Source organism: Ursus americanus, chromosome 18, assembly GCF_024610735.1.
Source record: "Ursus americanus isolate L20-20 chromosome 18, mUrsAme1.1.p, whole genome shotgun sequence".
NCBI lineage: Eukaryota > Metazoa > Chordata > Mammalia > Carnivora > Ursidae > Ursus > Ursus americanus.
In genome coordinates, this window is record NC_142144.1 from 52,531,957 (window position 1) to 52,676,135 (window position 144,179).

The following is a 144,179-nucleotide window of genomic DNA, read 5'->3' on the forward strand; positions in this document are numbered from 1 at the left end:
TGGCGGACAGGACCTGGAGTGAGAAGAGGAGAGGGGAATGACTGCAAGGTACAGATGTAGATTAGCTGTTGAACCAAGAAGTGTTGAGAACAGTAGTGAAGATTTTAGTGATTAGATCTGGGACTGGCGAATAGGACCATTGGGGCAGACAATGCTGAGTCCTCACATAGTGTCATGCCTGAACGATGGCAAGGGCAGGCTTGGCAGAAACATTAGCTAACAAGAGGAGGGATAGTACTAATGGTAACTGCCACGGACTAAGAGCTTGGCTCATACCTCTGTTTTTGGGTGTCCAATAATCATTAAGATCGAATGCCTCAACTCTCTTGAGTGGGATTCAAAATTTAGATCTGTGGCATTTACTAGATATGAGTATTCTCAGAAAATGCTTAACCTACCCCTACAGCTTATCAAAGTGAAATCAGGGGGGGTAATATCTTTTTAAAAATAGAAATCATCACTGATTAATCCATTTGAATTATTTGGAAAAACAGCCTGAGAAAAATCAGCAGATTTAATTTATGTAGCTGTTTAAAAAAACCTTTGCCAAAATTCTATGACAAGAGCTATTTAAAATTTTTTCCTATTTTGAATTATGAAACATTTCATGTGTCCTAACAGAACAGAAATAACAGACACCCAAATACTGACCACCCAGATTTCATAGATGTTAACATTCTATTGAATTTGCTTCATATCCTATTATTTTTTTAAATAAAAATAAAATATTGTACATGGAGCTAAAGTCCCAACTCCATCTTTTCCTCTCTCATTCCCTAGAGGGAATCTGTATTTTGAAGCTGCATATAATATTGTTTTGTATTTGATTATGGATAAACGCCTCCATTAAAATACACAGTATTATTTTGTGTTACAAAATGTTTACCTAACTGGTATCATTGTAATAGATTCTTATATAGCATTCATTTATAATTTTTAATTTCTTCCATACCTGTGGATCTGCTATTGAATGTTGTGCAGTGGCTTCTACCTGGGAGATGCCAGTAGCAAACCCCTCCGCCTTGAGTTCTAACAGTTAAAAATGTCTCTAGACCTTGCTAAATGTCCCCTGGGGAACAAAACTGTCCCGGACTGAAAACCACAGATCTAGCTCATTGCACTCTGTCCACCACTTTGCCAACTCTGTTGTGCATCTTGGAAGTGACTGTCTTCTCTAGGTCAGACTAGAGAATAAATTCTTTTAATTTAAAAGTGAGGCCAATATTGAAATCATTCGAGAAAGTCAAGGACTAGTCAAAGTGGTTTTCCTATTGTCCTTTTATTGTGTACTCAAAACAACATTATACATTACACCATTCAGATTTTATTACGTGGAGGTTTTTATACTTTATTTTTTTCTTTTAAAAAAATTTTATTTTAATTCCAGAATAGCTAGCGTACACTGTTATATTAGTTTCAAGTGTACAATCTAGCAATTCAGCAATTTCGTACATCACCCTGTGCTCATCACAAGTGTCCCCCTTAATCCCCATCACCTGTTTCACCCATCCCCTCACCCACCTCCCCTCTGGTAACCGTCAGTTTGTTCTCTGTAGTTCAGAGTCTGTTTGTCTTTCTCTCTTTTTTTCTTTGCTTATTTGTTTTGTTTCTTAAGTCCCACATATGAGTGAAATCATATGGTATTTGTCTTTCTCTGATTGACTTATTTTGCTTAGCATAATACTCTCTAGCTCCATCCATGTTGTTCCAAATGGCAAGATTTCATTCTTTAATATGGTGGAATAATATTCCATTATATATATATATATATATATATACACATATATGTAATATTCATATAGTCATATGTATATTCATACACACACACACACACACACACACACACACACACACACACCACATCTCCTTTATCCATTCATCTATCAATGGATACTTAGGCTCCTTCTATAACCTGGCTATTGTAGATAATGCTGCTATAAACATAGGGATGCATGTATCCCTTTGAATTGCTGATTTGTATTTTTTGGATAAATACCTAGTAGTGTGATTACTGGATTCTAGGGTAGTTCCATTTTTAATTTTTTGCGGCAACTCCACACTGTTTCCCACAGTGACTGCACCAGTTTGCATTCCCACCCACAGTGCATGAGGGTTCCTTTTCCTCCACATTCTCACCAGTACTTGTTTCTTGTGTTTTTTATTTTAGCTGTTCTGACAGGTTTGAGGTGATATCTCATTGTGGTTTTGATTTGCATTCCCTGCTGATGCATCTTTTCATGTGTCTGTTGACCATCTGAATGTCTTCTTTGGAGAAATGTCTGTTCATGTCTTCTGACCATTTTTAAGTTGAATTGTTTTTTGGCTGTTGAATTGTATCAGTTTTTTATACATTTTGGATACTAACCCCTTATTGGATATGTCATTTGCAAATATCTTCGCCAATTCAGTAGGTTGCCTTTTAATTTTGTTGATTGTTTCCGTCACTATGCAGAAGCTTTTTATTTTGATGTAGTCCCAATAGTTTATTTTTGTTTTTATTCCCCTTGCCTCAGGAGACATATCTAGAAAAATGTTGTTACAGCCTATTACATGGATTTTAATGCACAGTTTAAGTGATGATTATTCTTCACAAGTCTGCATATCAAGACATTCTCATTTTGAAGACAGTAACAAAAGTGAACCAAAAGCTAGGTTTCTGCAGTATATAAAGGAGCTGATCTGGGTAGTATATACTATCTTCTGTCATAAAAGGAATTTGCCATGATGTTTCAATCTCACACCTCCATTACTTCATTTGAGGCGATTTTAATAGATAGATTTCATGGCCTTGAATGGCATCATTGTGACAGGCTGGCAAAATTGTTGGACAAAGACCGCCTCTAATTTTGCTACCCCTGAATGTTTTCCACTCAAGGAAGTGTTTTCTTTTAATATGAAACACGTTTCCAGAACTTTACCACTTTTTGTTGTTTCTCCAGAAATAATATTTTTAAGTTGGAGCTTAGCTCTTAATCATTCACATGCTACATTATTTATTATTAATTCTGTTCACTTTCCTTTTTCTTTACATGCTTTGTGAACTAGGAAATTTATTTTTCTTTATCAGTTGATTTTCTGTTATGTTCATTCTATTTTTTTACTCCTGACATGTTTGAGCAATGTTAATGATACTCTAGTAGTTTCATTTCTTTTCAATATTTTAATAATTTTTAATTAAATAAGTAATATATCAGTCTATTTTTAATTTACAAGTATTTGGGGATTTTTCAGATACCTTTCCATTCTGATTTCTAATTTGATTCCACTGTGTTTAGTAAACTATTTTGTATAACTGGAATCCTTTTAAATTTGTTGACATAAAATATGGTTTTTATAGGTAAATATTTTATGTGCATGTTAAATGGATGAATATTCTATTGTTGGGTGTAGTTTACTATAAATGTCAAGAAGTGACTTGGTTGATAGTATTGCTATAGATTCAGCATCTTTCTAAATTTCTGTCTACTTGTTCTCTCAATTATGGAGAAAGGAATATTGAAATCTTTGACTGTAATTGTAGATGTACTGGTTTCTCTTGAAGTCCCATCACTTTTGGCTTATGTATTCTGAAGCTCTGTTATTAGGTCAATAAACTTCAATAATTATTATGTCTTCTTGATGAATTGTGCCTTTTATCATTATAAAATTGCCTTCTTTATCCCTGGTAAAATTGTTTTGTTTTGAAATCTGCTTTGTCTGATATTAACAAAGCTACTCCAGCTTTGATTTAATGAATATTAGCATTATATATATTAATTAATGTTAGCATGAGATATATATGTGTGTGTATATATATGTGTATATATACGTATATATATAATTTCCATCCTCTTACTTTTATCTATTTTTGTCTTTATTTTAAAGTACATTTATTGTAGGCAAAATACAACTGGATCTTGCTATCTTTGTCCAACCTGAAAACTTCTGTCTTTTAATTGGGGTATTTAAACCATTTACATTTAATGTGACTATTAACATATTTAGAGCTAACTATCTTATCTTGTCATTTGTCTTCTATTTGTCCCATTTGTTCTTTCTTCCAGTATTCTTCACTTTCTGCCTTTATTTTAAAGATATTATTTATTTATTTGACAAGGAGAAAGAGCATAAGCAGAGGGAGCAGCAGACAGAGGGAGAGGGAGAAGCAGGCTCCCCACAGAGCAGAGAGCCCTATGCAGGGCTCCATCTGAGGACCCTGGGACCATGACCTGAGCTGAAGGCAGATGCTTAACTGACTGAGCCACCCAGATGCCCCCACTTTGTGCCTTTTTAAAATTTATGCATATTTTTATCATTCTTTTATATCCACTTTGTAGCTTATTAGCTATAACTCTGTTATTTTATAATTATAATATACATCTTTAATTTATTGCAGTGTCCTTTAAGTGATGTGATACCACTTTTCATGTAGTATAAAAGAGTTACATTAGTAAATTCCATTTCTCCTTTCCTGACCTTCTTGTATTATTGTCATATATTTACTCTTACATATTGTTACATACTAAATATTATGAATCCTCACTCAATTTTTGTTTAAATGGTCAATTATCTTTTAAAGAGATTGAAATAACAGGGGAAAAAAGGTATAGATTTATCCATGCAGTTAACATTTCCAGTGCTCTTAATTCCTTTGTGTAGACGCTAATTTCCCTGGTATCATTTTCCTTCTGCCTAAAGGACTTCCTTTAATATATCTATGTATATATTTTTAGCATGAATCTTCTGGTCATCAAGTCTGGAAAACTTCCTTATTTGACCATTTTTGAAAGATTTTCTTGCTAACTATGGAATTCTAGTTTGACATTGGATGGTGTTTTTTTTTTTCCCATTACTTACAAATGTTGCTGCACTATCATCTCATTTACAATGTTTCTGAAAAGAAACCTCATATCATTCTTGTCTTTGTTTCCTGATATTTAATTTTAAAAAAATTTCCACTGTTTGCTTTTAAGATTTTTCTCTTTACCACTATCTTTGAGCAATGGGATATGTTGTGACTCAATATAGTTTATGTTTCTTATACTTCAGATTTGTAGATCTTCTTAGATCCATGAATTTATCATTTTTATCATATTTGGAAAACCTTGGCCATTATTTATTCAAATATTTTTTCTGACACTAACCCTCTCTTCTCCAGGGATAACAATACCATATATGTTAAACTGTGAAGTTTTCCCACAGCTCACAGATGTGCCATTCTCTTTCTCGCTCTTTTCTCTTTTTTTCCCTCTGTGATAATTTGTTGATAGCTTCTATTGTATGTCTCCAGGTTCATTGATCCTTTCCAGTATATTTTTAAAAATTGCAAATCGTAGTTTTTATCTCTAAAACTTGCTTCTCTTTGGTTCTTCTAAAAATATTTTCATGTTTCTACTTAAAGACTTGAATATATGGAATACAGTTATAATTACTGTTTTAATTTCTTTGTTAATTCTAACATCTGTGTCAGTTCTGTGTTGGGTTTGAGTAATTGATACTCCTCTTCACTGTGGGTTATATTTTCCTGCTTCTTTTAATGTCTGGCAATATTTGATTAAGTACAAGATCTTGTGAATTTTACCATTTGAGGTGTGGGGTATTTTTGCATTCTTATAAATATTACTGAGTTTTGTTCTGGAAAGTTCCTTGAAACAGTTTTATTCTTTTGAGCCTTGCTTTTAAGATTTGTCAGGTTGGAGGGTGGTCAATGTAGTGGTTGATCTGGGGTTGATTATTCCCAACTATTGAGGAAAGACATTCATGTGTACTCTACCCAATGCCCCATGAATCTTGAGGTTTCCACTCTGGTTGGTGAGAATAGGCACTATTTCAGTCCTCTCTCAATGCTGGGCACAGTTACTATTAATCTTTTGTGTGGTTGTTCTACCAAACTGGGAGTTTTCTCATGCGCTTGCACTTACCAGTGCTCACCTGAGTACCAGAGGGGGACGGACCATCTTCAGATGTCTAAAGCTGTCTTTGTGCAGCTCTCTTCTCTCCAGTACTCTGTCCTGCAAATTCTAACCATGAAGTCTGCCTAGACTGTCATCTCTATCTCCTCAACAGTGCACCAGACTCCACCTGCCTTCTTCTCTTGTGTCCTGGAAACTTTCCAAGGCAGAGATGTGAGACAATGATAGTGCTCATCTCACTTGTTGTCTATTGCTCAGGGATTAGTATCATTCATCGCCTGATGTCCAGTATCTTGGAACTACTGTGTCATATATTTTGGTCGTTTATTGGTTTTTTTTAGGATGCAATGTAAGCCCATTTGCTGAAATTCCATCTTGGACAGAACTAGAAGTTCCATCAATTCATTTTTAATTTCATTATAGAACATTCATAGTATACACAGTAACATTAAAAAGATCTCCTTAATCACTCTCACCTTCTCATTCCGGTTACTCTTCCCACAGTATCATCTGTCAGGAATTCAGAATGTGTCCTTCTGGGGCGCCTGGGTGGTACAGTCTTTAAGCGTCTGCCTTCGGCTCAGGGCGTGATCCCAGCATTCTGGGATTGAGCCCCACATCAGGCTTCTTCACTAGGAGCCTGATTCTTCCTCTCCCACTCCCCCTGCTTGTGTTCTCTCTCTCACTGGCTGTCTCTCTCTGTCAAATAAATAAATAAAATCTTAAAAAAAAAAAAAAGAATGTGTCCTTCTACTTCCATTTCTATGTGCTTATATACATATACAGATTTTTTTAAATTAAGTTTTCAATCTGGTTGTATCTTTTCAGTGCCATTTTGTTTTTGAAAAATCTGTGGATATTCTTGTGTTTATGTCTTCCACCTGAACATTATACAAAACTTTTCAGTTCCATAATAAATCAAGGTAAATATTTTTATAGTATATTGTATTCATAGAAAGCTATGAAAAGATGTGATATGTTTACAATATTCAGTAATTATATGCAAAAATCTGAATTTAAAATGGAGATATCACTTTTATTTATTTGGATCTTTAAAGTCTTAAACTCTCTAGCTATCTATATACACATGTATATAGATATCATTTATTCATGTATATCTATATAAAGATCGGAGATATATATCTCTATATACCTATACTCTCTATAGATAGATGCAACAAATGTGCAGGATCTATCCTTCTATATTTGTAGAGATAGACATATCTACCAATATCTCTAGATATCTCTAGATAGATACATACATACATAGATTGTGAATATTTATTGCTTGGTCATTCCTAATTACCTTATTATTTGTGGCTAATTGCAAGTAAGATCCTTTGGCCCCACAAAATTCTACATCCAGGAAGCCTGAGAAAGCTAATCAGTCTCAAAGGTAGAGCTTTGATAATGTTTCCACATGTGGCCAAAGATGGTAACATAAAAAGAGAGACATCACTGAGGGGCCTCGAAAGTCAAGAACTTGGAAATTATTTCAGGGAATGGACTCAAGTGCTAATGAAAGAGAATTTTCTACCTTCAGAAATACCTTGTAATGACCCAGAAGATTTCAGAATTGTTTTGGACCAGGGCCTACAGAATCTTTCCCCCTCTTTTCTAAATTGGAATGTCTATTTGGATAACCTGATTTTTTAGCAGTTTTACATCAGGAACCATGAAGGGCAGATAATTGCCATTTTGGTTCATGGATTTCCATATCAAAAAATTTTATCCCAAAGTAGTGATTGGATAGGTCTTGGGAAGGAGGCAAATATAATGTAGCAATTCGAGAGGACTTGGGATGTGGACAAGTATAATTTGCTGATAGAAAGAAAAGTGAACCATGTATTTGTGACTTGAAGGGTTGATTGTGATAATTGTTAGGGAAATTTTTAACAAATATCAGTTTTCTCATTTTGAGCACAAAATAGGATTGTTCTAAACTAACTTGCTCTGTGGTTTGGCTCTATGACTCGCATTAGCAAATTCAATGTGAGTGAAAGTAATGCATGTCACTTCTGGCTAAAAGCTTTAAGAGTCAATGTTTAGTTTTCCATGCTCCCTTTTCCTGGTTTTGCAGTCAAGGAAACCAAAGGAAAAAAGGAAGTTCTATCAGCCTGAGCCACACAAGGCATAAAGATAAGCAGAACTTTCAAGCTGATCTGTGATAGACAAGTAGTATGAGCAAGAACTACACTTATTAGTTGGAAGCCACTGATACTTGATAATTGTTTTTACCTCACATAACCTAGCATATAAATATGATAAATAAGTTTTTCCTGTATCTTGATGCTTGTCATTAACAATTTTCAGAAAGATCCTCATCTGCTCTTCAGAGGTCTCTTTTCTACGCATGGTTCAAATTTCCCATGCCTTAGAGTTTTTGATTTTGTTTTTCTTTAACTGAATAAAGGTCTATAGATCTGGATTTTGCCCAAAGGCATTATTTTTGGATTGCCCAAGTATCCTCCATTTTCCACACCCAGGTAAGTAGAATCAATCTGTCATCATGAGATCAAGAAATGTGGCCACTGTTTGTATTAAACAGGCATCTTCTTAGTATGTGTATCTCTGCTTCTGAGGTGGGAGTTCATTTTTACTTCCCATTTTTCTCACTATCATGCTAAAACACTTATGCTTGTTAAAGTCTGAAGCCCATGTGTGGTTCTTTTATTGACCCCAAGCAAACAAACAGCCTACTATACATGAAATACTGCCCCCAGATATTTTGCTGCTCTCCTGCCTACCTACATGATTCATAGGTCAGTTTCCTAGTATATATATTAAAACAACACAGACCTTGCAGGTTGGAAAGACTGAATAAAATAACGAAGGTCTATAATGTGCATGACACAATGCCCATTTCACTGGTTCAATTTATTATTTCTTTCAAGGTCTATTATGTTTGAAATTTCTACAATTCAGTTTATTTTTCCTGTTTACTATTGGTAAAGTTATTTTACTAAACTTCCTTGGAGTCTTTTCCTTTTTGTTTCAAGAGTAACCTGGATTATTCTGGAAGTAAAATCATTAAAGAGTTAAATGCTATATAGATCAGTCATTTTCAATCAATCCTCTTGTTGCCTTAAAAACTAAGTGATTGTAATACCTCTCAAGATATTATTCTAGAAAAATGCCCGCATATATGAATAGACCAGATTTTGACACCAAGATTCTGGGGTCCAAGATGAATAGAGCAGGTAGCTGCCTCCGTTGAGAATTGAGCCTTAACAAGATTTATTCCTGTCTGGGTTCATTACACATTGTACAAGGACGTCCAAGGAAATGTCAAATGAGATCTTTTAGTTTTCATTGGGATAAAATTAGACTGGGTCTGATGAGCCAGAAGAGTGCGATTGAGGGCCGTGGGCACAAGCTCATAATGTGGCTGTGCCCACAGACTGATCTGCAGAATATTTCTCCTGGGATTCTGAAACCAGCTGCCAAATTTACCACTCAGTTCCTGTGCTGTGTTCCATGTGACTTTTGCTTATCCTGGCTTTGCTTCCAGTTCTTTTGCACTCAGCTGGTTATCTTGGCGCCCCTGCCCCCAACTTCCCCAATAATCTGATTCTCTGGCTCCCACTCATAGCCCCTCTATTGGAATACAACCTCAATTTGACACTATCCTGAACTTGGTCACTGGTTTCCTCCCCGACAGAAAGGCCTTTTTCCCAGGCAACAGCAGCCAGAATCTTAACCCAGCTAACTCCAGTTGGCTGGATATTATTAATTGCTGGAGACTCACTCTCTTCCTTTCTCTCTCCCTCTCCCTCCTACTTCCCTCCCTCGCCTTCAATAATTATTATACTCATTCCCATTCCTATTCAAACTAACTCTTTGAAACTTGGCAACCCCTTAGGAGGGAAGAGTTTTACCATTTGACCTACTATTACTATTTTAAAGTTTACTTTGCATTTGGGTAACATAATTTCCATAAGACTTTTCTTGGTAAAGCCTTGAATAATATGATAGTTCTTTTATCATTCACTTCTAGCCATTCTCGCCCACTTCGACACTGTCATCATTAAGTTACTACCATTCACATTTTAGCTCAGGGTTTCTCAACCTTGGCACTAGTGACATTTTGGGCTGGATAATTCTTTGTTGTAAGGGACTATCTTGTGTACTATAGAATATTTAGCAGCATTTTTGCCCTCTATCAAATACATATCAGTGACAATCCTTCTCCGTCCCCAGTCTTGACAATTAAAAATGTCTCCAGACATTGCCAAGTGTCCCAGAAGAGGTGGGTGGAGGGCAAACTTACTTCCAGTTAAAAACTACTGTAGCTGATGAACTCTATTTGATACACCTAGAGAAAATGTTTTAGATGGCCATGGATTGACTGCAAGAGGCTCCTCCAGGCCTTAATTGGCTCCCCCCCCATTTTCTGAGGACCATATATGAAGCTTTTGACTACCAAGTTGGATACAGGATTTCTCTACATATGCCTACAAATGGACAGGTAGAGATTTAAATGCTTTTACACACATCTGCAAGGATCAACCACACAAGTTGACATCTATTCTTCAGCAATTATTGAACTAAGAATTTATCCCCTCCTGCTTCTCTAAGTGTTCTCTGCCACATTTCAAATTAGAGAGTTGTATTTGACTATAGGAAAGCATTTGCAGTCATGGGGTACATTCTACCATGTTTTCTTTATAATAAAAAAATAGATACTTGTCTATTTTTAAAGCAACTTTTCAGACAAATTGATTGTGAATGCATGTCAAAATTTTATTTCAAACTTGCCTGCAAGGGAGTACACTTCGGTTTCTCTTTGGTTGGATTTTATAGGAAACTAAAGGTGGACAGAAAATATTATTAGCTAGGTATAAGAAGGAAATATCTAGTTAAAAGTCATTTGGCTTACTAAGAGAATGGTGATTAGCTGGGTAAAGAAAATTCAAATTTCCAGAAAAAACTTAAACTCATCGAAATCAGAAATGCTAAATATTTTCCAGAAGAGTCTATTAATAATATTGTAAAACAAAGTTATTCTTCTAACATCATTTTCTAAGATTTGAAAGAATGTTTTTTCTTCATACTTACCAACTTTAAAGAAATTAGTATATACAGGGGTAAGGAAGAGATGGGAGTGAAATATTAGAACATAGCATTGTGTCCTTTTGCTGGAAGTATACTTCTAGAAGATATAATTCCTAAACTTCCTTACTTACCCATAGATCTACCCCTTTCCCTGCTAGAGCATCTTCTTTAGACCTCCACTCTGATTTTCCACTCACTTTTTAAGACATCTCCACCTACAGAATTTAATTTTGCTCCAGGATTTCTCCTCCCCTTCATCAAAATGCTCTTTAAGTCTGAGTAGTTGATGATAAGGCTCCCGGTCCTACAGCAGGAGAATCCATTCGGGGCTTTGATACACACAGGGCAGTTTCTCATGAGGCAGTCCCACTGGTATGGAAGTAGAAAACCCATGGAGTCTACTCAGTGTGGACCTTTTTTTCTCAGAAACACACAAATATACACATACGTGTGCACATGCTCCTTGAAGAACAAATGTCAATTCTTAGAGACTATACCATTTTTTTTCTTACTGCCTTATTATCAACAATATAAGTACACTCTACATTACAGTGCCTTTTCACTTCTACGTCCCTTCATTCAAATTTTACTCTGCCAGACCCACTAGAAATAAGGATTAGACATATTACTGAGTGATATTCTCCTCTCATAACTACCCAAAGCATGCTAATGCTTGGGTATTATCACTCCCGTGGCTTAGTTGAGTTCTTAGGCAAGGCAATCATTGTGATATAGGGTTGAACATCAAGGTCCGGTGTTATGTGTTGCCTCAACATCTGGGAGAACAGAGAGCCTTAAAGATCCTACCTTCAAGTTCTCCTCCCCAATCTGTTCCCATAGCTGAGGTCCCCTTGCCAAGAAACACTCTTCATTAAAAGGAACAGGTGCAATTCCTGCTTCTCCCTGAGATGTGAGTTTTAGGTCCTTGCCAGTCCATAGGATTATCCAAACAAGTAAGTCATACCCCCACATGGCAACGAGAGGGCACCCCAAACTCATGATCTTACAAACAAAACCTTCCTATCAAAGCCATCTTTCTCATGCTAGCATGGAACTCCTGTATGGTCCTGCAGCCATATCCTCCCTCCCTGTGTTATGGGTCCATGTAATTAATAAATGGCTGTTTATCTCATCTGTTCAGTGTCAGGTGTCGTGTGTTCAGCCATTCCCATAATGCTAGGGTGGGAATCCATCCCTCAGCAATAGGGTGAATAGGAGGCCATCAAACAATGGTGACCCTTACCTTTGCATTAATGTTGGTGGGAGAAGAGGACTTTGATTCCAGGAGTGTTTTAAAACTTCAGTGTAGTATACACAGTGAAATGTACAAACACTAAGTATATAGTTCAATGAATTTTTATATGAGCTTTCTGGTATTTGAGCTTATTTTTCAAACACTTCTAAATTAATCATTTTATTAAGGTTACTTTTTTATAGTAAATGCTTAATTATATTTATCCCCATATGTATCTCTCTCCTAGTTCTATATTGATTCTTTAATTCCATTTTTTTTTAAAGTAAGGTCTATGCCCAACATAGGGCCCAAACTCATGACCCCAAGATCAATGAGACTCTTGCTCTACCGACTGAATCAGCCAGGGGCCCCACCATTTCTTTCTTTTCAGTTCTATTGCCTTCCTCCTGAAGCACACTCTTTAGTAGTTCTTTCACTGATGCTCTATATATCCAAAGATTTCTTATTATGCTTCCTGAAGAGGGCTTTATTTTGTGTTTTTGAATGACATTGTAGCTAGTTACAGAATTTTAGGCTTTAATTTAGACTTTTAGTTTTTAAAGGACATTCCATCATATCCTGGCCTCTATTGTTGATAAATCTCTTGGCAGTCTAAATGGGGTAACTTTGTAGGCCCTAACAAAGCAAATTTTCTCTCTTCTTCTTTTGTTTTATGTTCTATACTACAAAATGCAAGTGTGTAAATCATGAATGTATGTATGTTTTTATTTAGTGATTTATTTATTTTTATTGCGCTATAGTACATTCAGTCAATTGTACATTTTGACTGGAAAGCTCAGTGAAATTTTGAGTCTGTATATATCCTTTTGTAACCACTACCCCAATTAAGATATAAAACATTTTCCTTACCTTAAGAAGTTCGCTCATGCAGCTTTCTTGTCAATATCATCCAGAGGTCACCAGTAATCTGATTTCTAGCGTCATAGATTTAGTGTTGCTTGGTTTTAAACTTCACACAGATGGAATCACACAGTGTGCACATTCGTAATATACTATCGTTAACTTTTGAAAAATTATTCTTAGTTCTTTCTTTAGTTTTGTGATTCATATATTTACAATTACAGAATATAGGTGAGAAATAATTTAAAAGTATACAGTGAGATATCCTTAATTTATTTTTTTTAAAGATTTTATTTATTTATTTGACAGAGATAGAGACAGCCAGCGAGAGCGGGAACACAAGCAGGGGGAGTGGGAGAGGAGGAAGCAGGCTCATAGCGGAGGAGCCTGATGTGGGGCTCGATCCCATAATGCCGGGATCACACCCTGAGCTGAAGGCAGACGCTTAATGACTGCGCCACCCAGGCGCCCCAGTAAGATACCCTTTAATTTAGAACAGGTGTTGACAAATTTTGTCTATAAAGGTTAAATAATATTTTAGGCTTTGTGGGCACATTGTCTCTATTTCATATTCTCTCTCTCTCTTTTTTTACAACCATTTTAGAAATGTAAATACTACTCTCAGCTCAAGAGCTGCATGCTATAGGCTGTGCCTACATTTTGTCAATCCTTGCTTTAAAATGCTATTTATCTGTTTTCACAAAGGATTATCATCTGCTTTCTCTTTTTCTAATCCAATTAAAATTTGTTCTAGTATCATCCCAAATACAAGTTTATGAAGAATAAATAAAATGTACACTCCTGCTTCCCAAATTTAACTCATCAAAAATTTTATAAGTTAATCCAGCAGGAAAAAGTTCCCTAAATTCTAAATTTAGAATTTAATTTCTAAATTCTAAAAAAACTGAAATCTTTTCTAATAAGATTTGTGAAATACAATGTGGTCAGAAAGCAGAAAAGAATAGATTCAAATTCCCATCAATCATTGAAATCGATTTAAAAGGAATTAGGGTGTTTAATACATTAATTCTGTCAGCTAGTCCTTCCCCTTCTTATTTATCAGTCTTTTGGAATGATCCTCTATATTGCCTTGGCCTCTGATTGAAAGAAATCTCTATGATGTCTTCTAGTAGTCATACTGGCAGGGAAGCTCGTCCAAAACTTGAGCAGGGAGCCTATTTCAAGTCGAGTTCCGTCTGTGAAAAGCACTGGTCAGCACAGGTAGCCAGGTAATGCTTTCCCACCACAGCTACAAATGCAGAGGGAGTAACTTGCCCTATCAGTGCATACCATCTATCTTACTCTACTGGGTGTTTGATCATATCTCTCGGAGGTTAGGGCCAGCTGATGTGCTAATTGTGACCTTATGTAACAACTTTAGTAACCCAGGAAAATAGAAAGTTTCCTAATAAAAGATGATTCAATCTTTCTCAGGCAGGCCAGGGGTTTTATTATTCTGGAATAATCTCTATTTTGGAAAACCTTAATCATATTTAAGAGACACGTTTATGTTCAGAGTAAGCGCTGCTGGAACCCTTGGCAATATGCTAGTAGAATAGAAGCACAGTAATAATTTAGCTTTTCAGGGTACTTTTTTCTTCTCTTTTCTCTCTTTCTCTTTCTCTCTCTCTCTCTCGTGCTGTCTCTCTCCTTTTTTTTCCAGCTCTGTTTCATAATTAAAAGATCCTTGGGTTTGATTGCCAGTGGGAGGCTGTGCCAGCCACTCTTTTGGCGAGGCCTGGTTTTCCAGAAACGCACATGTCTTGTTTTGCATGCACTGGTTCAGGAATCAGATAATCATGTGCCGAAGAGCGATGCCTGTCATGTACACTGCAAGTACAAGACCCAGCCTGCCAAAGGACCATTAAAATGAATATATGAGAGAGAGAGAATGTTGGGAATTCTATTGAGAGTACCGATCAACAGCTAAATTTTAATGAACTGAACTCAAGGTACAGTTTGATGGTATCACATCTGGAAATCTGCTCATAAACTTTAAGATCTACCAAACAGCCGGAACCCCCTGAACTTTAACTGAGCTCCACTTGTGCACAAAAGGTTCTCTCCCGGCTGGAACTTTTCTTTTAGTTGTGATTGTGCTTTGGAAACGTAAAGACTTCTGTAGTTTACTGTATTGTTTGACGTTAAATATTTTTTCATCTCTGCTATTTATTGGTCCGCAGGGAGAGAGAGAGGATGTTCGATACGAAGCGAGGATAACACATCTTTAAGCTTCTTTTTGAATACCATCTTGCAACATGGCTGGTTACATAAATTTGAAACAAATACCATCTTAGAGCATTTTGTAGAGCAGATCCTGTTTGTACATTTAGAAACAAATATGTAAAAATATGTGCCTATGCAAGCTACATGGTTTCTTTTCACTCTGTGCATGTTTTGTCCTTTTCATAATGTGTATGTTTTGTTTTACAAATAAAACATATGAAGATGCTATCCAACAATTGAAGGAGAAAGCGTATTTTTCCCTTTTGAGATGACTAGGTCTCCAGGCGGGAAAATAAGTGAAATGTTAGCCGTGGCTTTCAAAGGATCTACTGTAGGCTCTAAAGGCATCAAGTTTGATAATCCATATTGAAAGAGTCACAAAATCATAATTTAATTACCCTAAAGACATATCGCTTCTCAGCCATAGGAAAATTAAACTCTTTTCTATCTGCATCCTCTCCTTTCATGTGCAAAACACATCTGATAAAAGAAAAAGGAAAAAAATGAACTAACTCAAAAATAAAATACTTAAAGCCAAGAAATGGGAGGGGTGGGGGAGAAAATCCAAAAATGATCTCTTCCACTGACTAGTGTACGCAGGAGTCATCTACGTTTAACTTACAGACTAGAACTTCCACATCTTGAGTATATTCCCTGCAGAGCATTTTCTCTCTAACACTGGATTTTCTCTCTAACGTACAACAGGAAAAGCGAAAAAGACTCTGCACAGGCCCAGTGAATCATTTAATTAATCCTGCTTGTAACAAATTTCCTGGTTCCATGCTATTCCTAGAGCTTGTGCTGAAAAGAAAGTACAACAGAGATGCCACAATCACTGAGTATTCATGTTTTCTGTTTCTCTATCCAAACTCACTCTAGCAGCTTGGTTTTGAGAAAGAAAAGTATGATAAGTCAAGGGTAAGATTAGGCAGCCCCAAACGGAAGTAACTTCTTCACATAAGAGTTTCTGGGACCTGCAAAATACTTTAATGCAAATATGAAACAACTATAAACACAAGAACACCATTAAAATAAAATTTAATTGCACTATATATGCTTATGATTAATCACCTTCATAATGGTAGCTATCTGTTTCAGTTTTTTTCTGAGAGATCTTTTATGTATATTTTTTCATTTAATCCTCGTGCGACTCTAGAAGGTATTATGATTTTCACTTTGTAAATGTGAGCATAAGCTCAGGTGGGTCAAGTGACTTGTCCAAAGCCCCACAGCTGGTCATTGGCAGAGCTCCCGCTACTGTTGGAATTCTATAAGCAAGAAATTAAATCTCGCAAGTTCACCTGAGCAGGCTCTGCTAACATGATAAGTTAGCAGAAGAACGGAAAATAGCATCCTGGCCCTTTGAGGTTCTGCCCAAGGTCCTTTCTAATATCTCACACCTTTTCTATCCACCTTTCTACTGCAGCCTACAAAATACATGGTCCCTTCAGTGAACTGGATGCAAAAGGTAAAATTTCTGAAGTTCGAGTCTCAACTCATCAATCTTTCAGTAACCCAGAAATTATTAGTTATGAACCATAATGTAGATGCTTCTTAAGATTCATCAGAGGTATGCCTCACTTGAATAATCTTTTATCCAATGGCTAATCTATCAGAGTCTCTACATTTTTACCCTAATTTAATGTATAACATTGATTTTTAAATAGAAAAAGTATTTTTTTCCTTCCATTTCGACAATCACATCCTGTAGTTAAACATAAGCAAATAAGCTATTTGTACTGCTGCAACCCCTATACAATATGGAGCCTAATTAAATCCACACAGGCAAATGGCTCAAAGCCGGGCTCCCTCCACCATGTCCAAACCCACCTCCGGAACACAGAACACACACCGTATCCAGAGTACATCAACCGGGGAGAAAAAGACATGCTTCCCATCCTCCAAACAGGAAGACTAAAACCCATGCCCTTTGGGAAGCCTAGCGGTCATCCCCTCAAAAAACATCACAGGCTTTCCACCACCAACTCATACTCTAAGGGATGATTTGCTTGATTTTCAGTTTTAGTCATACTTCATTTTACTTACTTACTTATGTATTTATGTATTTATTTTAGTTGTAGTCATACTTTAGTACTTTTTTGCTAAATATTAATGCCATATTAAAGATGATCGCATTTATATACACCCAATCCTGGCGAAATTGCATGAGACATGGCTGTGTATTTTAACGTCTGTCCTTCTGAAATAGTTTCCTGATTCCCAACAAGCCTGAGAGGACATCTTGGGTTTGAAAAGTACAGTGTAGCAAACTTCAGACAACCGACCCAGGAATTCAGGGTTTGGGATTTAGTTTCTCTCAAAGGTTCCACTTCAAGGAATTCGTTCCAAAATTAGCAATGCTAAGCACTCCCATGCAGCAGACCCCAAATTAAGAACAGACCAAGTCTTAGCCCAAGAGTGGAGAAAGATGAGGACTAATAATTAGGGCAGATGGAAGAGCAGTATTTTGTGAGGAGAGCTAGGTCAACAATTACCTCTGTCACAGGCAGCGCCCGTTGGGGCCCATTTATTGGGATGCACTGGGCTTATTTTAAGCACTAATCAGAGGAGAGGGTTACTGAACCATCTCTCTTCCTCTTCCTCTTCTTGACTGAGCCGGGATTGATTGATTGATTGATTGATTGATTGATTGACTGATTTACACCTGCACTTTCTTATTAAGGTTTCTAGGGTTTTCATTGAAACTTTGGAATGTCTCTGAGAACTCTGAGGGGTTTGGTGACAAAATGCAAGCCAATCACCAAAACTGCAAAAAAAACACCACCACAGATCATACTTATTCTTGTATTATTTGACCACTGTGTTTTTATATTTAATTAATTTTCTCCTGAAAAATAAATTTTGGGGTGAACTAACCCATTTGTGTCAAACTTCCCTGGAAGGAACTTAGATCTTCAATTGCATTGGTGACTTAGTTGAGATTTCCTCACAGCGGTGACTACGCTGAATGAAGTTACACTTCCTTGTTCTTTCCAATTATATTGACATGCTTGTGGAAAGCCTTCATAAACCACGTAGTTTTATATCTTTCATTTCATTATCACCATTTTTCCAGGTGAAAAAAACTTAAGGTCAGAGAAGCACAAATTTGCCAAAAACTATATAACTAAAAAGTAGTAAAACTTGAAAGCAGATTTTATCTGATTTTTAAGTCCATTGCTCTTTCTGTGTACATGGCTTTAGGATACAGTGTGAAAATTGATTATATTAATTCCATCATGCTTGTAAAAATTCAAAATTCAAACTTGTTCTTATTTACTCAGTCCAGGGTCAGGGCTTAGTCTCCTACATAAAGAAGCAATTAGTCCGAGAGTAAATTTCTAAACAGAAACTTAATCAATTTGCTGTACTTCCTTATTATTGCCATTGCCCGACTTCTTAGCCCTATTCCTCTGCCAGGATGTAATCAGTCACAAACAGAATATTCTTAAGTTACCCTAGCAAAAGGTGGAAAGACAAGATACCTGTAGGAGGGAATTAAATGTTAACTGTATCAGATCCACTTCCTAAAGTGAGTGAACAGAGAAGACTTTAATATCATCAAAATAGAGCATAGACAAATGTTATCTGCGTTTGAGAAAACCCCAGAAGCATGATTCAAAAGTTGACTGAATATTTGTATACTTAGTAAATGAAAGAGAGATATATATTATCTAGTATATTCATAGCCCTCTATTAAGCACTGCAGAAACAAAATCAATGATAAAATATGGCCTGGAAATCAAAAAGCTAATGCTAAAGTTGATGAAGTATGTGCATGTGTGTGTAAAATATAAGGAATATATAAATCATATGCCACATAAATTATAAGTGAAAATTTCAGGTATTATAAAAGTACAGTGATATATCACATAAGTTTTCTGACAGAATTTAGATAATCTGTACAATCTACTTGGTTTATCTCATTTTAGTTTGCTTAATGAAATTATTATCTATGATTAATAATGTCCTGTTATTCTTCTTGCTGTCCAATCTATATGGCCAGTTCCCTACCGGACTGATCTATTTTGCCACCATGTAGGAAACTCAAACTCAATGGGTACAAAACTAAGCTGGTAGACTTACCGCCCAAAGCTACCCCTTCCTGTCTTCTGTTCCCTTTATCACAGAATGACACCATAATCTATTTAATTGCTCAAGGTATTGCCCTAGTTATTAACATGATCTACTGAAGATTTTAACAGCTGAATGATATTTTTATTTTCCATCCAAGCTCCTGACATTATCAGAATCAACTAAATGCCTGCCTATTTCCATGGTCATATTCCGGACGTTGTTATCACCTGAAATTGCTCTACCTTGAAAATCCTTATTCCGACATGAAGCTGTCCCATCCTTGTATCTTTCTCCTGCAAAATTTTATCTCTTGGTGCCTCCAATTCATCAACTCAATGATTTCCTTTCTATCTATCTGCCCCCTCCCCTCCTCACTTCCCATAGTATTGAGCTCACTTCACATGAAATGTCAGTAAAATCACTCATACATATATTCTTTACTCTCTTGTCCTTTCTTTTTGTTGTACTTCTTGGAGAAAGCTACAGATGGCTTCTAGAGCTAGAAAAGACAAGGGAATGGATTCCGCCCTAGAGATTCCAGGAGGAACCAACCCTGCCAACACCTTGATTTTATCTGTGTAAGACTCATTTTCAGCTTCTGACCTCCAGAAGAGTAAGAAAATAAATCTGGGTTGTTTTAAGCCACTAAATTCATAATAAATTGTTACAGCAGCCACAAGAAACTAATACATGTATTGCCTTTGTCATCTGTACTTGGTTTGTCACTCATGAATATACTTTTGAAATATCTCCATGTTGAATATATACCTAATTTATTCATTTTTTTAACTGTGACCCAAAACCATAAAATATAAATAAATTGCAATCTATTTGTTTCCCTAATGGAAGATAGTTTGGTTTCAAGTTTTTACTATTACTGTATTTCCAGGAACAGTCTTGTATGTGTCCTCAGATACTTTGAGAAATGGAAATGGTTATATCTAGAAATGGAAATGCTAGGTTGTATTAGTTTTCCAAAGTGCCACAAAAATAGTGGCTCAAAACAACACAAATTTTTTTACCTTAGAGTTGTAGAGGTCAGAAGTCTGAAATGAAATGAACTAAAATCAAGGTGTTGGCAGGGTTGCATTCCTTTTGGAGGTGAGCCTCCAGGGAGGACCATTTTCTTACTTTTTCCAGCTTTCTTTCTTTTTTTTTTTTTTTCTTTCTTTCTTTCTTTCTTTCTTTCTTTCTTTCTTTCTTTCTCTCCTTCTTCTTTCTTTCTTCTTTCTTTCTTTCAGATTTATTTATTTTAGAGAGACAGAACAAGCAGGGAGAGGGACAGAGGGAGAAGGACAGAGAATCTCAAGCAGACTCCACACTGAGCATGGAGCCCAATTTGGGGCTCAATCCCAGGACCCCAAGATCATGAGCTGAGCTGAAATCAGGAGCCAGCCACATAAATGACTGAGCCACCCAGGTGCCCCCTTTTCCAGTTTTTTTAAAAAAAGGGTGTGTGGAGGTAATAATTGGCACACAATGTCACATTATTTTCAGGTCTACAACACAGTGATTCAACTTCTCTATACGTTATGCTGTGCTCACCACCAGTGTAGCTATCATCTGTCACCGTACAATGCTACTACAGTACCATTGACTATATTCTCTGTGACTTATTCATTCCATAACCAGAAGCCTATATCTTCCAGTCCCCTTCACCCATTCTGCCCATCTTCCTCCCATCCTTTCCCCATCTGTGTATTCTCTGTTATTTATTGGTCTGATTCTGTTTTTTCTTTATTCATCTGTTTGGGGGCATTTCTTGGTTTTTCTTGTTTTTTGTTTTTTAGATTCCACATATGAGTGAAATCATATGATATTTGTTCTTCTCAGTCTGACTTATTTCACTTAGCATAATACCCTCTAAGACCATTTCCAGCTGTTGGAGGCAGCTCACATTTCTTGGCTTGAAACCACTGCCCCTTCCATCTTTAAGGCCAGCAAGTTAACAGTCTGAGCTCTGCATCCATCAGCACATCTCCTGACTCTTCTGCCTTTGTCTTTCACCCTCAAAAGCCCTCATGATTACATTGGGTCCACCTGGATAATCCAGGATACTCTCCCCATATCCAGATTCCTTATCACATCTGCAGTGTCTCTTTTGCCATGTAATGTAACATATTTATAGATTTTAGGGATTAGGACGTGATCATCTTTGGGGTACCATTATTATGCCTCCCTTATAGGTCATAAATATATGTAGATGTTCAACTTTACTATCTAACTCTTTACAAGTAAGTATTCTCATACTAAAAATAGATGAGTTTCACTCTTTCCAAACACTTGTGTTAATAAAATTCATAATTTTACGCAGCTGACATGTACATAAATTACTTTTTATTTGCATTTTTTCCTGACTTAGTGAGGTTTATCATCTTTTCATACTTTGATTACACATACCAATTTAACTTTCTTTTATTTCCTTTCATATTCTTTGCCTTACCCTTTTGGTCTAAGTCATCTGTACTTTTGATATTGATTTTAGGATCTCTTAAAAATATAATTTAAAAATTAATCCTTTGTCAGTTATAATACTTGAAGATATTCCTTCCCCATTGCAGCTGATATTTTCACTTTTATGGTGCATTTAATCTTATTGCTTTTCCTAAGGCATTCATTCATCATTCTTTTTTTGAGGGTTTGTTTTATTTTGTTTAATAAATGTCCAAGATATTTTTCTACATATTATTCTAATATGTTTACAGTTTTGCTTTTCAAATTTTGGTGCTTTACCTACTTGAAAATATTTTCATATGATATGAACTAAAAGTAGCATGTTTCTTTTCTTCAACATAGAGAATTTACATAGAGGATACTTTCTCTCTTGGTCATACAGCAAGTACTCATATTTTTACTGATGGATTTTGTTCACATACATTTATTGTGATAATTGAGATCTAGCATGTAATTCTGAGTATAAAATTTGATGATTTTTAAATATGTATCTTATGAGTTGTAGTTACTCATAAGATTTGGGACATTTCCAGAATCCCAGGAGAATCCCTCTTGCCTTCTCTAAACCTATACTTCCCTTTAGTGCTAACCACTACTCTGATTTCTGTAATCATCAATTAGTTTTACCTGCTCTTGTTTCATATAAATAGAATGATACAATATATACTCTTCTGGTTCTGGCTCCTTTTGTTCAACATAATGCCTGTCAGATTTATCCAAGCTGAGGCATATACTAATAGTTTTCTTTAATTCTGTGTAGTATTTCATTATATGACTATGTCCCAATTTTTCTGTGCTCTTTTTTTTTTATGATTATTCTTTAAAGTAATCTCTCCTCCCAACATGGGGCTTGAACTCACAACCCCAAAATCAAGAGTTGCATACTCTACTGAATGAGCCTGCTAGGCACCCCTATCGATCCTCTTTTTTTGAGAATTTTGGCTCTTTCTAGTTTGGGGCCATTTTGAATCAAACTTCTGTGAACAATCAACTTCATGTATTTAGTGGACTTTCTAAAATTTCTCCTTTCTGTTGGGAACATATGCAAGAGTGGAGTTGCTGAGTCATATAGAAAATACATTATTACGTTTAGTAGGAACTTCCCACTTCATAGAGTACTTGTATCATTTTACCTTACCAACAGTGATGTAGGAGAGCTCCAGTTAGCTCCAATAGTTTCACATTTTAACTATTCTGGCTAATACGTAGTGTTATATCATTGTGATTTTATTTTGCCCCTCTCTGAGGAATAATGATGTAGAGTACATTATTTTTTATCCTTCTTAGCCACTTGGATACTACCTTTTGTGAAGTGCCTGCTCAAGTCCTTTTCCTTTTAAAAATTTAGTTATTTTTGCTTTTCTTATGGATTTGTGGAAATTATGTATTCTGGAGACTAGTCCTTCACTAGTACCTCTTCTGGTCTGGATTCCCTTACATTTTTGTATTAGAATCTTTTGATGACAGAAGTTTAAAATATTTATAAAATTTAATTTATCATTTTTAAAAATGATTAGTGGTTTTTTGCGTGGCATTTCAAAATATTGGTTATCTGAGTTTATGAAAGTATTTTCTAATGTTTTCTTGTAGAAGTTTTTGCTTGTACATTTTTGTCTATGGCATCTTGAAATGACTTTTGTGAAGAAGAAATTGAGATTTTTCCCCCATATGGGTTCCTATACTTCTATATCATTTGTTGAAAAGACCAATCTTTCTTTAATACATTCCATTAGTGTCTTTCTCATAAATCAACTGGCCATTTGATTGTGGGCCTATTTCTGGACTCTCTGTTCTGTCTCATTGAAATATTTGTCCATTTTATGACATTACTATTTTGTCATGCTAATTTAGTAAATCTTTGTAGTAAATCTTGAAATACTGTAATGTTAGATCAAAAACCTCACTTTTTTATGCCAACGTTTTGTCCATTATTCTAAGTACTCTTAATCTTCACATAAATTTTAGAATCGACTCATCAATTTATATACACACACTTACTGGCATTCTGATTTGATTGTATTAAAGCTATAATTCAATTTGAGGAGCATTGACATCTTAATAATATTAAATCTACCAATCCATGAACATGGCATGTTACTCCATTTATTGAAATCTTTTATTATTTTTCCAATTATGATTTGTCATCTTCATTGTAGAAGTTTAAATTTTAAATTTTTACATTTAAGTGGGTTGCTAACCTTATTCCTAGTATATAAACTTTTTTTAATGCTATCATAGTCTTATTTAAAATTTTTGCCACTATTTTTATTACTAGAATATAGAAATATACTTTAAATTTTTTGTAATTTAATTTTTAAAATGACATTGTACCTAACAACATTGCTAAGTTCATTTATTCTAATAGTTTATAGATTGTTTTGTATTTTTTTGTTAAAATATAGCTTTATGTCTTTCTTTCCAATTTTTATGCCCTTTTTTATGCCATATTACAGTGACTAAAATCTTTATGGTAACACTGAATAGAAATAGTAGGGGCACCTGGGTGGCACAGCGGTTAAGAGTCTGCCTTCAGCTCAGGGCATGATCCCGGCGTTCCGGGATCGAGCCCCACAGCAGGCTCTTCCGCTATGAGCCTGCTTCTTCCTCTCCCACTCCCCCTGCTTGTGTTCCCTCTCTCGTTGGCTGTCTCTATCTCTGTCAAATAAATAAATAAAATCTTTAAAAAAAAAAAAAGAAATAGTAAAAAGTGGAAATCTTTGTGCTCTTCCCGATCTTGGGGTGAAAACATTCAATATTTTACTGTTAACTACAGTGCTAGCTGTGTGATTTTTCAAATAGAAGACTTTTATCAGATTAAAAAAAGTCACTCTTATTCTTAATTTTTTGATCAGTTTATTATGAAGAGGTACTAAATTTTATCATTTTTCTGCATCTATAAAACTGAACATTTCTGTATATAAAATTTTGCCTCCTTTATTAGTTTAATGTGATAAAATATGATTGATTTTTAAAGGTTAAATGAACCTTTCATATCTGGAATAAATCCCACCTGATCATGATGTATAATGCTTTTTATATATCACTGCAGTCAATTCTCCATTATTTTATCCAGGAGTTTTTGCATATATCTTCATAAGAAATATTGACCCATAATTTTCTTTTTTATTAATGCCCATGTCAGTCATCACTGTCTGGCCTTTATAAAATGAATTGGGGTTTTTTTGGAGTTAAGATGGCGGAGGAGTAGGGGACCCCTTTTTCAGCCGGTCCCCGGAGTCGAGCTGGATAGGTACCAGACCAGCCTGAACATCCACGGAATCAGACTGAGACGCAGGAAGATACATCTGGATCTCTACAAATGAACATCTCTAGCGCTGAGTATTGAGGTACGAAGCGGGGAGCCGTGAAACCGCGCACAGATATCAGAAGATAAACGGAAGGGGGAGGGAGCCACCGCGTTCGGGCGCCGGGAAGCAGTAGCCACCTGCACGAGGGAGCGGCAGACTCGCGGACTGGCACAAGAGCAGACTGAGACCGTGAGCCAGGGAATGCGTGCCACCAGACTGAAACGGAGCTCTGGTGGGCTCACTAGAACCAGACTGAGACCGGGAGCTCTGAGAGTGCGCGGGGGCAGCTGACGGCTGGCAGTGTTAGGAACACAAAGGACAGAGACACGCCTGCCCTGGAAGTGAGGGCTGGGACGCCGGGTGTGGGTGCACATCCCGGGACGCTGCAGGGTTGAGCAGCACCAACAGAAACAGAGTTAAAGTGGCCAGAACATCAGTGGAGAACGGTCCACAATCCCTCTGTTCTGAGACAGAGGCTGAGATTCGGCCACTACTGCTTTGACTTTCAGAAGAGGCACAGCAAACTGCCAGGGAAAGCCGCCAGAGGATAAAAGCCTGGAAAGACCGGCTCAGAGTGTGCCCATCCCCATCCCCCCTCGCAGGGGACACAGAGACTCTACCAAAACAGGGTTGCCTGAGTATCGGCATGACAGGTCCCTCCCCCAGAAGGCAGGCTGAAAAATCAAGAAGCCCACATCCCTAAGATCCCTATAAAACAAGGGCGCGTGGCCTGGGTCCCGGTCAATAATTTGGGCTCTGGACAACCCCGCAACCTCTCCTCATCAGAATGACAAGAAGGAGAAATCCCCACAGCAAAGAAAAGACAATGAGTCTGTGGCCTCTGCCACAGAACTAATGGATATGGATATAACCAAATTATCAGAAGTGGAATTCAGAGTAACAATGGTCAAGATGATGTACAGACTTGAAAAAAGTATTAACAAAAATATTAATGAGAATATAGAATCTCTAAGGGCGGAAATGAGAGCGAATCTGGCAGAAATTAAAAATTCTATGAGCCAAATGCAGTCAAAACTAGAGGCTCTGGTGGCCAGGGTGAATGAGGCAGAGAATGTATCAGCGAATTGGAGGATGGGTTACTAGAAGAAAAAGCTAAAATAGAATCTGGACTCAAAAAAATCCACACTCAGGAATGTAGGTTACGGGAGATTACTGACTCAATGAAACGTTCCAATGTCAGAATCATCGGCATCCCCGAGGGGGTGGAGAAAAACAGAGGACATGAGAGTCTATGGACTATGAGAAACAAACTGAGGGCCTCAGAGGGGAGGGGGGTAGGGGAATGGGATAGACCGGTGATGGGTAGTAAGGAGAGCACGTATTGCATGGTGCACTGGGTGTTATATGCAACTAATGAATCATCGAGCTTTACATCGGAAACTGGGGATGTACTGTATGGTGACTAACATAATATAATAAAAAATCATTAAAAAAAATAGAAGAGATATTTGAACAAATTGTAGCTGAAAACTTCCGTAATCTAGCAAGGGAAACAAACATTCATGTCCAAGAGGCAGAGAGGACCCCTCCCAAGCTCAACCATGACAAAACTACGCCACGTCACATCATAGTGCATTTCGCAAATACTAGATCCAAGGATACAGTATTGAAAGCGTCCAGGGCAAAGAAATTTCTCACGTACCAAGGGAAAGTTATCAAAATTACGTCAGACCTGTCTACACAGACCTGGAATGAGAGAAAGGGTTGGGGGGCCATTTTTAAAGCTCTTTCAGAGAAAAACATGCAGCCAAGGATCCTTTATCCAGCAAGGCTGTCATTCAGAATGGATGGAGAAATAAAGACCTTCCAGAATTGCCAGTCATTGACCAATTTCGTAACCATGAAAGCAGCCTTACAGGAGATATTAAAGGGGGTTCTATAAAAGTAAAAAGGCCCCAAGAGTGATACAGAACAGAAAGTCACAATCTATAGAAACAAAGACTTTACTGGCAACATGGCATCCTTAAAATCATATCTCTCGATAATCAGTCTCAATGTAAATGGCATAAATGCTCCCATAAATGACACAGGGTTGCAGATTGGATAAAAAGACATGACCCATCCATTTGCTGTCTACAAGAGACTAATTTTGAACCTAAAGATACATTCAAACTGAAAGTAAAGGGATGGAATACCATCTTTCACACCAATGGACCTCAAAAGCAAGCTGGGGTAACAATTCTCATATCAGAGAGATCAGACTTTAAACTAAAGACTATAGTTAGAGACACAGAAGGGCACTATGTTATTCTTAAAGGATGTATCCAACAAGTGGATATGATAATTATAAATATATATGACCCCAACAGGGGAGCAGCAAGAAACACAAGCCAACTCTTAACCACAATAAAGAGACATATAGATTAAAATACACTAATAGTAGGAGACCTGAACACTCCACTATCAGCAGTAGACACATCACCTAAACAAGAAATCAGCAAAGAAACAAGAGCTTTGAATGCCATACTCGATGAGTTGGACCTCATAGATATATATAGAACACTACACCCCAGAACCAAAGAATACTCATCCTATTCTAATGCCCATGGAACATTCTCAAGAATAGACCATGTTCTGGGACACAAAACAGGTCTCAACTGATACCAAAAGACTGAAATTATTCTCTGCATATTCTCAGACCACAACACTCTGAAATTGGAACTCAACCACAAGGAAAAATTTGGAAGAAACTCAAACACTTGCAGACTAAGAACCATTCTGCTCAGGAATGACTCGATAAACCAGGAAATCAAAAAACAATTTAAACAATTTATGGAGACCAACGAGAATGAAAACACAATGGTCCAAAACCTATGGGATACCTAAGGGGGAAATACATAGCCATCCAAGCCTCACTCAAAAGAATAGAAAAATCTAAAATGCAGTTTTTATATTCTCACCTCAAGAAGCTGGAACAGCAACAGAGGGACAGGCCTAATCCACGCATGAGGAAGCAGTTGACCAAGATGAGAGCAGAAATCAATGAATTAGAAACCAGGAGTACAGTAGAGCAGATCAACAGAACTAGAAGCTGGTTCTTTGAAAGAATCAATAAAATGGACAGACCACTGGCAAGACTTATCCAAAAGAATAGAGAAAGGACCTAAATTAATAAAATTATGAATGAAAAAGGAGAGGTCACAACCAACATCAATGAAATTGGAAGGATTATTAGAAATTTTTATCAACAGCTATATGCCAATAAATTAAGCAATCTGGAAGAGATGGAGGCCTTCCTGGAAACCTATAAACTACCAAGACTGAAACAGGAAGAAATTGATATTTTAAACAGGCCAATTAATTATGAAGAGATTGAGTCAGTGATAAACAACCTTCTAAAAAAAAAAAAAAAAAAAACTCCAGGCCTGGATGGTTTTCCTGAGGAATTCTACCAAACATTCAAAGAAGAAATAATACCTATTCTCCTAAAGCTATTTCAAAAAATAGAAACAGAAGGAAAACTACCAAACTCATTCTATGAGGCCAATATTACCTTGATCCGCAAACCAGGCAAAGACCCCATCAAAAAGGAGAATTACAGACCAATTTCCCTAATGAACATGGACGCCAAAATCCTCAACAAGATCCTGGCTAATAGAATCCAACAGTACATTAAAAGGATTATCCATCATGACCAAGTGGGATTCATACCTGGGATGCAAGCGTGGTTCAACATTTGCGAATCAATCAGCGTGATACATCATATCAACAAGAAAAGACTCAGGAACCATATGATCCTCTCAATTGATGCAGAAAAAGCATTTGACAAAATACAGCATCCTTTCCTGATTAAAACCCTTCAGAGTGTAGGAATAGAGGGTACATTCCTCAATCTCATAAAAACCATCTATGAAAAGCCTACAACAAATATCATTCTCAATGGGGAAAAGCTGGAAGCCTTTCCCTTAAGATCAGGAACACAACAAGGATGCCCACTCTCGCCACTATTATTCAACATAGTACTAGAAGTCCTTGCAACAGCAATCAGACAACAAAAAGGGATAAAAGGTATCCAAATTGGCAAAGAAGAAGTCAAAATGTCTCTCTTTGCAGATGACATGATACTCTATATGGAAAACCCAAAAGAAGCCACTCCCAAACTCTTAGAAGTTATAGAGCAATTTAGTAATGTGGCGGGATACAAAATCAATGCTCAGAAATCAGTTGCATTTCTATACACAAATAATGAGACTGAAGAAAGAGAAATTAGGGAATCCATCCCATTTACAATAGCACCAAAAACCATACGTTACCTTGGAATTAACTTAACCAGAGACGTAAAGGACCTATATTCTAGAAACTATAAATCACTCTTGAAAGACATTGAGGAAGACACAAAAAGATGGAAAAATATTCCATGCTCATGGATCGGAAGAATTAACATAGTTAAAATGTCCATGCTACCCAGAGCAATCTACACTTTCAATGCTATCCCGATCAAAATACCGAGGACATTTTTCAAAGAAATGGAATAAATAGCCCTCAAATTTGTATGGAACGAGAAAAGGCCCTGAATCGCCAAGGAACTGTTGAAAAGGAAAAACAAAGCTGGGGGCATCACAATGGCGGATTTCGAGCTGTACTACAAAGCTGTGATCACAAAGACAGCATGGTACTGGCACAAAAACAGCATGGTACTGGCACAAAAACAGACACATAGACCAATGGAACAGAAAAGAGAACCCAGAAATGGACCCTCGGCTCTTTGGGCAACTAATCTTTGATAAAGCAGGAAAAAACGTCCAGTGAAAAAAAGACAGTCTCTTCAATAAATGGTGCTGGGAAAATTGGACAGCTACATGCAAAAGAATGAAACTTGACCACTCTCTCACACCATACACAAAGATAAACTCCAAATGGATGAAAGACCTCAATGTGAGACAGGAATCCATCAAAATCCTAGAGGAGAACATAGGCAGCAACCTCAACAACATCGGCCAAAGCAACCTTTTTCATGACACATCTCCAAAGGCAAGAGAAACAAAAGAAAAAATAAACTTGTGGGACTTCATCAAGATAAAAAGCTTCTGCACAGCGAAGGAAACAGTCAGAAAAACTAAGAGGCAGCCCACGGAATGGGAGAATATATTTGCAAATGATGCTACGGATGAAAGACTGGTATCCAAGATCTACAAAGAACTTCTCAAACTCAATACACGAGAAACAAATAAACAAATCATAAAATGGGCAGAAGATATGAACAGACACTTTTCCAATGAGGACATACAAATGGCTAACAGACACATGAAAAATGTTCAAAATCATTAGCCATCAGGGAAATTCAAATCAAAATCACACTAAGATACCACCTTACGCCAGTTAGAATGGCAAAAATTGACAAGGCAAGAAACAATTGCTGGAGAGGATGTGGAGAAAGGGCATCCCTCCTATATTGTTGGTGGGAATGCAAGTTGGTACAGCCACTTTGGAAAACAGTGTGGAGGTCCCTTAAAAAGTTAAAAATTGAGCTTCCCTATGACCCAGCCATTGCACTACTGGGTATTTACCCCAAAGATACAGACACAGTGAAGAGAAGGGCCATATGCACCCCAATGTTCATAGCAGCATTGTCCACAATAGCTAAATCATGGAAGGAACCGAGATGCCCTTCAACAGATGACTGGATTAAGAAGTTGTGGTCCATATATACAATGGAATATTACTCAGCTATCAGAAAGAACGAGTTCTCAACATTTGCTGGAGCATGGACAGCACTGGAGGAGATAATGCTAAGTGAAATAAGTCAAGCAGAGAAAGACAATTATCATATGATTTCTCTCATCTATGGAACATAAGAACTAGGAAGATCGGTAGGGGAAGAAAGCGATAAAGAAAGGGGGGGTAATCAGAAGAGGGAATGAAACATGAGAGACTATGGACTCTGAGAAACAAACTGAGGGCTTCAGAGGGGAGGGGGGGTGGGGGAATGGGATAGACTGGTGATGGGTACTAAGGAGGTCATGTATAGCATGGTGCGCTGGGTGTTATATGCAACTAATGAATCATCGAACTTTACATCAGAAACCAGGGATGTACTGTATGGTGACTAACCTAATATAATAAAAAAAATTAAAAAAATAAAATAAAATAAAATGAATTGGGAATTGTTCCTCCTTTTTTTCTTTTCTGAAGGAGTTTCAAAGTAATATTGGTATTAATTCTTGCTTAAATGTTTAAAGGCATTCATTAATAGAAACGTCTTGGCCTGGGGTGTTTTTGTGTGTGGAAGATTTTTTATTATAAATTAAATTTAAGAGATATAGCACTCAAATTCTTAAATTTTTACTTGTGTTAGTTTGGGAATTTGTGCTTTTATAATTTGTTTATTTCATTACATTGTTGAACTTATTGACAGACATTAGTTTATAATAGCACCTTTTCCTTTTTAAATATCTACAGGATCTGTAGTGATATCTCCTATTTCATTTCTGATACTGATAATTATATATCTTCTCTATCTCTTATAGTAAGATATATCCTACCTAGCATTTATTATTATATGTCAATTAATTTATATTACACTTTTCAACAAACCAACCTTTGACTTCATTGATTTTCTCTGAGAACTCTTCTCTGAAGTCAATTACTTTTTTTCCATCTTTTAACCAACATTTATTGAACTTCTGCTACCATGCCAAGTACTACCCTAATTGTTACACACATACAAAGTAGAAAAGCCACGGTCCCTATCCTGGATTTTACAGTTTAGTAGGGAATGGTCATGTCAGTAATCACAATCCAATATGATAAGCACAGTAACAAAGGTACATACGTACTTCAGTGGAAACATAGGGAAGCCAGGGAAGCTTTTACAAAAGAGGCTGTAAATGAACTGAGACATGGAGGATAAGAAAGAATTTTCTTATCAGATAAATGGAAAGAGAACCTTCCAGGAAAACGGAACACATTTCCCAAGATATAGACATTAGAGCATGGTGTGTTTTTGAAAATACGAATTTTCTCAGAATTGTTCTAGCTTACAGTTCACATTAGAGAATTGCAGAACACGAATGTTGACTGGTTAGATAAGGATTGAATCATTAAATTTCTGGTAGGCCATGCGAAGAAATCTACCTTTTATCCTGTTACCAAAAGGCAACTATTGAAGAATATTGGCAGGGGCATAATATGATCAGAATTTGTCTTTTCTGAAAAAGGAATACAGAATTAGAGGTGAAAAGACTGGAGGCAATGAGAGAATAAATAGAACATTTACTGAACACGTACAATCTGCCAGTGACTATACTAAACCATATCATCTCATTTAACCCTCCCAACAATTTCAAGAGGTCAAATTTTCAAATTTGAAATTTTTTCATGAAATCTATTTTCATCTACCATATTATATATAAGTAAACTAAGTCTCAGAGTAATAAATGATCTTGCCCAAGCTTTCACATGGTATGTGGCAAAGAAAAGCCAAAGTTTTCACTCAGGTCTGTCTTTTTTTTTTTTTTAAGATTTTATTTACTTATTTAACAGAGAGAGAGGGAACACAAGCAGGGGGAGTGGGAGAGGGAGAAGCAGGCTTCCCGCTGAGCAGGGAGCTGGATGCAGGGCTCGATCCCAGAACGCTGGGATCATGACCTGAGCCGAAGGCAGATGCTTAACGACTGAGCCACCCAGGTGCCCCAGGTCTGCCTTAACTCACCAAGTTCTGACCATAATAACCATGCTGCCTCTTACTACAATTACAGAGGATACTATAATCATCAAGGCTGGAAATGAGTCCTAAACAAAGTCAGTGGCACTAAGGATGAAGAGCTGAGCCCAGGTTTGACTCAGATTAAGAGGTCGAATAGATGAAATTTAAAATCAGTTAGCATTGCTCTTACATTTATTATTTCCTTCTGGTTTCTTAATTTGAAAAGTCAAATTAATGATTTTTGACTTTTCTGAAACAAAACAAAAGTCACACAATAACCATCTGTGCTTCTTGTGTTGTATGTTTAACATCTCTGTACGTATAAACACCTCAACGTATTTCTAATTGTTTTAAACAGCTAGTATTCTCTTATATTTTTGTATTTACCCACATATTTGCCACTGGTTGCTCTTCATTGCTTTATACAGTTTTGTTTCCATCTTGGGACACTTTCCTTCAGCCTGAAAAACTTGCTTATCTTTGCTCTGTGTACCTACTAGCAATACATTCTATTGGATTTTATTGGTAGGAAAGCATTTTAATTTGGTTTCAGTTTAAGGATTTGGGGGGGTGGTTAAGTCTAGAATTATAGATTGGTAATTTCTGTATTTTCTTTCAGAATCTTAAGAATGTCATTTCGTTGAGTTATGGATTCTATAGATGCTGTTGTGAAACCATTAGAATTATTATTGTTTATTAGAGGGTAATATATCTTGTTTTGGATGATGTTATATTTTTCTTGTTTTGTTCAATTCTCAGCAATTTGCCTATGATGTTCCTAAGTGTGATTTTTCTATTTATCCTTAGTTTTCTCTGACGTTTTTGAATCCATGGGCTGATTTCTGTCATTTTTTGGAAAATTCTCAACCACTATTGTTTCAAACACTATTTTTGCTCCATTTCCTATCTTTTCTTTCTGCAATTCCATTTACTAATGTGCTAAATCATTTGTCCATAATCTCCATATCTTAGTCTCTGTTCTTTTTTTAAGACTTTCTGTTTCTCAATTGGATATTTTCTCTTTGCCTGTATTCAGAGGAGCTTGAGACATCTCATGTGTCAAAAAGTAAGGAAATGCCAAAAAACTTTGCTGCCAATGGCCAAATATGAGATAATTTAAGTGACAAAATAAATAATGACAGTGTTGGATTATGTATCATAAAATAAAATACATATACATGAGTTCCTGGTGATATACATAGATAGCTGGATCAATCACTAAATGATGAGATGGATAAACTATTCAATACAGTAAAATTCCAGCTAATTAATGCAGAAAGAATGATAGCAATAGAAAATCCCCACTTGGCGAATAACCCATTAATAATTGTTGCAGATAAAAACATCAATGGCTGCTGAAATTAGTAGGTGAAATTATGATGAGAATCAGGACTTTTGCATGGCCCCAAAGTATTTCCCCACATGATACTTACTAATTACAAAGAAAAAAAATAATACTTGTATAGTGGAGAAACCTGACAGACACACCTCTAATCAAGCAATCAAAGTTAACATCACCAGTAATAAGGCATCATGTACCCACTGACACAATGCACTGCAAAGGGTCCAAAATGACTTCTGTGATATTTTTGCCAAACATGTATAATCTCAATCCAATCATGAGAAAACATCAGATGAACACAAATTGAGGAACATTTTACAAAATAACTAGTCAGTGTACTTCAAAAATATCATGGTCATAAAAGACAAAGAAATACTCAGAAACTGTTCCTGACCAGGTGAAATTAAGGAGATGTGAAATTAAATACATTGTGGGATCCTGGATTGGATCCTGAATCAGAAAAGAAAAAAATTAATGGGACAGTTGGTGAAATTCAAATAAGGTCTGAGGTTAATAATATTGCTTCAATGTTAATTTTCTGATTTAGAAAATTATACTATGATTATATAAGATGAGATGGTAACATTGAGGAAAGAAAAGTGAAGGCTGAAGAGAACTTTGATATACTATTTTTACAATGTTTTCTAAGTCTATAATATTGTCAAGTAAAATGGCTAAAACATTAAGTGCCTGTCTTCTTAAAATATCTAAATCACGACAGAAACAAAATCTGTCTCTCTTATTGTTTTTCTTGGTTTCTAGTCAATTTGTACTGTTTTAGCATGCCTCATGATTTTTGATGTATGTCAATGTGGATGAAAAATTAAGACACTTGAAGATGTTCTTTTCTCCCAGTGGAGGTTCATTTTTCTTGCAGGCAAATACAACGCAAGGGGATCTTTTAGCTCCTGTACAGAGGTGGTCAATAAAAGGGTCAAATAGCAAACCTTCTGGGAATTTTTTTTTTTCCTCCAGAGGGTAGAAGGATATGGGCATGCAAGTACTCAACTGTTGTAACATTAAGGCAGCCGTAAACAATAACTAAAGCAGTGGATATGGTGACTGTGGTCCAATAAAACTTTATTTACAAAAACAGGCAAAGTTTGCAGACATTACTATAGAGGATTTATAAATGGCTGGTGTGTTGTAATTTGCCCTTAGTTCTAGTGGGTGGCCTTCTGGAATCCCAGTAAAATGCTGGAGATGGTTCCCATGCTCTTTAATCTTATTGGGACTTGAACTCTAAACTCTGTCTTCCCAGCTGTCGAGATCTCTATTCAGCCCATCAGCCTTCCTGTTAATGCTTTCCACTCGGTTCCTCAAAGTCTGGCCCTGAGACAGTCCAGAAGTCAGCCAGTGGTTTGAGGGCATTTGTAAGTAGATACAGTTTTCTCCTCTTGACTCTGCTTTTCAGGGTTTTTCCCTACTTATTTCAAGTCTCTCTGGCAGCCCCAAATCCCTAGTCTTCCCAGTGCAATAAGATGCCTCACTGGCCTGCTGCGAAGTGGGAAGTGCCCTTGGAGGAGAGGACAGGCACATGTGGGGGGCTCACCTGGAAAACATCCCTCCTTTCAAGAATGATGTTACCTACGATTTCTGGCTACTTTGGATGTTCTCTAATGCCTTCAGAGGATCGAGGGTTGTGTTGTGTTGTTCCTTTGTTTTGGTTTTATTTTGGGGGTCCAACTTTTATAACTCTATGAAGAGTAAGTCTAATATATGCTACCTCACTATGACCAGCACTGGAACTCTGGCTTAATTATTTTCCACAATGTTACTTTGTGTTTTCAGTTTAGCACAAATTTTCCTGTCCTTTCTTGCATTTGATTGGATTTTTACTGTTGAATCTACTTTATTTTCTTCTCTTCTTTGCAAATTGATCATTTTCTTTCCATTCTTTTTGTGGCTACTATTAACTTTTTATTTTTTAACTTTAAAAAGTATAAATTTAATCAATACGTTTTCCTCTGTATTAGTCAAGGGTCAAAAGGAAAACAATGGTATTGTCAAATTAAGATAACGTGAAGAAGGTTGACTCATCCAGAGCTTATTTACAAAGATGAGGTAGGTGAGGGGATTCATATTGGAGGGTCCAGGAACATGGGTCAAGCAGCAATGGGTGTCACTATTTCTAGTCTCAAAGCAAAGAAAAGAGAGAGAAGTAATAGGAACCTGGAATCACTGTGCCTCTCTTTCCTTGATTCCAGCAGTAACTTTGTTAAAGGACATGGTAATCCTAAGTAAACCCACAAGAAGAGAGCAAGGAGAATACATTTACTTGACCTCCCTTCCCACCCTCTCTTTGATCTTCTGCTAGGATTTTCAGTTGATGGAACTCAACAAGAAGCCAGAGAGCTGAGAATCAGGATGATGTAATATATTCAGGTCAGCCTTCCTGGGCAGAGGGTAGGTATAGAGTGAAGAGTGTATCAGGTGGGATGAACAGAAAATACAGCACAACCCCTTCTCAGCACAGTGGTATCTTAAATGCTTCAAAACCAATTACTCCCTCTTGATGGAGCATTGGTGGTATAGGGGTTAGCATATTTGCCTTCCAATTACCTCCTTCCTGAATTTTTTTTTTTTTTTTGAGAGAGAGAGAGAGGGAGCATGTACACGCATGCACATGAGAACCTGGTGGGGGGGTTGGTGGGAGAGGCAGAGGAAGAGGGAGAGAGAGAATCTTAAGTGGGCTGCCCATCTAGTGCAGAGCTGGAGGAGGCTGGGGTCCATCTCACCACCCTGAGATCATGACCTGAGCCAAAATCAAGAGTTGGATACTTAACTGACTGTGCCACCCAGACATCCCCCTCCTTCCTGTTATTTAATTCATTGTTCTTCGCTCTTTTAGTTTCACCTTTATTTTATTCCCCTAAACTATTCATTATTATGGTTATTATTTTTATATAGTCACTGCTTATTTAAATTTACTCATATGTTTGTCATTTTTTGTTGTATTACTGTCGTTTCTTGTGCGACACACCTTGCTGAGTTTATATTTCTTCTTTCTGAAATAGATAGTAGAGTAGCTCCTTCAGCAAGTGTTTGAGTACAATCCTCTAAATCTATAAACAAAAATATCTTTATTTCACCCTCTGTCTTGGCCAGGAATTCCAGGCTGACAACTATTTGTTCTCAGCTCACTCAGGAAATGACTCCATTGTTATTTGGCTTCTATAGGCTGTGTGGGAAATCTGTTTCTATAATTTACATTCCTTTGAAAATTATCTTTTTACTCTCCCAGCATTTAAAATTTCCTCTTTGTCATTTATGTTCAGAAATTTTCACAAAATGATTTTGGGTATGGATTTGTTTTTATTCTGTATAACTTGCTGTACTTCTTAAATAGGAAAATTCTTCCTTTTTGTTAATTCTTGAAAACTGTCAGTGGCTTTCACTTTTGGTCCACTCACAGACCCCCTTTTCACTTGCAGCCATTTCTTGCTTGTCTGGTATTACTCCCTATTTTAGAATGGTCAATTCCTGCAAGCTGCTTCTCTCAACTCCTTAATTTATGTCTTTAATAATTTTTTTAAAAGATTTTATTTATTTATTTGACAGAGATAGAGACAGCCAGTGAGAGAGGGAACACAAGCAGGGGGAGTGGGAGAGGAAGAAGCAGGCTCATAGCGGAGGAGCCTGATGTGGGGCTCGATCCCATAACACTGGGATCACGCCCTGAGCCGAAGGCAGACATCCAACCGCTGTGCCACCCAGGCGCCCCTGTCTTTAATAATTTTAATAGTTACATTGTAATCTTTAAAAGCAATTTCCATTCACTGAACTTGGACATCTGAACTGCATTTCTTTGAATCTGTCAATTCATGTTCAAGTTGATTGGGATCATATGGATCTTGTAATTTAAGAGTGAGGCTCAGACCTGGACAACCTGGGCCCAGAGAGTGTCACTCTGGAGAGGTTTTGTGTTTCGTGTTTCGAAGTGTAAATAGATAAGACAAAATCAGTTGGAAGATAATGGCTCCTGAAGGGAGATGGTGGGTACTTAGAGGTTCTTATACAATTCCCTCTACTTTTATGTATATTTAAATGATACTAAGATGAATAATTTAGCCAGTTCACTTCCTCCTATAGTCATTGAAATTAATTTGATCTCCTAGGTAGTTTCAGTTCCTGTGTATACATAGTGATGGGTTGCCTTCTTAAGCTAATATACAGCATGATGATAATGAGAACTTCTCATGCTTTTCTTTCTTTGCTTATTCAACAAGTATTCATTCACTGCACCATGCTAAGTGTGAAGGACACTGACATAGGCCCTACCCTTGTAAAGTTCATCATCTAGTAAGGCCATCAGATTATTATCATTAACGAATATATGCCAAGAACAGAAGAAGAAAGCTGGAATGTGAGGCAGCAAGTCAGGCAAGCACAGATATCATTTAAAAGGGACTATGGATCGGAAGACCAGTATGTGTGAACTACCGTGTGAGGTATGTTCTTTAGAAGGATGAATGTCCTGCTGAAATGACTAAACAAAGTCAATTTAAGCAATGGGGTTAAATAATTCCATTTTAATGAACAGAAAACACCCATATTGATGCTATTCTTGATTGTCCCCATCCAGTAGGGATGCTGCTGTGTAGTTTCTGTCACCATGTCCAGTCCTCACAAGACACTGCAAAGTAGGTGTTTTTTAAATGAGAAAACTGAGAGAAGTGACTGCCCAAGTTTACAGAGCTGTTAAGTGTATGAGCTAGGATGTGAATTCAGGTCTACGAGCCTCTAAATCATGTTCTTTCCACTACATCATGCTGCCTCCCAAGTAGACAAGTGCCTTCTCCATGGAAATGTGGGATCCTTAACTGCCCAGCTATTTTAATATTGTGAATTAAAGGCCTGCTTGGTGTAGGTACTGGGAAGCATTTAATTCATTATAATAATGTCTTTTTCTCGTTCAAATATTTTTCTGTATTTTGATTACTTGACTTAGTCCCATGTGAAGGAACTTTTGGAAGTGTGCTGCTGGAGTGTCAACATCATAGCTAATGTTAGGCTCTGAATTTTATGATGTAAATATTTATAATGTGCGTGCCAGATCACCAGGGTAACCAGCCAGTTCTTGTCCTGGTTTTGAAATACTGGGGTCTGAGGACAGAGGAAGAAGGTAGAACAAACTTCCAGTGTTTGATGACAGCATAGCGTGGCTCAGAAGCTTGGCCCATTTGTTTTCCATGGGTTTACCTTCTTGACTGGAATATCGTTGTGATGCCCAACACCAGCCTCTCAGAACTTGCAGCTGTAATTTACGACTTTCTTCTTGTCAGAGGACCAGCTTTGACCTTGCCATGCTTTAATCCTACTGACCACCTTTGGAGACTGAGGAATAGCCCATCGGTTTTTCCTCAGCAGAAAATAAGAAAAACAATCACATGTTTGAGTGAAAAATTAACACCTCTACCAGTTCAGATCTTTCACCAAGCAAGAGATTTCTGGAAAAGGAGTAATACGTCTGACATTTTTCCAGAAACTCTCACTTCATTATCCCTGTGAAAGAATCTAAATTGTTGAATTACCTCCTTCTGTGATGAGTCCGTTTAACTCTATCAGTAATGTTATCTAGAAACGCCTAGTGTCCCAAACTTGGAATTTATTAAAAAGTAACTGAAAATAATGCATACCCTTGCCACTTACCAAAAATAGAGATTTTTTTTTAATTCTTATTTTGACCTATCTCAACCCTGTAATTTAAGCCATTTCTAACACTCTCAAAGAGATTTAATTTCAATAACAACACAGTCTCTTATGCAGCGTCCCTCAATTTTTCTTACCCGATACATAGTATTTTAGAGAATAATGTATCTTCCTAGGCTGTCAAATACATAGGACGTAACTTCATTTGAGTAATTTTTTGTGTTTTTAATGAGAAAATTTTTCAATAATTTTGATGGATATAATTCCTTCATTGGTATTGTTTCAAAGTCATTATGCGAGAAAGATACACATAAGGGATGACGTATTGAATCTATACATTCTCAGAAATTTTCACATAAGCTTCCAGACTAGGAAAGCCTGTGGCTGAATAGCCCTCACAAAATAAATAAATAAATAAATAAATAAATAAATAAATAAATAATCACAGGACAATCATTTTAAATTTGAGAATGTGCACATTTCTTGATTTTGTTCCATCTCCTCACATTTCAAGGGAAATTCTTGGTTTCAGTACTTCACTGAGGCGATTTTAAAAATATTCTATTAAGCTGATTAAGATAATTCACTGCTGCAGGTGTTCTTATACAGTGAACTGTTAATAACATAATCATTCACACTTGCAAAGTGATTCAGCATCTGGTTCAAAGCTCCCTCTTCTAGGGGGCCTGATAAGTGCCAGGAAATTATTCTGGGGAAAAATAAGCAACATCCCTAATGGTATGCACCAGGGTTGTCACAGAATGTTTATTGTTTCCATCCCAACTTTGCTTTGTTTCACTGCAGAAGCCCTTGTGAAATGTCAGTAGAGAAGCTGACGAGAAGATGTTGCACTTCCATGGTCCCCTTCAGATCACGTAGCGTTATTGTGAGCATTAATTAGCAAAATCACAAAAATAGTCGGGAAGAAGGGAGTGGGCATAGAGTTGAAACACACTTCAGAGCAAGACTCAAGGCAGCAGTTTACAAGAGGAAGCAAAGAAGATTGTGTCTAATTAGAACTTCAGGAGTAATTTCAAAAGGCCTGGTGTAATTACCTGAGCGGAAGTTAGCCAGATGGAGGTAACACCTCCGGTTAAGAGAAAAAGTTCTATTTATATTCACGAACTCATTCAACTATAATTTCTAAGTACCCATGAAGGAAAATAAGATTCCTACCTTTCAAAATGTTGTGTTAAGTAGATTTTGAGTTTCCAGGAGCCATGTTTTTACTAAAACTTGACATCATTAAACGACAAATGATCTGTTAACCCAGTATCAAATCCTGCCCTGTTTTGAGATAAAGGTACAAACTCTGGAATCTCTATTCTAAAGGGGTCTTGCCTTAAAACCTAATGAAAAATATCTAAGAACTCATCAAGGTTTTTGATGTTTTAATCATTGCATGTGTTAAAAATGATTTTCAAATTCAATTCTTTTCTAAACAAACTTTCGAAACTCGGATGATAGAATGTTATAATATAAATTATTTGGTAGATTTAGTTTAAAATTTAAAAATATGCTAATTGCCGTTAGTTCACGACAAAAAGAAAATAGTAGGCTTGAAGAGAAAATTAATGTGGGATAAGTGATTAGCTTCAATATTGAATAGCAGTTTGGTCAAGATAATTTAAAAACAGAACCTTTTTCTCCTCATAGACAGACATGTAACATCTTCCATGCATGTGCTTCCAGAAAAGGAAAGCATGCTTTGAAATTTAATAGAGCCATGCTGACAGGGAATAAAATGTTAGATTTCTTTATATTCAGCCTATATAGCATATTTAAATTATTCTAGGCAATTTATTTCGTACGCTAAGCCTAAGGACAGCAAATAATTACTATTTTAATATGCTATGCAGTGTAGCTGCTTGCTGCTTTTATATTCCAGGTGGGAATTATAGAGCCCCTCCGCTCTTACTCTTGAGCTCCCGAATATGGTGTGGCCAACCACGATGGCAGCTGAACTACTTTCTCTTGTCAGTGATCTTAACCTGACACCACTAGGGCAAGGCCATGGAACCGCACCATTCTCTTTGGAGAAGAGAGGCATGTGCTCTGTCTGCTAGGTCATGCTTATTATATGAAGCAGCTCTACGATATGAATTACTGTCATCTGCTAGTCACTGGAAAGTCTGCTCTAATCAGCAATGTTAAATATAGTTGCCCTCAGGGATGAAGAACAGAGAGGAGGAGGAGCCCGGTGACCACATGTGCATCCTGCTGACCAGAGCAGGCATTTGGGCCATGCAACCAGGACAAGTGTCATGGCTGGGAACTTAGAGCAGAAGAATGATAATAGAAACTGAATTAGTTATGGTAAGAAAATGTGAAGGTAAGAAACGAGACAGTCAGAGAGGTATGCTTTCTCCAACCGTGTCTTATGGTTTTAAAACTCACAAAAGTGACATTTCCAGCATGGACCTTAGTCTTCAAGACCCTTTCTCTTGGCTGCTGTCTCTTTCTCTGCCGTAGAAGAGGCTCACTGCATGGAGAGGGGGGAAAGGAGCAACGTTTACAGAGTCCCAAGCACCACCCAAATTCCCAAGTCGAAGTCATTTGAGTAGCAAAGGAAGCAGCTCTCTGATTCTGTGAGTTCCCTTGTGATGCTCGTTTCCCTGGGCTTCTGCTCAGTTGCAAACAGCACTTTCAATCACTTGCCAGCAAGCTCCGGCACTTGGCTTCTCTGTTGCCATAGAAAAGGGTGTGTGGTGGGCAGCGATGGGGAGGAACCCAAGAAGAAATGGTGAAAACTTTGGCTTAGCAGTCATCTTATGGTTTCATGAAACCAACTCTCACATCTGTAATCAGGCAAAATTTAAGTTGCTATTACTCTGACTGGGGCTTAGAATCAATGAGAATAAGGTAGAAATTCTTTTTTCGCATGCTGAGTCTCTTCTTTAAACTGAGCCCTTTGGCTTACGGATTTCTGATTCTAATTATCCTTTCTCTTAACTATTATTAAAGCTTATATTGATCGGCCATTGAGTATGTAATAGCATTTCACTAAAATCAGAGGATCTAGGAAAGATTAGAAGTATTTACTGGAAATCTAATTTGGCTAAAAGCAAAGCATCTGGAGAGTTCCTGACTTACTTAGCTTAAGATTTCTACACCCAAAAGGTAGAGAGAGTATAATGATCTGAATGTTTAGATCCTCTTGTTGGCAGATTGGGATAATGTGACCTTGTAGCCTTTAGTAACTTAATAATTTGGGGAGGGAAAGACTAAGCAAAATGAAATAGGCACTCTAGATAGGAGGAGGGTAGGAATGAAAAAGGCAAAACAAACACACAAGTAAACACAAAAAAGGACTACTTCCAGGGCCTAAAAATATCTCGAAAACGAAAGGGGCAGATAGTGGTACAAAGATGCCAAAATTTAAATCCTAATTATCTTTTCATACCTGATCACAATAAGGAAGGAAAGCAGAAGCTTATAAAGCAGGAGAATCTCTTGGAAGAATATGTGTAAAAGGTGACCAGAAAGACTTTAGAAATGGCACAAACTTTCATGAGAGTGTCAGAGACACTGGATTGTAGGATGTGCTGAAGCATTGGAAAATTAGGGGGAAAATGTAAAAGAATGTTTTTTAAAGCAATAAAATTATTTTTAGATTTGAAACAAACTGCACAGGACAAAGCTATTTTATTCTCGATCTTAGGAATGGAGTGCACTTTTTTTTAAAGATGTGGAAATGGAGCCCCAGAAGGCAAAGATATAACCAAGAGCACGCAGCTGGTGAATGTAAGAATCCAAGCCACATTGTGATTCTTCTGAATGTGTGTCCTGTGTTTTCTTCACTGCTGAAATGATGACCATCTTACCAGGTGACTTACAACAGGTAAGGTGCTGCTCTTAGGACTAAACCCCAACTAAACAAGTACTCTAGTGGGTGATGGACATCAAGGTGGGCATGTGATGTAATGAGCACTGGGTATTATATAAGACTCATGAATCACTGACCTCTACCTCTGAAACCAATAACACATTATGTGTTAATTAATTGAATTTCAATTTTAAAAATAAAAATAAAATAAAATAAACAAGTACTGCATAAGGGAGCCTGGCTTGAAAATAACTTAGCTTTTGGGGCACCTCGGTGGCTCAGTCAGTTAAGCATCTGCCTTCGGCTCAGGTCATGATCCCAGAGTCCTGGGATTGGGCCCTGTGTTGGGCTCCCCGCTCAGTGGGAGTCCATTTCTCCCTCTACCCCTATCCTTTACCTCCGCTCATGCTCTCTCTCTCTCAAATAAATAAATAAATAAAATCTTAAAAAAAAAGAAAAGAAAATAACTTAGCTTTTTCCACAGGCTTATTCTATTCCTTACTCAATATCGTATAAACAATCTTTGATGATCCTTGTTCTATTATACTTAGCTAGACAATTTCAAGAGCACTGTATCACTTATGGGTCACCTTTAAAGCAAAGGGAGGCTATAAACATCATTTAAAAGAGTCTAGGATTAAGATTTGAAACGACGTCATCTGTGCAAGTTGTAAAGCATGAGTTGCTCATTCAAGCACTTACAGTAAGTACCCAGTCTACTGATATAAATAACTGAAATGGAAGAGGAGCAGAGAAATATTTCTCTACTACTAGGGGAAAAAATCAGTGGAAGCCTGATGAGAAACAAAAACTGGCAGTCTGCCCTGGGTCACGCACCCCGGCAGAGAATGACTGGGCTGTGGCACACTACAGAACTTAGGCCTGTCCGAACAAAGGCAAGCACCACCCACCTCTGGCCACAGTGTAGGAATACTTACCCACGGCTACCAGAACTCCTCATTTTTTCAAGGGAAAACTGAACTTTGGGTATTTATGCAAAATGGCCCAATTTTTATGCATTGGCCCAGTTATTAAACAAGCCAACAACAACAACAACAGCAACAACAAAAATCAGTGTGTACAATGAATACACTCTTTCCAAACTTGATCAAGCCCATAAGCCAACAATTCACTACCTCTGAACTCAAGGACGTAGGGCTGTTTATTCTGAACAAGAGAGAATGCTAACAGTAACCTCCATTTTTAAAAAGGGATATTGGGTGAAAGAAGGAATCACTTACTTGTTCTAGATGCAGAATGCCGACTGACACTCACAAAAGGTAGACTCTAAGGAAGACCCTTCTAAGAGAAATGTCCGAAGCTGTTCTCCAGAGGCATTGCCTCCATGAACTGCTGGTTCTCCTGCCTCCTGAAAGACCTAATACAATTTAGGTGATAATCAGGAGAGATACACAAAACCCTGTGTGTATCCAAACCACAATGTATCTTTTTCTCACATAAATATAGAGCTTCAACTACTGGATTTCAAGAAATGTGTAGTTTATCTGAAGGAGTTAAGAAAAGAAAGAGTAAAATGATCAAGGAAGTGGTGCTACTCCTTTCTAGGACAAATAAAAAAGATTAAGAATCTTTAGCGGGTAAATAAGATGGGGAGGTGACACAGATCAGCACTTAATATGCTCACATGTAATCTGCATTTCTTAAGGGGTTATGGTGCCCTGACTTTCCTTGACTTAGTTGCCTTGGTCCTTTAGAACTTCTTGGACCCCTATGATGTCTAGGGACATTTGTGGGGTTCAGAATTCCATGGAAAACACTTAGGAAGCTTTTCCATGGTTCATAATTTTGGAATATTTGTACGATAGGAACTCAGAGATCATCTAGTCCAATTTCTCATCTTCTAACAAAGTAACTAGGGCTCTGAAGATTTAAGTGATTTTTATCAGTTTCCCAGGTACAGGCAATGAAACTGGAACTCATAAGTTCAACCCTACACCATTTCTCTAGGCCACATTTCCCCACTCTTTAATAGTGAACGACGGTGTTGGCTGAAGTTCAATTTCAAACCAACGTGGAAGTAGGAGAGAACACTCTTTGAGATTAAGAGAGAGAAGGAGAGAGAAGTAAAAAATGGCAAAAGCACCAAGAACACTAAGAAATAAATAGACAAATATTATAAATAAAATAAATATTACTCATACCAGCTCCCCGTGCCTGTCCACCTTCTCAGTACACCTGTCACCACAGATCTGTTCTAGAACTAGCTTCTTATCCAGCCTCACGATATTAGGTTTAAGTAAATAATAGGACCCCTGAGCTCAGGCAGATGTAAAAGTGTTGAACAGAAAGCATTCTAGTGTTCATATTTCTGCTCAGTGGGAGATCAATTTACAGATTAGAGGTTAAGCAGGAAATGACTCTTCTCATTAAATGGTGTCTAAGTGCTCCTCCTTTCAGCATTGCCTGTGACTAAAACCTCTGATCCCACAGGAAAAAAAAAAAAAATATGTTGTCCAGGAAGAAGGCAGACATAGAATGTGAACTTAGAGACAGCTATGGCTATGCAATCACACAGACATTTTCATTAGCAAATGAAGCAGTTTGGGTCGAAGGAAGTTGGATGTAGGAAAATTTCTTGTATTCATTCATCAAACATTTATTGAGTTTCTATGATACACTCTGGGTTTGATAGGGCTACTTTAGTGGATAAAGTAGTCGGTTAAGTTCCTGCCCTCATGAAGTTTTCATTCTTGTTGGGAAAAGGGAAAGAACAAAACACAAATACAAATAAAAATAAATAATATAAAGTCAAATAATAATAGTTGTTAGGAAAAACCAAGTCATGTGAAGAGAGGAAAGCAGGAAGTATGCACTTTCAGAGGTGATATTTGAACAGAGATCCAAATAAAATAAAAGAGTGAGTGAACACCTAAATGGAGGAAGAATTTCTGGGAAAAGAAAACAGAAGAGAGCTCTAGGAGCAGTGCAAAGATCAGGGAATGAACACAGGGGATACCAACTATTCGAAGTGAAAGCTATTCAACAGAAAGATTGTATTTTCAATTTCCATTCAAATGTATGAATAAAAATGAAAATTTGGTAATGATAGCCTCAAAGCAGGAATGTGAAACTCCCGTTAAGAGCAGATTATGGAGAACAGAGTTTCATGGAGCCAAGAGAAGAGATGTCAGAATTAAAACTAGCTACTCATCTTTATTATTTGCAGATTACTAACACCTTATGTGGTAGACCCGTAAATTGATATTCTATACCCTTTTATATATGATAAAAAATGATTAGAATTTTAATACAACGTGTGAGTATAATAATTGTGGGTAAGTTCTTTATCTTCATAAAATTCAGGGTAAAGAATTCCTTTAGATACTTTTATTCAGAGATGCCTAAACGACCACAGTCATTATTCTACTGTCCACTTTCATGAGCTATTGGAGTGTAGATTGATAAAAATATTCTGGCAAGCTATTAGGCTTTAGTGTTTAAAGAGCCTTGAAAAAAAATCCATGCCATTAGATACAATAATTCCACTTCTAGGAATCCATCCTAAGGAAATAAACAAACACAGACAAAGATTTATGTGCAGGGATATTCACAATAGCTCTATTTATAATAGTGAAAAATTAGAAACAGCCTAAATGTCCAACAACAGAAATTATGGTACATCCATATGATGGAATATTTTGCAACCATTGTAAACTGTGAGTTTTCAAAGATTTTTAATAAGAAGGGGGAATTCTAATGAGTTCAAATAAAATGGGAAAACATTCTAAAAGTTATATATATAAAATATACAAAAGATGTATGTGTCCATACCTAAGGAATAAAAACTGAGAGGGGATAGCACCAAATAGCTGAATAGTAGAGGGACCTTTTTTTATTTTCTTCATGCTATTTTTTAAAAATTTTTCCACATTGAGAACCTATCACTTTTATATATTAAAAAGTAAAGAATGTGAATATTTGACTCTCCTCAGATGGCTCCCCTTCGTGGGGGTGGAAACTTAGCATTTCTTTTAAGTCTCGAGTTAGCTCAAGCAGATAGCATCTCCGTATATTCGTCCAGCTGATGTCTAGATCCAGAAGTTATACTTGTCTTCAGCCTAAGAATTTAGACATTTTAAAAAAGATGCTTAGGTCCTTGCCAGAGTTTTCCAGTTTGTCTCATTGTTTTTCCAGGAGACGCTCTTTGAAACAAATATTTCCTCGGTAAAATAAATTTGAGAAATGCCACATAGCGTATCCTCCTCTTAAAAGCCGCAACGCGTAGTAAGATGTTCAGGTTTCCAAGATGTACTATAATATAGAAAATGAAGTGAACTTGTTTTTCCAACATATACCAAACTTGATGAGAAAAAGCTTTTTTGTTTGTTTTTTCTTCACATACTTTCTTGTAACATTTCTTCAGCACTAGAGTTGCGTGGGAAACAATCTGCAAAGTATAGGATTAGATGATTTTGAGAAAAACAAATCCATAAAGGGCTGTCAAAACTGGAGTGCTTGGGGGAAATGTTTTCAGATTAAGCCTAAAGTCTTTTAAGTTGATAGTAAAAGTACAACCATGACTTAACTTAATGTTTCCATTTTACTTCTATTAGAAACCTGATTCTTAACAGGATCAAATCATATTGTCTGTTTACTCATGGGCTGGGATATAGTCTGAGAATGATTCAGTTTAGTTCACTGAATTTGATCACTATGTTTTGGAGGAAGAAAACTCATGATTTGGTTACAGCCCCACTTTCTCTTTGTGTCGGAATACAGAGAGAACAGCATAGTAATAATTTAACATCTATGGATCAAATGAGTGAGTTGAAAAATCTGTTATTCCCACCCAGCGCCTTGAATACAGCAAGAAGGACACAAACCTCACTACATTTTTGTAATGATTTCATCACTGAAAAAGACCTTAAAATGGTCTTCTATTTCAACCCTTGTGTCTTCAGAGAGCTGAGCATTCTTAAAAAAAAAAATTTATTTATTTGGGAGAGAGAGAACATGAGTGGGGGGAGAAGGAGAGAAATCCTGAAGCAGACTCCCTCCTGAGCGCGGAGACCAACTCGGGGCTCCATCTCAGGACCCGGAGACGGTGATCTGAGCCGAGATCAAGAGCCAGACACTTAACTGACAGAAAGATGAGCATTCTTAACCTCATTTCCAAGAGAAAAGCAAGGACGTTAAATGACATGCTCAGGGCCACACAGCTATGCTTAGTCTTCATCCAAGATTTCTTGGCTCTTTGTTTCTGGAAGGGAAGAAATGGAAGTGGCTATCTGAGCTGACATGGGTGGGAGAACAGCCAGCCTCCAGCCCCCTCCATCTCATTTTCAGTCACTGTGATCCTGTGTCCACCTGTGGGAGCCCAAAGTCACCAAGTCAGCCACTAAAGATGCAGAACTCAAACCCAGTTCTTCTGCTCTGCTGTCCTTGGAATTGGTATTTGAACGATGTTCCAGTTTTTAAATCAAGGTGTATTATTCTGTCATGAATAAAGTAATAAAAGAAAGCCAGGAGGGGCGCCTGGGTGGCTCAGTTGTTAAGCGTCTGCCTTCGGCCCAGGGGGTGATTCTGGAGTCCTGGGATCGATTCCCACATCGGGCTCCCTACCCCGCTGGGAGACTGCTTCTTCCTCTCCCATTCCCCATGGTTGTGTTCCCTTTCTTGCTGGCTGTCTCTCTCTGTCAAATAAATAAATAAATAAAATCTTTAAAAAAAAAAAAAAAAGAAAGCCAGGATGGCCAGGATGGCCCCTACCCATTTGGAGCAGATAACTCTTCCCACTTCCCGCATCAAAGACACTCAGGAGCAGGACACACAGCTTTTAGCACTTCACAGAATCTCTTTTGGCCAGTGACAGCTTCTAAAGAGAAATCTCACTCCTGCCTTCTTCATTGGGATGCCTCAATGATTTCTTGAATGGTTTTAGATTTTACAAAAGACAGAAAAAACAAGTGTCTTCAGGGTGCTTTTCCCTTTAAATCTTTCAAAATTCCTTAGGTAGGGAATTTAAAATGGCCAAATGCTGCTTTAAATTATAGGGAGAGGGGCACCTGGGTGGCTCAGTCGGTTAAGCGGCTGCCTTTGACTCAGGTCATGATCCCCAGGTCTTGGGCTCAAGCCCAGCGTCTGGCTCCCTGTTCAGCAGGGGAGTCTGCTTCTCTCTCTGACTCTCCCCCACCTTGTGCTCACTCTCTCAAATAAATAAAATCTTAAAAAATATATAGGGAGCAAAATATAACAACAAAATAAAACAATAATCATTACAGCTACCATTTACTGAGTGTTTTTTGTCAGTCACTCAATAAACACTTTTCCACAATTTTATATAATGATTCTACCTTATGAAACAGATCTTATCCCCATCTTACAGGTGACAAAAATGAGGCTTAAGGGAGTAATAACTATCCAGCCCTACCTAAGTTACCCAGCTCATGAAGCGTCAGCGCCAGAGGTTGAAACCCCTCTATTGCGTTCCTCCTAAAGCCACACACTTAATATCTGCGTTACTAACTTCCAGAACTTCACGGTGGGATCCTCTCCTCAAAAGCTAAGATGGCGGTATGTTTTGTATCAATAAAGTTGGTTAGTTCTTAAATTAATGGCATCAATGGAGCCAGACATCAGAGCTCTAGTTCGTGTGTGGGCTTGTTGATTTCTTTCCTCTGGCCCCAGAGTGGGTCTCTAATCTCGGCCAGCTGGCCACCATTTAAAAATGTGCTGTTAAGAGACTAGATAGCAAAACACTGTAGATGGCTTTGTGAAATCCACCAAAATTACACACACACAAATGACATAAGGTCAAAGTACTGCTATTGTTGGTCAATGCCATCAGCGCTGCATGAGAAGGACAGGGTTATGTAAAATCTCGAAGTTAAGTCCAACACTAAGGAACCCAGAGGGTCAAGCACAGAGCTCTATTTGTTTATGACATGACTTTAGTGGAGCAGCTTGTTTCTTGTGGATATCTGTCCGCATTTCGAAAATTCCGGTTATTACATTTTACCAAATGTGGTTGCAGGCACCAAGCATGCTACGAGGAGATGCTGGCTCGCACACTGATGAAAATGGGTCAATTTATTAAAATGTCCACCAACAAATATGTAGGAAATGGGCTTTTTTCCTTTAGGTCGATGAATATTAAATCAGTGTTAGAAATAAGGAAATATTAGTTTCAGCATAAGATTAGAGAGTTTAAAAGGTCAGTTTGAGGTGTTTATAACAAACAGGAGTCAGAGTGAGGCAAATAAAAAACAAATTTCCTTTTTATTCAGATGGAGATAAAAAGTACATGGGTAATTGCCTGAAAATTATACTAGTTTTCAAAATGAAAAAAAAATTAAGCTTCTCTGATATCGCATGAGAATGTAGATGACACTAATAATATAGCACATAACGTTTCTTCTCAAAAACCTTTAAATTTTACATTTGGTTGTAAAAATATGCACAAATATAATGGAATCAAAGTAGCTTGACACTGTAAACATTTTGCAAGTTTTAACTTGAAAACCCCTTAGCTTAAAATCCGAGTTTGAAAAGTACTTAGTTGAAATAATTGTATACCTTGAAGGAAACCATGGACGTAGGTCCAAAGCCAGCCTCTTTCCCTCAGAATTAGCGGGTGATGCTGGTTTACACTCAGCCATTGGCCACGCACAGTGGCTAATGACATCTTCACAGCTGTTGGAATCTAGTGGTCTGATAAGCCATGAATTTCAAATACCAAAATTACCACTCCATTTGAGCACCTCTTTTTTTAATTAAAAGAAAAAGGTTTCGATGAAAATGAAGAATGGAATTTTGTGTGTGCGTGCAATGTGGAAAATAAAAAGGAGACGCATAGAGCCCAGAAAACCCCAAGCGTAATTAATCAGATGGCAAGGTTCTTGCCAAGGGCATGAGAACCAAACGCTTTTCTTTACTAAATTGAAATCAACGTCTGTCCAAGGCATTATTTCATAATTGTACTCCTCATCCCCGCCTTAACTTCCTTTTTGTCCTTTAAACCCCATTCCTCCGTATCTACTGCTTTGGTACCCCCGAAGGGCCTGCCTCAGGAGGCACAAAAGCGCACTAATGCTGGGTGAAAGTTGGCACTTCATCCTTCATTCACTGCACTGAGCTTTTATATTTTTCACCCTCAAAGACAGATCTTAGAGATAGATAGAGCTCTACCCTTCCTTCATTTTGAATTTCTTGGCTCTTGTCACTTTAAACCAGATCCTTCATGTGATTTAAATGTGACCCCCCCCACCTCCTTGGGGTAAGGGGAAGGGTAAAGAATTTAATGTTATTTTTAACTGAACTATCTTGTTAACCTTGGGGGACATCCCTGGAGCTGAAATCCATTCAAGTAATAATAGTTCAGCAACTCATTCCCTGCAGAGAGCTCTGCCGAGTCAGTCTGGAAAAACTCTTTAAAAGCACAGTCTCTGCCTGGCTCTTTTCTTTTGGTTTCTGTGGAATTTTTCTTAGTAACAATTTTTAGCTGAGGGGGTTAGCGACCATTGTAAACTACGGGCGCGCTGAAAAGGGAGTGTGGTGGGGAGGACTGCTCAGCGCACTAATTAAAACAAAGCCGGCTTGTGTGAGCGGTGTCCTCCCCTCGGTGCCGAGGGGCAAACAGCACAAGATCCTCTCGGAGCGCACAGTTCTCCAGTCTGCAGGGACTTATATTTTTAAATACAATTCAAAGCAATGCCCCTTTGTTGATTATACTCGCCTTGCCAAACTTGAGGACCTCCAAAGCTGCCAAACATTTACTTTTATATTTCGTCTGCCAAGCTGCCTTCCAAATGCTGTCATTCTCACAGAGGGCAGGGCAACCTGTGATTACCAGCTTCCCAAAATTCTAGTGAGCTCCGACGAAATTTCACAGGGAGGCTGGTTCTGAGACTGAGCAGATCCAGCCAGAATTTGGTGTCACTTTCATCGTGAAGAGGGAGATAGAATTGTTCTTGTTTCCTGATCGTGCACGAGCTTGAAAGGGGAGAACACCAAAGCAAACTTCCCAGCTCCCTGTGTGCAAGCCGCAGAGAGTACGCAGTCCAGACGCAATTCAAAAAGACTTGTCAAAGGAAAGAGAAATGCACAAACATGTCTGTGCTCTGTCCTCTGCATTTTAGAAGCATCTCATGTTACATAGCTCATGTGAACTTTATTTAAAGCACAGCTATCCACGAAGTAGTCCCTTTATGGTTTCAGTGGCTGTCCTCTTTCCTTGCTCTTCACGACTGATTATTTTACAAGCTTTTTTGTAGCTGGGTTTATTTGACTTAACCTTTTAAATGTAGCTTTGTTTCTGACAATACAGGAAGTAGAATGCCAAAGGAACACTCTGCATGGGGGGGGGGGGGCGGTGTAGGCACAGGAGAGGGGCACACGATTTGAAATAAGTCTTGGGAAGACAGTAAACTAGTTTGGGAGTTTCTCGATTTTTCCAATGTGACTATCTGTAAGAGCTGAACGTCAGGTTTTGATTCCTAGGTTTTATGAGGTTGCAGGAGTACAAAACTAGTACTTGGCTAGGTGTTCTTTTTCTTTTTCTGATGAAAAATGCAGGCATGAAAAACAAGGTGTAGCATCCGTTTTCAATTAAAAAAATAAAAATTTAAAACCTCTCCCTCTGGGCCTGGTACTGAGCCAGGTGAGGGAATGGGATGGGTGTAGTCACTGAGAAAGTAATAAGATGAAAATACCCTTCTGCTTGAAGTAACTTTATATTTCAGAGGGGTCTCCCCCTCCCCACCCGCCGCTTCCAATAAAGAAAGTTTCACTGTGCTATCATTTTATTTCAAATGGTGTTTCTTAAAAATTCATTTACTTTAAAATTTTACCAATTCCCAAAGGCACTGGATTTGATTTCTATTTTTTCTGTGCATCTCTGATTTCTGTTCGATCCCACAGGGGTAAATATTTGACATCCAGCCATTCCCAGGGGTGGCAGACCAATGTACTAAACACAGAGTCGTTTCAGTTCACCAAGAGATGAAGTCAGGCTCCAGGGGATAAACAACCGTCCATAAATAACCTCTCAGAAATAGCCTGAGGAACATGTCCTGCAAAGAAAGCCTGGCTCAGTACATTCTATTTTGTTTATTTTGCATAAAAGTTTTCTTTGTCTAGATTTGCACCAGCATAAAAGCATTTTCAGCAAAACAGGTCGTTAAAACAAAGACAAGTTTAAAAACAAAACAAACAAACAAGAAAACCACAGAAAGTCCCACCTGAAAGGAAATTAACTGTTGCCCCTTGAAATTCCAGGAGAAAACGAGCTTACTTGTCATTCTAATGACTCAAGAGTGGTAAGGAGAGGAAGAGGACGCCGGGAGCATTCCATGCCAAGTGCTAATATTCATAGCCTCTGTCTGAAGCCCAGGCCTATATGGCAAAGTGGAACACATTTTCAGTATCTGGCTCCTAGCGGTGAATTCAGCTGTTGTCAGTAGTCGGGAGACATGCTTCGAGACTTATTTTTTGGTCAAGATGTAACTGACCCATCAGTGCTGTGAAATAGCTTGAGTCACTTTTCAATAATATGGAGGAAATTTACCATTTTGAGACGTTCTTTTGGAACCGTATTTTACTGAGATGAATTCAAGCAGTGGGAAGAGGTGGTGGGGAGGTGTTAGATGGATCTGTATTATATATATATATACATATATATTTTTTAAAGATTTTATTTATTTATTTGACAGAGCTAGAGACAGCCAGCGAGAGAGGGAACACAAGCAGGGGGAGTGGGAGAGGAAGAAGCAGGCTCCCAGCAGAAGAGCCTGATGTGGGGCTCGATCCCATAATGCCGGGGTCATGCCCTGAGCCGAAGGCAGATGCTTAACTGCTGTGCCACCCAGGCGGCCCTGTATTATATATTTTGAGCACTCACTTTTGAGTGAGTTCAGTTTCAAACCGTCATTGAGCTCAGTTTCACTTTTAGTGTCCAAAGAAGTGATCCAATTTACATATTTGGATAGCTTATGCATATAAATCAATTTCAGAGGATTAATAAAAAAGAGTACAAACTGCAAAGATCCCACCTTCCATTGTCATGAATCTTAGTCCATTTTCCTTCTAATTTCTTTGGTTTCTGTCTTCTTTATTTTATTATCACCACCCTAGGGCAAATTCTTATCATTTCAGAAATGTATCATTATCACATCCAGCCTCCGAGCTGGCTTGACTGCCTTGAAGCTCTTCCTGCCACTATATCCCCATCCCCACCTTTGGGTTAATTATCTAAAAATCATGCTTGATATCATGAATTCACCCTGCTCAGAATTTGTGTTGGCACCTGCTTCCTAAAGGAGGAAGCCCAACCTCTGACTTTTCTCCACTCTTCTAATTTCATGTCTACTCATGTCGCTAACCAAACTTGCTGGAACAATCCTTTAAACTCTCTCATGATCCACTGCCCTCACCTTTATTTACACGGTGTCCCTGCTTCGAGTGTCTCTTCTTCAGGTTGATGTCTCAAGGTCTAATTCAAGACCATCATTATTCCACAATGACCTTTAGTTTTTCTGAAACGCTATGAAATAATACATCACTTACTTTGAATTATTGGTTTAGCATGCTTACGTAGCTCATAACCTGAACTAGATTGCAAATTCCTTGAGGACTGGAACTGGGTCTTCCAAATTTTTATATTCCTCAGACAGCGTATGTCCACACTTAGTGTGATAAAACAATCCCTTCCTTAGGAATGTCTGAGCTACTATATTAACATGTGGTTATCAAGAAGAACATTTCTTTGTGGAGGTAGTTTCAGCTTCCAAAAGAGTGAGACCATTTTCAGTCTCTCTCAACCAGAACCAGACATGAGGGGCAAAATCTATGGAAATGAGAGAAAAAAAGATTTGCTATTTTTTTCTCTTGTTCTCAACTCAAGACTCTGTACATCCAAGAAAGTATTCTTACTTACAGGGCTTCTCTATGTCCCATAAAGAACCCAAAAAGGAAAGAGCCTGTATAATGGATAGCTGACTTCAACAAATTAACCTTATTATGTAGCCCGGATTGCCTAGATTCTGCTATTAATTTCCTTTTGTTATCTTGAAGCCCTTAGGAAAGTCACATTGAATGTTACAGTCTTGTGCTAGATAACCTACAAGAAGTCAAAGGAAGGGTCATCTGTCTCTTGTTAAGAAGAGGGTCTTTCCCATTGGTGACCAATATGATCGTGACGACAGTGGATGGAGAGACAGATCAATCTAGAAATATTTTGTCCAACTCTCGTCCTCACCAGGAGAAGACAAAATCAAGAGTTCTGAGTTTTACATGACTTTTAATTTAAATAAGAAAAGTGGCAAGTAACACTTCCTTTTTAAATTCTTATTGAAAGATGTATAATACTGAAGTCTTATAAACAATATGATTATTATTTTTCATGATTTGATTCAGTTGAAGCAGGTTAGAAATCAATGCTATGTAACAGATATATAAAGGGATAATTTTATTTTCTATAGCTAGAACTTGTTCAGAGGCTTCTATTTCTACATAGTTATGGAAAGAAGTTTAAATTTCCCAATCAAATAATTGATCTATTATCGAAACTTAGATTTAAGTTTTAAGTAAGACTCTTCCATAAAATCATTCTGTTGAGGTAAATCCTCAGTTGTTTGGCTTTTCTTCCCCATCTTTCCTTTTCCTTTGTCTTGAGGCAGCAACTGGGCACAGAAGAAATCTTCCATTATATTTTAGACTCAAGAGGGTGAGGTGAACCATTGGGCTGTGATTCCTTATCTCACATTATATAAAAAATTAATTTGAGAAACATAAACCTACATGTAAGTGCCAAAATTTAAAAAAAAATCTGTTAAAAAACATAGGAGAAAATTTTTTTGATTTGGGGTTAGGCAAAGATTTCTTAGAAAGTCCCTAAAAACCACAAACTATTAAGCAAATATATTGATATATTAAAATTCATCAAAAATATAGAACCTCAGAAAAGACACTAGGAATAAAAATAAATACATAAGTCACAAACTGAGCAATAATTTATGCAAAGTACTTACCTTATGAAGACCTGTGTCCAGAATAGATAAATAATTGTTATAAGTGAATAATAAGAAAAAAATTTTTTTAAATGAGCAATGATATGAAAAGAATCTTTACCAAAGAAGTGATGCAGGTGTCAAATAAGCATATATAAAGAACCTCAACATCGTTAGTCATCAGGGAAAATGAACTTAAAACCACATGAGATACTGCTACATACCTTCTAGAACAGCAAAAATCAAAGGCAGGCAATACCGAGTGCTGTGAGGATGTAGAGATGCACGATGGGACAGCTGCTCTGGAGATAGTTTGTAGTTTCTTCAAAAGGAGAGAGAGGCTGCCAGCTGTCTCTCCAAGTCTCCATTTTCTGATGCTCCCTTATAGTGATAGTTGGAGATGGCAATAGGCTTAGTCGGAAGACTACATTCTGCAGTCTCTCTTATTAGTTATCTATGGGGCTAAATACTTGTCAATAAAATATAAGCAGAAACTGTTGGGAGGAATTCCAAGGAAACTCTTTAAGTCATCACTTTCAATAGAAATATAAGGGAAGCCACAATGGGAGTCACATATGTAATTTAAATTTTTCTAGTCACTATATAAAAAAGTAAGAAGAGGGGCACCTGGGTGGCTCAATTATTGGTTGAGTGGCCAGCTCTTGATTTTGGCTTGGGTTGATCTCGGGGTTGTGGGATCCAGCCCTGCGTAGAGCTCCATGCTTGGTGCGGAATCTGATTGAGATCCTCTCTCCCTCTGCCCCTCCCCCAACTTGTGCATGCTCTCTCTCTCTCTTTTCTCTAAAATAAATAAACAATTCCTAAAAAAGTAAGAAGAAACAGATGAAGTTAATTTTAGTAATATACTTTATTTAACCCAATATATCCAAAATGTTATCATTTCAACACAAAATCAATAAAACAAATTATTGAGATAATTTATAAACTTTTTTTTGTATGAAGTCCTCAAATTTTGGTGTGTATTTTACATTTTCAGCCCATCTCAGCTCAGACTAGCCATATTTCAACTACTCAATAGTCACATGTAGCTGGCAGTTACTGTATTAGAGAGCACAATTTTAGATAGATAAGCATTTTTTTGCCCTCTGCCTTTCTTCTTTCTGAAATGGAATATATTTGTGTTGGCTGGAGTTTCAGCAGCTTTCTTAGACCATGAATTTCCTTGAAGTTGCAAACTGCAGAAAAGAAAGATAAAAGATGTCTGTTTCTGGACACCTATGTAATCCCCTTACCAGCCTTAGGCTGCCAAATTCTGGACTTTTTTTTACATGGCTGTAATAATACCAAACAGTATAAACTATGCAAATTCATTCTTAGTGATAAAGAGAGCCACTAGATAATAACAGAAGACAGGAAGACAATACATTATATTGGTTAAAAGCACATTTTTTAGGAGCCATGTATCTAGTCACAGATCCTGACTTTGCCTCATAGTGATGTGTGAACTTGGGTAAATTATTTAAGCTCTTCAAACTTAATCTCTTTACTCAACTATAAAATGGAGATAATAATATCTCCCTCTTAGGGTTATTGTAAGGACTGAAAAAGAGTTAATATACGTAACCATACTTAGATTATGTGTACCACATAGTGTTTTGTAAGAGTCAGCTGTTATTAATTCATTAAGAAAACAGAGTAATTCTGAACTTGTATGTACCCAATAATGTAAGCTTCAACTACATAAGGCAAAATGGACTAAATTTTACAGAATGGTTAATAAATCTACAATCCTAGGGACGCCCGGGTGGCACAGTGGTTGAGCATCTGCCTTCGGCTCAGGGCGTGGTCCCGGCGTTATGGGATCGAGCCCCACATCAGGCTCCTCCGCTAGGAGCCTGCTTCTTCCTCTCCCACTCCCCCTGCTTGTGTTCCCTCTCTCGCTGGCTGTCTCTATCTCTGTCAAATAAATAAATGAAATCTTTTAAAAAAAAATAAATCTACAATCCTAGGTCAAGAGTTTGACAGACACATTTCCCAATATCTGACAAATGGAGGAGACAGAAAAATTAAAAAATACTTACATAAATGAATGTGATTAGTGTGTCTTGGGTAAGCTTCACATTTGATGATCTTCAAATTTGAATCCAAGCTTTCTGAGAACTATTAACAAATATGAAGACATATCAGTTTAAATAGTTTTTATTGGGGAAAAAAAGAATGCTATTTTCTTAGGTTTACCATGTTATTTACATTTGGGGATAAAACATCCATATGCTTAACTCTTTAGTTTCCTTCTATTTCATTCACACACCAAATATATAAAAATCTGTATTTCAGTTTGACATAAATCATTAATTTCATGATTTATTTATCACATAAATATTAAGATTCCGGTTACAAACTCCTAACTCACTGTGTATAACCCTTAGCAAAACAGCGTAAGCCAAGGAGTGGATAATGCTTGCTTTGGAGGTTGATGAATGTTCTCTCCAGCAGGAAGTTTCTAGCATAGCCTTCTTTCCCCCTCTGGGCAGCTATTTCCTTAGTCTGCCTTCCAGTAAGACACAGCAGGTGGAAGTAAACCCAAACTTCCTAAATGTTAAAACACTTGAGATAATTTCTGTTTATAATATCTCCTTTTAAGTTTGGATGTTTTCCCCCCAACTTTTGAGTATCTTTAAAAACTACCTTCTGTTTGCTTGTTTGTTCCACTGAGATAATTTGCCTCATTTCTGAAGAATCAAATTGAGCAGGATTTTTTTTTTTTAAGCAGCATTAGATAAATATTAGACTAGAGTCTAAGAGATGGAAAAAGAAACAGGACTCAGCTCAAATTTACTAAACAATCTCCATCGTACAGAAACTCCAGGCAACTAAAATACCCTCTGGAGAGTAACATTTCATGCTTAGGAAGAAGTTATTTACTTCATGCAGGAAAGTACTTCGCTCCAAAAAGGGGCCCTGGCTCACCATAATATTGGGTTTGGCCTATCATGGGACTAGACCTAAAATATTTTATGTTCTCAATTTATTTTCTCCCACATCTGGATTAAGGATAATTTTTCTAGACCTGAATTATGGAAAATTTCTCTTGTCAAATATATATGCCATATACTTGACTGTAAACATATTGGTCTAATTGCAAAATTTACCACTGGGAAAGCTAATTATTTAAGGTGTGGGTCCAAAGTAGAATTTCCCCACCTTTATATAAACCACAAACACATATCTCTGGTAACTTGAAGTGTTGAACTCCCCTGCAAGGCAAAGAGGCATTTCCTGCTGGGCCCTCCCATGGGGGAGGCTCAGGCCTTTGGCTAGGGGTTGTTTCCACAGGCTGGAATCTTTTTTTCCTGGATGTGGGGGTCCTCTTAAACACAGGGGAATTGTGGTGGCCCTTTGAGGTTGCAGAGGGAATTATTTGAGTGCCTCCTTTCAGTTTCACTCATATCCCTTAGTGTTGCTCTAACAAGGAGCCCATTCTCCTGTTAAGGGCTTCTTTGGCAATGCCCTAGGCTGAGCTATTGCTGAACTGCCTCCTGTCTATACCCCCATGTTTGCTGGAGCCAAGAGAGCAAAAGAGAGGGATTCCCTTTTAGTTTTGTGCCAGGCACTTTTATAGTTCTGTCTTGTTTTTATTTTTCTACTGGGAAAAAATTAGGAGTTTTTATTGTCTCAGAGCACTACTTCTCAAGCTCAAACTTTAATGGCAAAAACAAAAACAAAAATCATGCGTATTGCTAAAGTAGAAATATTATTGCTTTTATTTTTTTAATGGCAATGTCGATGCAGATAGCAAGTATGAATGCTTATCAAAGTAAATTTCAATTTTACCATATATGGAATAAAAGTTTACATATTATTCAGTATAAAATCATTAGGTATATACTGTGTACTAGATACTGTGTCAGGCACAAAGACTGTGAAAATAAGTAACACTTGGTTCTACTCTGAAAATATTCACACTGTCTCCTGGGAAATGTGTGTATCGAGGAGACAAGTATGCAAAAATATAATTATAATGCAATGTATATACTATTGTAGCTCAGAGAAACAGGAAGCTCTGAGTACTGTGTCTTACAACAATTGCATAGGGTAAGCAGTGTTTCATGTGGGTCTGGAAGGGTGAGTTGAATTATAACAAGGAGAAAAAGCACTCTTTCTAGGAAGTGGAGACAGTATGTGAAAAAAGAAACAGTGACCAAAAATAGCATGGCATGGTTGGGGCATAGATAGTATTTTGGTATGGACAGGAGGCAGTGTTCAATGGATAGAGTGATGCTAAGTGAGTCCGGAAAAGAAAATATCATCCAGGTGATAATGCATGTTAGATGAAATGTTAAGGCTTTGGGATTTTGTTCTCTAAACAATGGAGTTTGCCTTTGAAGGTTTAAAGAAAGGGAATAATAGGATTTTTTATTGAGTGCTTACCATATGCCACACATTGTTCTAAGTGCTCTAGAGAAATTCCCTCATATAATCCCCATTATAACCATATGAGGGAAGGGCTACAATGATATCCACTTTACCGATGATCCTGGGCAAGTCATCAGTTTCTTCATATCTTCACGCTGACCTGTATGTCCTACACAGTCCCAGGCAAAACCATGGCTTTATTTATTTATTTATTTATTTATTTATTTATTTATTTATTATTTTTTATTTATCTTTTCCCAAAATTAACAAGCTGATTCTGCATTCATATAGAAATGCAAAGGGCCTAGCATAGACAAAACAACTTTTATAAAGAAGAACAAAGTGAGAGGATTTACACTACTTAATGTCAAGATTTATTGTGAAGCTGTAGTAATAAAGACAATGTGATATTTGCATTCAGATTGACAAGTAGAATGGAGAGTCCAAAACTAAAGCCTCATGTATATGTTTTTACTTGTTTGTTTACAGAGATGTAAATACCATGCTGTGGGCAAATGATAGTTGATCGTCTTTTCAACACATAATGCTGGAACAGTTGGATATCCATAAGCCAAAAAAAAAAAAAAAGAATGGACTTTGATCCATATCTCATACCATATAAAAACTTAATCACATGAATCATACATTTACATTTTAAACCTAAAACTATAAAACTTCTAGCAGAAAACATGGGAGAAACTCTTCATGACCACAGATTTGGCAAAGATTTCTTAGATATGACACCAAAGCTGTTATCCACGGAAGAAACACATGATAAGCTGGACTTTATCAAATTTAAAAATTTCTCTTCAAAAAATACATTAAAATAAGAAAAAGACAAACCACAGATTGGGAGAACATATTTGGAAAGCATGTATCTGATAAAGGACTTGTATGCAGAATATATAAAGAACTCGAAAATGCAGTCATGGAAGAACAAACCGCCCCATAAGGAGATGGCAAAAGATCAGAAGGGACACATCTCCAGAGAGGATATGCAGGTGGTAAATAAGCACATGGAAAGATTTTCAACATCATCAGTCATTATGGAAATGCAAATCAAAACCAAAATGAGATACCATGACATGCTTACTAGAACACCTTAAATTAAAGTGTTTGACCACATCAAGTGCTGTCAAGGATATGGAACAACCAAAACTCTGAAACACTGCTGACGGGAATGAAAATTGAACAGCAACCATTGATTAATATTATGGTAGTTTGTACGATGCTAAGCATATACCCACCATATTCTCCAGCCATTTCTCTACTAAGTATTCACCCAAGAGAAAAGAAAGTATACATCCATACAAAGACAAGTACGTGAATATTCATAGAAGCTTAAAACAGGACAAAACTCAAAAGGTAAACATGGATAAACAAATCATGGTATGTTTACACAATGGAATGTTGCTCAGTAGCAAAGAAGAATGAACTACTGATACGTGCAACAACACAAACAAATCTTTCAATAACTATTGTGAGTGGAAGAAGCCTGATAAAAAGATTCCATTTCTGTAAGACTCTGTGAAATACAGATGCTTCTGTAGTGACAGAAAGCATATGAATGGTTCTTGGGGAGGAGAGGTAGAGAGATAAGAGGTAGAGATTACAAAGGGGAACCAGTAAATTTTTAGGATGATGGATGTGTTCATTATCTTGATTGTGGCGATGGTTTCACAGGTGTACACATATGTCAAAGCTGATCAAATTCTACACTTTGAATATTTGCAGTTTATATTATGTCAATCATACCCCAACGAATCTATTAACAAACAAAAGTTTAGTGGGAAAATCACAGGGTGATTTAACATTAAGCCTGGGGGCAAATCTGTGCACTTGAAAGCCATCATTACAATGAAAAAAAGATCACTAGTAAGTTACTCATATGATTCTTTTATTTGTTCACCCAGCAAATATGTATGAAGTGCCTGTGGATGGCAGCAGTGCTGGGTAGGACCAGACCTGGACATACAGTGGAGGAAAAGCTGGAGTCCCCCTGCCTTCACAGAGTTTGCTCCACAATAACAATATAATAGAGGGGCTGAAAGAAAAAATTTCAGGGGCGCCTGGGTGACTCAGCCCGTTGAGGGTCTGCCTTTGGCTCAGGTCATGATCCCAGGGTCCTGGGATCGAGCCCAGTGTCAGGCTCCTTGTTCAGTGGGAGTCTGCTTCTCCCTCTCCCTCTGCTGCTTCTCCTGCTTGTGCTCTCTGTCAAATAAATAAATTAAAAAAAAAAAACTTCAGAGTAGAAAAATCTCTCCAAGAATTCCCCAAAAGTCTTCCACTTACTTTTTCATTGGCCAACATTGGGTCGCAGAGTCAATTTATGTTACAGAGTCATAATGCAAACCCAATTCCCGAGATTTTAAGTTCTCTCTTGCCTCTCAGTATTAAGAAACTTGACCCTACATAATATAATAAAAAATCATTATAAAAAAAAAAAAAAGAAACTTGACCCTAATTAGAAAGATTGAAACAGAATTGAAAGGTATGGATTTAGTGCTATTGAAAGTCATATCCATGTACCACATAAAATCTTCCTTTATACAAGCACGGTGATATGTACCACCCTGGAAAACACTGGGCCAAAATTCTCTAGACTCACTTTTGGCCCTAATACCTTAAAATCTTGCATTCTGGGTTTTGTCCATGTGAAAGTAGAGGATAAGTCATGCCAACCATAATTGCCTTAGCCTTCTTTATCCTACTGGGAAAAGATAGCATGTTTCTGTTGGGTCATGGGATATAAGTTAAGGTTCCACACAGGCATGCAGATGGTAGTCCTCACGTTTTTCCTTCTGTATGTTCCTGGAGGTTGGTGGTGGGTGTGAGGATGTGGGGGAGTACAATGCGGGAGGCAGCAAGAGACTCCAGGCTGGTTCAATCCTCCCTTGGTGAGCTTGGTACAATGGAGAAAAACTGCTTGCTGAACAGAAGTGGCCTCATGGGCAGTGTGGGAAGCAAAGTGACTCCTTTAAGGTTCTTGGGAAGGGTGTTGACTCCTCTTATTTGATGTTGAATGAGCCCCAATTTCTAGGATTATTTTCAGTGAAGAAGAGTCTCCCTTCAGCACCTTGCTAAGATCCAAAGTTACCAGTTCCATCACCCAGCAACTTTTCATCGTGGACAAAGTAATTCCAAAGTTGGTTTTGGTCTCATGGTGAAGATTCAGAGTTACCTTCAAAGTTGTATGCTGAGCACAGAAGAGGTATGATCCCTCTGGGTTGTCCTCCGTTAGCAACGCACACGCATACAACTGTGACAGGCTTTAGTCACCATTTAGTTCTATTCCCAAAGGGGCTGTTTCTTAGCACATTTGCCAGCCACAAAGAACTGGAACAAAACTGGTTTCAGAGATTGCCACTCATGGGCCAAAGCCAGCATTCTCCTCTCTTTCTCCCAACAATAGAAGGTGTAAGCCATCAGTTCTGTGTCTCTCTACCTTTCAGGCAGGGTTTCCCACCTCACCACTTTTGACATTTGTGACCAGATCATTCTTTGTTTGAGGGACTGTCAGGTGCATTGTAGAATGTTTAAGAAAATCTATGGCCTCTACCTCTTAAATTCCAGGAGCGTGGCTCCCCAGTCATGACGACCAAAACTATCTCTAGATACTGCCAAATGTCTCCCAGGGGACAAAATCAGCCCCAGGTGAGAATCACTACCTTGAGGTAACTTTATTTCAGGATCCTGAGTAAGGGCCCTTCTAGTCTGTCCCAAGCCTTTTTCTAATCTCAGTCTCAAGGAGATGAGACGGAGAATTTATTGGGCCCCTCTCCTTATTCAGATTTGTCTGTTTTCTCCCCATCGGGTTATATAACAGAAAGAAGAGCTTATTTATTAAGTTAAACAAAAGGTCACATCCATCTTTTCCCCAAGGCCAACAGCCTGCTTCCCTTATACTTACAAAATTAAGCAAGGTCACTTAATATCTGCTCCCAAGTGATGAACTTAAGCCCGAACACATGGTTGCTTCTATTAGTGAGGATAAAAGAAAAAATAAACTCTGGGAGGGCAACTCATTTCATTGCAGTTTTATTGAGGATCGTATTCCAATTAGTACTTTGTCTTTTCAATACAGCCTATTATAAATAAACCACACAGAGGCTGCATTTTGATTTTTTTAAATTTTTAAATATTGAGCGTTGGGAGGTTGAATACACTTTTCAATGATAATCACGGGTAAAAGAAGCATATCGCACCCCACAGTGATTCTACAAATCGAGCGCCTAAATGCCCTCCTGTAAGAATAGAGTCAGGAGAGGTAAGTAAACAGAAGGTAGTCTTTCTGTGTTTCTTGAAACCAACTTCAAGAGAACAAAGGTAGTAATTAGGATTCATTTTCTCTCCTCATCAAGAAGGTGCTGAGCCCCTCTGCTGAGCCAGCCTTTGCAAGAGATGGCATTTTTAATCAGTGATTGATAGCACCCACAGCTTTCAGGCACGAGAATGTTCTTAGTGACCTCTACAGGGTTGAGGGACTGAGTTATGTTTCAAAAGCTTGACAGTGCCAAGATGTCTAAGCTTGTGAAGTTTCAAGACCAACATTATCTTGAATTGGGTGATGATTTCAAAATGTAGATTAGCTTTGATGATGGATTAGAAGCTACAGGAAGAAATCATGGAGGAACAGTACTTCTGAGGTAAGAAAAGAGTTTTGGATCTGTTTTTAGAAAACTGATCGAGGGGCACCTGGGTGGCACAGCGGTTAAGCGTCTGCCTTCGGCTCAGGGCGTGATCCTGGCGTTATGGGATCAAGCCCCACATCAGGCTCCTCCGCTAGGAGCCTGCTTCTTCCTCTCCCACTCCCCCTGCTTGTGTTCCCTCTCTCGCTGGCTGTCTCTATCTCTGTCAAAATAAATAAAATCTTTAAAAAAAAAAAAGATTTTAGACAGTGAAAGAAGCTCGATCAGTTTTCTTTTTTTTTTTAAAGACTTTATTTATTTTGACAGAGATAGAGACAGCCAGCGAGAGAGGGAACACAAGCAGGGGGAGTGGGAGAGGAAGAAGCAGGCTCCTAGCGGAGGAGCCTGATGTGGGGCTCGATCCCATAACGCCAGGATCACGCCCTGAGCCGAAGGCAGACGCTTAACCGCTGTGCCACCCAGGCGCCCTCACTGTCTAAAATCTTACTTAAAGTGACCCGAAGGGTTTTCCCGTGAGTTTCCCAAGTTTTGTCCTTGACTCCACATATATTCTCTCTCAACTCTGTTTTCCCTTAGTGTTCCCATATACTCCCATCTCTTGAAATACTTAATACCTCTGTATAAGACTCTAAAATCTATCCCTTTGGGTGGTGGGGGGAGGTGCCTGGGTGGCTCAGTCAGTTGGATACCGATTCTTGGTTTTGGCTCAGGTCATGGTCTCATGCGTCGGGGATCAAGGCCCACCTCTGGCTCTGTGCTCAGCTGGGGGAGGGTGCTTGGGTATTTTCTACCTCTCCCTTTGCCCCTCCCCCACTCGTGTGCACGCGCGCTCTCTCAAAAATAAATGGATAAATCTTTAAAAAATTAAATAAAATAAAATCTATCTCTTCGGGAACCACACCATGCCTTTAATTGCCTATTGTATGCACCCTTGCATGTTGAGTACTTTAAACTCAACAAGCCTAAAACTAACTTAACACCTTGCCTTCCAAATATCCTCCTGCTAGTGAATACCGTCATATACTCGCCATCCATGCCCCAAATCAAGGACTCATCACTTTTCCTCATACTAGCAGGACCCTCATTTCCTCACATTGTCAGGGACCACATTTCATTATCCGATCAAGGACAATGGTCTGGAAATTCTACTTCCTAAATATCTGTCCAGATTTTCCCATCTCCCATCCCACGGACACCTCAGCAGCAGCAGCAGCAGCCCTGGCCTGGTTTTGCACTGGTGTCTCGGTTGGCCTCTCTGCTGCAACCCTCTCACCTCTTCTCTCATCCTTTGCATTGTTACAGAAATTACCTTGCTACGTAAAACAGATCTGATTGTGTCAGGGCCCTGCTTTAATATTTAATGGTTCCTTGGACCATGTAACCCTTTCCCCCCGTGTATTTTAGATGAAGGTCTTACAGAATTGAGGGAAGGCTCAGAGACCACCAGGATTAGCTCTTATGTTTCCTGATTCTCACACAGGGTGGCTTTTGTCTTTCTATCCTTTAGAGTGACACCCACATCCCAACTCTTCTTTAAATTTTTTTTTCAGTTAGCGTAGAACCTCCCAATTAAGTTCATTTATACCATGTGCTCTCTTAAGCACTTTAGAAAAATTAATATATTTAAGTTTGAAACAACCTAAAACAAATTTTCCTGAAACTAAGTTGAAATATGCATGAGTGGCACTTTATAGAGACAATCTTGAAAACATTTTTACTGCAAGATCTTATCCATCACCTAAGTGAGAGTTCTTAGAAACCCTGAGAGGTTAGGATGATGTCAGGGCTTAATTTGGGGGTTCTAAATTCCCTCTACTAATATGTTCCCCATCCCTTTTTCCATCTGGCAAGCTTTTGCTTATTAACGGTGTATTGAGGATACTGAACTCAGTGGGTTATAAACGCAAAGCAGTCATATATTTTCCGAGCACTGCTTTAAAAAGAAGGTAGCACGTGATTTGGGGTATGTAATTTGACCTCTTCGTGTCTCCATTTCCTTTCTTAAAGACAGGAGAAATAATGTTACCTACCTCATAGAGTTGTTTTAAGACTTAAATGTATTAGTACATATAAAATGTCTAAAGCAGTACCTGGCATATAGTAAGCACTCAATAAAAGTTGGCCATAATTTTTATGCTCCTATCTCCCCCTCTAAACCACAAACTCTTTGAATCCCAAGAGCTTACATAGTGTCTGGCACATTTTGGGTGCCTCCAAAGTATTAGTGTAATAACAGAGATGAAGTAATCAAAATAAGGATTCAAGGAATTAAACAGAATTTGAAGTTGATTTGATCGCATAATGCCTTTTTTCCTAAGGATTTCTAAATAGCATTCAGACAATACTTGATTCTCCCAGGAGACAATGACTATAGATAATATCTCTACGACAGAGAGAATAATTTAGCTGGATTCAATCACAGAGAGATTCAATTACTTTCCTGTGAACTAGTTGAAGAATTTGAACAACTACTTCACTGGTAGACAGTGAGAATTCTAAGCACACAAAGATGGCACAATCAACCTTTGTATATTTCCTGTATCTGCTTTTATCCCAAAGAACAAGTTTCGAAGATAATCATTCCGCAGAACTCTGAAGGATTTTATAAGATGCTTTTATGTCAGGTGCTTTGGAAAGCAAGTAGATCATGTTACCTACTTCCTACAGGCATGTTCCGGGCACTGCCATGACGTCAGAGCCCAGTTGCATCGCGATGCAAAAGCAAAACAAAAATAGTATTGCTTTTCTGCATAATAGCAGGCAGAACTAGTGGGTAGGTGTGGTTTAATCTGTCATGAAGGAAGAGCCCTCCCTCACTGTTTCTCGGAGGGTCATGAAAACAAAACCAAAATTAAAAGGGCAGAACAAAATCAATCATAGTTATCTTTTATCCTTCCAAATAGTCAAGGATTTAGCACTATGTAGACTAAACATCTGGGTGATGTTTAAAATGTTCCCCACTTTTTATCCACATTTCTATCCAAAGATTGAACCTTGCATGTGAAGTCTTAACCATTAACCTACAAAAGTTCAATTAACAGAGTTAATCATCACAGAAAGTATAGTTATTTATGGAATTAGAGGTGGTCATAGGGGGACAAAATGAGGAAATCTTAACCAAAGTCAGTGGTTTTGTGGCTGGCTTTTCTGGATTTTTACTGATGAAAAAAAAAAAAAGTGCTTCTGTCCAGAAGATCAATTCCAAAACAAATAAAAACACTGTCGCACTAGCCATAAAGAGATGCCCTCACTTTCAATAAGGGCCTGGGAGGAGGAAGGTCCTTGGAGAATTATCTAGGAGTGGATGACATACAATTTTGTTTGCTAAACATTCTTGACCTTGTGTCCTCTATAAAAATAGTTTCTTCCAGTGCAGCTGAGAAAGCTGCGATTTTGCTGTCCAGTCAATGCAGGCCCGCCTCCTGCATCATGGTTAATGTGCATGTGGCTTCATTTCCAAGGATAAAAGCAAAAGGTGGCAGGCTTAGCCATCTCCTAGTCCAGGGATTCCAGCACACTGCCTCCTCTTTCCTCATTTAGAACCCTCCCCCTGGGGAAGCCCATCCTATGATTCAAGCTCAAAGGTTTTGAGTGTGTCTAAGACCCCGCATATAAAACATTTCTCTGTTCCTGTCTTGTTTTACCCCCTTTGCCTACCCCTGACTTATTAGGTTCCACACTGCTAGGGAGCCCTGTGGTATCAGGCGGAACATTTTGATGTAATCCCACCACTGTTGCCGGGGCTATCTAAGCTGGAGGATTTATTAGTTGTGAACGTTCATTTTTGTTTTTCCTGGTCCAGCGCCAGTAAATAAGTCACCCAAACCATGGCTGAGTGTCATTTGATAGGAAAAGGCTGGGATCACAAGGAAGCCTTCTGTCTTTCAACCAACCCCCCCCCCTCCCCAGCACCACCAGCACCACCAGCACCACAAACTGCTGAGGTAAGCAGTGTCAAACCCAGCTGCATCAACATGACGGTGGTGAGACACATGGGAGCTTTCACTGCTGGATATGGAGCTAGGGAGCCCGCGGCCTGCAAACCCACTGCAAGCCCGGAACGCAGGAATTAATGCAAGTGGCAAGGGACTGCTTTTTCAAACTACCAGCTCTGTCCATTTTGATCTTTGTAGCACGTAAACACAGTTCATCTGAAAGGTGACTAGAGGTGCAAGTCTCCTACACGCAGGCATGAATCCACACGCGTATATACAGACATGCACACACACACACACACACACACACACACACACACGTGCGCGTGTTGTTGGGACGTCATTAGAAGAACTTGATGGAATTACGCCCTGTGTGAGTCGGTGATCCCTGGCTGACTGTACCGGGCAGGGAGGCCAGAGTGGGATGTGGGTTTGTGCGGGGCTTCGGGAGGCCCAGAATGGGAGAAGCGGAGGAGGGGAAGGAGGAGGTCAGAACTTGGGAGGGGACTGGCTCCCGCCAGGCCCGCCAGCTCCCTGTGACTGTTGCCTGGGCGATGGCTGGGGATGATCAGGAATGCCTGGAGCCGGTATCCTTCTTTTGGACTCCGGGATGGAGCAGAAGGGGGTGGATGGCTTTTCTCTTTCTGCTTCTCCCTTTCATATTCAGCAGATTAGAGCGGCGGGTTGCTGTGGCGACCGTGAGGAGGAGGGCTCCGCACACCTGCACCACCAACGCCAGCCGCCAGCGTGGACTTGGGCCGTCCCGGGCAGTTTTTTTTTTTTTTTTTTTTTTCTGTGGGAAACATCACCACCACCACCACCACCACCACAACAACAAAAAGAGTAAAGGCGAAGGGACAGAGGGAGAGGGAGGAGGAGAAGGAAACAAGGAGGCAGAAAAGGAAGAGAATATATTCCCAGTTCAAGCAACGGCAGTGTTGCTCTTTAATAAAAGGAGCTAGGAATGCTCAAGACACAGGTGGCAGCCCAGACACCTTGCCCAGGGAGCCAGCGGGGCTGCTTAGGTGGGACAGGAAGCAGGGGGATGGTCACCCATAACCTAGAGCCGCCAACTGCATACACTGTGGAGGAAGGAAATCGTGAACACAGGGAGAGCTTTAAAGCTTCAACTCTTACTAAGGAACAGAAGATGCTTAAAAGGAAAGTTAGTCTGTGATTATCCAGAACTAAAAGCGAATTCCCATTTTCCTGCAGACTGATTTTCGAATGAAGAGGAGTGCATTCTACTGTGGGAGAAATACCATTCTGTCTGTGCTTTTTAAGTTTGCAGAGACAGGGAGAGGGAGAGGAGAAGGGGGAGAGGGGAGAAAACCCGATGAGCTCCTGAAGTTGTGGAATGCTCTGGCATGGTTCCAGGTCCTGCTAATGAAGAAGTCAGCTCTATGCAGGGTCTGGGCCTCACCTCTCTCTCTCTAACACCCTGGGCTCTGCCTTCAGTCTGCCGCTTCCTCTCTCCGTCTGCCTCCTCCTCTTCCCGTCCTGCGGTTGCCTTCTGCATTGTTGTCTCTGTTTCCATTAACAAAACATCCCAACGCATTAGCCTGTCCAAAGCACTCCACAATGACAATATTTACAGAAGGTTAAATAAAATATGTATAGAGAGATAGATCGTGAATATGCAGCAGACCTTTTGAACTTAGAGCATGCTGGGTTTGTTTGTTTGTTAAACTAGATTCTCCAGGCTGCTTCAGCTATTTTAATGTCTCTCAAACAATCCACTTAAAGGGAAAGATGATTAGAGAGAAATATTCTTTAAAAAAAATTTTCCCCTCTTTTCCAGGCAATGAGATTAGCAAGCAGTGGGCCTTATGTCTTCCACTTTCAATAGAGCTGAACCCCAGAACATTTCCTTGGGGTGACACAGTCTGTGTCACAACACGCTGAAATGAGACAATTGTCCCATCAGCACATACACAAACAATATTGTACTGTTGTTCTTGAGATCTTTACATATCCTCATACGGACTCTCACTGAGGGAAGTTCACAGGATGACCTAATCCTGGAGTATAGCATCTTTTCAAACCAGTGTTTATGCGCCTTCACCTTTAATAGAAAGTTTATAAAATAATTTCACGGGAAAGATAGCGGTACACTAGATCAGGGATTGGCAACCTTCTCTGTAAAGGACTAAATATTTTAATTAATTAATTAATTAATTAATTTTTTAAAGATTTTATTTATTTATTTGACAGAGAGAGACAGCCAGCGAGAGAGGGAACACTAGCAGGGGGAGTGGAAGAGGAAGAAGCAGGCTCCTAGCAGAGGAGCCTGATGTGGGGCTCGATCCTATAACGCCAGGATCACGCCCTGAGCCAAAGGCCGACGCTTAATGACTGTGCCACCCAGGCGCCCCAGGACTAAATATTTTAAGCATTGTGATCCATACAGTCTCTATAGCAACAACTCTGCTATTGGGATATGAAAACGGCCCCAGACAACTTGGAAATCAATGGCATTGCTATGTTTCAATAAAACTTTATTTACAAAAACAGGCAGCAGGCCCACTGGGTCTGTGTGCCAGTTTGCCAACCCCTACACTGGATCTGTCCTCTTCTAGGTGTAACATGTTCAACAGTTTAGAGTGCTCGCTAACTCTCAGAAAATGTCACTGTTCCAATGACATTCTTTTCAGTTCCTCATCTTACAGTTATATCTTATAACCGAGAACAAACAAGCAACAAACTAGTTCAACTAAAGAAAGTCTCCAACCTGTTCACGTGACTGGAATTTCTTGATTCTGTTAAAAAAAAATCAAATAAGAACCCTGAATGTAAAAAATTGGTCCATATTTGCACTGTTACAGTATATGTTGGTCTAGTCTTGTAATGGGTGATCCTTTGGCAAATAAATGGCCGAGCACATTACATTTAGAAAGAGTAGAATTTGTGCCTCTTGATGGTCATGGATTTCAAAGGCCTATTTGGTGCCCAATTTTCTATAGAGTCTTGTGCCAAAATGCCTTTTATCACAGGGAGGCAAGCAGTGCATTGAAACATATTTTGTCGACTGGGCACCATATGTAGAAGTGACAGCCAGAACTCCCTGCCAGTTCTCTTTCATAGGGGAGGATGGGTCTACAGAGGTTCGAGCATCTTACAGTGATTCATGCTTGAGAAGTCAGCAGGTAGGGAGTTGACTGTACAATCCGAAGTCTCATTCTGAGAATGATTTCTTTCCTAAATACAATTTTGATTATTATTGTCTCTGAGATTTACTCTTTATTTTTAGGAGTTGTATATGTTATTCTTGCTATAACTTTGTACACAGACAGCAGAAGGAAATGGGAACATTTGCTCACCTCATTCCAGTGTATGAATTCCAATGTGGATTATAGTGTTGAGGCCCCATATGTGGTCTTATTCAAGACTGAAGAGCCCATTCTTTCGGAACTACACTGATATCTGATTATGGAGTTCTGAAAATTTGCCCTGATGGAAACTCTCGTCCATATGTGGTGGAGTTTGTCTAGAAAAACATTTCCATTGTCTATCACTGGGCAATACATGAGGATTGGGAAGGCTGAATCCAAAGCAGTGTAATCATGTTCCAGGGCATTCCCACAAGACCTGGGGGCAAGAAGCAACAAGAATGGGTTGGAAGAATAAATTTGAATTTCTGGAGGAACATCCCAGAAATAGCTATGGTAAGAAACTCGAGGAAAAGCTAAGCTTGTTTTGGTCTGGCCAGTTTGGGATTCAGATTACTGTGATTCTTCCCAACCTTGTAAAGCCAAGGACACAGAGTGATATTACTTATTATGGTCCTTCATTAAGAAGGACCAATTTAAAAGTAATCCCTTGTTGCTGCAGAAGACCTAGCACTACTTTGTTAGGGACATTGATGCCGACAAATTAGCCATTCAATCTGTAAGACATGTGAAAATGAGGGTTATATAAGAGAAGGGATGTGGTTCCATTTTCTAAAAATAATAAGTTACAAAGAGATACAGAATGGGAGGTTCCCCTCGCTCCCACAGACAGCATGTATAGAAGTGGAGAGTTACAAATGATCAGTCTTGCTCTTCTATTCCATCAATAGAAAATAGAAGGTTAAACTAAGGTAACCGGATTGTCATGCCTGAAAATCCAGAAACAACATTACGCTCTCATTTTTTATTTGTGTTCAATACAAAATCAAATAATTTGGGTTTAAGATTGTGGATAATGCCCATAATTTCATGTTAAAACGATGAAGCATTTTCACAAAAGAAATAGGCCCCATTCCAAGAAGCCATTTTCCAGATGAACTTACAATAGGAAAGTCTCTTGACAGAAACTTTTGGTGTTGCTGAGTAAGTCAGGTATCAGTAAACCCTCACTCAGGGATATATCATAGGCCTTCAAGAAACTTGGCCTTCCTTTTTACTATTTAAAACTGATTTGGGAAGTGACCATCATGGTGCCTTTTAATGCTTCGTTGGGGCAGAGGGTTGCATCTAAATGTTATAATTTATGGAAGTGGATTATAAGAGAAAATACAGGTGTTAATGTATCTTTCTCTGTGTTCTGCCAGGTTAACTTTGGAGCAGACACCTGGTGAATCATTGTCTGATAGGAGGGATTGTTTTGGACGAGTGCACTCTGGTTGTGATGTCCAGATCATCTTCTACCCAGTTCTGCCACACAGTGAGGACTTGCCTGCCACCGAGGGTCAGGATTCTAACTCCCTCTAATTGCTATTACCATCTGCTGTGGAGGAAAAATCAATGTTTGTGGGTATCTTTTCTTTTTTTTAATTTTTGACCAAAGCAGAAAAAAAATGATAAATAATATGCCTGGAGAAAAATCACTTCTCTATCAACCCTAATACCAAATAGTCAAACCAGTTGCAAGGGGACCAATTCAGAAAGAAGAAATAGATTTGGTAACTGAAGCTTGACTCTTCAACTTCAGGGCTAACATCAAACTCAGACATCAAATGGCTAATAGAGAATATGCCACTGGGGAGAAGAGAGACAGCAAGGTCAAGGAAACCACACTTACTGTTTACCCATGGCATGCAGGCACCTTAACTGATATCTCGAATGCCTACAGGAACCCTGTAAAATAGGTAAAACTATTCTATTTGCAAACATGGAAACTGAAGCTCAGAGAGCTTCCAGAATTTGCCCTAACCTATGGCTGACAAACAGGGATTCAAGGAAAATCTGTGAATTGGAGGTCTTCGGGAGAGCCTGTCAACGAGTAATGATTTCTTAGCTTGGGTAAATCTTGTAGGAATGTAACTACCTGCAAAGGAATTTTAAAAATATCATCTCTGACAGCCAACCAGAGCTACCATAAAAACAAAGAAGGCTTATTAGTTTCATAAACATGGTAGGGATTATGACTGACAATAGCAAAAATATAAATATGTCCCGGGTTCCTTAATTTGCTCATAATTATTACTGCATTTGTGACCCTAGCCCAAGTTGGCCATTTTTTTCGAGTCATAGTGACATACGTAAATAGTAACAGACAGAAGAAAATATCATTGCTTTTCAGGGTGAATTAAAGATGAAGAAACACACTGTTTTCAGAATTGTGTAATTTATACAAAATAATATGATACAGAATAATGTGATGTCTATATTATGTGTGCGCTGTAAGGGAACGAGAATTACATGCGGTTCTACTCAAAAGAATGATAATTGCATTTAAATGATTATAGTTTATGTTGAAAGAAAAGTAGGGAGGAAGGAAGGAAGGAGGGAAGGGAAGGGCGGAGGGAAGGGTGGAGGGAAGGAGGGGGAGAGGAAGGAAGAGGATAATAAGGAGCCATTGGAAAAAAGTTCACTTTCCATTGTATGGTTAAAAACTGTGCATTGACAGGATATTATCAACAGTCCTTTAAAACCTCAATAAAAGAAGCAATAAATTTTTTCTGAAATACTGTATATCCAGAAATATAAAGTTAAAGTTCTGGAGCCTTTGTTGATTTCCTTGAGGAGGGACAAAAACAGCCAAGGGGAATTCTAACTGCCTTGTCCTTGAAATGCTATTCAGACTCTAAAGGAAGGTTCCAGGGACCTGGGTGGTATATGGAGCACAGGATGAAAGGTTGTAAAATACAAAATACGGAAGCTGCTGTGGTGACCTTGTTCATCAGGGACCCCAGGTTCCTAGTGTGACATAAAGTTCCTGACTATTCCTCTCTGTAGTCGGAGAGTCAGAGAAAGGGGGCAGATTGATGAAAAGTCTAACTGCTGAAAATATGTGCCTCACCTTCTCCTACCTTCAGTTTACGTGTCTCTGAATTTTCCTTCAATTCAGTTTGAAGCCCCAGGCCTGTATGAGGCATCTTGTCAGGTATGATAAAAAAACACTGGAGAAATAAGGTATAGTCTGCCCCCAGATACCTCAAATAGCCTGGAGGGGGGAAAGCAACAAGCATGCCTCTAGAAATTTGCCAGCCAAAGGCAAGATCGCTTACCACATGTTTAAATATTTCAAATATGTAAATCATGCTAATAACGTTTACATTAAATCTGTTCTATCTTACAATCTTGAAAACAAAGAGTCCTCATGCTGACTGAAAGACCAGATTCATGTTACACGTGTTACATTCCTCAGAGCTCTGCAAAGAACATGGTGGCTTTCAGAGAATGGGACATGGGCTCCCAGTCCATTCAGGGCTCCTTCCTGCCCCATGGGGGCCTCAGACACCAGCAGACACTTTTGCCTTTAATCACAAGCTCTGAACACTGCTTTTCTCCACATACCACTGCAGCCAGCCTCTCCTCGGCTTCCTAGGGCCAGGTACTGGTGGCATGTTCCATCTTCTGGAGAGAAAGACCCAAAGAAGAGACCAGCACAGGCCTAAAAGTGGCCTCAGGGTACTCTGGGAAGAAAATTCTGGATTCTTGGGTACCTGGAGTATGGTCTAAAAGGGGAGGCACGGGTTACAGGTGAGAATAACCCTTGGACCCTCAGACACCTGCTTGGTGAAGGGACATGGCCTGAGGAAAGCCAAAAGTTGGCTTTTCCAACATGGTGCCAGAATGGGGGCTGCTCTTGCTGGGATCTGAGGGCAGTGTTCACAAGCAAGGTGTTAAAATTGGACAAATATAATATAGTTCCTCATAAGTATTATCCAAAGACTGTATTTTAGGTTCAATTTTGTTGGATTAGTATTCTTCAACTACCATGAAGACTGAGAGAAGGCATATGCTAGGCATTTCCAATTACTTATGTTCTTTGACAGAATAAAAATGATGGAAAGGGCTCGTTTTAAGTGTACCAACCTTCATAGCTGAATTTGCAGATATTTGTAGCCACTTACTGGTCTGTCAACTCATTTTTTAAATAAATCACTATCATCATGTTAGGTTTTCTTTAACTGGAAGTTTTAGGATTCCAATTCATTTTTGGAAACACGTCTTCAAGTATGAGCCTTCTACATTTTTTTTTCATTGTAACTGGTGCAGAAAATTCTCTCTAGCTTCTCTTATTATTTATGTCATTGTGCATTTCTCTTTGTGTTTACCATGACTGTTAATCATTTATTACTTTAGTCTTTACCTAACTGAGCCTTTGATCATCATGTTCATATTGACTTTCAGGCACCTTAGTCACCAAATGAGACAATCGCTCTATTGCCCTTGTTTTGAATGACTTCTTTTTTCTCTACATTTTTCTGAAAATCCAGTCTTAGCTCCCAACACTGACTTTTCTTGCACCAGTTCCAAATTGCATCTTATATCCTCTTCTGTAACAATACATTGTAAATCAACCAAAGATTAGTTCTATTTTTTCCTCTTTTTCCCAGATATGGCTTTTTGTATTAATATATTTAAGGTTCTCTACCTGTAAGTGTATCAATCTGTGATTTGAGATAAGTTATTCAAAATTTTAAGTAGATTCTTCTAAGTCATTGATTATTTTTGAATCACAACTGTATAGCTATGCTTTCTAAAAATAGTTCTGCAAATTTCATTAATTCTTTGGTATATTCAGGCTCCTTACTAAGTGCATTAAAATGGAAATGAGATGATTCCTCATTTTGTCAACAATTTTCAAAGTGACATTGGATAAGACCCTTATTACTAATTATAATTTAGTCTCATTAAATTTGAGACTATCCAGTTCCTAATTCACTCCCATGTGTAGTATATTATGAGCCCAAGGAAGATAAATTATTGTTGTTCACTAGTTAGTATAGAGTTAATATGTGGGATTTGGTCTTTAATTTGGAAAAGTAAACTAGTGGAAATTCCACACCAAGTCCAGATTGAGGGTTGGCCTTCAGATAAAGGATATAGGGAAGGTGACAACCTACAGACTCTTACCTTGGTGTGGCTGCTGAACACTCTCCTCATTCCCTTAGCAGGTGGCAGAGGAAGATTACTTGACTTACATCCAGGTCCAAGTTTCACATCTAACCCTTAGAACCTTCCAGATTTAGACAAATTATCCATTCCCTTTGGGTCTCGATATCAATAGTTTATAAAAACAGAATAGACTATCTTTAAGGTCATTTGTAACTTTTCCAAACTATTTCTTGATTGTTCTAGCAGGTCTGAAATTTTTCCCCATCAGTTACTAATGAGTCACTGAAAGGCTTGACCACAAAGATGGGAACGTTATGTCTATACTCCCACAGTGAAGATGCACTGAACACTTTAACAGAGGTATGTATTTTCAGGTTAGTGATGGGTGACTAGAAGCAGAGAGTAGGTCTGAGAACAAAGCGACTTGAGAATGTCAAATCAGGAGAGTGGGCCAGGGGAGCAAAGAGGAGAGCGTCAGAGGAAAATAAGGAGACACTGAAGGGATCCTGGTTAGAGACCTTCCTGGTGAACATGGCCCACCAACCTTTGCCAAGTTTGAGGTTGCTAAGTTCATGTGGACCGAGATCATCAGTAGTCACTGTAACGATGTTATACCGGTCTCATATATTTCAGTGTGGTAGAGAATTGAATTAGGTGCCAGATAGATAGTAATTTCCTCTTGAATCTGTTCCCACAGTACCCATCTACAGAGACTCGTATCCATCATTAACACTCCATTCTAAGGCTAACTTCTTCAAGCCTTCTCTCTGTTGCCACGAGGCAGAGCTAACTTCCCCTAATGCCTTGTGCTGAGGGCACGTTAGCACCGTTTCTCTGTGTTCTATCTCATTAAGATCCACATTAGCAGGAGGTGTTCCAATATGTGGGTATGTGTCTCTCTCTCCCCTTCCCCACCTACAACTTGTGTGAACAGGCCAAGAAGGAAAACAATCCCTGTCTTCTCTTTCCGAACCTTTCCAATCGATGTTCTGCTCCCCTCCAGACCTTTCCGTAGGGTTCTCTAGAGCCTCATTGGGAAACCAAAAATAAACATGAATGGTATCTTTTCCTCTCCCTTCCTACTGTTATAATCCAAGTTCTCCTTCAGGGAATGTAAATAGTTCTGAGTAATTTAAGGAAGGTTGGGAAGTGAGGGTAAGTAAGAAAAATACAAAGATTAATATTTCTCCATCTTATCTTGCTATACTTCAGTGACAAACTTGGCTCCTAGTGTATAATAATAATTATTATAATTATTGCTATATAATTATAATAATAATTATTATTATTTGCAGGTTTTGTAGGCAGTATCTTAACCAGGGATTTCCATCAAAATCGTCAGGTAGGTTTTTTACATCTACGTAGCTGGGCCCAATGCTGGTGATCCTGATTCGGTAGGTCGGGGCTAGTTCTGGTATCTGAATACAAAAGCGGTCCAGGGATCTGGCGCACTGCACAGATTTAGGTGGGAAGCTCTTATCACTTAAAACTCAGGGCTCTGAAACCACAGACTTCAGCGTGACCTTGAGTAAGTTACTCAGCTTCTCTGAAGATTACACGTACACACATTGAGAACATTTTATGCTTTAAAAAAATTGTGGTGGAATTTTCATCTGGGCTTAGAATAAATGGAAATGGCAGTTTGTTTCAGAGAACATACTCTGGTTTATGTTTAAAGCAAACATCTGGAAACAGGTGCTAGCTTTGCGTGTGTGTGTGTATGTGTTTTCAGTTTTATTGAGGTAGAACTGACGTACAACTGAATTTTATATATAACCCAAATTGTGATTTGGTCTACCATATAGCACTACTGATCAGTTTTGGAGTTAAGAAAGCAATGGGTTTGTTTGGGTTCAGCTCCCTGAGAATCACTGTTTTACACTTTATCTACCTAGAATTAACCCACCAGCTCTGACATTTGGGGAAATGTTATTTTCTACCTCCCCCCACCCCCCACCAGAAGATTGTTTGTGAGAGTTACTCTGCAATATTTGTGACTTTAAAGGAATGTATACAGGTCGATGTTATTGTATAAGCATGAATATTTTTCTTTCTGAATCCACTTCGATTTACTTTCTCAAATGTGTCGCACTCCCCAGGAACATTCTTTCTAGTGAGTGTGTGCACGGCAAGAGATGTCTTCTGGCGATTGTGTTAATAGTTAATTTTCTGGTTCCCTGATTTGAAATCACGTTAGTTTTTAAAATCACTTTTCCACACCTTTGTAAGCTTTCCTCTTCTGACCTAGACTGTTCCTGCCTGATCCATCTAAATTCTTCCCATTCTTCAGGTCCCAATTTTTATAAGATCTTCCCTGATCTCTCCTGCTCTATTCATGGCCACCTTTCATTTTGTCTGTGAGTTATTATCTATACTGTGTCATATGCTCTGGTGTATTTTTTTTTTTAAGATTTTATTTATTTATTTGACGGATAGAGAGACAGCCAGCGAGAGAGGGAGCACAAGCAGGGGGAGTGGGAGAGGAAGAAGCAGGCTCCCAGCGGAGGAGCCTGATGTGGGACTCGATCCCAGAACGCCAGGATCATGCCCTGAGCAAAGACAGATGCTTAATGACTGAGCCATCCAGGCGCCCCTCTGGTGTATTTTTATATGTTGATTCATTGCTTCAGGAATGTATCTTGTCTCCCTAATTCTTTAAGGAGCATGCTAATGGAGTCTCAGTGGAATATTTCTGTGCTTCCCCCTCAGTGCCAAGCAGTGTCTTGTAAACAGCATGTGCTATTACCCTCTGAGGAATACTGATTGGGGAGTATTGCTCCTACATCTAGTAAATAATTGTACATGATATTATTAAAGAAGATATATCAGAGTGGTACTTATTTGGGCAGAAACAAAAGATTCCTTCCTACTAATGTTGAGTCCTTTGCTCTGACGTTCTGCTACCACTGAGAACTACTTCGCGAGCTTGATCACTGGAAAGATCAGGGTATCTCCCGTTGACATTAGGATTATCTTGGCTCATCTCAGTTTTTCAGGAATAAGAGAACCAGGCTGCATATTCTTTCCTTTCCTGTTTAAAAAAAAATGACTTTCAAGTCTAGTTCGCAGCATGTTATTTCAATTAGAGTTCAGTAATATTTACTGGCCTTCCTAGATGCCGAGCACCGAGGTCCTTCTTTTGGGCGAGTTGGGTTTCAACTCCAACTGTCCAGAGTTGAGGCTTCCCCAAGGATTCCTAGAAGCTTGTTTTCTTATCTACTTCCTTTCCCAAAGTTTCTGGCAGCTTTGGACAGTGGCTAGGGCTTCTCGTGCAGTTCCTGACATTGTTTCATGTTCCTTTTCAGAAAGCAGGGGAAGGCAAGGGATCTGAGCGTTATTAAAGGCTCACCGTTGCTGAGGCTGGGGTAGGGGTATGGGCAATGGCTCAGGAGCAAGACAGAGTCTCCCTGAAACACTGTTCAAAGCCTTATCTACTTATAAAGACCAAGGCATTGTTCTCCTCAGGGTTGTAATCCTAGCCCTGTCATTTTGCATACCACATAGTTGGCAACTGATAAGTACTTGTTGAATAAACACAGGAGACCAGATGCTATCACTTCCAAGAAGCCTTCCCTGGCCTACTGAGTAGAACTGATTACTTCCTTTACTGTGTTCCAGTGCACCACGCATCCTCATTCTCTCATTAAATTTCTTAGTGAATGGCACTGATTTGTACACAGTAGACTTATCTGTCTCTGTGATTCTTTGATAACAAGGCCTGTTTTACATATCTTATTTTCTCCAACACCAACTAAGCGTAGTGCTTAAAGAAACAGCCTTGTGAAATTGTTCCCTATCTTCTATAAAGGTAGCATCCAGAGCATTATTCACTACATTTCACAGTATCCTTTTTAGAAGATTTTCCCAGAAATTTCTTTCTGTAATTTTTCTGTGATTTTTAGACAATATTTTTGCCTTCATTCCATGAACACTATATTTTGTGTCTTTCCCATTGTATTTGGACCCATCCATAGAAAGGATTCAGTGCAAATGTTCTTGTATAAGTCTTATCCTTGACTCCAATGAAAGTACCTAGCATTTTTTACCTTTGCATTTCCTGCCTACTTCTGACATATGCTATTTGTTGTGTTTCTGTGTCCTATAACCTTCCTTCAATCCCTCTTTTGAAGTAAGATGGAGTAAAAGTATACACTTACAAACTAGTATGTGTACATCCCATTTACTCATGCATTCAACGAACCGAAGCAAGAAATCCCTGAAAAATCAGAACTTAATACAGTACTGTGCTCTAAACTCCTTTGACTTGAAGAAGGGACAGCCAATGGAATTTGGGATAGACCGAATATGAGTAATGGATTGGGGGGTGTCAAAGCTCATGCAACTGTTTGGATGGTGCCATTCTCTGAATTAGGGAAGAGAGGAGGAAGCCCAGATGTGGGTAGGCACTGACCAAACAACTGTAGTGCAAATAATAATTATCCTACCTCACAGCCTGGTAGCCCTGTGTGGTTCACGAAGCATTCTAACACAAATGATCGTTACAATAATGAACATTTGTATACTGATCTGAAGTTTATAGATGATGCCATTTGTGTCTTACAGCAAGCCTGTGAGTTGGCCAGGACCCATAGAATGCCATTCCCATTTTGCAGATGAGGAAGCCGAGTTTCTGAGGGGCTCAAGGACTTGGAGGGAGCTGTGGGAAGAAGCTCTTCAGGGTGGGGGTTCTGATTTGCTGTCTTATGGTCAAGCCTGTCTCTTCCCACTTTACTGCTCCTTCTGGGTTGGAAGCACTTTGGAGCCAGAGTGAGGGGCTGAGGGGATAATGTAGCCTTCTGGCTGCGTGAAAGAAGACAACAACCGCTAAAGTAAGAATTATTATTAAAAATCTTCCCCATTCTTCAAGCTTTATTACCAGAGGATTATTTCCTGTGAACTGCTTGCAGAGGCGACCGGAAGCCCCAGCTGCCTGATTTGCTCAGTGTAACTGTTCCTTAATCTCCCGGATGGGAGTTCCATTCAGTAGAAGTTTGATGCACCCGAACATTGAACTGGATTGTTCATTCTAAAACCATCTTAAACAGAAGGAGTAAATGATATTCCTGCCATAATCTGCTGTTTTTGAGTAAACTCTGAGCCAGCAGCATTTGATAGGCATGAAATATTGATTGACTGATTGATTAACATGTAGGTTTCATAGAGAATAGTAATTGATAACCAAGGCTTGGAAGTATTATCAGACTTCTGGTTAGAGATATTTGCATACCGTGAGCGAATGATAACTTACAGCATGAATGTATTTGAATGCAAGGAGATCACTTTCCAGTTTGATCTCGTGTACCTCTGTGGTGTATAAGCGGAAAACCAAAAAGTTGGACTCGGGGGGAGAGGGTTAAGTCGAAGGCCATGACATGATTATACCTTCAGTGTGTGGCCTCTTCCTGAGAAGGACATTTTCTGATTTCTCTATGTCATTTTTTTAAAGATTTATTTATTCATTTATTTGAGAGAGACAGAGAGAGCAGGGGGAGGGGAAGAGGGAGAAGGAGAAGGAGGGAGCAGACTCCCCATTGAGTGGGGAGCCAGACATAGGACTCAATCTTACGACCTTGAGATCATGACCTGAGCTGAAATCAAGAGTTGGATGCTGAACCAACGGAACCACCCCGGCTCCCCTCTGCTTTCTCTATCTTAACCACGTTGCTGGATTAAATGCTGTGTAGTGAGCCTTGACACTCCTAACTGGTCACTTGTCACAAACCCCACGTATGCACACACCTTCTAATGTAAGATCACAGTTATCGCCAGATGACCACCACAGTCAACAGCCCCTGCAACGCCTTCTCTGTGCTGTCTGTTAAGACAGGTTTTAGATGGACTCTAGGCTTGAAAAATAGGTGGTTAAGACATTCTTGCAAGTGCTAGTTCTCGTCCCTAAATCAAAAAAGACCAAAGAGGCATTAGATAAAATATGACACTGACTCGGTTTTCAGACAGATTTTCTGGAAATCTGTGACCCCCACCAATCTTCAGGGAAAAACAAAAAAACAAAAAAACTACCATACATTTCTGAATGTTTGGGCCAGGCTCCCTTAGTCAGTTCTCTATTTTTCTTACCACCCAGAGACTGAAGCATTTGGCATACGTGGGATCCTAGTATTTTGGAGCTGGAAGGGAAGCTCTCCCACCCTGGTTTTATCTGTAGGCTGGATAAAGGTTTGGGATTTAGCAATAGGCTTTGCTAGCTCAGCTTGTGAAAATCACATTCTTTATCAACTCCCCAGATGGTTTAGATCATTAAAAACACAACAAAACAAAACAAAAGCCCTTCAGAGTGTACACTGTGAAGATATTCTCTAATTTCCAAGAAAAATAAATATATGTCGAATTTCTCACAGATTTCTCACACTTTCTCAGTATACAGCCTGAATTGCTGTGCTGAATGGGGAACTTAAAGCCATCGTTTTTGAAACTGCAAAGCCTTGTGCTGAATACTTAACTTCCAGCAGCCCCTTTGCCTTTCTAGCTTGTCCATCAGCCCAAATCTAAGTCAGTATTTATCTATTGGGGCTTAGCTTAAACTGAAAAGTGGATGTCTTTATTCAATGAATTTGGGGCAACTGGCTCTCAATAAGCAACAAAAACAAAAAGGCTGTTTCGAGTCAAAGAGACCTCAAGAAACGATCCCACCATCTGCTGAGGAGAAAGAAATGAGCCTGTGGGCCCGTAGCTCTTTATTGAATAGAAGAAATAGTATTGTCGTCTAAATTTTCTGCAACGCCCTTTGGATCAAAATATGATAATCGCAGCAAATAGATGCAGCATAAAGATGCGGCCACACTTAATGGAGACTCAAAGGGCCAGACCACTGCTTGGCTTGGAACGTGTACTGTCATTTGGAAGTAAAGCTGGGGGGCTGAGGGGATTGGGGTCGGAGGGAGAAAGGGAGACCTTACGTTCAGCCGGCATGCACCAGTGGATAAATGGTTGGCATTTGCAGAGCGGCGTTGCAGGGGAGCTTTTAGCGGTTCGCCACTGCCAGCTGATGTCTCTGTGAACATCAGTGCCAAGAAGCCAAAAATGAAAGCAGGTGCAGGGGCAGAGGAACGGAGTGTTAGGGAAGGGGGGAGCGGGGAGGGGGCTTTTCAGCAACAGAACTTCTGTTGTTAAAAATTGGTTGCCTTCATTAAAACCTAAACAATGCCTCACTTTAACTCTGCCTAACATTTTTAGCCCACTAGAATCCTGCACACACACTTAAGACCAGCCTCTTACATTTATGCGCTGGACTGAGAGACTGTGTTTTGTTTGTCTCTCTCCAAAGCTGTGGATTGTCTGCGAGACTGCTGAACCCTGATTAGAGCAGCTTTCCTTCCCAAGCCAGGAGCATCTGCTTCTGCGAGTGCCTCTCTCCTCCCCTCCCTCTCCAAGTGCCTCCTCTTCAGAAAGTCCCACTTCTGCAGAACCAGGGCCTGGGAACAGGGAATATTCCTGAACTCGGCGTGTCTTTGCTGAGCCCCGGTGCCAGTTCAACTCTGCGAAATGCCGCTTTCCGATGAGAAAACAGACAGGACGTGGTGCCGCCTGAAATTTACATTCCCTCCAAAGCTCTATGATCCTGCAACATTGTTCCCCAAGTCCACCACGAGTGACAGCAGGGAAAAACAATAGGGGTAACCAGAAGAGAAAAGGAATAAAGGTAAGGGTTCAGGACCAACAGAGGAAAAGAACTAAGGCTTTGCCACAGGGCACAGTAAAAATCGAGAATAAAACAGAGAGACATCTGCCCCCGCCGCTGCCCTGCACGGCTGAGCCGTTCGCAGCATGGACTTCGTCAGTGACTGTCCTCCCACGCTGTAGAATGTGAAAGTCATCTTTCAGGGAGATAGGACAAAAATACAGATCACACGCAGCCTTCTCACAACTGTGATAGAGGGACAGCAAACCCTGACAAGAGGAAACAGCAGGCAATCTGTGCTTGGTTGAAAATACACTGTGGGTTTTTTTGTTTGTTTTTTTTTGGTTTTTTTCCCCCCCAATGGACATTACGACAAATGGAGAAATATAAAGTATGTCAGTTTGTTTTTACAGACTTAAAAAAAAAAAAAAAAAGAAATAGCAAGTTCATCTACAAGCCAGATGCTCTGCCCGAACTAGAAAGAGCTCAATCTATTAAAACTGTGATGCTGCGACATTGAGGTCAACAATTTTAATTACCATTTAAGATGGACAAGTATCGTGATTGCTGGGGAATGGTAGTGAGAATTAGGTTTGTTACATGACCTTACACTCAGGGAGTTTATATTCAATCTCCGTTGCTTCTACCACCAAGTGCTACTGTCTCTTCCACTATAGGTTTGCTTATAATCAGCTTTTAAAATCAAAAGGGAAGTTTAACACCTTAAATCAGAAACATAAATGGGGTCATATGCCAAAGAGTCAGTGGATGAAAAGGAACTTAGTTCACAAAGTAAGTAGAGTCTGGACTCTAATCTGAATGAAATATTAAGTTGGGACAACGAGAGACTGCAAAGTTTCGAGAAGTCAGAAAGAAGTGAAATTCTCTAATAGGAAGAGAAAAAAAGAAATAAAAAAATTGGCTAAGAGTAGGAAGAGGCACTCCAAGAAAAGAAGCAGAGATAGCTAATAACATAAAACAAGTTTCAAGCTCAGGACTAAAAAAGCAGCATTTGAAAGAAAAAGCATGTTCAACTACAAAACGTGCAGATTAAAAAATATATATTCTCAGTATTCCTGAGGGTGTGAGTGAAATGAGCTCAAATCTTGAAGGGAAATTGAAAAATGTGTATCAAAACCTTTTCCACTTAACAGAAATTTATGTTCTCAAATGTTGAGAGATGTAATATATTTATGTATAAAAAAGTTCGTTGTGGCAATATTTAAATATTTAAAAATAAAAACATGCTAATTACCAAATATAAGAGATTTACTAAGGAAATTATGGTATATACATATATTAGGTTTTCAAAAAATATTCTCTGACATGGGAAACTCCTTGCATATATTTTCTTAGAACAACAACAAAAAAAAAAGAGGTTGTCAAATAGTATATATAGGATGATCGTAATTGTGTATGAAGCAGCTATTCCAAAATGTTAACAGTAGTTATTCTGAATTTCAGGATCACAGGTGATTTGTTTTCTTCATTTTTCCCCATATTCCTCATGTTTTTCAAAAATTGCAAAGTGAAAGTTTACAAATTTTGTACTTTGTGTTGAAGAGTATTCTGTATATAGAAAAATGCACAAATAAGAATACAGCTTAATGAGTTTTAAGAAACGGAAGATATCCACATCACCAGCACTCTCATCAAGAAAACAACGTTACCAGCCGCGGTGTTCCCTCACGAGAATAAACTGTACCCAGCCTGTAACACTGTCGATGGGGCTTGCCTTTCGTATATTTTAAATAAAGGACGCCTGTGGTATTTGATCATTTCTGTCCAGATTTTTTCATTCAAAATTGAAAAGATGCTGTTTTAGCCAAGAGGTGCTAATAGAAAGTTAAGACCATTCACGCAGGGCAGTTTGCTGAATCAGAGCTTTTTTGGTGACTGCAGGACCCATTCCTATCCACCTCCCCAGTGTGTGCTCCGAATCTAGTATTGGGCCTACACCTGTCAAGATCTCTCAATTGCAAGTGTTCTTTCCCTTCTCGAACTCTTCTACCATGTGTATATTCTATTAGGAAATTCATTAGGCCATATTATGTATTGTTGCACCAAATTTTTAACTATTTCCTCCATGTTTGCTTTGTTATGACTTGTTCACATTTAACTACCAGTCACTGGATGCCTACTATGTGCCAGATACGCTAGACCTATAAGATCATACCATCCCCATGGTACAGAGAAAGTAGTGATTTCCCCTAGGTCCTAAAGCTAAAAGGTGACAAAACCTGTCTGGACCCACGTCCTTGGTTGCTGTACCAAATGGTCTCTCTGCTGCACCCTATTCTCTCATCTGCTCATATTTTATCCCCTCACTGGATTAGAAGCTCCTGGAGAATAATAATAAATAATAATGATAATAATAATAATAAAACATGTATTTACCTTTCTTTGGATTTTTCCTCCTAGAATAGTGCTTGGCATGTAATAAGCATAGCGTTTGGTTACTGAGTATAGTAAGTATGATGATTTTTTATTTTATTTTTCTAGCACCATGGCACTCTTTATAAAAATATTTTTGTTTGATGAGACGGTCATAATGTTTTATAGTGTTAAACACCAATATGGCCTGAGATTCTGATTCTAATCATTCTGTGGAGAAAATGGGCTTGATAACTGGCATGGCCAATGAATGTAAGTAGAAAAGTGGACAAGGTGGGGCCCCTGGGTGGCTCAGTCAGTTAAGCGTCTGACTCTTGATTTCAACTCAAGTCATGATCTCAGGGTTGTGAGATCGAGCCCTGTGTCAGGTTCCACACTAGGTGAGGAGTCTGCTTGGGAATTCTCTCTCTCCCTCACCCTCTGCACCTTCCTATCCTCTAAAAAAATGAATATGTATGGTGATTAACATATCATAATAAAAAATAAATAAATAAATAAAAATTAAAAATGAATAAAAGAAGATAAAAGAAGAAAAGTGGACGAGGTGAAGCAGATGTAGTGGTATAACTAGTATCTGACATGAAGAATGGTCAGAACATACTTGTAGGAAGAAAAAGAAAAAGAAAATAGATATTTTAATACAAAATAAAAAGTAATAGGGGCGCCTGGGTGGCTCAGTCATTAAGCTTCTGCCTTCGGCTCAGGGCGTGATCCCGGTGTTCTGGGATCCAGCCCCGCATCAGGCTCCTCTGCTGGGAGCCTGCTTCTTCCTCTCCCACTCCCCCTGCTTGTGTTCCCTCTCTCGCTGTCTGTCTCTCTCTCCCTCTGTCAAATAAATAAATAAAATTAAAAAAAAAAAAAGACAAAATAAAAAGTAATAATTTGAATCTTGTAACATTCACAAATGTTTTTAAAAAATTTATAAAAACTTATACATGAGTCTGTTGTAGGAATGAATCATAATATTACAGCCTTTTCCTTAAACTTTAAATAGTGCTAATTCATCAATGACTTTGTCAAAATTCATCTTCACATCTTCATGTTCAATATACAGAATAGACAAACTTGTCCATCTATTTTTATGTGTAGTTAATCCAAGAATACATTTTATTAAATTTTAATTTCAAAAAGTCTCTTTCACATAAAGTAACAAGAAGTAACACATCAAATTCCAGATATTACAATACTGTTCATGTCTTTGGTTTCAATTCTAGCAGCTCTCAAATATCTGAAGTCAAATAATTTTAAATACATGTTCTTATCCTTTGGTTTAAGAATTTTCCTAACCACCAGTTATGAAAGTAACTTAAGATTTATAACTTCATGCTCATGATCACTGGACTTTCATTCTTTATTTCACATCTGCTCTGTAAATGCCAGGAAATATGGTACCACAGGGGCTGGAGAAATGAACTTTGCAAAAACGAGCTCTAAGAATTTCAAACTACTATTAACTTGAGTCAGCCTGGACCATGGCCCACTGTATAACTGGGACTCGAATAATTTCCACGTAGAATACAACATTTATAAAGGAATAATTAAAGAATAAATGCTCATTTAAAGTTTATATACTGGGGCACCTGGGTAGCTCAGTCAGTTAAGTGTCCAACTTTTCATTTCTGCTCAGGTCATGATTTCAGGGTCATGAGATCAAGCCCTGCGTTGGGCTGTGTGCTTGGAGCGGGGAGTCTGCTCTAGATTCTCTCTCTTCCTTTGCCTCTGCCCCTCCTCCCTGTGCTGTCTCTCTCTTTAAGATAAATAAATAAATAAATAAATCTTAAAAAAAAAGTTTATATTCATTATTAAAACTCAGCAGTTACCTCTAAAATCTGTATGTCGAAGTCCTAATCCTCATTACCTCAGAATATGACTGTAGTTGGGTCTTTAAAGAGATAATTAAATTACACTAAAATGAGATTAGCAGTGTGAACCCTCCTCCAATATGACTGAGGTCCTTATAAGAGGAGACAGACACAGATGGAAGACCATGAGAACACATGTATGTTTGAACATACGGGTGCAGGTCTAGGAAAGACTGGAAAAATGCTCACCACTCTAATAGGCAGTAATCACTCGCAAGTGGAGAATAGTGATTTCCACTTTTTACATTCATATCCTTTCATATTGTGATAATTTTTATGACAAGCATGAGTTACTTATATAATTTCAAAAGGTAATAAATAAAAGTGGGGTCAATAAGTGAGAGTTTTTATATAACATAATATGAGCTCATTTTTGAATCACAGTTGGAAGACCTGAATATACAAGACCTATGAGAGTCCTGTATGGATTTACAAGGGAGATAGAAACAACGTGTGGACATTGTATGGAGGCAAATTTTAGAAAAGTATAAGACAAGTTTTTTACTACCCAATGATCAAATAGACTAACAACATTTTTTATATAGGAAAAAGAAGGAGAAAGAAAGAAAGAAAGAAAGAAAGAAAGAAAGAAAGAAAGAAAGAAAGAAGAAAGAAAGAAAGAAAGAAAGAAAGAAAGAAAGAAAGAAGAAAGAAAGAAAGAAAGAAAGAAGGAAAGAAGGAAGAAAGAAGAAAGAAAGAAAAAGAAAGAAAGAAAGAAAGAAAGAAAAAGAAAGAAAGAGAGAGAGAGAGAAAGAAAGAAAGAAAGAAAGAAAGAAAGAAAGAAAGAAAAAGAAAGAAAGAGAGAGAGAGAGAGAGAAAGAAAGAAAGAAAGAAAGAAAGAAAGAAAGAAAGAAAGAAAGAAAGAAAGTTGAAATCAACCTAAGTGCCTTACAACAGAGAACTGAAGAAGTCAAGTGTGATGTATCAGTACAAATACAACCGTGACACGAGCGATCGAGAGCTAGCTTTATCCACAGTGCTAAGTCTCACAAATATATTGCTGAGCAATAAGAGCAAGTTGCAAAAGTATATACATATGATACCATTTATGTGAAATTAAGAAACATGTAACCCAATACTCTGCACTGTTTATGGGTATGTATTTATTTAACACAATTACCAAGCGATGCGTAGGAATGGGGAACACCAAATCTGGGATAGAGGTCAGCTTTCAGAAAAGAGGAGAAAAATTAGAGAAAGTTACCCAGAGACTTGAATTATATTATATTAGTTATGTTTTGTTTCTTATTCTAGATGGTGGGTAAATGAGTCACATGATTCTTTTTGCCTTTACGAATGAAATATTTCCTAGGAAGGATCCTAATAATATCAATATTAATAGTCACTTAGCACTTACTATGGGCAGCCAATATGCTAAAGATTTAGCGTGTATTAACTTATGGCCTCCTCACAAAAGCCCCCTCAGATGGACACTGTTATTAACCTAATTTTACAAAGAAGTCAACCATCAAAGTCCAAGAAAGTTCGATGACAACTCTGAGACCACATCTAGTAAGTCAGGAGCAGAGCTGGGAGTTGAGGCCAAGCAGACGTCTATACGGTTGTCTCTTAACTACTTGTAGACATACATACAAAAAGGGTTTTCGTGTGAGGTAATGTCTTGTCTTGTCTTTTTTTTTCTTTTTTTAACTTAATGGGTTACCTGGTGAAGTAATGAGCTCCTCCGCTTTGCAAATGTAAACAGAGGACCAAGTGTAAAGTTGCTTGGGCGGCATTACACTGCGGTTTGTGGGAGGTTGGGCTTTGTAAACTGAACTTGCCTTCTAGCGCCAAGTCTCTGACTTTTTAACGTCAGGAAGAGTTTCTTTGGAGGAAAACACAGGAGCTCTACTTTAGGCATGTGGAGTTGGAGGTAAAAATGTGGCTAGCAAATAGAGATGATGGAATTCAGTTTGTGTTACAGCTAGGAATTTGTTAGCATAATAGTCCAAATATAGAGACGGATGGGATTATCCAAGAAATATGGAGAAAGGAAAAAATAAAAGGCCCACACCTGGAACAGGAGACTCGTTCTATCTGTCTACTTCTCTCTCTCTCTCTCCACATGCACACACACGCCTCACATACCACACGCGCGCACACTCACACGCATTTTGTTTTTAAAGTTCATATAAACAGTTCTGTTTCTCCTTTTCATATGCGGGGACACAATTCCCAAATGTGTATCAAGAAATGAAGAAATCACTGCTGAACACAGTCGCTTTCCAGTCCAGCATCCCTATCCACCCCCTCCATTGCATCTGAATTAAAATCTGAAGAATTTTTTTAAAGACATACACACACACATACACACAGACACATACATGCACACACATTTTGACCACTTTTCTCTTTTTTTTGACAACTTTTCCTTATACTTACATTTGTACTCTTAAAGAAGTAACTAGATCCCAGTGGCAAATACTCCCTATTTCAGCCTCTATCCTTGTCACTTAAGAGAAAGCATACCCAACACCATAGTAGTTTTTAGAACTAAAAGCCCCTTGAACAATTTATGAAAGTATGCTCTTTTTGTTAAACTTAAGGTGATTTCATTTTACACAGTGAAGCTCATTTTAAGGAAATAGAGCAGAGTGTCTTTACAATCCTCACTTTTGTATATTCACAGATTAGCCCACTAGATACAAAGAGGAATTTCTTTTCCTGAGCTGAAGCAGGTCAGATCAGCCCATGTGCCAATGGATTATTTCCCAACGAATGGATTTGAACAATTGTCTTAACGTATGAATATCATCGTATGTGAGAGGAAGTGTTATCTTGATCCAGTCCTAATGGGATTTTGCTAGAGTTCCTCTTTTGTAAGGAAGCAGCTGTTCCATCTTCTCTGGGGTATTGCAGAAGTGGGGTGATTGAAAAGGAGAGCAGATACAGAAAGAAAGGGAGAGGGAGAAGGGAAGCTAATACTTATTGACTCTACCAGGTACTTTGCACCATATGAAGCTATATGTATTTAATACTCGCAATGATTTTTTTCCTATTATGATTATCCCAATTTTCAGATTGTATAACTGAGTTTCAGAGACATTAAGTAAATTTCCTCCAAGTCCTACAGGATACAGACTCGGGTATGTCTTGGCTTACAAGTCCACGCTCTCGTTTATAATCACTATGTACAAATAAAGAGTATTCAAGTGTGTTTATACAGCAGAAGTATCATCTGTGTTTCTACCCCTTACTTAGTATCTGCAATCAAATGGAAATTGTTCTCTAGTTATCAGTAGATTTTTTTACTACCTGTTTCATACCTGTTCAGAAAAGAGAAATGTTTGGCCACAGTTTCTTCCGGTACTTTTTGCATATGTTTCTTTTTTAATGCTTAACACACGACTTGGAGTCACTGTACTTTACATTTCCAAAATGTAAATTTATTTTATTCCTTGGTAAATATGATTCTAATTTGGTTTTACGTAAGTCATTTTCTATTTGTGCCAAATATATTCCATTCTATTTGACTTTCCCTGAATTATTGGTTTGTAAGAATCGTATGAAAACTTTTATTTTTAGTGGTAAACTTCTTTAAATGAGGACTCAAAATCAATTGGAGGCTAGGTCTTATTTCGGGCTGTCCCTCTGCACCTCCAGCAGTGCCCGGCACAGAGTAGATAATCAATGAATTTTCACTCCAGTCCGCCACCCCTCAGCACACTCTCGTTCTTGTTTTTTCCACTAGTAACCAGTAATGAGAAAAGGCACACATGAAATAACACGAGTTTGATAACACACAAAAGATAGAATCAATTTTGTTAGCTAGCATCTGCTGTATTGAGCCTCCTATGTTTATTATTATATTTAATTTCTGCAACATTTCTGTGAGGTTGGTACTGTTATTATGATCATTTATAATTGTCACTTAACAACTGGAAAAAACAAGGCTTGAGAGAGTCAGCAAGAATTATCTTTTTTTTTTTTTTTTTTTTGAGTAGTCTCCATGCTCAGCATGGAGCCTAATGTGGGGCTTGAACGCAAGACCCTGAGATCAAAACCTGAGCTGAGATTATGACCTGAGCTGAGGTCAAGAATCGGACTTTTCACTGACTGAACCACCCAGGTGCTCCGGCAAGAATTTTTTATTTGAATTCAGAATTCTGGGACTCAGGAGCCCCGGCATATAACCACAGCAATAAAATGATTCCCTTTAAGGAAATTACATAACTGGAACGTTAATGAAGCCATAGGTGTTGAGCAGGACAACTGAGTAAGTGTGGGTAATGAAACAATGGAAAGGCAAACAAAGAGTTCCCTTGCAGATAAACCCCCATTAGAATAAATGCTGGAACTCTAGTTCTTTTAGCATCTTCTGTTCTCTGGCCTAATTTGGTGGAAGGTTGACAAGGGCAGAAGATCAGGTTGGGATGAGCCTGGAGGTACTCACAAACTTTCATCGCTCTATCCATTAACCTGGTTAACAACCAGTCTCTCCTCATCACAATAATACCGCTGGTGCTGCACTGTTGCCTTGGCAACCCCTCTAGCCTCGACTGACTGTTGGTGCCACTCACATGCTGTCTTTGGCTCCAAGCAGTAATGATGCCTTTTGCCATATTGTTGCTCATAGTTCTGCCAGCTTTTGGCCTGGCCTTTTAAATGTTGCCTCACCCATTGATGTTCATTCAATAAAGAGAATCAGTGTTAGGAGTTCTACCATTAAAACTATCCCTGCTACTGTGTCTGATAGAGGTATGCATCTCCTTCACTAAATGGGGCAAGAGTGCTTTACAGCAAAATTATGGATTTCTGCCCTGGGATGGATTTTCCTTCAGTGCCGTGTGTCAGTTTGGACTGAGGACAATTCACCATTTCTCCTGTTTTCCAGGAGCACCGGAGTTCTGTTCCCCAAGGGTGCAGGGGCTAGGTCTTCTCCCCACATGTCATGTCTCAGGGCTATTCCCCTTTGTGTGCTATGCTTCTCCCCCCAACACCACCAAACTTGTAGTCCCTGAAAAACCCTGGCTTGCCCTGCTCACTGGGGATACTAAAGTTGAGTCAAGTACAGTGGTAGGTAGAGAAAGAAGAGGTTCTCATCCTCCTCCTCCTTTTCCCTCCTCTCTGGCCAGCCCACGTTTGAGAATTAGCTCTGGTCCAGACACCGCCTGGCACTGGAGCAAAGGACAGAGCGAGGAGGAATGGCTGGGCAGCAACAAGGTCTGCTGAAGTGAATGCAACAGATGGTGTGCCTGGGTGGCTCAGTTAGTGAAGCATCTGCCTTGGGCTCCGGTCACCGTCTCTTCTCCCTCTCCCTCTAACCACCCCCTCCCCGACTCGTGCTCTCTATCTCAAATAAATAAATCTTAAAAAAAAAAAAAAAAAAGGAAGAAGCGAGTGTAAAAGAATCCGCAAACAATCATAGAAGGGACATCAAATAAAGAAAGGAAGGACCTGCCACTTGTGGTTTGACTTTTTCCCTTTGCACATAGTGTTTACACTCAGAATCAGAGTCAAATCACAAATTCCCACCAAGACTTTTATTTGGAACCATTCCATGGCTCTTCTAACTTCATGGTGCCTTGGATAGAACATCAGCCCCCCTAAATACTAAGTAGCCCAATGACTAGTTTCCAGCAAAGCCTACCCAGTGTCCCTACAAAGCAAATCAAATGTTAAGGGTCTTGAAGAATTTAAAGTGAAGGCGATTGGCCTTACCCATCTGGGGTGCAAGTATCATGTATAGATAAAAATTACTGTTGAATTACCAACTTGCTTAATATTACTTAAGAAAAATACAATTTAGAGCAAGACTGGAAGAAATTCAAATACCTAGCTACACACTACATATACTTGCAAAAAAAAGCATTGCTATTTATTCTTGTTTAATCTACTCCACAAGGTGGTTTCACTTCTCAGAGCTAAAGAGAACATGGTATGACCACCTTCCTCGCATCAAAGATTGTCTGGACTGTTCACATGGGTAGTAATTCAAGCTTGAGCACAGCAGAACCATTTCAGCCTGTTCTCTGCACTTAGGGACCAAGAAGCCTTTAATTAGCTACTTATTCTAATTACTCTAAATAGAAACTTATCTGTTTCTGTGTCCTCCTAGACCAAAGGACTCCAAGTCCTTGTATCACACCCTTCGAGAGAGCCTTCTCTTTAAGACTGTGTTGCTTCTGTGGCTGGAACAGAAAAATAAGGAAAATATAAAAAGCCACAAGTCTGGCTGATGCATCACCCCGTCATCAGTGCTCCATTTATACAGAAATAATTTGTTCAACAATCAAAACCAGACTCTGCTCTTTACGATTTGAATTAGGTCAACTTTCTTTTTTCTCTCTCTCTTTCTTTAAAGGGTCAAAAACACTTTTAAAAGCCAATTTGAACCAGGCGGGGAGTTTTTAAAAACAATTGCACAATGCCTTTCTTCAGACTGGTGTATGCTGCATTGCATGTAAGAAAATTAGAAAAAGTTCTAAGGAAGCTTGAAGGAAGTGGGGAGGAGTGTGGTGAAAAATCAACCAATAAACAAAAGGAGACAAGAGGCAGCTGCCTAGGGCAGATCTGTGTCCTCTTCCTCCTGGTTGTCATTTGTATGCCAAGTACAGCAGAGTGATGCCACGCCTTTGCGGACAAGCTGGTAGGAAATAATATGTCCTAGTATTCAGCACTTGAAAAAGATCTTAAATTAGGTATAGTTCATGGGATTTGGAGTACGATTTAAAACACATAAGCATCAAGAAGTCTAAAACATGAATAAGATTAACCTCTGAAAGACATGTAAAATGTACTATTAATAATAATATGGTGTTCATGGGATACCTGGGTGGCTCAGTCAGTTAAGTGTCTTCCGCTCAGCTCATGTTCCCAAGGTCCTGGGGTCGAATCCCGCATCCTGCTCCTTGCTCAGTGGGGAGCCTGCTTCTCCCTCTGCCTGCCGCTCCCCCGCTTGTGCTCTCTCTCTCTCTGATAAATAAATAAAATTAAAAAAATAATAATACACAATTCACGCATGTGCTATAAATTGAACTGATGAGCAAAAACAGTGATAGGTCAGCAAAAGTACGTTTTCAAACTCATCGATTCAGGCGAGGCTTATGAAATGAAATTGTTGATGATGGGACTTAGATCATCAGTCTTTTAATTTTGTATGTTTTGAACATCATCCAAAAACCTGAATCTGCCGTTGAAATTCTATGAAAGGGAGAGAGAAGAGAAACACTCCTCCTCTTGCCATCTCACACCCCAAAGCCCTCACAACCTGCCCCAAATGTATCAGGACTACATCACACCCCTTGTCGAGTGTGTCCCCCTCTTTTGTTTGGGCTTTGCTTTGAAATCCCTTTACAGAAGATGAATATTTAGTAAGAGTGTGTCATTCTTACAGTTCTTTTTCCACTTCAATCTCTGACACAGGCGATACCGAAATGAAGATGAACATAGAAAAAGTCAAGCGTGTATTCAATTTGGAGCAACAAGATTTGGCTTTTTAAAAAATGCTCTTTTATGCGTTTGGGGTGATGTTGGTAAGTTACAGGAAGAATTTTGCCCGTTGAGGAGAAACAAGGAAAATAGATTAAAATTAATTATTCATGCAGTCGTATTTATCATCCACCCTGTGCAGACTTTTAGAAAAACGGGAGTAATGGAACCACAGTCTTTTATATATGAAAGTGTGCCTACATTTTCTAGCCCTTGGATTTTTAATTTCATGTCACCCTTGGCTAATTATTATAATTTCTATGGTAGATGGGCTCATTATCATCTTTCTCCATATAATGCAGGTTCTTTCTTAAAAGCGAAACAAATCTCCAAACTTCCACATTCTTCTGTAAAGCAGTAGGAAGCAGAAGCGTGGGTCTTCCCACAGGACAAAAAGCCTGGAAGCTTCTCCAGTGATGATCTGCCCATGGCCCCCACTTAGGTGGAAAGCATTCCTATCTCCTATTTGTTGGGAAAGACAATCAGTTTCTTTTGTATCATTGCACATTCGGCAAATCGCAGCTGCTATTTGTATCAGCACACAATTTGTCCCCACTGGTTTTGATCACCTATGATAATATTCAGTACTGCATTTTTACTCCACAAGCTCCTTTGACCATACCCTTTAAAGACTTATACCTTAGGGGGCGCCTGGGTGGCTCCGTCGTTAAGCGTCTGCCTTCGGTTCAGGGCGTGATCCAGCGGCGTTCTGGGATCCAGTCCCACATCGGGCTCCTCCCTCCGTTGGGAGCCTGCTTCTTCCTCTCCCACTCCCCCTGCTTGTGTTCCCTCTCTCGCTGGCTGTCTCTGTCTTTGTCAAATAAATAAATAAAATCTTAAAAACAAAAACAAAAAAAAACCCCAAAAAAACACCCTATACCTTAATTTCTAATAGCAAAGCCTTTTAATTTCAGCAAGGGCTGAGTTCGTTAAAAGTTTTAAACTTTCTCTTGTCACTGGAGTTGATTTCTCAGACATAAAGACACCAAGCCTCTCTCCTGCCTGTAAGGCTTCCATTTAAAAATAAGTCTGGCTGGGCAGTGCCTGGGTGGGTCAGTGAAGTGCCCAACTCCTGATTTCAGCTCAGGTCATGGTCTGAGGGTTGTGAGATCAAGACCCGTACCTGGCTCCACACTGGGCATGGAACTTGCTTAAGATTCTTTTTCTCCCTCTCCTTCTGCCCCACTCCCTCTCTCTCTACATCTCTCTCCCTCCCTCTCCCCCCAAATATATAAATAAATAAATATTCTGAACTAAGATTTAGTAACTATTCCTTTCTCTGTTCAAATTAATAGTTGATTATGTTACCATTAAAAAGGCTTCCTCCAAAGAATATCAGTAAAAAAAAAAAATGAAATATATTGGCTGTGGCATTGATTGAACTTTTAAATAGGTAAGCTGTAATTACATTAAAAACAACAACAACAAGGAAGAGTGTAGGTGTGGAGGGGATATGGTATAAGACAATAGAAAACCTGCTCAGAATGTGAGAGAATACAAACAGGATGCGTAAATTGCGAAGCCAACACCAGAGTTTTCTGCTAGCCAAGAGACATAGAATTCATATTCTCCTTTCATCTGGTAAGACACCAAAAGGAAATAAATAATGGTATTCAGAATTATTTTTTACTGCAAGAAGGAGCCTAAATCAAAGTCAGAAGGTTAGATAACTCTTTGCTAAACGTATACAACTGCCTAAGGCTAGCTTGCCCACAAATACAGAAAATTTTTATTTATGTTCCACGATTATAAACTGAATTTCTCTTGAACAGTGCCCTAAGGATGTTCCTCCAATTCCCAATAACTTTTAATGCGGTAAAACAGGATAGTGGGTAAAAAGAACATGCCGTAAATATTTAAAAATCACAGACGGTGCTCGATTATCCCTTTAGCTTCTACATACTTTTCTGTACTATCAAATTCCTGGCTCTTTCATCGTCAGAATCACAAACCATCCTTCAAGATTTCAATTCATCTAATTTCAGGCACGTCAGAAAGTAGAAATATTGTGCAATAGATAAAATATAATTGGAAACGTTTTTAAATGGAATATCCGTCTGAGTGCCCTGGGTCCCTGTTTCCTCATCTTTAAAAGGAGGAGGGAAAGAATATAACCTAAGGTCCTTTTCAGGTGAGAAATTCCATAATGCACGCTTTTGCATGACTGTACTTGATATTAGAGAAAACATGAGGGTAGTAACACGTAGATGCTTTCAGAAATGTCTTTAAAATTGAGTCCCAGGGAGTTGAGTGTGGACAATAACCAAACCTTCAAGTCCTCTGCCAAAGCTTGTGGACTTGGTGAGAATTTAGTGGGAAAGGTAGGTTCATCTGATTGTGGAATAATAAGACCGCAAGGGGCTGACATTTATTAACTGCTTCCTATGAAGCCGGCGCCGTGGGGCACTCAGATTACACAAAGGTGAGCTCATAGCACGGTGCAGGAGATAAAGGAGTGAACACAAATCTCCATGCGGTTCTAATAAACACTCTGGCAAATGCTATGCGAGAGAGAAGCACAGAATGCAATGGAATTATATGGAGGGAAACCTGCAGGCTGAGAAGGATCCACGCAGTAGAATATATACCAACAGAATCTTACTGTAGGTGACACCAGGGAGGAGCAATTCATGCTCTAAATGTAAATCTCCAAATTCATTGGAGACAATTGCCCCTTCTCAATCTTTGAAGTTGTCTTGGATCCTTCTGGTCCTTTCGTTTTCCATATGAGTTTTAACATCAACATCAGTGTACTATGAAAGTGCTGCCAGAATAATGAAACTGAATTTATCTTTAACATGATGTCTTTCTATTCATAAAAACAGTGTATCTATTATATTAGTTTTATTTTAGATGCTTCCACAAAATTTTAAATTTTCTGTACAGAAGGACTTGTACATGTTTTACTCATTACTCTTTTGAATGGAATATTTAGTTACATTAGAAATGATTTTTTAAATTATGAATGGTCTATTAAAGGTTATTTATCTTTTATATAAATCTTTTTTTCCAGGAACTATGACGAAGTTTTTATTGGGTCTAATAGTTTGTCAGTAGACTTCGATTTTCAATGAAAATAGTCATACGACCTTTAGATAATGACACTTCGGCTTATTATTCCTTTTTAATTTTGTGAATATTTACTTGTTTTGATTTTTCTTCCACTGATTCACCCAGGACTTTTGAAACAATGCTAAATACAAATAATTGTGATGGGCATAATTGTCTGACTTACTTAAAAGAGAATGCCACAAGTTTTTAAAGGTTTATTTATTCATTTATTTGAGAGAGAGGGATAGAGAACATGAGCAGGGGGAGAAGCAGACTCCCCGCCGAGCAGAGAGCCCGATGCAGGGCTCAACCTCAGGACCCTGGGATCACGACCTGAGCCAAAGGCAGACGCTTAACTGACTGAGACACACAGGCGCCCCGCCCCCCGCCCCACCACAAATTTTTTTTCATCAAGTAGGGTATCTGAAGTAGTTTTATTTTTGCTACATCATGAATGGATGTCAGACTTTGACCAGACTCTTTCCTTCCTAATTTTTTATCATAAAATATGCCGGTGTACACAAATATGTAGTTTTTAAAAGAATAATTGAACAAAAACCCTTGTAAATAGTACCCAGGTTAAAGAATAGAACCGTGACAGTATTTTTAAAGACTCTGAATCCTCTTCTACAATCATATTCTCTTCACTACCCAAAAAATAAGCACTATGTACCATTGTGATAGTTACTGACTTGATTTTCTTTTTGTACGTATCATATGTATGTATCCTAAACAATAGAGTGTTTAGTTCTGCTTACTGCAAAGCTTCCTACAAATGGAATCTCACAAACAGTATTCTTGGTAATTTTTTTTTCTCAGTATTATGATTTTGAGATTCATAGCATGTTGCTATGCAGGACTATCATTATTCACTTTCACTTTTGTATATTCTATTGTGTGTATGTACAATAATTCATTTATATTTACTTACCTACTATTGATGGACATTCAAGTTGTTCCTAATTTTCTGCTGTTCCAAATAATACTTTTATGTGCTCACTTAGGCAGCACATATACTAAAATTGGAACAATACAGAGAAGATTAGCACGGCCCCTGCTCAAGGATGACACACAAATTCGTGAAGCGTTCCATGTTTTTAGGATGCATACTTACCATTTACATCGATGTGGATGAAACCGGGGGGTATTATGCTGAGCAAAATAAGTCAATCAGAGAAAGACAAGTTATCATATGGTTTCACTCACATGTGGAATATAAGAAACAGTGCAGAGTATCATAGGGGAAGGAAGGGAAAACTGAAGGGGAAGTCATCAGAGAGCGAGACAAACCATAAGAGATTCTTAATTACAGGAAACAATCAGGATTGCTGGAGGGGAGGTGGGGGGGAATGGGGTAACTGGGTGATGGGACATTAAGGAGGGCACGTGATGTGAGGAGCACTGGGTGTTACACGCAACTGATAAATTACTGAACACTACTTCTGAAACTAAATATGTACTCTATGTTGGCTAATTGAATTTAAATAACAAAAAATAAAAATTAAAAAAACAAATAATACTTTTATAAATTATGTATTCTGACACACGTTTACAAGAATTCTTGAAGATATGTGAGTGGGACTAGAATGCTCAATCTCAATTTTACCAGAAAATGTTTCCAAAGTGACTGTGCCAGTGCTCACCAGTAAAGCATGAGAACTCAACACTGAGCCACATCTTCACCAATGATTAGCCATGCCAGCGTTTCTAAGTGTTGACCTACTGGTGGGTAAGGATGACACATTGTGGTTTTAATTTACTCTTCCCTGAGGTTGAGCAACTTTTCCCAGGATTATTGGATATTCGTATTTTCTGTGAAATGCATGTATAAGTGATTTGCCCATTATTCTCCGGAGAGTTGGTATTTATTTAAGGGTTCAGGACATGAGTATTTTGTTAGTTATATGTGCTGTAATATCTTATCCACGTTTGTGTTTGTATTTTAAGTCTCCTTATATTTTCACTTGGCAAACAGTTCTTAATCTTGGTGTCATCAAAATTAGTGTTTTCTTTGGTTTACGCATTTTTTCCAACTTGTTTAAGAAAAATTTCCCAGCCTCAAAGTTGTAAAGGTACTCTGCGTAATAGCAGATTTAATATTTTGCATTTGCTTAAAATCTTTAATCAACCTGTAGTCAATTTTATATCTGGTGTGAAGAGGGGTCTGAATTCATTTTTATATATAATAGCCAATCGTCCTAACTTTTTTATGAAAAGGCCATCTTTTCCCCAATAATCTATAATGCCATCTGTCATATTAACTGTCTGTTTATGTTTGAGTCTATTTCTGGGAATTTCTATCTACTCTGTTCATTAGTCTATTTGTCTCTCCCTGTATGAGTGATATAGCTTATTAATTACCATAGCCTTATAATAATTTTGATAAATGGAGGGCAAGTCCCTAACATTTTCTTCTTCCTCAGTTGTCTAGACTATTTTTGACCTTTTAATTTCATATAAAAATTTTAGAAACAATTTATCATACTTCAAAAAATGAAAGATCTTGAGGCCCCTGTGTAGCTCAGTCTGTTAAGCATCTGCCTTCGGCTCAGGTCATGATCCCAGGGTTCTGGGATCAAGCCCCATGTCGGGCTCCCTGTTGTGGGAAACCTCCTTCTCCCTCTCCTCCCCGTTCATGTGCTCTCTCTCGCTATCTCTCTCTTTCTCAAATAAATAAATAAAATCTTTTTAAAAAAGCCAAAATGAAAGATGAAAGATCAGTAAAAGGCAAATGTTATTGGTATTTTACTAGTCATAAAACTAATGTGGAAAAAAGTGACAATCTTTGCAGTATGAATTGTTCAATTCATGAATCAGTTATAGGTCTCTATTTTACATCATATTTAATGTCACTCCACAGGATTTCAAGATTTATTATAAAATTACAGAAATAAATACAGTGTTGTATTGAAAAAAGGTAGATGAAAAGATCAATAGAATCCAAAATTAGCTATGGACAACTGATTTTGTCCAAATGGGCAAATGTAATTCAATAGAGAAAGTGAAGTCTTAAAAAACAAAACAAAACGAAAGTGTTGAAACCATTAGAATACTCAGATGCAAAATATATACATATGTATATAAACCTTGGTCCATACCTCATATCTATGCAAAAAAATGAACTGAAAATAAATGATAGGTTTTTGTCTGATATCTGAAGCTGTAAAATGTCTAGAAAAAACAAGGACATAATTTTTGCTATTTCGGGCTGACAACAATTTCTTAAACACAGCAACAAAAGCATGGTCTATAAAAAATGAATACATTTGATTAATACTTTAAGAGATGGAAAAATCTAAGCCTCAACCTGGAAAGAAATATTATAAATCACATATCTGATGAAGAACTTGCATCTAGAGTATATAAAGAGCCTCCAAAACTCAATAACGAAAAGAAAAAAAACCTTAAGCAACAGGCAAAACACTTGAACAGACATTTGGCCAAAATGGAAAATAAGCACATGAAAAGATTAGGGCAGTTAGTCATTAGGAAAATGAAAATTAGAGCCACAATGAAATACCACTACACACCTATTTGAATGGATAACATGTTTTAAAATACTTACCCTGACAATTGCTGACATGGATGCAGAGAAACTGGAACTTTCACACATTGCTGGTGGGAAAGCAACATGGCCCAGACACTTGAGAAAACAATTTGGCAGTTTCTTATAAAGTTAAAAATACATTTATCATACAACCCTGCAATCCCACTCCTAGCTATTTACTCGAGTGAACTGAAACCTTATGTTCACACAAAAACTTATATGTGAATGTTTATAGTGACTTTATTTGTAATTGCACAAAACTGGAAACCATCCAAATGTTTGAACTAGGGACTGGTTAAACAAATTCTGGTACAGCTATATAACAAAATACCACCGGAATAAAAAGAAACGAACAAGTAATACACACAACAGTGTGGACAGATCTTAAATGCTTTCTGTTAAGTGAAAGAAGTCAGTCTCAAAGTTTACGTCCTGTATTGTTCTGTTTATATTACTTCATGGAAAAGGCAAAATTATATGGTCATAGAACAGATCCGTGATTTCCATGAGCTACTGGAAAAGAGACGATTGTAAAGGGCTAGGCCGGTGGCATATTTAGGAAGGGAGGTGGGGAGGGAACTGTTTGTTATCTTGATGATGGAGGTAATTAGAAACTATATGTATTTGTCGAAACCCACAAACTAGTACAGTAAAAAAAAATGTGAACTTTAATGTATGTGTTTTATAGCTTAATAAAATAAAAAGAAAAGTATCCTATTTCATCTGATTTTAATATAATCACACCAACTTAATTTTGGTTAGTGCTGGTATGTCTTTTTCTGTCCATCTTTCTGTGACCTTACATTTCAAAGAGCACTTAATTTAAATTAAATTAAATAGGACATAATTACTTTTCTATTTAAAACAGTCTTACACTCTTTTTTTTAAAGATTTTATTTATTTTTATTTGAGAGAGAGAGAATGTGGACACGAGCAGGGGGAGGGGCAGACGGACAAGTAGACTAGGAGCCTGATGTGGAGCTTAATCCCAGGACCCTGAGATCATGACCTGAGCCAAAGGCAGACACTTGACTGACTGAGCCACCCAGGTGCCCCTTATAATCTTTATCTTTTAACTTAACTCCTTTATACTTAATGAAATTAGTGATCTAGTTTGGTTTGAATTTACCTTTTTGTTCGTTTTGCATTTGGTCTATGCATTTATTTTTTATTTCTTCTTTTTTATATTTCTTTGGATTAATTATCTTTTCCTTAAATTTTCTCCATTTTCCATCTTTACTCCTCTGTTCTGCTGCATCTCCTGCTCCTTTGTGGATAATTAGCCCTTGTTACTTGACTATTAGGCCCATATCCATGTCCACTATCCCAGGCTTCAGGAAGTTAACAATTCTGACATCAAATTCTTCTTAGGTTCTGGGACCTGAAAATTTTGTCTTGTTTTTTTAAAGCCCAGCATTTATTAAAAATGCTTTTAGTTATATTTTATCCAGCATTCGTATGTGTTTGTAGTGAAAGGGGCTCTTGTGAGCTCAGTTTTCCATTATGTAAAATCCGGAAGTGAAAAGGGCTTTAAAGCTAAGATTTGGAGAATATGAAGTACTTCTCTGTGGCCAGAACATAAAGTTCTTAGTGGAGGGAAAATGTTGGGAAATGCAATTTGGGCAAGACTCAGATCATGAAGAGCCTCATATATTGTGTTCAGGAATACAGATACTCTTGCAAAAGCAATGGAATACAAAAGAGAGAGAGTTTACACAGGAGAACGGCATGACCCGACTTGTATTTTAGATGGATGATGTTAGCTGCTCTAGGTGATTGAAGTTAATTATAATTGATTTTTGCATGAAGCCTCATCCTCTGTTACTTCCCTTTAGGAAATTCTGATTTGGGAGCACCTGGGTGGCTCAGTCAGTTAAGCATGGACTCTTGATTTCAGCTCAGGTCATGACCTCAGGGTCTTGAGATCAAGCCCTGCATCAGGCTCTGCACTGGGTATAGAGCCTGCTTAAGATTCTCTCTCTACCTCTCCCTCTGCCCCTTCCCCTGCCCCCTCTCTAAAAAAGAAAAAGAAAGAAAAAAAAGAAGAAAGAAAGAAAGAAAGAAAGAAAGAAAGAAAGAAAGAAAGAAAGAAAGAAAGAAAGAAAGAAAAGAAAGAAAGAAAAGAAAGAAAGAAAAGAAAGAAAGAAATTTTGATTCATGGCGTAAATTTCCAAAGATTTTTACATGTTCCTCAGATGTTCTCTGTTGACTGGTTTAATTACCATGAGCATGTGCCACTTATATCATCAGGGGAAAAAAAAAAAGAACTACTTTAGTTTGGGGGAAAAAAATAAATCCAAGATCTCTGGCTCCTAATTGAAGATCTATTTATATATTTAGTTGGGAAAACAAAAAAAAAAACAAAAACAAAAGCAAGGAACCAAGTGTGAACTACAGAACTGAAGCAGATGAAACTGAAGAAACAAAGGAATACCTTTGCAGAGGTAACATTCACAAAAGCAATCCTTCCTGCTTTGTTGCCCTTTGCCAAGGGAACACGGAGACCACCAGTAGGGTTCACATCAGTCCTGCCCTGTATATGTGTGCCTCCTTTTAGATTTTTCAGTGAACTAATTCCTAACACCTTCTGTCTCAGTGGGTACAGGGCAGCTGGTCCCAAGGGGCTATGAGAGTAGATGGAGAGGCTGAATTCCATTAGACTCCCCCAGAGTTATATGACAATAATTCAGAATTGCACCTTCGAGATGAAGCCTTCCCTTTGACTCCCACCCACACTGGTCTGCCCTTTTTCTGAACTCATATTACACCATGCACCTTGGCATTTGTTTGCTCATTACTAAAACATAGTATTTCTAATGAATATAAATTATTAGGTTTTTATGGTATACTGGGGATACCTTATGTCCCATGTACATAAGCATATTAATTTTTTGTGGTTAATTTTTAAAAACTCTATGAAGTTCAGCACTATTTTTCCCATTTTATAGATGAAGCAGCACAAGTTTCTAAATAAATTGCCCAGGATAACCCAGCTTATTCATTCACCGCCAAATATTTGTCTTGTGTCTCTATCCATATTCCAGGCTGCAAATTTAAGTGGATGGCATATATATTTTATTTAATCTTTGTAGCATCTCTGGAAATAGGTATTATGATCACTATTTTACGATGAGGAATCTGAGTGGCAGAGATGATTAAGTAACTTGCGTGCAGTCACCAGGCTGGCAAGCATGAGTTGATAATCCAGATCCAGCCGTCTCCAGAACCCACGCTCGAAACGATTTCTTCTTCATCTGACTTGTCCATCTGTTCCTAAATTACTCAATATCTGGACCTATGTTTCTACACCGCGGGCCCCCACACTGCCCAACATGCGTTGAATATAAAGAGAAAACATGTTGATATAAGAGGAGTGCCAAAAATATCTTTATTAATAATTAACAGAGAAATTTAAGGAAAGATAATACAATGTATCTCATTATCTAACATCACCTGGGATTAAAAGTTGGATATGAATGGGTCTTTTCAGATATCTCAAACAAAAGTATTTACATATAAACTATTGTGTTTTGTTGTTGTTGTTTATTTTTTAAGATTTTAGTATTTGAGAGTGGGAGAGAGATCACAAGCAGGGGGCGGGGGTGGGAGGGAAAAGCAGGCTCCCCACTGAGCCGGGAGAAGGAGGAGGGGCTCCATTCCAGAACCCCGGGATCCTGACGTGAGCTGAAGACAGACTTAAAGGAAGGAGCCACCCAGGTGGCCACATATAAACTATTGTTAATGGAAACCTTTCTAGCAGAACTATGTCTTGCCTTCTTACACAAGGTGATCAATATAGTTTAATCTACTCTTGAGAAGTCAAGATCATTGTCAGGAAATTTACTATAATCCAATGATGGTAATGTAATATGTTTGTAATATCTCTGAATGGAGGATTGTCTTTAACTCTTACCAGCTTTAAGTTATTTATTCTGACAAGAGGTACCCCATTGGTAACATTTTAAAATTTGTTGCTTCTAATTCCTTTGGGTTGAGGGGAAAAAAAAAAAAAAGATTCCAGCCCCAAAGAATTATGTGTGCACTAGTAATAGAGTGAGAGGCTGAAGTTACCAAATAGGCCTAGCGGATAAATGCATGGCATTATTTTTGCTACTCAAGGGCCTTTTAATCTGACTTTCAAGTGTTTTGTTTTTCTGGGTTTTTTTGCAGGGGGAAAGTAGAACCAGGTTAGAACTATCAGAAGTCTGCTTCCTTATCTAAATTTATATTTATGATCTTGGTCTTAATGATAAAAACAGTGTTTCCCATCAGGCATTATCCTCCTCCTTTGTTCATCTCTAGGTCTTTCCTAACTCCTTAAACTTGAACTACTAATAGAATGGGGGTTACTGGGATGGGGTGGGCAACATGGAGTTAGTGTCAAGAAAAGCTAGATGTCGAAGTTAAATATCATTGGTTTTCATTTAGAAATAATTTCATATTTCAACTGAAGACATTGGAACTCTGAGGTCAAGAGATTCGATCAGTTTACATGGTTAATTGGAAGCAGGACCCAGAACTGGATCTCAAAAAATCCATTCCCATGTTCTTTCACGGTTACTATTATCTGCATAATGGAGTCATTGCAGATTTCATTTCTCCTTGGAATGGCAGTGCAGTAATGATCTATAATTTATTCTCATTGCTTTGTGTCTTTAGGTCAGCCTAATTTTTAGATGTCAAAAGGAAAAAAAAGACAAAATCCTGAGTATTGTCGAGCAGAGGTAACAATTATAGAGTTATAACTAGTCAGTTATAAAATATTTTGTGCTTGCCTCTTTTGTGTGTTAGGAACACACAAGGTTTATGAGCTGTGAAATGCAGGCTCAAAGTTGGTATCGGTCTCTTTAAGGAATCATTCCCTCACTCAAGACATAGTTCTTGAACACAACTGTGCTTCTAAGCATTCTTCGACAGACAGAAGATCCACTAAGAAACAAGAGGCAAAAACCCCCTCTTTGTGGAGTGTACGTCCTTGTAGGAGAAAACAATAAGAGACAATGAATCCAATATGTAGGCAATTTTTATAGTATGTTAGAAGTGTTATGGAGGAGGGCGGGGCGGGGGGAGAAAAAGCTGAGTAGGGAAAGGTGAATGGGAGTTCTGAGGGGGAGGGACAGAGTGGGGGGAGGCGCTTGCTAGGCAGGTCGTGTGGCCAGAGTTCGTTCTGCTCATCTCAATATTAAACTGAGTCTAATTTTTCCATAGATGTAAGTAGTATCCTCTTAGCTATATGTTAAACTCCAATGGCTTAGACTTCTTATAGTGTCCATATTATCACAGTGCTGACCTTATGGTAAGAATTCAATAAATACTTGATGATTTACCGTATGCTTGTTCTATTTCCTAGATACCCTTCATGTAAAACTATTTTTTTAGATTAAAATTGCACTTTGGAAGTGACATACTAAGTGAGCTGTAAATGTTCATTTAAAAACTTAGATTTTTTTTTCTTAATTAGCTAAGACATTTAGAGAGCAAGGTGTACCAAAAATTTTTTTAAAGTCATACTATTTCCATTAAGCCACAGTCAGCCATTAGATAGGGTTCCCCGCCCTTGACTTCGATATTGGCTCTAGTGCCAAGAGTTCTTCATCACATTAGCCAGGAGTCAGAGGAAATGGACAGCTAGTGGATAACTTAGAGTCCATACGAGCATGTGGGGCCCAAAGAACGATGACAATCTCTGTTTCTTGGAGGTCTATGGCTGAATCACCAATCCATGAAAGATATCCTGGGGGTTTGAGTCAACGGTAAAAAGGAGCACATGTTCTCCTGCATTGTGGGATTGTCAGGTTTGGGAGAATACTATTAGTTTACATGGCTAATTAGAGGCAGGACTGAAAACTAGGTCTCCAGAAATCCATTCCCCTGTTCCTTCAACATTACTATTATTTGCATAATGGAGTCATTGCAGATTTCATTTCCTTTGGAATTTAGCAAAACCTAAAAATGACTTTAGGCCACAACTGGAGTTCTATCTGGCAGTGAGCAGGAGAAACTCTAAGGCATCCTTGCTCGGTTTCAGACAAACACAATCTGATTACATCAGCGAAGACAGAAATCCGAAAAAGTCAAAGCACTATGTATTTCACAACTTTTTAGTTTTATAATAACAATAGCAATAATCAAAGCTGACATTTATTGACTATTTATTACATGTCAGGCTCTCTCCTGCATGCTCTATGTCCATTAATTCACTGAATCCTCCAAACATTCTGACAAGGCAAAACTCTATTTCCAATTTACAAATGAGAAAATCTGAGGCAAAGAAAAGATAAGGAACTGGTTCCATGATCACACAGAAAGTGACAGAGCCACAAGATAAATCCATTCTGGATTCTGAGATTTGGAAAATACCTTAGAATCTTGAGATTCAAAGCATTCTAATGGGCCAGCAGTATTGGCTTCACGGGAGAGCTTTGCTAGACATGGTAGAAACTCAAGTCACACCTACATATCCAGAGGCAGAATATGCATTTGAACAAGACCCGCACATGATCCATATGCTTACTGAAGTTTGAGAAGCACTGTCTTACAACGTCCTAGATGATTATTCAAATAGCCTCTTGCTTCCAAGATGACAACTCATTAAACCACGGTCATTCCTACCTCTTCATAGAATGGCTTTTGTTGATTTTTTTTTCTTTTAAGAAAATTTGTCCATATTTCAGTTCTCCTATTTTACCTTTTGGTCTTCAGGTTTTATTTTCAAACCATGTATACAGTTAATCCCTTTTCTTATGCTATCTCTTTAAGCATTGGAGCATAGTTACCAGTTTAGATCTAACTTTACCATTTTCATCCCCCTGCCTGTGTCCTCAACCCTCACCTATACTGGGACCAAAGCTCATCCTTATCAGACAAAGCATCCGTATTTCAAAATTGTTTACATAAGCTCTGCTTTCTCTCTTGGAGGCATTGCAATATATTCATTCCTTCTTGGTGTGAAGTGAATTCTAGGTGTGGCCAATCGTTCCTCCTATGTTGGGAACACTTCCATCCCCCACCTTCCTATTGGGGCTTTGCCTTTGTTTTTTATATTTGAGAAGAAATGTTATGATTTTTCATGTTACACTTAATTCTAAAATGTTTGCAGATACATACACCTTCCACACGCTCCCGCCGCTCATGGTAAAGAAGTAAAAAGTTGTGCTCTGTATACTGTTGTCTTTTCTTCCTGACCTCTCCAGTAGCGAACTGACTCAAAGACTTTTCCTTGTTCACTTACAATGAAACTTACCAATAAAAAATGAATAGTTAAAAAACCCCAGATCTTCCTCAAAAGCCAGATATTTGCCTTTGAGAGTAGTTTAATTTTCTGCTGGGTTTTTAAGAATTTTACAGGCATAGCTTAAGACTTTATACACTCAGCATTATTTTGACCACTTAAATAAAGAATTCAGAATCTAATATTGAAAATCATCTTCTCTGTAGATTTCATTTCTAGTGGTCTAGAGGAAAATGCACATGTACGTAATTAGAAATATTCTTTTAAGAATCCAAGATTTAATGGTTAGTGGTTGTCAAATTTTGTTGTACAGGAGTATCACCAGAAAAACTGTTAAAAATGAAAATCCCTGGGGTGCCTGGGTGGCGCAGTCGTTAAGCGTCTGCCTTCGGCTCAGGGCATGATCCCAGCGTTATGGGATCGAGCCCCACATCAGGCTCCTCCGCTGGAAGCCTGCTTCTTCCTCTCCTACTCCCCCTGCTTGTGTTCCCTCTCTCGCTGGCTGTCTCTATCTCTGTCAACTAAATAAATAAAATCTTTAAAAAAAAAAAAAAGAAAATTCCTATACTCAGAGGTTCTAAATCACAGGGTCTTAGGTATGAGCTAGGTATTTTCATTTTTATCAAGAATCCTACAAGACAAGACTGCAGTTGAAAGATCTAGATCTTTCACAGAATTACACAGTCTCTTTATCAATTTATCAGCATCTACATCATGCAGAATGTTTAATTTTATTTGGCAGGAAGTGATCATCATTAAGCAATATTCACTCAATGCTTTCTGTGCACGAGTCCCCACACTAGATACCTAATCAAGTGTGAAAGCTTTCAAAAATGAGGAATGTCATATTTATTGTCATTGCCACTCAGCTTTACCAAGAAACAGCTACAAGAAAAATGACATCAACAGTAGGGAAAGGCCACGGAGTTCTTAGTGTTCCAGGAACTGCTGAGGATATATGCCTCCTTGACACTTTACATGCATGTACAGTGTCATTGTCAGTAGCTGTGTTTTTTAATACAAATAAGGAGTTATAATGGTAAAATGGGAGGCTGAAAATCTTATGTACTATCTCCATGCCCATAATTTTCCATTTCCTTTCTAAGACATTTCCCCTGATAAGAAGCTTTATGAAAGAGCTTTACTGTATATATGAATAGTCCAAGTACATAAACCGGACTCAAATTTATTACATATCTTTCCAGATTTAAACGGGTTGAGAAATGGGTCAACCAGTCATAAATACTGTTATATATTTTACTATTACCTGTTTGTAGAGATTGCACGTAAGTAGCTACTGCTTTACATCAATTCGGTAACACTCTTGATTAAACTAAAATGAGAAACCTCTCACTGGTAAATTAGTTCCAAGAATTGGTGTACTCTGGGGCGCTGAATTTATTCAGGTGTTATCCATTTATTTAATGTTGAGTGAGCACAACAAAATGCACATGTGAAAGTTATGGTTTAACTGAAAAGCATATAGCATAACTTAACTAGACCCTGCTGCCTCGTGCTAAAAGTAGTGGCATGTGGGGCTAAGTTTTAAAAAATCTAATTATAAAAAGAAAAATGGTAAAGTTCAGCCAATGCCTCCAAGCCAATATTTAGTCTTTTCAATAGGTTATGACTCTATATCTGGTAATTTACAAAACCTGGCACTGTACGGCATTGATACACACAAGTGAAACACAACACACACACACACATCCAGAACCTCCTTGCAAATCAGCAGTCACTTGATTTACAAATTCTTCTGAGTAGATATAATCTAGTTCGTGTGTCTTTTGGCTCTCGTTCAGGATTTTTTACCCTCGGCCTAGGATAGATAAATAAGATTTTCACCTGGTAGAAATCACCCGCTATTCATCATTGGAAGTCTAGGTCAAAATGTAAACTCTCTGATACGGAGAGATGGCCTCCGTGTTACAAGTCAGTAGACGTAGGGAGTAAGATACACCCACCCTAGTGAGCTGTAGTGACATATGCTGGTGGATTTCCATGATTGAGTGGATGCTCTGTCCCGCCTGCTTCCTGTAGACCTGTAAGTTAGTGTTAGCTTAGCAAACGTGGCAATTAGAATAAGGAGTCAACTTGCATGAGCCTTCCCAGATGGCCACTTCTCTTTGCTCAAGCTACACTACACAGGTAATTGGACTAGCCTGTTAGAACACAAAACTGGGAAGTCTTATCTTGAGCTTGCTTTCTTGTTTTCTGGAAGGTTTACTGATCTTTATTTGGCCCAGAAAGGATCTTTGAGAGGTACAAAGCAGATTAATTCCTTTAGAAACCAAGGGTTCCTCAAACCAGAGCATGGGCCTTTGTGGCCCCTGGAAGCTGAGGGGACACTTGATTCGTGAATCAAGTAACTGCTGATTTGTAAGGAGGTTCTCTTGAGGTGTGTGTGCGTGTGTGTGTGTGTGTGTGTGTGTGTGCGTGTGTGTGTGTGTGTGCGTTTAATTTGTTTGTATCAATGCTACACAGTGTCCCGTTTACCTCTGGTAGTCTTTAAGGTCATTCCCTTTACTTTGCATGGATGTTCCTTCCTTTCATAATGAACTCTTTCATTTAGCAAATATGCTAAAGGTTTGTGTCAGTAAGAAAATGTGTAAATTTTGATTGTGGAAATCCAGTCTTGCAACTGGCAATTCTAGCCCCTGGATTTTCAAAAGTATTTACTAAAGCTTCACTTCTTGAATGAAAAATCTCTAAATTGAGCAAATTTTAGTTTGGTTGATATCTTTTCCATTTAGTTGTCAAGTATCTTTTGCTTCATATTGGACCAAATTCAGCCCTAAATTGACTACTGGAGTTTTAGATTTAAATATAAAATATACATATCATCATGCAACACACCAGACAATCAGTCTTGCTACCATAGTTAAGGAAGATCATTCCTAAACTCGACATGACTGTGTTCAAATATGAAAGTTGAATTCAAACGTACAGGGGTTGGGGAGTAGGATGTAAACCACACATCTTACTTCAATCATTTCCAATATACCTGGCTTGGGGGAAAAGATAGATTAACCAGTCAATTGCTAAAATCTCTCTTTTGTCTATGTATATTTCCTTACAGTATGTCAGATGAATCATGACTATTTGTAAACTAGCCCTTAAGGAAAGCTCCTGTTTAATATACTGAAGATGGTTTTAATAATAAGTGAAGTCATTTATCATTTCTTAGAAATAAGACATCAATAAAAATATCTAACTAACAGGTCATGTTGATATAGCCAAAACAGTTATTCAAAACAATGCCTTGTATAAATGGGTTAAGAATTTCACCCAGATTCTGTTGCTATAGCTGTTCCTTTGGTGAGTCTTTGCAGAGTTTTTAGGAGTGTATTTAACTAATCATTATAATTAGATGAGGAAAAGAAATTAGAGGCAAGAAAAATGGGAAGGAGAAGGTAGAATTATCACTATTTGCAAGTAATATGATTATACATTTGAAAAGTTCAAGAGAACCAAATGGAAAACTATTCAACATCAGAAGGTTATCAATTCTCCTTAAGTTAACGGATAAATTTAGCACAATACCAACATTTTTCAATTAGACCATCTGATTTTATGAAAGACTTACCTTAAAAATGTTTAAAATAGCCAGAAAACCCCTGAAAGAGAACAATGAGGGGAAACCAGACCAATGAATTTTGAGACAGAGAGTCAAAGTAACTAAATCATGGGGGCATATACATAGACAAACCGATGTAATGGAATAGAAAGGTCAAGAATACTGAGGGAATTTTACATGTGAACAAGGGAACATGTCCTGTCAATAGGGAAATATTAGTCTCTTTGTAAATAATGCTGAGACAGCTGTGATAACTATTTTTTCCCATAATATGCACCATAGTAAATTACAAATGGATCAAGTATTTAATTGCAAGAAGTTGTATAAGTGATAAAATGACAACAGGTAAAGGCTTTCATAGGTATGACTCCAAATCCAAAAGAAATGAAAGAAAGTTTGATGTAGTGCTGAGTGAATATAAAAAAATTTCATGGCCCCAGGAGCCACCAACAGAGATTCTAAGGGAAGGAATACAGTGAAAGTATGTCTTCAGCCCCATCTTCCACTCATCTAGCTATCACACCCTCCCTTCCCCCTCAGGAAACCACTTGTATTACTTTCCTATGTGTCCTACCTGAGTCTTCCTTGATTGAAAACGCAGGAAAATACAAAGATGGACTTTTATATATATATATTTATATATCCTATTTTATATAAAAAATATATTCTATATTCACTATTTTGTACCTTGCTCTTTCTATTCCAGAGTATACCTTGGTAATCTGTCTGAATCAGTACATAGCATTTCCTCATTCTTTTTGTAAATACCTGATAGTCTATTACAGGGATATGCCATTATTAATTTAATAAGTACCTCCTTGTTGGAATTTCAGGTTGTTTTCAATAATTTTTCTTATAAATATATTAGAAATGCAACTGACTAAAACAGTATCTTGACACAGCTCTTAGACATATAACATTCTCATTCAGAAAACAGGCTTTACAAGAGGTGTTATAAAAATCCTGAAGGCATATCATAATTAAGCCACTAAAGACATTGTTGATAAGATATAATAGTTTCCCCCCAAAAGAATCTTACAAGCAAATTTACTATGATGTGACAGGCAGTGTTAAGAGACTATCTCATATAAAGTGAATATGAAATTATAATCATTATAATGATCAAATTACTGTAATTAGTACATAGAGCAGAGAATTTATCTGTGCCAATTCCACATACTAAAATAGTTTAGGCAATAGTTATCTTATCAGTCACAATCCTTCCCAGAGAAGAATAATGACAACTCTATAACATTCTATTTTCAACTTCAGGGCACAGAACTTGTTAAATGTTATTTTTATTTTAAAATGATGGTAGCAGAGATAGGATTGTGACATAATGTATTGTAATGGATTCATTTACTCATTTTGGCAAATCTACCTATTAATTATCTCAACCTCATTCTACCAATAGGGTTAACCTGATTACTCACCAGAAATAAGAATCAATATTTCATGTGTATATTTCCTTGATTTTTGTCCAAATATTCTCTAATATGTAAAAGGATTGCATGGTATGCTAAAAAATAGATGAGCTTTTGGTCACCTCTGGCTCAGAAATCCAGCAGTTACAAGAAATGTTATCATTCTAAAGGATTCTTGATGGAGGATTACGGTGGTAATAATTGTAATTTGTTCTGTCTCTGACTTTTGATTTTGAGGCTATAGAGAGATACCAGTCCTGAAAGGCATCTGGGAAATAGGAGAGCTGTCTGGTTGGTGTCTTGTTTTAACTTTTCACAGCTAATAAGAAAGCCATTGTCCTATATTTTCATATGCATCTCACACAGGTATATGCTGTTCTTTACAGTGATTACTCATCCTTTGGAAGTTTAATGCTCTGTCCCTGTGGATTTGCTTGCAGCATGAGACACCAGAGCCTGTTTTGTGTGTTTAATTGATTCAACATTAATGCTGCTATGACAATTTCGCAATTCCTTGACATCGATAAATTAAATTAGGAAAGGCTCTGTAACATCTAGATAATGTGTTTCCAAAAACATACTTGGTAATAATCAGACTTGAACAATGATGACAGTACATATATGGTCAGAGAAGAATGGTTCATTGGCTCTCCAAAAAAAGTATTTCAGTAAGTATTCGTCTGTCACACTCATGTGTGGAATTGCTAGGAAGTTACATGGAGAACAACGCTTCCCAGGCCCGCGCTGATACCCACAGGTGTATTGTACGAGCATTGAAATATTTAAATGTATTTCTTTTTGACCATCTTGTCCCTTTAAAACCAGTCAAATTTTTGGAGGGCGAACTTATTCATGATCTTCTAACCATTTTTGTGAGTGCTAAATTGGTATCATATGTCAAGTTTCATCAGACTAACAAAGACTTCATTGATTCGCTTGGTCTATTACATGAGCAGAATATGGCAACAATGAGACTGCTTACTTTTATGGGAATGGCAGTGAAAAATAAAGAAATTTCTTTTGACACAGTGCAGCAAGAACTTCAGATTGGAGCCAATGGTGTTGATGCATGTGTTATTGGTGCAGGAAGAACTAAAACGGTCTTGTCGTCAGTCATAGTACACGGCGGACATTTGGAAAACAGCAATGGCAACAACAGTACTACACACTTAATGCCTGGAAACAAAATTTGAAGAAAGTGAAAAACAGCCTTGTGAGTCTTTCTGAATTTTTATGTTATGTATAAAATTTTGTTCTTTTTGGGGGCACCTGGGTGGCACAGCAGTTAAGCATCTGCCTTCGGCTCAGGGCGTGATCCCGGCGTTACGGAATCGAGCCCCACATCAGGCTCCTCCGCTATGAGCCTGCTTCTTCCTCTCCCACTCCCCCTGCTTGTGTTCCCTCTCTCGCTGGCTGTCTCTATCTCTGTCGAATAAATAAATAATATCTTTAAAAAAATTTTGTTCTTTTTGGAGAAAATCTAAATCATAGCAAAACATTATAAACTGAAGAAAAAAGAGAGCTGAGCAGGAAGATTCAGGTGGTCAGAACTCAGTGGGAAGAAACTGAGCCTTGCTTTGGGCAAAATGAAAAAGGATATTCTTTATTTTAAATAATACGTATACATGCAGAATGGAGATGCCATCTTGAAACTGGTGAGTTGTTCAATATTCAGTGTGAAAATTATTTCAAAATGGTAACTAACATATAATATGGAATTGCACAGATAGCGGTGATCCAAATCCTGTGTAATTCCCCTGGAACAAGAAGGAATGAACTGAATGATAAAACACAAATAAGCAAGAGATCAAGGTGGAAAGAACAAAGAGCTCAGCTAAAATCCTGGCGGTGGGACTCTGGACCAGTTACTTTCCACCTCCTATGGTTCCCCATCTGTAAAAGGAGGATACCAGCAACTCCTTCAGGGAAGTTGGTATGAGGATTAAGTGAGGTCATTGCCAAGCAAAAGACTGGCATATAGTAGGCACTTAACATTTTTTGTTTCATCTTTCCTTTCCCTTTCTATCATTTTCCATAAACACAGAAAATCAGCAGCAGCATCCATTTGTTCCTGGCCTATATTGCTTATTTTGATATCTGATAATAAGCGACCCAATTAAATTTCTCCCTCTAACCTTATTGAGAGCCAAATCGCTTCTAAATCATTCCTCATAATTTTATATGTGTTTTTTATTATCATGATACAAAAGATGTCTGGGAAAGCAAATTCCACAATAATTATAAGCTGGGCCCAGTATTTTATTTCCTCCCCATCATTAATATTTTCAATATTGTAAGACAGAAATCCTTTTGCCTTCACTTAATCACTTTTTTCCTCCTGTCATCGATATAGATGTTGGTCAATCGATCCTCAAACCACATAATCTTTCTCTATTTCTTCTGCAACAACGTTCAAATGGGAACGATACAGGTGATCTCATTCATTCATACAGAGGGCGTGAGAGTAGTTGTGGAAGATTTCAGGTACTTACTTGATAGGTACCTAGTTTAAGAAGTATGCGGACTTAATTCAACATAGCTTCATTAAGAAATTAATCTGAAATTCTAGCTATAGGAATAGTAGTTTTAGTATTTTTGTGAATTCAAATGTGTAAGACTATTTTCAACTATATGAAAACCATATATTTTCAACTATATTAGCTACTGTGGAAAAGCATTGGAAACAGACAAAAAAAAATCTGCTTGATTCAAAACTAGAAAAGTATACTGGGGTCAAGGAGCCCATGAAGATTCTTTAGCATGGGTGACAAATTACCAGGACCTTGCTCTCAGATGATTCTGGAAAAGGGCCTAAAATTCCTTAGGTCAGGCCAAACCTGATGGATTGCAAACTGTAGTCAAAATATCAGAGATTAGAATCAATCTACAATTAATTTTTTAAGATTTTATTTATTTATTTATTTGTTTGTTTGTTTGTTTGTTTGTTTTAGAGAGAGAGAGAGCATGTGAGCTGGGGGAGGGGCAGGGGCAGAGGGGAGAGAATCTCAAGCGGACTCCACACTGAGTTCAGAGCCCCACTCAGAGCTTGATCTCACGACCCTGAGATCATGACCTAAGCCAAAACCAAGAGTAGGACGCTTAACTGACTGAGCCACCCAGGCACCCCTAAAATTAATTTTTTAATGTTGAAATTATAGTTTGATCAAAAAGTGGATTGATATATCCTAAAAAGGCAAAATTCTCATATGTGTGATGGAAGGAAGTGTGGAAAGGAGTCTGTTCTTCTCTGGGTTCCTTCCCTGATAGTTTAGCTTCCTCTCTTCTCCTCTCTTCTCTTTGTCCCTCTCCTGACTTCCTCTCTTTCTCATAAAACTGTTTATTTAAGATGTCATTCGAGGCGCACCAGGATTGGTCAGTTGGTTAACCGCTTCTGCTCAGGTCATGATCCTGGGGTCCTGGGATCAAGCCCAGCATGAGGCTCCCAGCTGAGCAGGGAGCCTGCTTCTCCCTCTCTTTCTGCCCCTCCCTACCCCCGCTTGTGCTCTCTCACTCTCTCTCTCATTCTCTCAAATAAATAAATAAAATCTTTAAAAATTAATAAATAAAATGTCATTCCAATTGCTGTTGCAGAGATACAGAAAATTTGGAGAAATCAAATGTCACGGGCTGCTGTTTGATGGGTGCCTGCGATTGCTGGTCCGACTCCCAGGTCCACCAAACTTAGCAACAATCAGAGGCATTGCAGCCTCGCTAGGGGAGATAGTACTTTTGCGGGGGTGCTGGAATGCAGACAACAGCTGATGTCTGGGAAGGGAAAATAAACAGAGGTAAATGACCATGCTGATGTTGGCAGGACGTGCAAAAACACAGCCTAAATGCCCAGCCAATCTGATAGGGTTGAAAGTCCTACACACTTACACAGTGACCAAAAAGGAAGTAGGAAACTGACATGTAGGAAGCAGGAGAGCAAAGGAAGGGCAGGAGACCCAGCACAACATGGGATACTCAGCAGTGCTGAAACATTGCTGTATGGGTACGTGCAGGCCTCAGCTTGAATTAGTCACTGACCAAAAGGCTCCAGTCAGAACGCTAACCCTTTCACGTGACACTTTGGTGGTAGTTCTATCCTACTGAAAGAAGCCACAAACCATTCACAGGGTGGGTAGGCAAAATTTCATTTTCAACAATTATTGTTTTCAGAGACAAATGTTGAGCATCAGACTCAGGGAAGAACTCTGAAAGCTAATCAGTTCAATCCATTTTACAGATGAGAACATCAAAGCTCAGAGAAGGGAAATGATTTTCCCACTCCTGCTTTGCAGGCTGGAGAGGAATGAGGCAGAGAACCCAGGAGCCCTGGTTCCTGAATTAGGATATAATCCCCTTCACACACCTTCTACTCATGCTCTACACACAGTCACCTCTTGTCCCCTCTCAACCATTCTCCTCCTCACTTTGTCCTCCCCTCCCCTCACCTCTTTGCTGAAACAGGAATTGAAGAGCGTTAGCCAGGAACCTCCAATTAGTAATTGTGGAAGTTGCTCGCCGTCCTCTATATTCTATCATTCCCGACAAGTGAAGCCAACTGAAGTGGAAGATACACAAATGGTGTTGACTCACACTTTGCAGTCGTCTCCCATCTTGTGCTCCATTACCTGTGGTAAGGAGAAGCTACACGGGAGTGGATTGCAACATTGTGTGTGTATGTGCTGCCCGGTTCACCCCTGCATTGGGAGAAAAATAGTATCACAATCACAGCAACAAATAATCTTCCTATGACTCTTCCTCCACTCACAGTTTTAAGACTCCGGTCCTTTTTTAAACATCTTTCAGGAGTCCAGGTATTTCTGGAATTCTCCAAAGAGCGCATGTATGCTGATGGATAGAGCTGACATTTCCCACATTCCCTCGCAGATCTCATGCTGGAGAAGTTGTCACTTAGCCATTCTGGGTCCATCTCAAAGCCTCCAACTTCTGCAGCTGGTCTGTAATGAAGCTTCTTGGGCTGCTGGATCAAACTGGCCGAGCCGCCCTATAGTCACCACACACTCCCCACTGTCGCCTAGCTCTGAGACAGACACCATGCTGCCTTTGCACCCTCTCAGACTATTCTCCTCTGATGTGTTTCCCTTGGATTAAACTGGTCTGCTTCTAATTTCTCTTCCTTGAAGATGATTTATTTACCAGAAAGGTTTTTGTGGGCCCTTATGAAACTAAGATTTCTGACAGACGTATCCCACAACTCCATTAAGATATCATGCTCCGTCCTACATTGTTGGTGGGAATGCAAGTTGGTACAGCCACTCTGGAAAACAGTGTGGAGGTCCCTTAAAAAGTTAAAAATTGAGCTACCCTATGATCCAGCCATTGTACTACTGGGTATTTACCCCAAAGATACAGACGTAGTAAAGAGAAGGGCCATATGCACCCCAATGTTCATAGCAGCATTGTCCACAATAGCTAAATCATGGAAGGAGCCGAGATGCCCTTCAACAGATGACTGGATTAAGAAGTTGTGGTCCATATATACAATGGAATATTACTCAGCTATCAGAAAGAACGAGTTCTCAACATTTGCTGCAACATGGACGGCACTGGAGGAGATTATGCTAAGTGAAATAAGTCAAGCAGAGAAAGACAACTATCATATGATTTCTCTCATCTATGGAACATAAGAACTAGGATGATCAGTAGGGGAAGAAAGGGATAAACAAAGGGCGGGTAAATAGAAGGGGGAATGAAACATGAGAGACTATGGACTATGAGAAACAAACTGAGGGCCTCAGAGGGGAGGGGGGTGAGAGAATGGGATAGACCGGTGATGGGTAGTAAGGAGGGCACGTATTGCATAGTACACTGGGTGTTATACGCAACTAATGAATCATCGAGCCTTACATTGGAAACCAGGGATGTACTGTATGGTGACTAACATAATATAATAAAAAATCATTTAAAAAAAAAAGATATCATGCTCCGTATCCATAAAATATGATAGAATTCAAAGCACACAAAGATGTATGGGTCAAAAATATAAATGTGGGGGCACCTGGGTAGCACAGCGGTTAAGCATCTGCCTTCGGCCCAGGGCGTGATCCTGGCGTTGTGGGATCGAGCCCCACATCAGGCTCTTCTGCTGGGATCCTGCTTCTTCCTCTCCCACTCCCCCTGCTTGTGTTCCCTCTCTCTCTGGCTGTCTCTATCTCTGTCAAATAAATAAATAAAATCTTTAAATATATATATATATATATATATATATATAAATGTAGCCCACACTCCACTTGAAAACTGTGCAACCAGGACTATGTCTGGTGAGAGAGTATCTTTTTCTCATTTACAGATGGGCTGTGGCCCTGCCTAAATCCTCATATTGAGGCTTCCAACAAGAATCCCTGCTATATGGAGAACAGAGATCATAACTCATATTTCTTCTGTGTAGACCTCATCAGATGGCCTGGCAGTGGGCATAGAAACTGTAAGTACTTGCTAGATAAGATCTGTGAGGTGGCAGGTAGTTCATACCCAGGGAAAATCTCTGGCCTTGGCAGTCTTGAAAAAATAATATGAAGGCCAGAAATGTTAAAGACTTTCGAAGGGCCCAATGGGGGCTTTCTCTCAACTTCTAAAGTTAAACTCAATTAACCCCCATGACATTTCTTTCCTGTTCATCTATTGAATCACCGAAATGGTGTTGGCTCAGGACCGTATTCTGGTCTCAAACAAACTTCCTACTCTAGGCATTGAATGTTCCTGGTCCGGTACCATACAATGCCATACTCTTCCTTTCTTGGCATGTAATAGTTGCACAAAATAAGGAATGTTTTACAGAATTTGATGTGTAACTTTAGTATCATTGCAATTGTTGCTATGAAGACTTTGAGATGTGAAATGGTCTAATGACACCCCCGCCCCTGCCCCCCGCCCCCCAGAGAAGGCCAGATTTCAGAACACTGAGTGCCCTGGCTTCTATTTCCCTTCCTCCCGTGGGGTTATGCTAGCTAACCAGCGAGGACTGCTAGAATTGTATCTGCAGTCGTTGTTTGATTCCAAACAGTATCTTACTGTGTGCAGTCAGCTAAACTTCACTTTCATCTTCTTGCTTTTTGCAAATCTATACTCCCCCAAAAGTTTCTCAGTGTATCGTTAAAGTTCACCGATTCAGCACTTGCCCTTTACAAAAGTCTTGGAACCCACATACAAAGATTAAAACCTGCTGCATAAAAAGTCAGACAATCCAGCCAAGGAGCTGAAGTGGTTCCCACCCTTCACACTCGCCACACCCCGTCAGCCAACAATAAATCCCCTCCCGACATAAAAGTCCCTCTCCCCCACTCACCCGAGAGTAAATCCCCTATTGGCAGGAAGCCAGAATGAACAGATGTGTCTGCCACCACTTCCTGGGGTGGGGTCAGGCTGCATCAGCTTTGATCAACCAAAAGGAGGAATTTCCAGTGTCACGGGCCCTCTGCAGAGAATGCCCCAGGGCCAACTCCAAGAAGTAAAGGGACCAGGGATTAAAAAACAAGTAGGAGCATCCCAACTGGGCAGAGTAGCACAAAAGACTTGTGCATCCAGAGAGGTGAGGGCGTGGTCATTCCCATTTCTTGCACAGTAGTGCCAACGCAAGAAAATCCACCTTTCATGGCTAGAAGCTCTTTTTGAGGAAAGGAAAAGCCTTAGTGGTGTTGAGTTTAGTCTTCCCTATTATTCAATCATTCTTGCCAGTCAAATAAACACACAAGGAAGAATCTTAACCCTTATGCAACTTAAAGATGTGTTACAGTAACGTTAACTAATGTTTCTTTGGACCGGACCTGAAGAGGCTCCATGCGCCACCAGTCTGACTCCTGGAAGGCACCACCACTGTGTTCGCTTGTGAATTCCCAGGAGAATCACGTATCACAGTCTCCAGAAAAGCCATTGAAGTTGGACATATCCGAGAGCCTTGTTTGGAACTGCACTTAAAAACGAGAGCCTTAAAGAGTATTGCAACATCACTCACTGAAATTGAAGGAAATGTCCGTGGTGAAGCGAGAGAAAGTGTCTTGCTCAGTCAGCTGACACTTACTGTACAGTCACTCAGGAAAACTGTCCATCAGTGAATATTGTTTGTGATCTAGTCCTAGTAGGAACCCATAGGACACTGTGTTTGGAGGTTTTGTTAGTCAAAGGAGGCTACGCATCATCACAGATAATACTAAATCTTGACCACTAAGGTCCATTGCTCCCCCACTTCCCAGTCCTGTGCAGGTTGAGAAGGGAGAGGTTGGGTGGGGAGACAGGGGGCTCTGTTCCAAGTAGGAACCAGATTCTTGCCCCCCAGTGGCTCTGCCACCAGTCTTCGGAGTCCTGTACTGCAGCTGTACATCTGGCCAGCATGTGAGGGAAGACAGAGAACAGGGCTCATGCACCAAGACTTCATGATCTCAGCTTGGAGGTAGTCGGTGTGCCTCCCGCTCCTCACCCATATGCCTTAGGAGCTGCAAGGCAGGCTGGGAAATGTAGTCAAGTTCTACGTTTGCTCAGCAAAGAACAAAAAATTGTACGTTAGCGGTTGCTACAGAGTTAAAGCATGTCGTCGGTCAAAGTGTTGGGGAAGGGTTTGTGCAATGAAAGGGGATGTTTTTGTTCTCAAGAAAAGGGTCTGCCTATTCCAGCTAAGAAAACACAATGTATAGCCTTTTCTGGATAAAAGAGTTTCCTAACATTGATCTTTCCAAAGCTTTCAGACGGTGGAAGATGCAGATAGAACAAAGACAAAGCGATCATGGACACACGCGCACACGTCCTGTGACTTCGTCTCAAGTGTGAACAAGAAAGCTTGCATTTCACTTCATACACTTACATCGCCCTGGCAGCTGAAGAACTTTGCAGGCAAAGTCAACTTTTTCTAGCGTCACATTATTTTTTATATGTATAATTTTTTAAACGAAGTCTGGGGGCACCTGGGTGGTTCAGTCAGTTAAGCGTCCAGCTCTTGATCTCAGCTCAGGTCTTGATCTTGGGGTGGTGAATTCAAGCCCCACGATGGCTCCATGCTGGGTGTGGAGCCTACTTTAAAAAAGTGAAGTCTTGCTCTGTTGTTTATAACTGCTATATTTTATTTAAAATGCAAGAGATTCAGGGGATTGTGGAGGATGGGGATAGGTCCACAGAGGGATTAAGATCTTTTTATTTTAATTTTGAAAATTACTGCTGTCTTGAATGATTAAAAGTTTGCAAAATATGCAGGAAAATTCATATTAATGAACTCCAGTGTGCTCTGGGTCAGGTTGGGATGTCACTAGTACAGGGCACGTGCAGTGTGTGAGACAAGAAATGAGGGAAAGAGATTAAAAAGTGTTGCTCTCCCTTCCTCTTCCATTTTCCTTCCCCTTCCTTCCCTTCTCCAAGGCACAGGCCAGGAGGCCAGTCAGGAACAGACTGTGGCAGGGACGAGCAGAGATGGCAGCTGAAGAAAGAGCCATCGGGGCTGGAAGACTGGTTACACGGAACAAATGAGCAAATTTAGGAAAGAGTTCAATATACTGAGGATAACAGGTACCAAACTTCTCACTTCCAGAGAAAGTTTTACCCACAGAGAAAGAAAGAATGGAAAGAAGCCCGAGGTGTTGAGCTGAAATTGGAGGTAGCAGCGTCAACTCACGGTGGATGAGTATATGATAGAAGATCTACTCATTAAAACCATCAAGGACGTGAACAATAAGGAAACCCAGGAGGTGTACCAGACTGAAGATATCAGGAAATGTGTGATAATTAAATGCAAAAGTATTCTGGATAAGATCCTGGAACAGAAAGGAAAATGAGCTATTATGAGGTCAGCTGCTGAAATTTGAATGGGCCCATGGGCGGAAAGCAGTGCTGTATCAGTGTCGATTTCCTAATTTGGAGTCTCATATGCTGGTGATTTAAGAGGGTGTTCTTGTTTGCAGAACACATTCTAGAACGTTTCAGGGTAACATCCTACAGTGTGCTTCCCCAAAGTTCAAGAACAAAGCTAATGATAATGGGCACATAAGTGAGTGAGTGTGGAAATGTGATTGCAAGTTGACGTTTGGGGAATATGGGTGAAGAGAGTACAGAAGTTTTCTGTACTATTCTTGCAAATTTTTTAAAGTCTGAAATCTTTTCAAAAAGAAATAACTAACAAAAAAAAAAGAATCTTCACTTAAAATAAAAGTGTCTCTGGATTTCATGTTGGATACACTTTGATATTTTTTAGTAACTCCAATTAAAATTTAAATTGCTTTTAATTATTTCTGTGGCCAAACCACGTTTTCTTATGAAATCTCATCTCAAGAGTGGACTTGGGGAATCTAAAGTTTCATTCAGGTCATAATATCTAACTTTTATTAAGTGCAAACTAAGTTTTTATTTAGTGAAAATATCCAAATTTTTTAAGCACATAAAAATTCGTCACATGTATTATTTCATTATATAACCTAACAATAACTCTAGGGTTTAGGTATTGCTGTTGTCCTCCTCCTTTCCTAGACAAATTATCAGGATTAGGTTTGGCTGCATATTATAGGAATGGTCAAAATGACAGTAACTTACACAAATTTGAAGTTTATTTGTTTCCCAGCTAGACAACATCTGAAGTGATGGTGTCCAGGACTTTTCACAGGCTTCTTTCTTTCTGCTTTCTGTTTTCTGCTTTGCAATCTTCCATAAGTGACTTTTGTTCCAAAAATCTGCTTAAGTGGCTGCCCAAGCTTTGGCCTCACATTAGAATTTCCAGGCAGCTGGAAGGAAATTAAGCAGAAATCAAGGGCACTCATCTCTTTCCCTTCAGTTAGACTTGCCCCAAAGTCCCAAACATGATTTCTATCATGGCTCACATTGCCCGATGCCCACACTCAGCTGAATAGGAGGTTGGTGAACGCCATGTTTTTGCTGGGCATATTGCTCTGAATTCTGCCGGTGAAAAGTTCTGTCAATAGTGGGAGGCAGCCAGTAAAGTCTACCAAACAGAATAAGTATTTATCCAAGGTCACCCAGCTAGTAAACTGAGGAGCCTTGGTTATCTAAGTCCAGACCTTGGGCAGTCAACATGATGAGACACCGTTCAGTGCTGCAGGAGCTAGCTCCCTTGGTGCCAGCAGCAGTGGTCTCAGCATGGTCAACAGTAGCTGCTGACTCGACACTGGCCACTCAGTATGGCCTTGAGGTCAATGAAGTCATCAAAACCAAACATCACCACAGGAGCCAAAATTAGGAAAAAATTATGAACACCATGCAGTAGTTGAGAAGACTACGTACCTGAGTACACATGGGATGTTCTCAGGAGTCATCAGTCAGGGAAGCCCCCAGTAGGAAGTGGGGAGCAGGATGGTGGGGCTGTTGTGGCCTCTGCTCTTCCCTTGTGTCCCGGGGAGTGATCTGGGATACATGGGAAATCTGTAGATGTAGTGGAAACCCTCAGAATATTTTCTCAGGGTCGGGGCTGAAGGGGGCTCTAGAGGAGGGTGGAAATGATTCAGACTCATTCTTCCTGTGCATACCTACAAGCTTTTCCCATAGCTACAATATTCTCACTTCCCATGGAATAAGTAAAAAACATCTGTACCTACTCCTGGCCTTCTCCAGGAAGTAAAGGTCTTTACATCTCTTTCAAAATCCTCCAGAAGTGTTTGAGGACATCTCTATGGGAGGCCACCAGATGCTAGCTGCCTACAACTCGTCACCAAGTCTCATCCTAACAAATTGTCTGGAGGACAGTGAAGGGCCTGCTGCAGCTCCACTCTGCACATCTCCAGGCCTCCAAGGAGACAGGAGAGATCTGACAAGTTGCCAGTAATGGCAATGGATGGTTTTTACCACTCAAGCCTGTGGGGCAAGCAGTTTTGACACACGCTTTATTCACCATCTGTATAAGTTCACTTTCATAATGAAATCTTCTTAAGCCAGAAGAGGAAAAAATAAAGTCTCCCCAAATAGTCCAAAGTAAAATTGCTCTTGGCTATTTCCAAATCTACAAAGAACCAGCCAAACCCATTTCAATCAAATCTGCTTGAAAGCACAACAACAGCAACAACAACGAATTTCCCCTGAGTGTGGTGTTGCGAAGGTCAAGGTCTAACCTGATGTAAACAAAAATGTCTCAGTAGAGCAGAGTTAGAGGTTAAATAAATGTTTCTAACAACAGGGATTTAAAACGGAACCATTAAAAATAGATTTCGCCGCCTGTGTAAAAAGAAAAGAAGGTAATGACTATCTTTAATCTTTTTCTGAGTTCTGAGTGAGAAACACAAGCTCATGAACACAGTCTGGAAACAAAAGAACTAGATTTAGGACTAGAAATATGCATGCAAACATCAGGGTAACAAGGAAGGAAAATACTCCATCTAAAGTGCATTATAGCTGAGTAATTTTGATAGGGTAATAAAGGCTTTAAATTTTATTTTTAAAATATATTCATCTTTTTCCAAGTCCTATATGGCCCGTGACAAAAAACAGCATAACCAAAAAACAAAAATTACTGCTAAATCTCAATACCCATGAAAAGTTCATTGTTATTAATAGTTTGGAGTATTTTTTCTTCTCTGTGTGTATTCACACCTATATTTGTAACTTCCTCCAATTAGCATCGCACTACAGCAAGTCAAAGTCAGGATTATCCTGTATCACTAAATATTGTTCTAAAGCATGGCTTTAAATTGTTTCAGACCATCCCTCCTTGCGTACATACATAATTTCCTTCACAACTCCATTCCTTTCATCTGAACACATATTATTTTGAAATTTTCCCCATTATAATTAGGTCTGCAAATTACATTTTCCTACCTGAATGTTTGTGTGAATCCCAGATTCTTTTGTCCCAGTAGTTTTTAGTTGTTACTGTTTTTCTTTGTTTTTTTTGTGTGTTTGTGTGTTTGTTTTTTACAGTGAATTACTGGACCAAGTGGCAAGAACATATTTAGCAATTTGGAAATATTTTCAACCGGCATCCAGAAAAGTTGTACCCATATCATTCTCCCTGGTGGGGTGAGTGCCCCTGTTTCTCCATCCTCACAGATATATATGTGGATATGTAAACTGATGTCTATTTAAATAAGTGAGAGGTTTTTATTTCCCTAATTTCTGATAGGGTAAAACATTTGTCACATATTCAGTGTATTAGAGGGCTTTTTTTGGTCCCTTGCCTCTTCATGGTCTTTGACTGCATTCTCACAGCCCATTTGTATTTTTCTCATTAATTGATTAGAACTCATCTATTCAAAGTGGCAAATATTTTTGTCAGTTTTTCATTTGCCTTATTATTTTGTTGACGATGATGCTGTTGTCACCACTGTCACACAGGATGCTGACGTGTTTATTCATCGACTCTATGAATTTGTTTCCCCATTTGTGAAGACCTACCCTCTTCCCGACTAAGTAAATGTCCAGTTTCGTTCAGTTGTGTCTCTTACATTTAACTTACATTAAAGCTGAAAGAATTATGACACAGACTAGCTTAGGGAGTTGTATGCGCTCGTACAGTGCGCTCAGTGGGTTCGTGGCCACACAGAATAACCAGCACGTTCCAGGCTTCTGTAAACAGAAGGGATTTCTGACGCTATAGCACAGGAACTAGAATGGAGGAAAAGATTTATGAACAGAGAGGGAAACTGTCCCTGTCAGCCGAAAGTCAAGTGGTCTTTACGACTGTTATCATAGCCAGCCCATGAGATCTGAGAAACAAAGCATTTCCCATAGCAAGCAACGGCTGTAGGCATCAGAAGAAAGTGAGCCTGTGCATATGTGCGAAGCCCAGTAAGACACAATTAGAACTGTGTAAAAAAGTTCTTGAGGCGACTACATTTCCAAGCTGAGCTTTGATTCATTGCTTTTAAGCAGGCCGAGGATTGGCTTCTAGAAGTCCTGGCGGAAGAACATGGCATTTGGATTGGAGTGATTGTCACACAACAAGATAAACAGAAAACAAAGAAGGACACAGACACCAGAGGAAGATTTTTTTTTTTAACGTAAGTCCAAAGAGAGAGAGTGCTTTTCAGCCACATGTTTGCTAGCAATTTTACCAACTCCCTGTATATTATATTCATTTTACCATTTCAGCCTGATTTGTGAAAATATTGCTCAAGTTTAAACTTTGTTCCATAGCGTGGGTTCATCCTCAAGTCTTTTCTTTCTGTTGTTTTACGGGAACTGTAGTTCAAAGATCTCATTCAAGCGTTCAAGGCAGGATTGCAAGGTGCGTGGTCTCGTGTGGTCCTTGGGATCTGGGAGCCCCGAGCGGCAGATCTTTCAGGTAGGTTCCAAGGCCAAGCTGTCACCATCTGGGAGTGCCACACCTGCTTAACAGCAGCTCGGGGAGTCGGCTGGGCTGGGCGCTAAGGCGAATCCCTTGTTCTGTGAAGAGAATACTGTCAGAGGAAGTTACTGAGATAGCGTGAAGTTGTGCACCATTCAGTGTTATTAATCGTGTAAACCCAGGTAGCAAAACGGGCTTCGCCTAAAGCCCTCCCACCTTCCAGCTGCTAAAACCTATGCAAGCTATTTAATTTCTCTGAGCCTCCGATTCCCAAATGGTAAAATAAAGTTAATGTTCTCAACATCATCCAGTAGAAGTGAGGATTAAATGAGATAGTGTATATTAGGCACTGAATCTTCCAGCTACATAGCCACAACTATTTATTGGCTCAATAAATGGGGACTATTCTTGTCATTATAAATAACAAATGAGGAAAATTAATCATGTGTTCCCAGAAGAGTCCCTACATAAAAATTCAAGTGAAATGATCATAACCTAATATCTGCCTATGAATTTAATTGATGAGGAGCCCATCAAATAGTATTGTTATTGAAATTCATGTAACAGTTGAAGCTCTAATACAACATGGCATTACCAAATTAGGGAGAAAATGAAAATACGGTCAATATCGCAAGCCCTTAGCAGCCTCCCTTAAAGTTGGGTTGTTCATAAGGTTGGTAATGACCTATCATGATACATTGAAACCAAATGTAGAATCCTTGTTCAATATTTTCGACTCCTTATCACATCCTGGGCATCATGCTATCTGTTCTCATTTAAATGATCTCATTTAACCTTAATATAACCCTGGGATGAGCACTAATAGTCAGATTTTATAGAAAAGAAAACCAAATCTACTAAGGATTTAAGAAAAGTATGTGAAATCAAATAGCAAGTAAATAGTTAAGGTGCAATTTTCACCCAGGTCTTCTCATTTCAAGCTTGATACTCTGTCCATACACCATGGAACAAACAGAAATTAATCTGTTGTAAACTGTCCAAACTCACCAATGGCTTCCCTTGCAAATGTAACCAGAAAAAGGAAAACATGTAACCATACCCATCCAATCAGAAACTAGGAAAGTAATTTCAACGCTTTGGCTGAGGCTTTATACAGCCAGAGAAGGAGCCATTAAGAAGTGTTTGGGATTTTTAGTTTGTTGTTTTGTTTTGTGTTTGCAGGAGACTTGGAGAGTCGGGAGAAATCAAAAGAAAGGAATGAGTTATAGTAATATGGTGACGTGCAGGTTAGAGGACAAGGAAAAATATTCTAAGGATTAAGACTGAAACATCTGAAAACTCCTGTTGGTCTTTGGGGAAAATGAGAGTTTGACCCAAAAGTTCCTGTTGGACACTTAGAAGAATAAAAGACAGATCGCGAACCTTCACTGTTGGAAAGCTACCTAAGAGACTTGGTCTTGGGGGTTGGGGCACAGCTACTTTGGCCTATTCCTTAGGACCTTGGGAAGGCAAAGCCCACTGGGTGCTTAATGCAGATGCAGGGAAATGTGCCATGGAAGGAATGGGCTTGATGGGGGCCTAGACCTAGACTGTGTGTGGAGGTGGGAGCTTCCTTAAGCTAGATAAGGAAGTCAGACACAGAAAGATTTCGATGCACCCAGGAGAGGATGCCAATAGACTGCAAAGGCTTTAACTGTATAAGTTCTGGTTCTTGAACTATGAGGATAATCATATGTCACATATAGTTTTAAATCACTCATGTTATACTGTCTAAAATAATTTTGTGGAGTGGTGAGAGAAAGCAGGGATGTGGCTGGAAGGGTGAAGAGATCTACCCACCCACATTGACACTCTTTTCCTGAGGTGTCCTATAGCTAGCAGCAATGCTCCCCTGGGAGGCCTGTCCCAGTGCCCATCAACTGAGTCAGGACACAGGGAGACCATCGAATAGTCTAGCAGAAACAAGGCAAAGTCCTTTCCCCCCAATATTTTTCCAAGACAGGTCACCATTTTGGGGGAAGCGTAAATTGAGAACTGATTTAAAACTGACTACGACTGACCACAAATAATTCTACCTCCTTCTAAATATGCGAAATGCCATCCACCAGTCCAGCAGCCTTGCGTTTTTGAAGCAATTACTGTCAGTGAGAAATAAAGTTCATTTTCCAAACTGCAAACCAAAAGGAGCAGTTTAAAGTTGGATTCTGGTTTTCCTGAACTGTAGTGTTTTTCTCCATCATGAAAGACAACAAAGTTGACCTTCTGGTTACTCCCACTGAACCTAAAGGGCCATCTGAGGGAAAACAGGATGTGGCTAAGAACAAGGACACCTCTGCAAACCACAAACAGAGCCAGGAGATGAATAAAGCCCTGGTGTTTTTCAGAAAAGTCCGAAGAAAAGCATGGATTCAAAAGGAGAACAATGATTGTGAAAATACTATTGTTGATTTTGCCCGCAAACCAAAATTTCCACCTTCCTTCTCTTGCTAGTCTGTTTTTATGTGAAAATAATGCCTAGAAATGATCTGTGCATCCACCGGCCTCTTGAAGTCCACTATGTGGTTTTTAATGCCCATTGTCATTATTGAGATCTTTTAAATAACAAGTTTGCTCAATTATTCTCAACAGGAATCCCTAGTCGTATGAACCACAGAACATATATTTTATATATATATATATATATATATATATATATATATATATATATATACACACACACATATATTTATACACATATATATATTCTTTCAACTGAAGCATTTAAATTCCATAAGCTACGAAGAATACCTGGGAGGCAAAAGAATTATTGTCAGCTCTCCAAAAATAATTCCTATTTGGTCTAAAACACTTTATAGCAAGACTTAAGATTACCGTTAAAACAGAGGTCTGTGCGCAGGAGATATTTTGCAGTTTTTACAATTGCTGTCCCAATGGGAACACCTACGAAAATGAGCAAGAGAAAAGATCCACTCTAATCAATAAAGCAATAGCAATGCATTAAGATATTACTCCCTATGACACTCAGCCTGTTCCTCCTGCTACATTTCCTTTCAATGTCCTTAATCTCAGTACAAGGATTTTTAGAATTTGAGGCCGTTGTAAAGGAAGACATAATCATTTCAACCTAACTAATTTAGAAGAACATTAGCTCAAGAGCAAAATATTAAGCACAATCTATTAAATTTACTATTTCTGCTATTCATCAGTGTAACTGATCGTTACAAATAAGTACGATATAAAGGCAATAGCCAAGGCACTTAAATTAAATGAAAGAGCAAAGTGAAACTATGTCATTTTTCAGGAGTTGATTTTAAAAATTCTTTTCCTTTCTCACCACCCCCCACCTTTGTATCACTTGTAAAAAATAATTAGAAATGGTAAAAGTCAATATAAAGGTCCAGATCCTTGCGTGTGAATAGGCTATTCATGAAGAAATTGGCCCGCCCGTTTAAGGGTCACCCAGTGCAACTCAGATGCTCCAGTTAAATCTGTGAGGAAAATGGGGGCAGGACTAGTTCTGAGATCCTGCAGACAGTTAGCCTGGTGGTCCCATAGTTTCCTAATGACATAATCTACAACCTCGTTTGCATCTTGCACTTTGAAAAAGTTGTTTTCATGTTTCTAATCACAAAGCTACTAAGTTACAAGATCCTTGAGGGCAGGACCTAAGTTTAATTCATCTTGTTTTTCTCCCTCATGATTCACAAAGCGTTTGGCCCCGATCTTTGTAACAGCTTAATAGCTGACTGATGAAAGATACGACATTTGCTCAAAATCGTACTTTTAAAAATCTGATCCTTGGTTTTAAACTTGGCACCTTTTCCTTTATATTTCCAGCTTAACCAGCCTTCATGTAGGTAATAACAGGCAGTTTATTAAGCCAGCATGGCATCTCCCAATAATTAGTCTGATTATTCACGAACACCCCTTATTTGAAATCTGTTTTGCTATTTACCTTATTTTATTTTATTTTTCCATCTTGGCACTTGAATACCCTGTCTGTATTTTACTAGAACGATGTTGCTGACGTAGGTAGAAAACACTTGAAATTTATGTGTCCTGCAATTTCTTACATTTTGTTGCTGGAACACTTTGAAATCCTTCAATTTTGTACAGAAACTGTCAACATAAAGGACAAACTGGTGATTTATAGATAGAAATGTGAGTCTAAATTTCTGTGTTGCCAAGCTGCTCATTTTAAAAGCACAGTGAATTACAGGAGAAGTAAATCCACAAAACTGGAATGCTTTGCTTCATTTCTCAAACTATGAGTGATAAGCAATGTTCCTCTTCAATGAACGATTTTTGTTTATCTCATTGATCATTTGCACTGATAAATGTCTCATCCAAGTTCCTAGTCATGTCTTTTTTTTTTTTAAAGAAATAATTACAGTAATCTTTTTTGGGCATTGAATATTAAATATCTGATCCTTTCTTTTGCATTTTATGGCAGCCTCTAAAATTATATGCCAATTGGTACTGCAGTTATGGTTTTGGAAACTAGTAGCTCAAAGAAAATATGAACTTGATCCAAATTGAAATTATTTCAAAAGCTACATTATATAATAATGCTAGTGATATAAATACCAAATACAGAAAGGAGAGTCATGCCTATGTTCTTTGCAAAAAAAAAAAAAAAGTAATAAAAAAATTTAACTTTGGATAATGAACAAAGGATCTATACGTAAAGAGCTGCAGTGACAAGATAACATCCCACCCACCCAAAAATAGACTAAAGCCAGTTTTCTGATCGGAAGGTAATTACGTGGACCTCCAAAAAAGTAGAAACGGAAATTACTGTCTCCTTCTCAATATATCCTCTTATACTGCTGTTATCCCTGGCTCTCTGTGTTCACCTTCAAAAAATAACAACAAAATAATAAAATCCAAAGTAGCACACATCTCTCCGTTATCCACAGCTCAGATCCACTCTTCCTCTTCTTCCCGTTCTTTCCTATCTGTCTTGACTTCTGTGACCTGGGTTATCACTTTTCAGCTCCTCTCTGACACTTTAGCATGCAGCTTAGCAGTGAGTATTAGGTTACTTTGTTTATTCTAACCGAATTGTAAATTTTCTGATATTAACAGCTGACACCAAGTGCCTGTACTCTATCAGCCTCTAAGCCTGAGTGTTTCCTATGTGTCAACTCTATCCTCACACAGTTCTGTTACTGTCCCCATCTTAGAGATGAAAGCCAGGCTCAGAGGCCAAGTAACTTGTCCATACTCACACTAGCAAGAAGTGGAACTAGGTTTTGGGTACGGAGTGTATGACTTTAATCAAAATGCTGTACTCTTTCACAAACATCACTACCCAGAAGCAATTTATCTCTTCCCTGAAACCTATTTCAGTGCTTCATGGTACGAGGGAATGACCATAGCTGGATTCCAGGTATCTAGAGCCTGATAAAGAGGAAGTGATTCACTGGATTTAATCATAGACACTTAATAAATGTGTTCCTCTGACTTTGGAAGAAGTGTAGTTCATTGGAAAATATGCTGTCATTCTCTGGGACCCTTTCGTTGACCCAAGAAGAGCTTGGTCTGGCCAAATGGGGATGAGGGGTAGAGAGTAAGAAAGGCAAGGGGCTCTAGAGGGCAGGCATACTAAGTACAGGCCAGTCATGTTGTGCCTGCAGTTGGCTGCCAACACCTTGGGACCAGACACTAGAGTATCTGAACTGAGACATACTTATGTCTTAAAATGGCGGTGATCCTGCCTATTACTACAAATGAGAAGTGAGCAGCCTGTCAAAATAGTCAATCCACAGCCAGAAAAGGATTACCCTCACTAAATACAGTGTAAGGGGTAGGTCAGGGATAAAAATACAGTTTTATGTTGATCTAGTCTACGCAGCTAAACGTACTAGCTATTCTTTTTTAAGTAAATGTTTATGGCTTTATGTTATTATGCTTACCCCTATGAAATTCCTCTGGAATTCATGCCTTATGGAACAGGTTTTGAAAAATGCTGTTAAATTTGTAAATGAGAGAGATCTTATGAGGATAAGATGAAATAGTACGCCAAGCATGAAAATCAGATTTATTGAGTGCCTGCCGAGAAGGTGCTTTGTTAGGTGACCTACACGACTTGTTCTGAGGTAAAACTCAAGGAAAAAAAGCCTATAAAATAGATATTATTCCCATGTTACAGATAAGGAAATCAAGGAGGACATTTCACTCTCAAAGATGACACAGTGCTCACCACTGTATATCCTTTAATTTTCTCTTCTCAATTACTTTGGTATTATCACCCCTGTTTTTATAGTTTATGAACTTGAAACTTTAAGAGGTTACATATCTGACTCAACATCACAGATCAACCAAAGAGTCAGGATTCAGACCTCGTTCTCACTCCGACATCTATATTCTTAACTGAATGATTTTAGTCCTTGAAATTAATTTAACATTAAGAACGTAAATCATTCAGTGAACATTCCTAGTGGAACAAAAGGTGTGATCGTGGCCCGGGGGCTATATAGAAAAGAATGAAAATTAGCTCTGTGGTAATATCTAACTGCCTACTTGACATCTCTATTTATGTCTAAATAATATGTCCAAAGCTGGATTTTTGATATTTCCCTTCAAACCCGCTCCACCTACTGCTTTCTTCACCTTTGTTGATGGCAAATCCATGCCCGGGGCTGGGGGGCCAGGGAAGAATACTGGGATCACACCAGTTCTGCTAACAGGGAGAATTTAATATAAATAATTGTTAAGTGGATATAAAGTTGTTAACTGAGTAACTGAAAAGACAAAAAGCGGTATGATGGAGGTAGAAAGAGCAGGAGCAGCTACCATGTGGGAGGAATAGAGGAAAGAGGTTGAAAATGTGACCACTGAGTAACTCAGGCCTCTAAGGACGGGCGGTGACCAGCAGGTGCTGGTGTTTCTGAGACCGTGCGATGGGCCAGTTCTGTGGGTGCGGGTGCTGGAAGCTGCTGAGGGAGGGACGGCGCTACTGGGAACAGGAAGCAAATAGGAAGCAGGAAGTCCCTTCTTCCCCCTCCACTCTAGCAGCACCCCTCCCCCCTTACTGCCCGCTGGCGGAATCTCACAGGGAGCCACCAACAAAGCAGACACGTGGTTTGCAAAGCCTCAGCCCCAGCATCAAGAGGCCACGTCTGCGAGGATGAGTTTGGAATTGAGAGACAATAGCTTTATTACTGGCACACCCACTTAACAAGTTGACTGGATCATGCCTTCTGCCGCTGGAAATCCTGCCAGGGCTCACCATGTTCCTCGAGGGAAAGGCAAGTGCTCACAGTGACCCACAGGGCCCAACCTGAACTGGATCCCAGATCTCTGACCTCACCTCCAGCTCCACCTCTCTTCACTCTGCTCCAGCTGCTGTGCCCTGGCCTCCTTGCTCTTCCTCAGACATGCTCGGCATGCTACTATCTGACAGCCTTGCTCAAGCTGTTCCCTCTACCCCTCTGGAATGTTCCTCCCCCAGATATCTGGCTAGCTCTCCCACCTTCCTCCAGCCTTTGATCACATGTTACCTTTTCAAGAAGACTTGTCCTGACAAGCCTATTGAATACAGCATTCTGCCCCCCCACCTCCCCACCCCTGCACTCCCAATTCTCTGACCCTGCTCTGTGTTTTCTTTTTTCAACAGCACTCATCACTTCTATCATACTGTATAAGTAATTTATATATTATGTTTATTATTATAGCCTCTTTCTTGACTGCTATCATGTAAGCTTCATAAGAGCAAGGATCTTTGTTTCTTGGCCCCCCTGCTCAGTCTAGAACAATACCTAGCACAGTGGGCACACAGTAAATATCTGTTGAGAAGATTTCACTTTAATCAGCTCTCTGGAGTTATTCATGGGAACAGATAACTCCGAATGTTCCAAAAGTTATTCACATGGAATATCTTGTAGAATCACTGGGACATTTTGCAATTGTTTTACTTTAAAAGTACAAAGAATTGTGTTTTCCCCACCCTACAATGCAGCTCGTTTGGCTTTTCCTGGGTGAAGTCTTGCAGAAGAAGGAGAAAGTCCTGAAATCCAGCAGTTCAATACGGGAAGCTAACCCAGAAGAAAACTTTTGTCCCAGGTGACCTTGACGGGGTTGACGCACACGCAATGACTGAGCGGATTGCTCAGCAGAATACGTGACCGTAAAATAACAATTGCACCACTGAGATATTAAAGACCAAAGCAATATTTTCACTTACGTGTTCCTAATTATTTACCCTAAGTCAAAAGGGATCAAGTCTTAAAAGACTCTTTTTCAGCCTGAAAGTAGTCGCATTTTAAATAATAAAGTGGTAGGTATGTAGCTGTTTGCTTTCCGATATTTCATTAACCTGAACCAATATGCTTTATGTACTTTTTCTAAGTGCCTATTGTATTTCACAATAGAGGAATGAAAAAAATGTTTTTAAAATCCTGTACAGCAAGACTTGCGTCAATACAGAGAGACAGAAAACAAACTGAGGGAAACCCATAACACTATTGTACTTTGAGACAACCTGATAAATTTACTTTAAAATTGCCAGTCCCCTCGCCCTTCCACCTCTGCAAGCTCCTGCTGTGAGGTTTTGCTCAGCCCCGGGGAGGGTGAGCCAGGGAATGCTGGGAAGTCCCAGGCAGGAGGTACAGGGCTGTGTGGGTAGGCAGGCAGCAAGGAGACAAAGGCTCCGCAGTGTTCTCTCTCAGACAGGACAGGATCAAACTCCCTCTGAGTGATTAGCCTCTGGGGTACCCAACAATAACAGACTCATGCCGGTTCTTAAAACAAAGTAACAGCTTTCACTAAGCCAATAACTTCTGGCCTGCGTGAGCCCTTGGGAACCCGTTCCTCCCTCTCAGAGGCCTCTGAAAACCCGCTTCCCCACAACCGAAAGGAAAGTGAAAAAGTCTTCCTCGAGCCTGCGGAATAAGCAACAGATGATTCCAGAGGGCAGACGGGATGCTCCGGGACAACCCTGGATGTGTACGTGAAAGCAAGGGGGAAGGAGGAGAGAATGGGCGAGAAGAGAGCCGATAACTTGTGACAAAACAGTGACAAAGCACCAACAGGAAGAGGGCGGTCCTGTTCAGCCTGAAGGCAAAATAAACTGACTGACAACGGGGGCCTGGAAGACAGGACTAAGAGAAGTCAGACTAGGCATAGGAGCAGCGGTCTCAGCAGGCCCACGCCCAGGAAAACCCAGCCTTGCCACAAATTCACAGGAGATAAAGACCCTCCGTTTCTCTAGTCAACGGGAGAAATGAATGAGAATCATAAAAGTGGCGCACATAATCCTATCTGGGTCACCACCTACCCTAACAGAGCCTGTAAATATCGCAGGAGGATGTCAGCCTTGGAAAACCAAAAAAGGAAAATTCTACGGAGCATTCATTCTCTTCCCCCATCATGGGAACTCGGTGGTTTTCTGAAGCATTCTTCTATACTTATGTTGATCATTTCCTCTGTATCTCCCTAGAATCTGGGAACCCCTCATGCCATCTTTCTTTACCCCATATCTAAGACACGTCAGGAAGAGGCCACAGAGAACAAATGACCCCAGGGGGTGAAATTATACAGAAAAGCTGGTCTTCACCACCCTCCCTAACCTCCTTCTTTCTTCCCTACCCTGTCCTCCTCGACTGCAGTCACACACACACACACACACACACACACACACACACACACACACACCCCTCCTCTCTCTGGCTCCATTTGTCCTCGTTGCTTGCAAGGAAAAGAGACTTCCTTGGAAATTAGGAAGGAAGGAAAGGTTTATCTAAGGGTTTTTTTTTTTTTTTTGAGACTTTAAAGGCAGTAGAGATAAGTGCAGATCTGTTCCATTTCAAGTTGGAAAACCATGTTTGGAAGAAAAATCTGCTGAGGGAATGAGTAGGCCAGTAGCTTCTTCCTCTCTAATGGGCTCCAGCCATACCTTCCCAATGGTAAATATATACAGCAAACTTGACAGCTTTCAGCGATGAGTTTTTTTCCCCACAGAAATGTTCTCTGGCAGCAGAGAGAGTGGTCCTGGGAGCAACTGCATCTGTGATTTTGGTTCCAAAACTGCTTCAGGCTCTGCCTCAAGAGCTAATGGGCTGTAAACCATCAGCGTATCCATTATCCTCAAAATACACTGCATAACATCCATCTTGGATACTTTTGTTTTTGAAATATCTCCTGCCCAGAATGCTGTCTTCTCAATTCTTGATTTAAGTTATACTCTTTTCTTCAAATTTAAATCCAAGATTGATCTCTGTATGAAGGTACCTAGCGCTGAAATAAGGCGTGAAGACCCTGAAAGATGGAGTAATGACATTTATGACTCTTGGGAGACCCGGAACTGAGTCTGTTTCAGCTGCAGTTCACAGTAGAACAAACTATACTTTAATTCCTCTGTTTGGAAGCTTGCCTTATCATACACTCCCCTTCTAATGTGCTACAGAACCAAACGCTTTCTGTTTCTTCAAGTCAAACTAGGTTTGATTTAAGATACCAATAATAGGTGATCTGTCTTTCAACTTATTACAGCAACAGATCTGAAATGCACTGTCCTTTGAATAATTTTGGAATTTTGTACATGCATAGATTTTGTATATATTATGTATAGATATGTATAGCTCTTGTATAGACTTTAGTTATGTATAGATTTTGTCCGAAAATATTATAATTTGAAGTATTAGATTTTTAAATGATGTGACATATTTAATGAACGACAGCTTTGTCAGATGGTATTTATTTTCCCTTCTTGCTGATGTCCTTCGAACATTTAGCATACTTAAGGCAGGTAATGTGGTATTAGATGTTTGTGAACTTGAACTGCACAGTCATTGTATGTATGATAGCATTCCCGAATGAGAGACAAAAGATTATCATCTACTTTTTCAGCATTTAATATATGGAGGCAAATGATAATTTCACTGATTTGCCATGCTCACACTAAAAGTGTGGAACAATAATGAAAACTAATCATTCATCATAATTTTTAAAAAATACTCTAGTGGGGCACCTAGGTGGCTCAGTTGGTTAAGCATCTGCCTTTGGCTCAGGTCATGATCCTGGGGTCCTAGAATCGAGTGCCGCATCGGGCTTCCTGCACAGCGGGGAGCCTGCTTCTCCCTCTGCCTTTCCCCTGACTTGTGTACGCTCTCTCTCTCCCTCTCAAATAAATAAAGAAAATCTTTAAAGAAAAAATATTCTAGAAAGAAAGCTAGAGAAATATTTGGAGATTTTTCAGAAAATTGAATATATAATCAGTGGAAAAGCCAAAATTTAAATTCAGCTATCCTTACAATATATCTAATAGAGTTTCCAACAGGACACAATCTTGATTTTAAACCAGGGCAAACTTGGTCCAAAGATGTTGTCGGATCTACTTTATAATACAGTATCTGCAATAGCCACTTACAAACTATTCTTCTAACAGACAGGTATCCATTATCAAATGTCAAGAGGCCAAGGGTTGAGCTACAGATATCAAAGCAATGTCACCATAGATATTTCACTAGGCTCCTGACCTGGAAAGAAAAGTCACCAAGCCAGTCGTCAACATTTAGAGCAAATAGGGCATAATTCACCTTCCCTCCTTAACTTGTGTCCTTTTTCCTTTTCTTTGAGCTCTCTTCTGAGGATAATATGCTTTGTGTGTAATTCTAACTGACTAGAAAGGCAGTTGCTTTCTTTATGTATTTTTATATGTCTGTCTTACCTCCGTCACCGGATGCCCCACACCCTGGCCACACACACACACACTTCTTTTTTAATCCCTATTCCCTTCTAAATGTTTCAATATCCGTACCATGTAGTAACTGTTTCCCTTTGTAATCTACTAAAATATAAAAATCAATAAGTGTTTTTCTGAATAACTACTTATTTTGGGGAAACAAAAGGTTTGGTATTTGACTGAGGGTTACTTCATCAGGACGCAAGGGTTAAACCAGGATGCAGGATAGTGTGCCTACATTCAAATCCTGACTACCATTTATTCGCTATGACATTGGGCGGGTTATCAACTTTAAGCCCCAGTTGCCCTGTCTGTGAAATGGGGGTCACAATGGTACCTGCCTCATAGGGTTATCGCGGAGATTAAATAAATGTGTAAGTACAGATAATGTGGGCTAATGTTTGGCAAATAGTAGGGATACACATAATGTTTCGCTATCATTATGCTGCTAGATAGAACTTAATTGAAAGTCTTCGAAAATTGAAACAAACAAAAAGAGATACAAATTTAATACTCTAAGTTTGGTTCCCCTGTCTTTAGCTCTTACCCTAATAATTTGATTTGACTTTTGGATGAGTTAAGCAAATAGCTTCCTGATACTGAGAAGCAGCATGAGTGAAATTCCTCCCTATGCTGAGGGCATGCTACGCCCTTCCTACGTGTAGCCTTACTAGACAAAATCGGTTCTGCTATCTAATTATTAGCAGAAAGAATGACTTAAAATTAAGTATAGTAAAACCAAAATTACCAGCTTTAAAGATATTCTCTGGCATTTAATTGGCTTTTATACAAAAATTTTATATGGGGTCAAATCATTCAATTACCCCAAGGTATGGTTTTCAATTAGTTAATCATCGAGGCCTCACAAATATCTAAATTGATTAAAATTTGACAGGTGCATATGTGTCACAGATTTTTTTTTTCCATTAGTGGTAGCTGGTAATTATACCCATTTTGAATTTTTTGCATCTAAAATGTATTGCGATAAAATGATATGGCATACAACCAGTCTCAACTGCTAGCTTTCATTAAAATGTTGGGCCTTCCTATGGTTATTCCTTTGCTGTGGAGCGATAACCCACTCTGGCCTGTTTTGGGTGTATGCTCATTGTTTTCCTTATCTGTGTCCTTCCCCAAATGACTGTCAAATCATGTTTCTCCTCTCAGTTGTCACCGTAGAACATTCTGGCCAGAGGTGACAGCCCTGTATTTTCTGCAGGTCCATTTGAAAAAATTAATATTACTCTAAGTGTTCTAAATGTTATTCTTAGATCTAGCCAGATTATCAGAACTGCTTTTCCACTATAATGCCAGCAGACTACACTGAGGAAGGGAGGTTTTGAGTTACACTCTTTGGAAGCAATAATGCTATTTGTGTATCGGTGAGGATCTTGTCTATTATACCCATTATATCCATGAAACGACAAAAAGAAAAAAAAAAGCAGCAGCACCATTTCTGGTTGTAATGTAATTATGTCCTCTCTGTCCCCTAGGAGGTCACCGATTCCTTGTAGACAAGTTAATCATTTAGGGGCAGTCAAAACTCAGGATTTGGGGCTGCAGGTAAGGACACAAGTAAAAATGCTTCCCTGTAAAAATTATGTTTTTTCTGTCAATCCCAATTTAATTTATCTAAAACATTTCTTAATACTCAGCTGTCTGACAAGTACCATCTAATGGTTTTCTCCGTTTGGTTTCTTTGGCGTATCACAAGTACTGATAACTTCTTGTGTGCATTAACTAATAGGCCTCTTTCAAAGTATGCTGACCTTTAGCTTAGTGTTACATGGTTTTTAATGAGCTCTCTACCATCCCCCACCATCCTCCTTTTCTGCAAACGAAGCCCATTTTCTCTATAACATGGAGAACTAAGAGTTCTGTGCATTCCAGTGAATGTGAACCAAATCTGGATCTTAACTGGGTAACTTCAAACCAAATTAGTGTCACGAAGACACAACATGCTCATGGTTGACTACATTATTTTTCCTTTTAGCCAAACATTTAGCAGTCCATGGACGTAGCCTCTGTGTCAAAGTATTTAGCCCAAATGCTGTGAAGAGTTTAACCACTATTTGAGAAATTTGATCTTTGGGACAACTCAATCATAAATTCTGTTTAGTTGGATTTTATTACGGATTTGGAAATGGCGAAGGTGTTTGATGTTTATCATCTTACATTTTCTCAACAAATGCCTCAATTTTCCCATTCACGTGTTCAGCTTCATCTCAGAGAAAATGTCTCTAGACCTAAGTAAGTGAGGTAAGAGCATAGGAGCCACTGGGTCAAGTTGGAGAGTCGAAGGCCTAAACGATACTCAACACCTTAGGCAATCAAACTAGATGATTTATTCATGTTTTGTTATGTCTTGTGTGTGTG

General features: G+C 38.8%; 2 long non-coding RNA genes, 1 other non-coding gene and 1 pseudogene across 5 annotated transcripts; all 4 read left to right on the top strand.

The window, feature by feature from the left end:
- Nucleotides 1-41,970: 41,970 nt before the first annotated feature.
- LOC123781125 (uncharacterized) lies at nt 41,971-75,141 on the top strand. Of its 3 annotated transcripts, none has more exons than XR_006776614.2 (3): nt 41,971-42,354; nt 43,428-43,607; nt 74,053-75,141. It is a non-coding gene; the product is annotated as an uncharacterized LOC123781125 (long non-coding RNA). The 3 variants fall into 3 exon arrangements; XR_006776613.2 differs by lacking the exon at nt 74,053-75,141 and adding an exon at nt 48,900-49,058; XR_006776612.2 differs by lacking the exon at nt 74,053-75,141 and adding an exon at nt 61,424-61,525 and having other exon boundaries at nt 41,976-42,354.
- Nucleotides 75,142-78,024: 2,883 nt separating this feature from the next.
- On the top strand, nt 78,025-82,562 carry LOC148108610 (uncharacterized). Its single transcript, XR_015727553.1, has 3 exons — nt 78,025-78,148; nt 79,084-79,130; nt 82,352-82,562. It is a non-coding gene; the product is annotated as an uncharacterized LOC148108610 (long non-coding RNA).
- An 18,595-nt stretch (nt 82,563-101,157) lies between these two features.
- LOC123781362 (U6 spliceosomal RNA) lies at nt 101,158-101,264 on the top strand. Its single transcript, XR_006776697.2, has one exon. It is a non-coding gene; the product is annotated as a U6 spliceosomal RNA (small nuclear RNA).
- A 15,315-nt stretch (nt 101,265-116,579) lies between these two features.
- LOC148108611 (eukaryotic translation initiation factor 3 subunit M pseudogene) lies at nt 116,580-117,190 on the top strand (annotated as a pseudogene).
- The last annotated feature ends 26,989 nt before the right edge of the window (nt 117,191-144,179 follow it).